At 42.1% G+C, this 139,470-nt stretch overlaps 12 protein-coding genes across 27 annotated transcripts; 4 read left to right on the top strand and 8 right to left on the bottom strand.

Moving 5' to 3' along the window:
• Positions 1–8,431: 8,431 nt before the first annotated feature.
• On the bottom strand, positions 8,432–12,767 carry cpb2 (carboxypeptidase B2 (plasma)). The gene is made up of 11 exons (XM_040038374.1): positions 12,633–12,767; positions 12,314–12,389; positions 12,105–12,229; positions 11,910–12,018; positions 10,965–11,066; positions 10,409–10,513; positions 9,659–9,769; positions 9,480–9,576; positions 9,173–9,375; positions 8,991–9,075; positions 8,432–8,906 (listed from the first exon to the last, which is right to left on the bottom strand). The coding sequence occupies exons 1-11, from the start codon at positions 12,707–12,709 to the stop codon at positions 8,695–8,697; spliced, it is 1,302 nt and encodes a 433-aa protein (XP_039894308.1). The 5' UTR covers positions 12,710–12,767; the 3' UTR covers positions 8,432–8,694.
• Positions 12,768–13,045: 278 nt separating this feature from the next.
• alg11 (ALG11 alpha-1,2-mannosyltransferase) lies at positions 13,046–17,689 on the top strand. The gene is made up of 5 exons (XM_040038373.1): positions 13,046–13,180; positions 14,727–14,948; positions 15,032–15,403; positions 15,512–16,077; positions 16,165–17,689. Exons 1-5 carry the CDS (start codon positions 13,134–13,136, stop codon positions 16,446–16,448), a joined length of 1,491 nt encoding a protein of 496 aa, XP_039894307.1. The 5' UTR covers positions 13,046–13,133; the 3' UTR covers positions 16,449–17,689.
• A 784-nt stretch (positions 17,690–18,473) lies between these two features.
• spp2 (secreted phosphoprotein 2) lies at positions 18,474–19,842 on the top strand. The gene is made up of 6 exons (XM_040038375.1): positions 18,474–18,610; positions 18,693–18,820; positions 18,897–19,019; positions 19,319–19,432; positions 19,526–19,574; positions 19,680–19,842. Exons 1-6 carry the CDS (start codon positions 18,559–18,561, stop codon positions 19,775–19,777), a joined length of 564 nt encoding a protein of 187 aa, XP_039894309.1. The 5' UTR covers positions 18,474–18,558; the 3' UTR covers positions 19,778–19,842.
• A 3,685-nt stretch (positions 19,843–23,527) lies between these two features.
• On the bottom strand, positions 23,528–65,915 carry raph1b (Ras association (RalGDS/AF-6) and pleckstrin homology domains 1b). Of its 9 annotated transcripts, none has more exons than XM_040038320.1 (18): positions 65,591–65,915; positions 53,406–53,474; positions 40,336–40,455; positions 39,922–40,027; positions 39,635–39,829; positions 38,075–38,499; positions 37,493–37,579; positions 36,977–37,051; positions 33,225–33,302; positions 31,252–31,411; positions 30,924–31,045; positions 30,530–30,595; positions 30,280–30,423; positions 29,590–29,700; positions 28,867–28,965; positions 28,646–28,766; positions 28,038–28,174; positions 23,528–27,949 (listed from the first exon to the last, which is right to left on the bottom strand). In XM_040038320.1, the coding sequence occupies exons 3-18, from the start codon at positions 40,453–40,455 to the stop codon at positions 25,328–25,330; spliced, it is 4,668 nt and encodes a 1,555-aa protein (XP_039894254.1). In that variant the 5' UTR covers positions 53,406–53,474; positions 65,591–65,915; the 3' UTR covers positions 23,528–25,327. The 9 variants fall into 9 exon arrangements, with proteins under 9 accessions (XP_039894254.1, XP_039894255.1, XP_039894258.1 ...); XM_040038321.1 differs by lacking the exon at positions 65,591–65,915 and adding an exon at positions 65,075–65,581; XM_040038324.1 differs by lacking the exon at positions 65,591–65,915 and adding an exon at positions 57,656–58,944.
• Positions 65,916–67,272: 1,357 nt separating this feature from the next.
• LOC120737624 lies at positions 67,273–71,921 on the top strand. Its single transcript, XM_040038443.1, has 4 exons — positions 67,273–67,578; positions 68,386–68,685; positions 68,771–68,919; positions 69,814–71,921. The coding sequence occupies exons 1-4, from the start codon at positions 67,488–67,490 to the stop codon at positions 69,922–69,924; spliced, it is 651 nt and encodes a 216-aa protein (XP_039894377.1). The 5' UTR covers positions 67,273–67,487; the 3' UTR covers positions 69,925–71,921.
• Positions 70,955–80,627, bottom strand: fastkd2 (FAST kinase domains 2). 2 transcript variants are annotated; one of them, XM_040038432.1, is made up of 12 exons: positions 80,440–80,627; positions 79,569–80,218; positions 79,368–79,471; positions 79,160–79,268; positions 78,818–78,941; positions 77,752–77,891; positions 77,459–77,631; positions 77,021–77,178; positions 76,710–76,946; positions 73,380–73,503; positions 71,772–71,886; positions 70,955–71,379 (listed from the first exon to the last, which is right to left on the bottom strand). In XM_040038432.1, the coding sequence occupies exons 2-12, from the start codon at positions 80,187–80,189 to the stop codon at positions 71,254–71,256; spliced, it is 2,031 nt and encodes a 676-aa protein (XP_039894366.1). In that variant the 5' UTR covers positions 80,190–80,218; positions 80,440–80,627; the 3' UTR covers positions 70,955–71,253. The 2 variants fall into 2 exon arrangements, with proteins under 2 accessions (XP_039894366.1, XP_039894367.1); XM_040038433.1 differs by having other exon boundaries at positions 73,380–73,476; positions 79,569–80,626.
• A 180-nt stretch (positions 80,628–80,807) lies between these two features.
• mdh1b (malate dehydrogenase 1B, NAD (soluble)) lies at positions 80,808–83,613 on the top strand. Of its 3 annotated transcripts, none has more exons than XM_040038436.1 (10): positions 80,809–81,063; positions 81,153–81,265; positions 81,347–81,481; positions 81,568–81,710; positions 81,870–81,960; positions 82,035–82,377; positions 82,477–82,618; positions 82,940–83,112; positions 83,224–83,363; positions 83,484–83,611. In XM_040038436.1, the coding sequence occupies exons 1-10, from the start codon at positions 81,042–81,044 to the stop codon at positions 83,520–83,522; spliced, it is 1,341 nt and encodes a 446-aa protein (XP_039894370.1). In that variant the 5' UTR covers positions 80,809–81,041; the 3' UTR covers positions 83,523–83,611. The 3 variants fall into 3 exon arrangements, with proteins under 3 accessions (XP_039894371.1, XP_039894370.1, XP_039894369.1); XM_040038435.1 differs by having other exon boundaries at positions 80,812–81,063; positions 81,792–81,960; positions 83,484–83,607; XM_040038437.1 differs by lacking the exon at positions 81,568–81,710 and having other exon boundaries at positions 80,808–81,063; positions 81,844–81,960; positions 83,484–83,613.
• Positions 83,614–85,002: 1,389 nt separating this feature from the next.
• Positions 85,003–94,989, bottom strand: retreg2 (reticulophagy regulator family member 2). Its single transcript, XM_040038434.1, has 9 exons — positions 94,653–94,989; positions 94,112–94,215; positions 93,482–93,512; positions 92,990–93,119; positions 90,509–90,593; positions 90,260–90,397; positions 89,861–89,949; positions 89,206–89,341; positions 85,003–87,852 (listed from the first exon to the last, which is right to left on the bottom strand). Exons 1-9 carry the CDS (start codon positions 94,904–94,906, stop codon positions 87,086–87,088), a joined length of 1,734 nt encoding a protein of 577 aa, XP_039894368.1. The 5' UTR covers positions 94,907–94,989; the 3' UTR covers positions 85,003–87,085.
• Positions 94,990–95,935: 946 nt separating this feature from the next.
• On the bottom strand, positions 95,936–100,990 carry prkag3a (protein kinase, AMP-activated, gamma 3a non-catalytic subunit). Of its 3 annotated transcripts, none has more exons than XM_040038440.1 (13): positions 99,807–100,990; positions 99,664–99,703; positions 99,363–99,463; positions 99,163–99,244; positions 99,018–99,076; positions 98,636–98,696; positions 98,493–98,547; positions 98,283–98,409; positions 98,028–98,193; positions 96,780–96,817; positions 96,523–96,669; positions 96,243–96,435; positions 95,936–96,122 (listed from the first exon to the last, which is right to left on the bottom strand). In XM_040038440.1, the coding sequence occupies exons 1-12, from the start codon at positions 99,822–99,824 to the stop codon at positions 96,319–96,321; spliced, it is 1,011 nt and encodes a 336-aa protein (XP_039894374.1). In that variant the 5' UTR covers positions 99,825–100,990; the 3' UTR covers positions 95,936–96,122; positions 96,243–96,318. The 3 variants fall into 3 exon arrangements, with proteins under 3 accessions (XP_039894374.1, XP_039894375.1, XP_039894376.1); XM_040038441.1 differs by having other exon boundaries at positions 98,651–98,696; XM_040038442.1 differs by lacking the exon at positions 99,664–99,703.
• A 1,361-nt stretch (positions 100,991–102,351) lies between these two features.
• Positions 102,352–108,761, bottom strand: cnppd1 (cyclin Pas1/PHO80 domain containing 1). Its single transcript, XM_040038439.1, has 8 exons — positions 108,591–108,761; positions 107,997–108,099; positions 107,630–107,711; positions 107,406–107,526; positions 107,153–107,281; positions 106,990–107,051; positions 106,749–106,866; positions 102,352–104,308 (listed from the first exon to the last, which is right to left on the bottom strand). Exons 1-8 carry the CDS (start codon positions 108,651–108,653, stop codon positions 103,664–103,666), a joined length of 1,323 nt encoding a protein of 440 aa, XP_039894373.1. The 5' UTR covers positions 108,654–108,761; the 3' UTR covers positions 102,352–103,663.
• A 740-nt stretch (positions 108,762–109,501) lies between these two features.
• LOC120737618 (ATP-binding cassette sub-family B member 6, mitochondrial-like) lies at positions 109,502–118,881 on the bottom strand. Its single transcript, XM_040038431.1, is given in 21 exon segments — positions 109,502–110,636; positions 110,855–110,923; positions 111,024–111,118; positions 111,195–111,307; positions 111,852–112,026; positions 112,247–112,351; positions 112,443–112,500; positions 112,595–112,680; positions 112,780–112,843; positions 113,019–113,095; positions 113,437–113,562; positions 114,469–114,534; positions 114,657–114,766; positions 114,937–115,058; positions 115,276–115,468; positions 116,212–116,304; positions 116,480–116,669; positions 116,782–116,922; positions 117,846–118,049; positions 118,051–118,370; positions 118,683–118,881. Coding segments are annotated over 20 exon segments (2,559 nt in total). The 5' UTR covers positions 118,363–118,370; positions 118,683–118,881; the 3' UTR covers positions 109,502–110,476.
• A 2,952-nt stretch (positions 118,882–121,833) lies between these two features.
• Positions 121,834–133,072, bottom strand: LOC120737617 (ATP-binding cassette sub-family B member 6, mitochondrial-like). 3 transcript variants are annotated; one of them, XR_005696782.1, is made up of 21 exons: positions 132,739–133,068; positions 131,856–132,379; positions 130,889–131,029; positions 130,596–130,785; positions 130,309–130,401; positions 129,982–130,174; positions 129,708–129,829; positions 129,435–129,544; positions 129,262–129,327; positions 128,561–128,686; positions 128,364–128,440; positions 128,202–128,265; positions 128,016–128,101; positions 127,866–127,923; positions 127,670–127,774; positions 127,276–127,450; positions 126,931–127,043; positions 126,760–126,854; positions 126,592–126,660; positions 123,411–124,299; positions 121,834–123,378 (listed from the first exon to the last, which is right to left on the bottom strand). XR_005696782.1 is itself a non-coding variant. In XM_040038428.1 (20 exons), exons 2-20 carry the CDS (start codon positions 132,369–132,371, stop codon positions 124,140–124,142), a joined length of 2,559 nt encoding a protein of 852 aa, XP_039894362.1. In that variant the 5' UTR covers positions 132,372–132,379; positions 132,739–133,068; the 3' UTR covers positions 121,834–124,139. The 3 variants fall into 3 exon arrangements, 2 of the variants coding, with proteins under 2 accessions (XP_039894362.1, XP_039894363.1); XM_040038428.1 differs by having other exon boundaries at positions 121,834–124,299; XM_040038429.1 differs by lacking the exons at positions 121,834–123,378; positions 123,411–124,299; positions 126,592–126,660; positions 126,760–126,854 and having other exon boundaries at positions 126,936–127,047; positions 132,739–133,072.
• Between the last annotated feature and the right edge of the window lie 6,398 nt (positions 133,073–139,470).

Here is a 139,470-nt window from a genome sequence, read left to right as displayed (position 1 = left end):
TAGCAATAAGAGGCTGGAAAAAGTAAATTTGAGCAAAACGAAGAGCTGGAAGACCAATTAACACTGATTAGGTTAATTGGCAACATGATTGGGTATAAAAAGAGCTTCTCAGAGTGGCAGTGTCTCTCAGAAGCCAAGATGGGTAGAGGATCACCAATTCCCACAATGTTGCGCAGAAAGATAGTGGAGCAATATCAGAAAGGTGTTACCCAGCGAAAAATTGCAAAGACTTTGCAGTTATCAACATCAACTGTGCATAACATCATCCGAAGATTCAGAGAATCTGGAACAATCTCTGTGCGTAAGAGTCAAGGGCATAAACCCATACTGGATGCTCCGGGCCCTTAAACGACACTGCACCACAAACAGGAATGCTACTGTAAAGGAAATCACAGAATGGGCTCAGGAATACTTCCAGAAACCATTGTCAGTGAACACAATCCACCGTGCCATCCGCCGTTGCCAGCTGAAACTGTACAGTGCAAAGAAGAAGCCATTTCTAAGCAAGATCCACAAGCTCAGGCGTTTTCACTGGGCCAGGGATCATTTAAAATGGAGTGTGGCAAAATGGAAGACTGCTCTGTGGTCAGACGAGTCACGATTCGAAGTTCGTTTTGGAAATGTGGGACGCCATGTCATCCGGACCAAAGAGGACAAGGACAACCCAAGTTGTTATCAACGCTCAGTTCAGAAGCCTGCATCTCTGATGGTATGGGGTTGCATGAGTGCGTGTGGCATGGGCAGCTTGCATGTCTGGAAAGGCACCATCAATGCAGAAAAATATATTCAGGTTCTAGAACAACATATGCTCCTATCCAGACGTCATCTCTTTCATTGAAGACCCTGTATTTTTCAACAAGATAATGCCAGACCACATTCTGCATCAATCACAACATCATGGCTGCAGAGGAGAAGGATCCGGGTACTGAAATGGCCAGTCTGCAGTCCAGATCTTTCACCTATAGAGAACATTTGGCGCATCATAAAGAGGAAGGTGCGACAAAGAAGGCCCAAGACGATTGAACAGTTAGAGGCCTGTATTAGACAAGAATGGGAGAGCATTCCTATTTCTAAGCTTGAGAAACTGGTCTCCTCGGTCCCCAGACGTCTGTTGAGTGTTGTAAGAAGAAGGGGAGATGCCACACAGTGGTGAAAATGGCCTTGTCCCAACTTTTTTGGGATTTGTTGACACCATGACATTTTGTATCACCATATTTTTCCCTTAAAATGATAAATTTTCTCAGTTTCAACTTTTGTTCTGGGATTTAAGTTCTATTCTGAATAAAATATTGACATTTGCCATCTCCACGTCGTTGCATTCAGTTTTTATTCACAATTTGTTTAGTGTCCCAACTTTTTTGGAATCCGGTTTGTACTTTAGGTTTCTGAATATTAAACTTGTTTCTGCCTTTCATAGTGTGTAACTTGAAGGCCCTGAGTACTTTCTCCCACACTGAAAACACTGGGATGATAAAATATTTTGAACATTACCTAATGAGACTGATTCAGGACAGGCAATTAGTTATTTTAAACTTTTCTAGCAGTCCTTCACAAACAGGGAACAGTCTGTCTATTCTCTCCATCTGTCAGCTGCTGCTGGCTCTTCCTCCTCCTCTTCCTCACACACTGCTGAGTTTGTCCTGGTGGATCATCAGGGGTGCAAAGCCTCACAGGTGATGTGCAGCAGTGGGTCCCTCAGTCTGTCCTCACTCTGGACACTTGCAGTTGTCACACATGGAAATCAAATGTGTGATAAGCTGCAGGATTCAAACACAAGTGTAACTTATAAATACATGTTCATACTTTTATTCCACAATCAGAGAGAAAGAGAGAGAGAGAGAGTGCAGGACAGACAGACAGGTGACAGTCTCAGGTGTACACACTGCTACAAAACAGCACAAGAGAAGGAGGATTTAGTGTTTGTGTTATTACGAGTGCTCAACAAGAAGAGTTCCCAGATGGTACAGTGGACACATGTGTGACTGCTGTGATTAAAGCCTCTTTCTTTCAGCTTAATGAGTGAACCGTCAGCTCGTTCAAACACACGTTAAAGTCCGTTTGGCTCGACACCACCGAACAGAGGCAGCAATATAACATAGCTAACATTAACAGTGCAGTGGAACCTGCTTGTGTCGTGATATTTGGCAGCATTCACTGACTTTCAGCTTGTTGTGTTTGTGGATATATGACTGACTTTAATTATCCATAAAAGTATCACATTTTCTGTAAGATTAATGTCAGGTATATATATAGCGGCGTATATTTTAAAGGTTTTAAAACCCAGTTAGTACTAACATCGCTAATGGCACATAACTTTGCCGGCATGTAGGTATGTAAAGTTAGGGTATTATTGTTTTTAGCGTTGCTTTAATGAATTTTGTATATTACAGCAACTTGTTGTGGTATGAGGCCACTTGTATGTGACCGTTTGTGTGGTGGAACCACAGATCACTTGTGAATGGGATTATTCGTGGCTGCTCTGATTTTGTGTTGTAGCAGGTTGAATAATCGTTTTGGATTTGACCTTTGTACCCCTTTATGTTGGTCACATGTTAGTCTTTGTGCATTCAGTGTGGCAACTTTAAATCCTAATGCAGGGGCATCCTTGCTTAAAGATGCCAACTTAAGAAATGCGAGTATTTAGTTTTGTGTCAGGAGAGCAGGTAATAAACTGCTCAAGTTTTGGCTTTGGCTTAATAAATTTAGGGGTCCTAGAGGAACCCTTTTGAGTGAGCTGGTGTTACGCCCCTCTGCAGCCCCTAATCTCCTCAGTGGACACATGTGTGACTGCTGTGATTAAAGCATCTTTCTTTCAGCTTAACGAGTGAACCCTCAGCTCGTTCAAACACACGTTAAAGCCCGTTTGGCTCGACACCACCGAACAGAGGCAGCAATATAACATAGCTAACATTAACAGTGCAGTGGATCCTGCTTGTGCCGTGATATTTGGCAGCATTCACTGACTTTCAGTTTGTTGTGTTTGTGGATATATGACTGACTTTAATTATCCATATAATCATCACATTTTCTGTAAGATTAATGTCAAGTATTGAACGGCGTATATTTTAAAGTAAGGCTTTAAAACCCAGTTAGTACTAACATCGCTAATGGCACTTAACTTTGCCGGTGTGTGGCCAACAGTAATGTTTTAACGTTCTTCTTTATTAAACATTTGCGCATAAATAAGTGACATAATATTCAGTACTTACTTTAAAAAAAGTTTACTCTTCGGGCGCCCCGCTTCTGCCGTTTTTTTCCGGCAAAATTATCCACACCACCGCCGCGCTATAAAGTCTTGGATATGTTAGGCCATGGAGGATACACCGACCCATCCTTAAAATTCAGGAAAATGAGGGCCGCATTTGGAGCAGCCTTTGAATTGGGACAGCCTTCGTTGCGTCGCTGTGACCTAATCGGCCTTAAAATGCGGCCTTTAAGGCTGCAGACCCTGAATACAGTGCACCTTAGCATATGCTACTTCCGGTGGGGAAACTCCTGTAGGGCGCTTTGTTCTCCGGTGTGATACTTGCTCTTCAGCACACCACTGAAGACTATGTAAGTAAGGTTAGGGTTTTATTGTTTTTAGCGTTTTAGGCTGGGAGTTGCTCACAGTAAACCAGTGGCACCAAACTTGGCAAGAGGTTTGAATTAGGGGTGGGCGGTATAAATAGATTACTGTTATGCATTTTTGTGGATCACAAGGTTTAAAACTACTAATAAACACACACCCACACACACAAATTAATTTCACCAGAGTGCCAATTTCAGGTCACTTTTGCTGGTCCAAGCCCGGATAAAGGAGCAGGGTTGGAATTGTGACATTAAAAAACAATAATTCCTAAAAGAAATTTAATTTGTAGTTCTAAATAAATTCGAAATGCATTTAGGACATTTTTACTCACCTTCTCTTCCACGATGTTATTTCTCTCTCCAACAACGTAGTTTACAGGTCTGTAGACGACGCTATCAACATGGCTCTACACTTCATCCTGCAGCATCTGGACTCCCCAGGAACCTACGCCAGGATCCTGTTTGTGGACTTCAGCTCTGCCTTCAACACCATCCTTCCAGACCATCTCCAAGGCAAGCTTTCCCAGATGAATGTGCCTGATCCCATCTGCCGGTGGATCACTGACGGACAGGAAGCAGCATGTGAGGCTGGGAAAGAATGTCTCGGACTCCCGGACCATCAGCACCGGCTCCCCTCAGGGCTGTGTTCTTTCTCCTCTGCTCTTCTCCCTGTGCACCAACTGCTGCACCTCCACCCACCAGTCTGTCAAGCTAATCAAGTCTGCAGATGACACCACCGTTATTGGACTCATCTCGGACGGGGATGAGTCTGCCTACAGGAGGGAGGTTGAACGTCTGGTGTCCTGGTGCAGCCACAACAACCTGGTGCTGAATGGCCAGAAGACAGTGGAGATTATTGTGGACTTCAGGAAGCACACAGCCCCACTCCCCCCCATCATCCTGACTGACACCCTCATCACCTCTGTGGACTCATTCCGCTTCCTGGGTACCACCATCACCCAGGACCTGAAGTGGGAGCCCACCATCACCTCCGTCATTAAGAAAGCCCAGCAGAGGATGTACTTCCTGAGGCAGCTGAAGAAATTCAACCTGCCAACACGGACGATGATGCAATTCTACACTGCAATCATCGAGTCCATCCTCACCTCCTCCATCACCGTGTGGTACGCTGGAGCCACTATCAGGGACAAACAGAGACTGCAGCGTGTTGTGCGCTCTGCTGAGAAGGTGATTGGCTGCAGACTCCCATCCCTGCAGGACCTGTACACCTCCAGGACACTGGGGCATGCAGCTCTGATCTCAGCTGACCCTTCTCACCCTGGACACAGTCTGTTTGACCTGCTCCCCTCAGGCAGGAGGCTCCGGTCCATTCGCACCAGAACCTCTCGCCATAAGAACAGTTTCTTCCCCTCTGCTGTTGGTGTTACGGGTCCCAGATGTGAAGACCACAATAACAAAAAGAATACAAATCTGTAAAAATAAAGGTAGAGTCTCAGAGAAAGAATCACAGGAGCACTCGTATCTTTTCCCGAATTGCGTCTCTTATTTCCGATCAACAAATATAATTTACATCCAGTGCTTTCACTTGTCAGATATGCTCAATAACTGTAAAAGGTAAATAAAAGGCATTTGGCAAATATATGTATATATGGTCATTACATTTCTCCAGTTTACACTGTTAATTACACTATTCCTTCACTCATTTACATCAGCAGTGCAGATACTATATAATGCCTTAAACGTCTTATTGCTCTTTCTCACATATAGGGCAAACTCAAAATAGCTTATCCACAAATCTGATATAAGTGCATAAATCTTACTAGATTAGACAAAACACACCTGAATGTATTACTTTGCAATGTAACCAACATAAATGTACATTCATTCTTAGCTTATTCTTAACATTTCCCACATCATTTGAACGATAAAGAGTATATGAGATATTTTAAACTCGAATAATCTGATGTCAGGGCCTTTACAGTTAAATTGGAGCACCACACACACATATTTGATTGTTAAATGGAGTTTACCAAGTTTAAATACATCCCGCGGGCTGGCGACTCTCGCGGTAGCTCTCGCGATAACTCGCGGTAACTCTCGCGAGACTTGGGGCTGCGCGGCTCGCCTTTACCACCGCTGCTGTGCCGCGCTTCAGTAACTTTCAACTAAACCCCACTTAAGGTTACATCGGCGGTGTCAACATAACTCTCAGTAAACACCGAAGTAGAACGAGGCCCAAAACCCTCATACACTGTATTTTTAAGACGATACTGACCTGTAAAAATAAAGGTAGAGTCTCAGAGAAAGAATCACAGGAGTACTCGTATCTTTTCCCGAATTTCGTCTGAGGGCACAGCAGGGCTGGACTGGGACAAAAAATCGGCCCGGGCATTTTGACTAGAGACCGGCCCACCAAAAAGGTGACGTCATTCAGGGGTAAAACCGCAAAGGATTCTGGGAACTTGTGGCAAGAGGTACTAGCGCATGCAGGCTTTCAATTGAACTCAGTTACACAGCGACAAAAAGAAACACAAAAAATGGCAAGAAGCTGTTGTATTATTAACTGCAATAGCCGGTGTTGTGCCAAAAACTGATTGCTCGTATTTAAATTGCTATAAGTAACTTGTTGGGCTATAATATGTGAAACATATGTCAAATGCATCCCTCATGGATGACATAAAGTCATCTCTCCATCTCCATCTCTCTCCCCTGCTCTTTTATTTCTCTCTCTTGCTCCATCTCTCTCTGCTGCTCTTCTGTCTCCTCTGTCACAGACTTCTCCACTTTTGATGATAAATCAGCCTGGTGCAACATGTAAGGATTGGCACAATTTGCTAAGATTTTGAGGAGTTTGAGAAACTAACCTTAAGCATAAAATACTTCCCTGGGAGTGCAGTGTTGTTAATCCACCTGAGGTCATTAGCCATGTTCTGCCTTAGTTGTTCAAGTTGCCAGGTATCACTGAGGTCTGCATTATACCACCGTCCCAGGCTCTTGATGGAATTGGTCACCCAATCAACACCCACAGGTTAACAGGGACGAAACTGGTGGAAGATTGTGTGACAGAAAGTCTCTGTGCTCAGCCAATGGAAAGCCTTTCCACCGGCTGAGAGAACATTTATCAATAAAACATATTAAAATACTTCTCTGAATGTAATAAACTAACTGGTGATGGTAAAAAACACAGGCCTTTTCCGCAGTGCCACGGCGCCGTGATCCCAGCCACCATCGATGAGTCAGAGGCCCTCAGGAGAATCAGTGTGGGCGCGGGAGATTCCATCGGTCAGTCAGGAACTATCGCCTGGATGCTGAAGCTCCTAGTAGCCAGGAGAATGCGATGCGTTTCTTCTGCGAGTGAGCGGTAATCCTTCGCGGCCAGCAGCGGGGAGCTGTGACCTAAACCCTTCATCCCTCTGTGACCTCATTTACACCAGAGTTTAGATACTGGCATAAATGATGTATAGTGTCACACCAATAGTCCCAACATCAGTGGCATCACTAAAGTTGCCAGGTGAGTTTATAAATAGAACCCATGACATGGAGCAGGTACTGCAGACAACTGTAACGGATATTCATAATCACAGCTGTACCTGCTGCAACTGTAACAGACAAGGTCTTTTCCTCCATTCGCAGACGCTGAAGACCCCACAAGGCCCCCAGTGTCCGCACTCGCGGGAGAAGACACCGTCACAGACACTAGACATGTGGCTGTGGCTCTCCTCCTGAGACACAACTAACCCTGAGTAATCTATATATAGATTGGTGGTTCAATCCCTGCTTTTATTCCTGTATGCATGTTGTCTTTGTGGATATTCTAGATGTCAGTGACTTCTTTACTCATCTGTTTCTTTAGATTGTGGTATGATGCATTGCTTTTTGAGATCTACTTCACTTTGTCAGAGATGTTCTGTGTGAGTGATTTCTTGATTCGACGGGTCTGGTAGTAATCAGGCCCGAGTGTGACTAGTGAAATTGAATTCAGCTTCAATTAAAATGTAGTTAATGACAGTTAATATTTACTAGGGCTATCTTTGTTTAATATCAAAATTTGTTTGATGATTTGAAATATTTCAGTGTGACAAATATGCAAAAAAATAAGTTGGGAGGAGATCAAATACTTCAGGAAGAGCTCAGCGGCCCACACCTCACTGCACATCAATGGATGTGCTGTTGAGATGGTCAACAATGTGAAGTTCTTGGGTGTGCACATGTCAGATGACCACCACCATCACGAAGAAAGCCCAACAACATCTTCACTTTCTTCGGAAGCTGAAGAAGACCAGTCTGCTTCCTCCCACCCTCCCATCCCTTTACCAGGGAAAGAAGTCTCTGCAGCGGCTAGTGAGGACAGCAGACAGGATCATTGGAGGCCCTCTCCCACCCATCTCCCCCCTCTACATAATGCTATACTTGCATATTTTACATCTTGCACATGTCTTTGTTTCGTCTTGTCCACAATATCCTGACCATCACTTGAACCTGGTATTCAATAATAACTGCACAACATCTCACTTCACTGTAACTGCACACGATCACTTTATATTGTCTTTTGTCCTGTCCTTGTTTATCACACATTCTTATAAATGCACCATGGGGGGCTTGAGGTGAAACAGCATTTCAATACGCTGAATACTGTGTATATTGTTGTATTGACAATAAAGACCTTGAATCTTGAAATAGGTCTAAAATAAGCCAAGGTGTCACAGGACCTTAGCTTATTTAATTGGACTAATCTATTTAAATTTGAAAATTGTGGCATTACAGCAGGATGGCATGGTTGCCATGACAAATACTTTCATTTTAAAAGACTAAAACATTGGTATAAAATTAATATTAGTATTAATAGTAAGAAAAAGTGTTTTTCATATTATGAAATTAAATTACAGAGAAGTTGATTTTCTATGGATCATGTTTTATTCAGGGTAAGTACATCATTAACACCATTACTTATTTTTTCTACTTCTTTTAAAACAGTTTTTCTGTCAACTAATGTTTTTGGATCCATACATTTCAGTTCCACTCAATCTCTGCAAGACAGACGTTATGTTAGAGGACTCCAGAAACAGAAATACCACAAATAACAGCTGTGCTGAACACAGGTTACAAGTTAGCTGATCCTCAAGTGAAACTACAAAATTTGTTTAGTTACAATCACAAAACTGCTTAGATCGTGTGATGGTTTGCCGGAGCTTGTGTTTTCTCCAAAACCTTGACAGCAATGGTCTTGACCGCAAGCAGCGCTTCGTTGCAGGCCCCGGATATGTGAGAAGGTGGTAACAGGAAGCCGTATTCCCCACGGTCCTGGAGCTCAAACGTAAAGGAGTATTTGATGCCAAGTTTGTACGCCCAGTCGTCAGAGCCGCCAGAACATGGGTCTGAAGAAAGAATAGAAACACTCACACATTCAAGTTACAGTGACTTTGCTTTAAAAAAACGAAAAAGAAAAAAGGCTGTCTTACATAATGTGGCTGCTCCAGGACCATATGTGTAGGTGTTCCTGTAATATCGTTTGATCCTCTGGGCAGCTTCTTGGACCATCTCAAGCTTATGAACAATGTGTGTTCACAAAGGTTTAGACACAACAGTTGAATAAGTCTTTCACTGCTGTTGGATAGACTCGTGGATCATCCAGACTACTCACCAAATCGTTGTGGTTCTCCGCTTGATCAAAGGTGTAGGAATATGGGAAGATGAACATCTGGGAGTAGGAGTGGATGGTGATGTAGAGTTGAACTGTGTCCTTGTGTCTGCGCAGGAAGTTGGCCACAGCCTGCGCCTCGGGCTCAGACTCAGGAAACGGCCCGCAGTTGATTTCCTCACAAGGATTTTGAGAGGATCCCTTAACTGGGCACAACAGCGACACATGACCTTGTGGAAGCTACAGAGACCCTTGCATGATCAACGAGTGCGTCCACACATGAGAAAAAAAAAGGGAAAGGAAAACTTACTGCCCCAATCAACATCAAAGTTTCTGTTGAGGTCAACGCCAACGCAAAAACCCGACTTACTGATGGAACGGTTCTTCCTCCACCACCTTCTCTTAATCTGAAAAATAAAAATAAGGAAAAATCATACATCTATTTAAAATGACTTCTTTTACATTGAAAAAATGATTCTGAGTTCTTACTGCCGTCCACGTGTATTTGTATCCATCAGGATTCATCACAGGCAGGACGTAGACATCCATGCTGTCCAGGATGCGAGTAATTTCCGAGTTTTGCTGGTAAAATGACAAAGACTGACGGACAGATGGCAGAGCGTTCAGTGAAACTGCTCCGAGAGAGAGCAGACTCCATTGCATTTACAACAAAGAGCATTTAGAGAGCTCAACTCCCCATCAAAGGCAAGGGCTAAAATAAAGTTTGATGTCAGCATTGTCAATATGGAAATCTAGTGTAGTGTATTAGTCTTTTTCTGTCATTGTGAAGTTATACGTCTTAATTTGTTGCTTTAAGTTTGGAGATGATCCAGTGGAAGCTAAAGCTTTTTCATAAAGCTTCATTTGATGTGATCCTGACCTTTGACCTATGACCTTGACGCAGTACATACTAAAATGGTGTATTGTATTGTACCCATATGATTGGAACTTTGGCTTCTATAGGATAATGTATTGTGATCCATAAGAAGCTGTGGGTAATATACAGTTTTGAATGACTTTCACATTTGGTGTGACCGTGGGGTTGACCAGATTAGCACCAAAATTAAATCATTTTGAGCTGTTACTGCTATCTACCATCAAACAAAATTTGAAAATGATATCTTGAACACTGTGGTGAGTAGAAACTGCTAACAAAAAAACAGACAGACAAACAAACAAATGTAATCGATTACAGAGAACAGAGAGCAAACACAGACACCGCAGCTCAGTTGGACTCACGTGGTGCACAAACCACAAGCAGAAAGCCGGAGAGATCCACTCTCTTGCGTGGATCCCACAGTCAATCCACATGGCTTTCCTATTTGGCCTGTCATTGAAAGACAGCTGAGAAAAAAAGAGGCCATACACATGAATCTGTGCTCAGGAAGTAAACTGAGCTGTCAACACTGAACACTTTACAGCTTAAAATATGTCTAATGGGATAAACAATGTTGATTATTTACCCCTAAAAGTGTACAAAGAGTAAAAAGAAAGGTCTGTGAGTGTTAAACATAAGGTCCGAGGGCCAAAATTAGCCCAGCAAAAGACTCCAACCCAGCCCACTGGACGGCTTTGGAAAATCTGATGGAGGGCATACATTTTAGACTTTTAACTGCATTTTCTTAACGATACCAAAGTAATTAAGTAATAGATAATCAATGAAATGACAGAAATGGTCCTGGGTTTTTTTTCTTACCATGATCTGTTTTCTGTGAATGAACAAAAACTTTCTGTTTTGTAAATATGGGACAGTCTTATCATTCCTACAAGTTCAAGTTGACGGATGCAGCTTTACCTTGAGAACGTATAGCGGCCGCTTCTCATATGAAGAACCAATAAGGATGGCTTTGACTGTTCTGGGGTTGTCTTGTGCAGTTCTGTTAATCCAGTCATAAATCTACAATGGAGACGGCGTACGTGGTTGTAAGCTGTAATATAGTATAACATACAGGGTAGCTGTGCATTTCCATGTAATCTAAAACAACAGCTCTGTGATAAACGGTGGCTGTGAAGTTTAGAATATCCTAATAAAACTACTGTGCGAAGTTGAAGAAAATATAAAAAGTATCGGCAGCCCATCATCATCATCACTAAACATGCTTAAAGCGGACTTATTATTCATCCAATCCGAACTGTCTATCCAACCTGTCTTAGGCCAAGAGGCAGGGGACGCTCTGGACAGCTCAACAATCTATCGCAGGGCTACCAAGAAGAGATCATTCACACTGACATTTACACCTATGGGCAATTTAGAATCACCAATTAACCTAACCTCACTGTATCCCTCTAAACTATTTGGCAAATGTACAATGATTCAGCACATAAATCATAACATGCTGCTCTCCCCTGCATAACCTTTATAGGTTAAAAGTATAAGTATCAGTATTGGTATCGGCAATACTGCTCTTGATTTACTTGGTATCGGATCGTCACCAAAATTTGCAGTATCACACATCACTAATGGTCACAGCTCTGGCTGTGAACTCCACCCACCTGCCATTCAAATCTTTTGTTCACATGGGGCAGCCAACCAGAAGAAAGCTGGCTTAAATGGATGGGGTGGAGTTAAGTGATGAACCAATGGGGAGCACCAAGGCCCAGAATAAGGCTGATAGGGATTATATCGAACTGTGACCAATGAAAAGCTACTCTAGCAGAGGCTGAAAACAAAACTACAGAGCTGAAAATGAGCACATCAGGACTCCTTTCAATCTCATTCTTTTAAATAGGAAATGTATACCTCCTCAAGGGTGTGATATCTCTCATAAAAAGTTGAACCGCTTCGTGGGTCAGTGGAGTCATTCTTCATCTGCATTTCGGTCAGCACATTAGGATTAGCCAGTAAGACCCTAAAATAAACATGCAAACACAAATGATTCACTTGGAATGAAATGTGACCCGGTGCTTAGTGAATGGTGTGCATTAAGCAGCATACTTGTGTGTTATGCCATGTTTCTGCAGTATAGCCTTGACTGTCACAGAGCTGTTTCCAGGGACATAGAGGTGGACCTGCACTTGTGTACTGATGTACTCATTTGAAACAGGCTGCCACAGGACTGTCTGTGAGAAAATATCTGATGTAATGAATCACAGAAGTAAAAACAAAACATTACAGGTGTATGATCACTTAACTTTAATGCCTACCTCATAGTGTGTGGATACATTCCTCAAGATGTCCACTTGTTCTTGTGTTTGTGGGGTGATTGATAGAACTTGGTCACTAAATTTAAAAAATAAAAAATACTCATGCAGTTAAGATACAGCCATATAGTACCGATCTCACTCGGTTACCCATAGGGAGTGTATTTGCATGTGTCACAATATGGTTGCAGGTGTTTACACAAGAGTGTCATAACCATTTTTAAACGGTTCAAAATGAGAGTAAAGACTTATAATCTAAAAAAAAAACAAACCCCAAAAACCAAAACAACCACAGACAGAAATCTCTGCTAAGATGCCTCACCTTGTTTCTGTGCAGTATCCTGGCTTCAGTAGTATGCTCAAATTCATGAAAACAAACCAAATCAAAGGAGTCGACATGATGTCAGGGTCCAGCTGGACTGGAAAAGGCAGAGATCCGCTCAAAGTATGAGGGCAGGGAGATGATATTGATTGAAACTGTGTTTATTTAGAAGTTGAACTTTACTTTTAGAGAAGAACAAGGGCACGGGTCAGCTGAGGCAGAGCCCTCTGCTTAGTTAACTGCTACTGTTACTTTGTAAACAACTTTATTAACTTATGTAGTACAAATCGCAAAAGTCTAAAGTAACGTCAGCTCTGCACTTCTTCTTTTTAATCGTAGAAAACCCCAGTGGCGTAACACCTCCTCGCCTGTGGGTGGCGCCAGATAAAAGGGAAATACTATAGAGTTTGAGGTTCACGTGGGGGGGAAACGGGAAGAAAACAGCATAGGGGGAAAGTGGAAGCGATTTTTGTGATGTGTTGTTAAATTTCCATTGCCAAGATGTCGGGCCACGATCAGCTGGCCCACTATTTGTGTGAGTTAACAAGGTAGGATATATTTGTTTTTAAAGCACGCGCTCAAACCGGGACAACAGGATAAACGGTCGCGTGGGGAAACCGAGTTAGCTTGTGTCGTTTTCTTTTCGGGTGCTGCTGCTAGTTCTGTAGTAGCAGAGACGATCTTTGGTCAAAGACAAACGATTAAGAGCGGTGAAATATTGCACAAAGCTCTGGTTATTTAGCTGTTGAGCTAATTTCCCTGTACGGGGGGAAATGTATGTGCACAGACCGGGGGGGTTCCGATTTGTTAATAATATAATATAACGTCTCTATAAAATCCAAAAGGGGACTGGTGGACAGTTATTTAATCCAATAAGATTTTTTAATAAGCTTTAATTATAACAATATATTATATTAACCTTATTTAAAAATGTAATGCAAGTTGAACACTCATTATAAATATGTAACACGGTTTCTTTAACCCTCATAAAGCTGTTCGCGTCAAATTTGACCTGTTTTGACATTTGATAGCAGTAAAAACAACCTAAACGTCATTTCTTTAACTTCAAATTTGATGTTATTTCTTAAACTAACCCCAAAATACAAAAACAAAAAAAGAATAAAAGCATTAAAAAAAAAGTATTGTACGTGTGCTACATTTTTTTTTCTATACTGAGGCTCTTCCGGGTTAAATTTGACCCATATCTATTGAATTTTAGCTCCACCAGCGAGTTAATAGTGACAGAGGTCGAGAGGAACCTGTTGTTCTAAAAAGTGATTGCCTGCCAAAAAATATAAACCAAACATATCTCGTTAATGATGTCAAATCATTTTGAGCCAGAAAAAAACATTCCTGATACAAGGTAGATACTGCAATCAATTTTTTTCCTGCAAAGTCAAGTCTCATTGACATTAAAGCCAATGCGTTTTTCACAGTTGTATCAAGTTGTCTAAAAAACTGGATTGATTATAATATAGTTATAACAATGCAGGGTTATAAAGATACTTGCCAAACAAATCTTTTTATATTTATTTTTTCATTTTATATATAACCCCTTTGTAAATCCCGTTGACTAACCAAAGGTAAACAAATATTACATGTAGAAAGACTTTATCACTTTATGGCAAAACACCTTGACACTATCGCGAGAACTGCCTGTTTTTCACATTTGCTCAGGTTCCCGCAGAACCTGCTTTTCATTGGGAAATCTTCAAACAGTGTAAAGTAATACAGGTGTGATCATACATGGTGCATAAAAGAAACAGGGGTCATACAGGGGTCACAGAGTGCCTTGACGCGGACAAGAGAGCATGTCGGTGGAGGGGTTAGCACTGCCACGTCACAGCTGGAGCCTTTCTGTGTGGTTTGACTGCTCTCCATGTTCCTGTGTGGGTTTCAGCTTCTCTTGCACAAAGGTTTATACCTTGTTTTCTGATGTCTTTTACTTTGTGGATTTTACCATGTATTGTCTTCTCTATCTCCTGGATGTATTTTCCTTTCTGGTTCTTTCTCTAAAGCTTCATCTTCAGTGTGTTTATGAATTATAACCCAGGTTAACAGAACTACTCAGCATTTTCTACCCATGTTTTTCAGTTTACTGTGGAAGTTGTTGCTGCCTCTGCTGTTCCTCTGTGTTCTGCTCGTTGCTGTCCTGGTCCTGCTGGTGCTGGCAGTGCGTTTCTGGCTGCAGAGCAACAGGACTGTGCGGCGAGCAAGGGACGGACGTCCCACTGTGGCCTTCTTTCACCCTTACTGTAATGCTGGGGGAGGAGGAGAGAGGGTGCTTTGGTGTGCTATCAGAGCGCTGCAGAACAGGTAGAGCTGGGTGTCTTTTTGCTTTTCCTGCACAATTTTAAGGTGATTCTCAAAAGTCCTAAAAGACCTCGATGTCTCCACAGGTATGCAGATATCAATTTTGTGGTGTACACAGGGGACCTGGGGGTGACAGGCCAGCAGATCCTGGAGGGAGCACGACGTCGCTTCAACATCCTGCTCCCCCGCCCGGTTCACTTTGTGTTCCTGAGGCACCGGCTACTCGTGGAGCCCGGACTGTTTCCTCACTTCACCCTGCTGGGACAGAGCGTGGGATCTGTCTTCCTGGGGTGGGAGGCACTGACAGAGTTTGTCCCAGACATTTACATCGACTCCATGGGTTATGCCTTTACTCTGCCTCTGTTCCGCTACCTGGGAGGCTGCAGCGTGGCTAGCTATGTTCACTACCCCACCATCAGCACTGACATGCTCTCTGTAGTCAGAGAGAGAAACCCCAGGTATACACTGTGTTCAAAGAGCACGTTAACTGATTGTGTTCTTAATTAATTAATTAATTAATTTTTAAACAGCTGTTTTCTAACCGTCTCACACTGTTAATGTCTCAGGTTCAACAACCCAGACTACATCTCCAACAGCCTCTTCCTGAGTGCCTTTAAGGTGGTCTACTACTGTCTCTTCGCCCTGCTCTACGGCATGGCCGGCTCCTGCAGTGACCTGATCATGGTCAACTCCTCCTGGACCCTCGATCATATCCTATCACTGTGGCGCTCCCCCAACCGCACCTGTGTGGTCTACCCGCCCTGTGACGTCAGCGCTTTCACAGACATCCTGCTCGAAGAGGACGGGGACAGGAAGTGCCACTCGATCATTTCTATTGGGCAGTTCAGGCCGGAGAAAGACCACCGGCTGCAGATTCGAGCCTTTAAAAAGGTGCTTGATAGGAGGAGGGAGGGGTTAGGGGGAAGAGAGGCACTGAAGTTGGTTCTGATTGGTGGATGCAGGAACCAGGAAGATGAAGACAGAGTGCTCATGTTGAGGGGGCTGTGCCAGGAGCTGGGCGTGGCTGACAGGGTGGAGTTTAAGCTGAACGTACCCTTTGAGGAGCTGAAGAGAGAGATGGGGGAAGCTACAATCGGACTTCATACCATGTGGAATGAACACTTTGGAATAGGTAATCTATCCGTTTGACATAATGTCTATTTTAAAACGGGATTTTCTTGAAAATATCCAACTTCTTTCTCTTTTTCCCCCCTTCTAGGTGTCGTGGAGTGTATGGCAGCAGGGAAGGTGATTCTGGCTCACAAGTCTGGCGGCCCCAAGTTGGACATTGTTGTACCTTTTGAGGGGGGTCAGACTGGCTTTCTTGCTGATGACGAGGACGGCTATGCAGAAGCCATCCAAAGGATTCTGGCTATGCCGCCAAGCAGCCGCCTGCAGATCAGGCGCAACGCGCGTCAGTCTGTGGCTCGCTTCTCAGATCAGGAGTTTGAAGCCTGCTTTCTAGCCGCTGTTGAGCCACTCATAGGAACACTCGAGCGATGAGAGGAGGAATTATTCTACATGTGTGTTTGTGCACGTGTTGTGATGTTTGATACTTGGAGCACCTTTCCTCTCATGCACTTAGGGCTGCAGATCAGTCATGCGCTCACGCAGAGAGCTGTGGATAAAAGACTCCCAAATACAGGTATTGAAAGGTTAGTTCCAGGATTTCTCCTAAAAGTAGAAATGAGAGAGAATAAAGTTTGAATCAGAACAACTGAAGGCTCTAATTTGGGGTGAAAAACCCACAAAACAGAACAAAACTAAGTGATGTTTTGAGCACACTGCTCAACTCAAGGATCAAAGTCATTCCCATAAAACGTGAATATGACTCAGATAATAAATCTTAATGTAAGTAATGAAAATGTTCTTCATGTAGTGGGTGTGAATTCATCCACAATCCTGTGTTTAGAAGTTGTAGTTAATCGTTGTCTGTTGTTCCAGTTTTGTTAACGTGGTGCGTGTTAAAGGGATGTTTCACCCCAATGTGGAGCTACTGTGATGACATTTATCCATCTGGATTGTTTTGGTAGGTTTGCCATAGACGGTAGAAATAAAGTAATAAAACTTTATGGTCCTTTGAGCGTCATCGTAATTTTTTGTTTTTTTTAAAGAAAAGCAGCATTTTGATCCTTTGAGTACTACAAGGCCAGTGGCAACTATATTCTTTCATATTCAAGAGGCCTCCAAAACAGCTGGATAAAAGCACAACAGAGCGGTGTTAAGATGTGCTATAGTGGCTGACTGAAGCCTAAATCCCTCATTAAATGAGGATGAGCATCATGTACTCCAATCAGAGATGTTATCAGATGATGATTAAAACATTTACATTAAAATTGCAAGTAAAGCGGGAAAGTCATTAATATGGTGATTTAGTCCACAGAGTCATAAAATAAACATTTGAATTAAAGTTCGTTATTTTAACGCTGAGCGCGCTTTCGGTGCTGCTTTTTATTTCTAACGTGATCGCTGCACATTAGTGCTCTGAAACTTTAAACGATACTCCCCCACATGATTAAAGCGAAATTAATTTGACTGAACATTTGTTCTTTGTGTGTTAGATAGAATCAAGTCATTTTGGGGTGAACTGTGTCTGAAGGGGAACAAATCGTGTGCTAAACTATGCTGAAAAGGGAGCAAAATAACAGGAAACATTCATTGTTTACAAGAGTTCGAGTTCCTCACATTTCCAGAATGTATTTTTGATATCAAGGATGAATGTAATAAACGTACAATGAGTGGGAGGGATTGTTGCTTTTGTGTCTCACTATATAAACTGCTAACAGCTGAGAACTACAGTCTGGACTGTTCTTATCAGGCCTATAAATTGTCAAAGTGCCCGAACCTGACCTGAAGTTGAAATGTGCTGTGACAGATGGGGTCAGTGATCTGTAAAGATGAAGAAAACCGAGGGGAGATTAACATGACTGAAATAAAAACCACTTTATGCAAAAGCATTTCTCAGAGCTGTTATCATCAGTCTCGTCATCGCTGCAGAACAAGTGGATATTTAAGGTGGATTGAGACAGTTTTCCTTAAATTGCATCATAAGTTTACAAATGTATATTATAAAGGGTCTCGAGTAGCTTCTAAATCATCAGAATTTTTTTCATACATTTAAGAAAGTCTCATAGAGCATGCACAAATATTTACTAATTTAATTTAGCACATCAGCCTGGGCTCACCTTATTTTCCTTTCTTCTCTTTTTGTTTTTACACTCAGTACACATTTCTATCATCCTTACAATGGGCATGTGACTGGGACATACTGCTTTATCATATTGAACTTTGAACCTCCTACCATTCATGTAGAGGACTCAGGATCAGAATGGCCCTAAAGCATGCCTAACATATTGCATGCAGCAGGACATCCCGGTTGTTTGTCACATTGCATTTGACGTACAGTGTATTAGGACATCGTATGGTAGTGTGGGTACTGGAATGCACCCAAAGGACATAAAAGGAAGCTGGGCAGACAGGACAGTGCAAGAGAGGGAGGCTTTGTTTTTGGGGTTATGGAGTTTAAGAGGCGGTGCACAGGTTCAGTGCTGAGTATATTTAGAGAGAAGTAGATGAACCTTTGAGGCATTTTGGTTTGGTGCCCATCGTCAAGATGAAGTCATACGTGCTCCTCCCAGCCCTGCTGCTGTCTCTTGGATGCACAGGTGAGTAACTTTCTGTCCTGATCACTTCAAAATAAGATTCAGTAACTTCACCTTTCCCTCCTCCTCGTCTGTGACTTTGAAGGCATCCCACTTCACAACTCTGAGCTGCAGTCTGCGGCAGACAGCGCTCTGGGAGCAGCTTTGGCAGAGGTCAACTCTGTGTATGCTGCCAGCCACCTTTACCGGGTCACTACAGGCTCTGTCGCAAAGGTGAGCCTGTTGTGTGCTTAATGCATTTAACAGTATGGCAACAGCTGATTTGTCCTGAATATCCCACGTGTGACAGGTCATCCCCACGGGCCTGGACACCGTCGACCTGCTGATGGTTTTTCGGATTAAGGAGACTCAGTGTGCAAAGACTTCCCAAGACGACCCTCAGGCCTGTGCCTTCAGGCCCGGCTTCTTTGTGGTGAGACATTTAAACCAATGCTTTCCAAATACTTCAGTGAGATAATAAATAAATTAGCCACGTCAGAAGCTGGAATATTATGTGGATGGTTCCCTGTGAAGGGCTGATATCTGTATCCTGGTGTGGACACATGTTGACTCAGTGCTACAGCCTGTTGTTTACATTGGCACGAGTTTACTGGGCCAGAATGTGCCCCTGTGTGATTGACGGGACAGCGGCCACCAGGTATTTAAAGAAATATCACACAGACTAATAAAGCAGGGTTTTTTCTTGTTTCTTTCTCTTTTACCCACCTTCAGCCCTCCTTCACCTGTTCCACCCGGGTACGAATGATAGCCAGATCTCCCCAGGTGGTCTCTCTGAGGTGCGGCCACGATGGCAGCTCCAGCTCCAGCTCAGAGAGCAGCGAGGAGGTGAGTCAAGAGTCAGAGCGGCACAAATTAAAGAGCCAAACAGTTGTTGCCCTTTATGCACAGCGCATGAATACCCAGGCTTTGTTTCCACAGGTGTTCTTGAGAAGGAGACAGCAGTTCAATGCCCCATTTGCTAACAGAGGTAAGCACATTTTCTTTTGTCTTTTTCTTACAGTGATCTTTATTTAAAACTTTTTTGGATGTTAAGTGCAAATAAGTGGACTAACAACCTCAAAACTTTTGGCAGTCCCAGCTGCACCTTCAGCCCAGCCTGGTGGCTCCCGGTACAACCAGTTGGCAGAAGACCGACCCAGAGGAGACACTTTCAGCAACTATGTAGTGTGAAAGTTCAGCTATCCATGACTTTCTTTTAGGTGCTGATCATATATATTAAAAAAAAACTGAATTAAAATATTTTGCAAATATTTTTTTGTCCCCCTTTAATTCTCATTTAATTTACAGAGCTGCTGAATGATTATTGAAACACAAAGAAAATATACCTGTTTTTCTGTCTGTGAAGGTTCTCAGTCATCCAGGTCATCGTAGTCAAAGGAGCTTGCAAAGAAAAGCGTCTGGACTTCTTTAAGTTACTTGAAGACGTTTCACCTCTCATCCGAGAAGCTTCTTCAGTTCTAAGGTCAAGTGGTGGAGAGTCAAACGTTATATTGAGCACCAATAAGTTTAGAGTGTAAGCAGGGGCGGTCCTAGCCTGTTTGGTGCCCTGGGCGAACACTCCCTCTGACCCCACACCCACACATAAAACATATTAAGAATTGTACATTAACATATTTTATTGTAAAAACTGTTTCGGAACCATGCTGAATTTAACCAGATAAACATACAAACACACACGCACACATATATATATGGAGAGAGCGAGTATGCATAGTAGTACGGCTAACAAACAGCCATTATAATTCGTCATACAATGAGAACAGGACAAATCAAAGTTGACAATGATTAATTAATATTGTGCCGAACACAGTCCAAAAGATTCAATAAGCTACATCAGTGTCTACTGTTTACTATCATAACCAAGTGGCTAACAAACATCACTATACCTACTAATTAATGTTATCTTGTTGTATCTCTGTTGTGGTCAGTGCTATCCTCTTTGCTGTTGCATGCCGGGGCAGCAGGTTGAGGGTCACAGACGCCAACAGACTAAATAAACTTATCCACAAGACCAGTAATGTTGTGGGGATGGAGCTGGACTCCGTTAGGGTGGTGTCTGAGAGGCGGATGTTGTCCAAGATAAGGAAAATCATGGATAATACCTCCCACCCACTCCATGACATGCTGGCTAATCACAGGAGCACGCTCAGAGAGACACTGATATTACCAAAAAGCACCACTGACCGACACAGGAAACCATTCCTACCTGTGGCCATCTCCCTGTACAACTGCTCCATCTAATACACTCTTTTTGCACACGTTTTTTTCTACTCTGTAATATTCTTGTCAATTTTCTTGATATTTATTTATAATCACCTCTGTTAATCCTTGATATTTATAATTGAGTGATCTGTATATATTAGTGCTATTTCTTAAAATCTGTAACATAGTGTATTATTTGGAGTTTAGTCTGTTACTGTTACTATTTTTACCATTTCTTCTTGGAGCAACTGTAACTCACGTTATTTCCTTAGGGATTAATAAAGTATTCTGATTCTGATTGTTTCAGGATGACCTGCCATTATCCAATGACACATCTGCTTACCTGTATCTTTTGCTCGCTTCTCCTCCTCTTCTTTTCTCTTTTTTCTAAACTGAGCACCTGATGGCTTTGAACTTTTCTTGTCCGTCTTCCATTGGTTTTAATTTTGCACTCCAGTATGAACACCCATCCCCCAGCCCGAGGATCACCACAACATAATCTAACACACCTACACCTTAGTTCACAGATTCACTTTAGTTTATTTCTGGGATTTCACACAACCCAGGAACAAATCATGAATACATAATGGGCTCTGATTTACATTATGAATGAAATGTGCTCTATTTGGAAGCAGCCGCCCCCCTCCCCTCCCCTTTTGACAGGTTGTATGTGAGACTTTAAATCATTAAACTGTAAATTATACATTTTAACTTGTTATTGATCCCTTTACCCCGAGTCCTAAAACGTATATTTATTTTCTTACTCTTCTTATATTTATTGTTTGTTTTCGTGCACTGCTGTAACTGGAGCCTCGTCGTCTCGTCTCTCTATATACTGTTCTGTATGTAGCGGAGATGACAATAAAGTTTACTTTGACTTCAGCAGCAGCAGCGAGCATGCGCACCAAGGGCTCTGACGCTCACTTTTCGCGTATAGAATTTAGAAAAAAACATTAAATGCAGTGCAAATTATAAGTCTGTATCATAATGTCTGCTGTTTTCGTGTTTGTTGGTTTGTTTTTATTTTGTTTTATTTTGCGAGCTGGTTATTAGATGCCGCCAGAGAATCCCCCGCCGCCCCGTCCTGTCCTCCCTGCCGCAAGCAGAAGGCGCACGTCGCAAACCGATGGCGCCCTTAGTCCTCGCAAATGGGCGATAGAAAACCGACCGGTGCCCATGCAATCCCCAAAATGCGCTGTCATGATGTCGGGGCAGCATGGGCGCAAGCAACTTTCTTTTGCCCGTGTCGCCCATATCAAAAACCGCTACTGAGTGTAGTGTAGGGTAGGATAAAACCACTAGAGGGGGTGTGTGACCTACCAATCAAACAAGTCGCTTGTAAATTGCACTTGAATGCAACACATCAAACAAACATCCAGAGATGTGCAAAGGTCTTAAGTGACCCCTCATTTCTTTATATTATGGTGGGAAAATTGGAAGTAGGTGCAATTATTTATTAAAAAGTATGCAAAGATACAGGGAAATACAGTATGTAAGGCAAGAACAGAGTTTGTACAATTCTAATGAGCTTTAAAGTCAATATTTGGCATGACAACCTTTATTCTTCCACACAGTCTGAACCCTCTAAGGGAGCTTTCATGTCATGTCTTCAGGAATAGTTCTCCAGGCTTCTTGAAGGACATTCAGAGCTTTCTTTGGATGTTTCTGCCTTTTGTTCTGTTCTCTGTTAACATGATCCCACACTGTTTCAATAATGTTGAGGTGCAGGCTCTGGGGAGGCCAATCCAGGTATGGTTCTACTGTGTTGTTTAGGATCGCTGTCCTGGTGAAGACAATGAAGCTGCTGCCAATCAGAAGCTTTGCAGATGGTACTGCACGATGGATCAAAGTGTTATGTGCTTTGTATGTTCATAACTTCATCAGTTTTCACTCCAACACCACCGGCTGAAATGCAAACCATGACACAGCTTTCATCGTGTTTTATATGTGGCTGTCCACACTCACTGTTGTACCTCTTGCCTGATCACCTCCATACTGACTATTAGTTCAACAAAAGATTTAAATTTGGGTTAATTGCTCCATAAGACCTGTGGCCACTCATTTCCAGGCCAATTTTAATATTTCACCCTTTTCTCCCACTTCCCCTTACATAATAATGGCTTCCTGCCAGCCACCCTTCCACTGAGAGCATTTCTGATGAGGCTTCAGTGAACAGTTGAGGAATCAGCTGAGGGGCCAGATACATCTATCAGGTCTTTTGTCCTATTTCTAAAGATGTCTTTCAGATACTGTTCATCTGCCATAAATATTACCATTATTTATTAAATAATAATAAATAAATTACCATTAAATATTGCCATTATCTGTGGTATTTTTCATAAATTCAACTCAAGAAATGGAAACGATGATGCGTTTTTGTGACAGGCTGCTAGCAACAAAGAGAATTTAAAACTGGTTCCAATTTGTTTTTTGTGTAGACAAACACTGGCTCATCCCACGAGTTAGTTGCTTTTTTTATACTTCAATGACTCATAGGTTAGTGTTGGTGGCTTAACAAAAATATTCTTCAGAAAAATGGTCAGATACAACAACTGGAATGAAAATGAGTGAAGAAGGAGCCAACATCCAAATAAAAACTTTGACGAAAGGCTCATTGGAAACAAAATAAAAAGAAATGAGGGGTGACTCAAGACTTTTGCACTGAACTACACATAATCTTTAAATTAATTGAACAAACGACACAGAGACGGGTTGAGGTCTGGTTTAAACATTTATATTGTGATTTTCAGTTTATATGCAAGAGGAAACATTTACTCTCATCTGCAAACATTTTTCTTCATCTGGCCCCACGTGGTCGCCTCAGCACATCGATATAACTTACATACTGTACTGCAGCAAACATCCCGGTAAGGACAATGACGTTCAGTTATAAGAAAAAAAAAAGATACACTGTCTTCAAGGCCTTGTATGGAATCTACACCACCCCACACCAAAGCCAGTCTAAATGATCTGAAATATTCATGATATGTCATCCTGGCACACACGGACATGTCGAAGGACAGCACTAGCACCCTAAAAACGAAGGCATCGCTGCTAGAAATGGAAACCCTTCATAGTCGACCCTCTAGATAACCTCTGACCCTGTGCACCAAGAGATGGAGCAGCAATGGCACCACGAGGAAACGAGATTCCATAGACACAAAGTTGAGTTGAACATTCAGATGATTTGTGTTATAATAAACTACATGATTCGATGCTCTGTACATTAACCGGATAAAATGCATCTCTCCTTCGATACTTCACGTGGCTGAATCCAGCCGGTGCTCGCCACTTCCTGGACGGTGAACTTAAGAAGGCGGCGGGGGAACAAACGGTAACGGAGCAGCAGCTGCAACTGTACAGATACAAACTGAAGGATAAGGTCCGAAATCAAGCCAGCACACAGGGAACTCACACAGTCCACAAAGATAACCACCCCAGGCCTCCTCCTCCTCTCTCCTTTTCTACAAAGTCCAGTACAAGTTTTGCATTAAATTAAATCCAGCTGCACAGTCCATGCCATTTTTTTTGGAAACCTTTATAAGATACTTCCTTTCTGTTTTGACCTCTGTGCAAGACTTTAAGAGTAAGGCTTCCTTCTGATTTGCATTTGTCAAGTGGTGAAACAGTCTAGAAACGCTTAAGACAAAAGATTTTACTGAATCATTGCCTTTCTTTTCTTCCAGATACATTCCATTGTGCGCTAATGTTGATCTGCTCCTCTCTAGGCTTTAATCTATTTAAAAGACACTTACACATATAAAAAAAATCCTTCCATTTACCAATCTTTAAATAATTTTATATAAAAGCAAACCTGACAATCCCTGTTCCATGAAGGCCCTCCCTAATGATGATTAACTACTACCACCATACCATCACATACGCATGCATGCACTCAATGCATGGATGCACGTTCAGTCCATTTCTCTCTCTCACACACACACACACGCACGTACACACATGCACGCACACAGCTTCATGTTTTACAGCTTGTTGTTTACATGTTGTCCATGCAGTACCAAAGCAGAGAGATCATGATGAGTTTTTGTTGTTTTCTGTGTTGCGTCTCCAGTAACGTGGCACAAACTTGTGGCAAAGAAGCAGATGCATGATTTGGCTCAGACCTGGATCCAATAATATTTGCACAAAGTCTTATTATTAGTGTTTACTCAGAGCTGCTTGGTGTACCAGACAAGTGGGGTTATACCGTACGGGGCAAAAACTTCATGTTCCAGAGAGCTTGGATAGTTTAGACACCTCCAACTTAACCTGTTTGAGTCTAAAGTGTCCCAGTATTGTAAACCTCACTCATCCAGAAAGCCAAGCAATAAAAAAAATGAAGAACTAGCAAACACTAATTGAAGATGGTCTGGTTTGGCTTTTAGTATATACACAGTCATTTATTATCGTGTCCCCAGGAGAAGAAAAGAGTAGTCCACTAATGCATTTTTACTTCAGTATATCATTTCATTGTCTATTCATTCGTCTTCATCGTGTCCTTATCGACAAGTTCAACTACTATCCAGTAAGCTTGGTGCCATCCCCTCTTTTGGGTGGGGCAGGAGGGGGTCCTCGTCGTAGTGTTGCATAGCCTGAGATGTTTCCGGACATATAGCCACCGTTTCCTCCGTTGCTTTGCTTTCCTTGGTCCAGGAGCAGCTCAGGAGGCGGCGGGGGCAGCGCCATGTCGTCCATGGTCCCCGCGGGGTCCAACTTGCCTGAGAGGCCGGCGGAGTTGGTGGAGCCCTGGCGTCCCACTGACTTTCGCCTCAGTGTCCTGTTCAGATCCTCCAAGAAGTTGGGCTGGCCTGAGCTACCTTTTGGGGAAGTGGGTGGAGGTGGCGAGAGCGGAGGTGGTTCTGGGGTGTTGTTACTACGCCGCCCGAGCGTGGGCGGAGGAGTCTTTTTCAGGGAGCTCTTTCCCCATGTTGAGTTACTGACGAGGGAGATGGGTGGTGGTGGAGGAGGAGCCTGGGGCTGGGGATTCACCACTGCTACTCGAGGAGGTCCGCCCGTATGGGCGTCATTACCTGGAGGTGGTGGAGGGGGGAAGAGCTCGGAGGCAGGTGGAGGAGGTGGGAAGTAGGCGCACTCAGGAGGTGGGGAAGGGAAGTCGCCACTAGACTGCTTTGCCTGGCTTACCTTGGCCTGCAGTGCCAGGGGCAGGTTAGCCAGGTTGAGCTTTCCTGGTTTTGGGGGAGCAGGAGGTCCATTTGAGGGCTCCTTTGAAGGCGATCCATTGGAGGGAGGACATGAGGAGGGAGGGGCGGTGTTGCCTTGGGGAGCAAACTTGCTGAGCAAATTTCTCCTGGATTCCTCGTAGGAGTTTGAGGCGTTGGACTTGATGCTGGAGTTCCTCTGGGGGGTGGGAGGAGGTTTCTTGCCTCCAAAACTAGAGGAACCAGAGGGTGACCTCCTTATGGGGGAGCCCATGTTTCCAGAAGGAAGGGGAGGAGGAGGTGGCGTCGGACCTGTGACTGGTGCTGGGGGAGGTGGAGGAGGAGGTGGTGGTGGTGGTGGTGGTTGAGCAGGGAAGCCGGTGTTGCTGTCTGGAGGAGGAGGAGGGAATTCGGGAGACTGCAGCTGCTGGCCACCCCCACGCTGCCATTTTGGTTTGGTTTTAACTGCAGGGGGAGAGAGTGGGGCTTTCGAAGCCTCCATTTGATTGCCTGCTTGGGATGAAGCTCCTGGGAACTGACTGGCTAGCTGTTTCACCAGAGACATGGTGGGAGGGGCTCCTGTGGAAATGGTTGGTGGCTTAGACAAACTATGCTGCTTAGGCAGAGTTGGAGGGGGTTGAGTGGAGGAGTGGCCTGTCTGGAGGCTGAACTGCTTCTTAAGGGGTGCAGGTAGAGGAGGGGGTGGTGGTGGAGCTGGGGTCGGGCAACTCATTGTAGCAGGAGGCGGGGCAGGAGGGAAAGGGGAGACTGGTGACATGGGCTTGGGGGCAGTATGAGGGAGAAAGCCTGGGTTGAAGTTTTTCAGTGGTGCTGCCAGGGGTGCAGGAGGAGGTGGAAACTGGGCCGGTACTTGGAACTGTTGAGGAGGAGGAGGTGGTGGCGGCGGTGGCGGAGGTGGAGGAGGCGGGGGTGGTGGTGTGGGGGCAGGTGGTGGGGAATCCTCGAGCCCGCCGTTTGGAGACGGGAGGTCCCGCGGCGGGCTGGGAAACCGCTCCTTCAGCGCTTGCTTGAGTCCACTGTGGTAGACAGGCTGACTCACGGGAGCAGCTGCAATAGCTGGTGGCGGCGGGGGCGGTGGAGGGGGAGGAAATGCAATTCCATTGGTCTGTGGAGCAGGCAGAGGAACTGGCGGTGGAGGGATGAAAGCCGGTGGAGGGATGAAAGCCGGTGGAGTAGCCGGACTGGGTGGGCCCAGTTTCAGCACAGCCATGGCAGACCCGGGGGTTGGCATGGACGGTGGAGGGGGAGGTGGTGGTGGAGGAGGCGGGGGCACATTAGTCCTTGCGGCAATGTGATTGACGTTTGGTTTGATGGGCTGCAGTGCAGGTGGTGTCAGAGTCGTGGGCAGAACCTGCTGGGCTGTAGCAGGGAGGTGAAAAGGTATCTTGCCTCCTTTCTGGTTCTGCAGCCTGGTGATGGTGCTGTATTTGTACATTGTGAGAGCCGGCGACTGATATGACACCGTCTGGACTGGTGGAGGGGGTGGGGGAGGCGGTGGTGGAGGTGGCGGAGGTGGAGGGGGTGCGGGAGCTGGTTGCTGCTGCTCCTGTGGGGGCATGTGGTTGTAGTTGCTGAAGGCCTGTGACTGTTGCTGCTTCTGCAGCTGCTGTTGATGTAGTTGAGCAGACTGTGGTGGTTGTAGCGGTGGCGGTGGTGCTGCCTGCGGTGGTGGTGGCGGAACTGCCTCCTGAGGAGACGGATGCTGGGGAGGCGGGTGCTGGTGCTGCTGCTGCAGCTGAATTGGCGTCTGGGGTTGCACCAATGGGTGCTGATGCTGTGGGGGGTGCTGCTGCTGCTGATGTTGGGGGTGGGGCTGAGACTGAGGCCGTGATGGAGGCTGCACCTGAGGCTGCTGCGGAGGCGGCGTCAGGGCTGAGTGGTCAACTGAATGCTGGCTGTGATGCCGGTGGCTGTGGGAACCGTGCGGCAGCGTGGCCCCTCTGGATGCCTCCATTCTCATCTGCGGAGAACAGAGCGAGTGTTAGCTTTGTCACGTGACTCACACATCCTCCTGCAAACACGCGACTTTAACACGCTGAAACTCATACCTTTGAGTTTTCCTCAATCTGGGTACCCCTCTTCCAGGCCTCTGAAAATATGGAGCTCACCACGCTCTGGGAACGCCCATGAGAGGAGCCCGTATCCACCCCGCTGTCAGAATGGCCCGAATGATTCGACTGGGACTCTGAAAAAACAAATGAAAAACTGTAAGCCTTTTGTAAAAGGCCTCTTATCAATTAGTAATATTGGAAATACATCATAGATGAGTCACAAATCCTTCTTAAAAATTTAAAAGATTTGACATAGAATATTTATTATGTACATCTTTTTGCTGTTTCTCAGCATTCTCCAACACAAATGTGTTTCTTTTTAGTGAATCAAGCGAGTTAAAAGTCTAGTGCCTGTTTGCATTCTTGTTCTGTGTTCAGAGTGACCTCTAACAGTAGTGAGCATGTCTGAATACACTTTACAATACGCTCCACTTCTATCTGGTAGCATAATTAGCATAACTTAGCATTGACTTAGTTAAAAAAAAAAAAGGAAGTGCTTTTGTTTTTAAAGCTAAATTGCTTCCATGTTGAATTAACTATACACTGGACATGATGATGCGTTTAAAGGAGCCATTAGTGGTGCTTAGCCTAGCTCGTGAGCGAACCGGGTATGCTGGCGGAGCTGGAGCCAGATCTGATGCTAGACGTAGAGAGAGAGGACCAATCATAGGCTGCCTCTGTCCTCTTCATGGCTTCCTGGTAGTTCAAATACAGCTGCTTCCCATACTGTATGAGATCGAAGAACACAGATGCATTTCATAAATTAAAACAAAACATTTATCTGCTTATTTCTTTGCCTTGAACAGTAACTCTGCTTCAAACCAACCTTTGCGATGCGGATTCCATTCACCCACTGGTGCAGCGTCCTCACATCATCGCAGCACAGATACTTGATGTACTGGGACTTCTTCTGGATTTGTGGATGCTGCAAATAAAACAAGTATTATGAACATTAAGTGCTCTGCACAGACACTGCAAAACGATTCAAAATAAAAGGATTTTTTTAAACAAATAACATGTGCAATTGACATCGAAGCATCCTCTTGCAATTTATTAGACAAGTGCTTATTCATTACATTAAATGCAGTCAGTAAATAAACTTTCTATTCTGATTAAACTAATCCAATCAACTTCTTTGCAAAAGATCTCCAGAGACATTTTCTAATAGCAGACTAATGGTACTAAGTGCATGGGGGTAACAGTGAAGCGCTAAGACTGCATATCTCTGGGGACTACAAGAACCATTTGATGTGTTCAAACCTCTACTTTAAACAGATGCAAAGGAGGACACGTGTACATCCCACCCATGTTATCATGCCTCATTTCTCTTGTTATAGATTTCTTCAGATATGCAGACATCTAATTATTTGACTTGCAAAATGTGTTTACAAGATCTGTATCACACACAGAACTGGACATCATCTGTAGCTTTCTTAGCCAAGTGCTCATTTGTGCCGGTTTAGGTCTCTGGAGGAACATTAAGACCTGCTGTTATTTGCAGGCCAATCAGGACAACGCAACGTTTCACCATGCAGTTACAGGGATTCACCTTCAAGGCCAGGCAGTAGTCAGTGGGAGCTTTGTATTTGCTGCGGTAGTCCTGCCCGTAATACACGTTAACATGGTCCAACTGCAGGAAGCACACGAGATCTCTGGATGCCTGTGGAGAAAGAGAGGCAGGGGACGGTGTCATGTACTGATGCGTGGTTGACCTTAAAGAGACCGCTGTTGGCTGCTGCTGCTCTGTGTGAAGAAACTGAATTTTACCCACCACGTTTGTGCTGTAATTGTATAGAAACATGGAGCTTCACTCACGCTGTTTTAGTGCATGAGTGAAGCAGTTGCAGAATGGCTTGAAATAATTATGCAAAGTCCTTCATTTGTCTACGTTTTGTGTGTATATGCTATTAAAGGTCTACCTTACATCTAGAATGCCCTATTCAGTATCAAAGCTGGGACTGAAATGTACTATGGGACTTATAAATGCCTCCATGGTGCCACTGTGAACTGCAAGTGTTAAAATTTGAAAATTACTTGGGAGGATGGTGGTGTTAAAAAGGGAGCATGTGCACTCAAACGCCACGCACACAACTGCTGTTCTTCAAAGTGATCAAAACCAAACAGGAAATGCCACAAATCATGAGTGGATCTGCTTCTCATAACCCTAAATGCCACATTTCTGTTCCTAATCTTCATTTCTGCGTCCGAGTAGCATGATCGTACACCAGCCGTCACTGACCTTGGCTTTGCCTTTGGGGACGTAGTAGATCCCCGAAGCCCTGAGGAGGAAGTAACGCTTCTTCCATGACTTTTTCCCATCTTCTTTGAGCCACAAGATGCCTTCGATCTCTGGCACAGACACCGAGCCACCACAGAAACATTCCTGAAGTATTGCACAAAAACCCATTAAATAATTCATCTAAGTAACGCTCCAGATTAGCAGGAATGATACAAACGTCTGCGGTTTGCTTTATAAAACACCATCTTACCTCTAATAAAGCCTCTTTGTTCCTGTCGGCCATTTCTGATGTCTCCTTCCGCCCCAGCAAATAGTTCTGGAAGCAATTGAGTAAAACAGTGAAGTCAGTGGAGGGATGGGAGGGGGAGAAAGTCTCACCTTATCCTATGTGTAAATAAATTATTCACTTTCACTTGCTTTGACCTACTTCTGACACTCCTACACAAACACACACACTGTTATTCACTCTCTGGCTCTATGCAGGCACTCAGCATGCATAAACAATGCTTCTGCGCGTATAACATACACAGTCGGCATTTGCACACCGAACGCAGAGCAGTTAAAAGAGGAGAGGATGTTATCTGCCCCTCGGTCTGTTGAACACGCCACTATACGTGTGTAGCTTTAACGTAATGGGCGGTCACCTGAGGGTTCTTGAAGAGGGCGTATTTCTCAATGCGCTCTATGAACATGAGCTTGTTGTGGCTGTCCCGGGTCCAGTTTAGCAGATTCTCCACCAGGTTCTCGTGGTCCTCAAAAATACGCTCTGAGAAAAAGGAGGAGCGAGAACAGGTAATGAAGAACAGGCGAGAACAGGTTTCTTTTGCCGCCCTGGAACTGGGGCCGTGACTATTACATATTACTTTGTGTATTATGCTGCGAGAACCCCTGAACTTCGACCCTATGCTACAAGCGCAGATTGAAGCAAAACCATAAACAATGTTTATTCAACTCAGGCGATTGCTCCCTTACCCATCTGCAGCTCAGTGATGGTTTCCACCAGAGACCAGTCAGGGCTGTATCCACAGTGGGACTTATCCAGCAGGCTGTCTAGCACCTGCCTGACTGTCTGCCGCTCGTCTACCATCATGGTCTTTGAGCTCTCGTCGGACATGTGGACCCTGATCACCAGCTGAGGAAGGCCAAGAGGGAAACGTCAAAACATGATATCAATATGTAAGATTTATCGTCATGCATGCGTCAGATCGGGAGGGGGTCAAACATAAGGCTTGGGGGCCAGAATTAGCCCAGCAAATACTCCAATAAGGCCCAGCTTTGGAAAATGCGGAGGGAACGGTATCCCTCAGCCTCCTAGTAGATGCTAAGAATTAGGAAGTCTTAGGTGATCTTCAGGAAATTTGACCTTTAACCTTCATGTCAAGGTCACTGGAATTCAAACTCTTCTGAGATTTTTAAATGGTAAACAGGATGATTCCTATACGGCGCTCTTCTACTCTCCCGGAGCACTCAAAGCTCTTTAACATGCCTCATTCAATCATTCACACTACCATTCTTAAAAGCTTGTAAGTGCTTACTATCCAACATTCACACACATTCATACTCTAGTGGATACATCGGTTAGTATCTTGCCCAAGGATATTTGGCATGCAGACTGGAGCAGATAGGGATTAAATCGCCAACCTACAGATCAGTAGACCCACCCCACATTTTGTATTTCAGTAGATACACCTATGGTATCAATTTGAAAATCCTGGGAGCAATCTTACTCAATTTATTGTGTTCAAAGATTTTCAGAAAACTTAACCTCTGACCTCTACGTTGAGGTCACTGAAATTCTAACTCGCACGAGATTTTTAGTAATTTTTTTTGTATAAAAGCTGAACATTTTCCAATTTGTAGCTTCAGTTTAGTGAAAGAATGACATCTTATCATGTGTTCATGAAGATCATGACCATGTCCCACATATGGCCACTAAACATGACTACGAATATGGCTGTAGTTTGGGCATCTTTAAGCAACCAGAACACGAAAGCTTAAACTAATCTGAACGCGACACACTCGCACACGTGCCAAATCCTGGATCACACAATCGCAGCCTCGATGTGTGAAACCAAATAAAGCCCCGGATTCCTTGACCCTCCTGCATGTCACCTCCCACTGCGACCCCGACGTCCAATCGCGTGCCAGTATGGATGATTGAAGTGAAGCGCAGACCAATGAGAACGCAGGGACAGCGATGAGTCTCAGACATGGGGGGAGTCTGACCTACATTTCTCACAGGAGACCCCCCCCCCCCCACCACTCAGAGGGAAAAAAGTTAAATTAAATCTAACATCTAAATCCTTTAAGATCCATTTCTTATCCAGATGAAGTCAAACTGCTTCGGTGAAATTCAAATCATTGCTGGTCGTGTAAAACGCCGACAACAGGGCACGAATAATTTAGCACATCAAAGCTCTCCTGTGTTAGCTGAGGTTTTTTCCCTTCTCGTGTCCTGTCTGTACCAGTACCCTTTATCTAGCCATACTCTAGCTCTGTTTGCTGTAACACTATTGGGCTTCAACCATTCATTGCATGCAAAAAAGGACACCATTCTGTTAAATGGCATTGGTCTCATTCAAAGAGACGGCTCATTCACCGGCCTGGGGGGGACAAAAGGCCTGCCTGTGTGAGGAGTCCCGTATCGACCTCGCAGTGGAAGCAAACTGTCAGTGCGGCAAGGCGCTCCTGTTGTTCAGCTCATACGCGGGATAAATAACATGTCTTATGTGGATCTGCGTTATTTTTCTGAAGCCCGTCTCCGCTTCCTTGCTCCCTCCTCCAGCAGACGCACACACATAATCAAACACTGCAATGACCTATTTTCTGCATGCTTCACTGCTTCGCTGTGAATGAAGTTCACAAAGAAATGCGGCGTGCACAAAATATGACAAGACAAGTCAGAAGGGCTTCATATCCCTGCACTTTCTAAGAGTCAGCCCTACCTTTTTGACTTGTGCCTCCTTGATTTTCTCCAGGGCGACTCTGATCTTCTCCGCCTTCAGTTTGGCAGCTTGCTCCTCCTAGATGAACACACAGGAGTGTGTTAATACAGCACGCACATTAAAAATGCCTTTTGATTTTATAGCCTCATCCTCGTCATACATCCGTCACTCCTTTGGCAGGAATAACACATGCAGCTATGCACAACTTCATGAAAAAAAGCATCTGGAATGATGGCGCCTTGTGTCACGGGCAGAAATCTAAATTTCCCCCATGCTCCAGGCTGCTTACCTGCCCCCTCCAACAAGATGCCATCACCTCCATTCCTACAGGTTGTGTAAGCTTCCACGTGTGTTTTATTACTTTAGCGTGATTGTTCAATTAGACAAATAGACGCAATTATGATAAAAGACGCCGTGGCGGCATTGGCTCCTCAAAAATGGTGCTCCGCTTGCTGTATATGGTTTCATGCCGGATTCATGTGGAGCTGCGGCGGTTTCTTTTGATCATGCTATACAGCAGAAGGGGAGACAATAGTAGAAGATCCCCCAAGGGTGAGAGGCTGCAGATGAATGTAGAATCAGCTCAAAGAGCATCCATGCAGCCAACTTAAAGATGCAACCCCCCCCCCCAAAATGCTCAAAATGGGAAATATCCAGATGTGTCCGTAACTTGATTTAAAAATATGACAAAAGCGATTTCTTCTACTCAAATGAACAAAAATCTGTTTGCCACCTTTCACACCAAGATTAAAAAACAAAAAGTTATTCCAGCGCGATTCCCAGTCGATCAAAGTCCGCCTTGCATCCACATCTGCCGTCACCCAGAGATGACAGCGGTCGAGCTAGCTGAGACGGTGCCGAGCGAGGACTTTAGCGATGGCATGGGTTCACTGACACGCAGACATGTGTGGCCAAGACGAGCACAATTTGACTAAAACGCCAAGTGAGACAGTAGGGAGGAAAATGCCCCTCCCCCTTCCTGCTTCCTCCCCTCTCCATCACTCGTTTCCTCTCTTTACAGCAGATGCAGGGGTTTGGGAGCGTACCCAATCGAGGGGAGCATAATCCCCACAAAAAAAGGTACCAGGAGGAAGGGCCGCCCAACCAGCAAACTCCGTTTAAAGGACCCTGAACCCTTTAGCCAATCGGGACGAGGCGGGGGGAAGACCATGACCGACTATGGCCCTGAAGCTAACTCACAGAGACAAGGACGGAGAGAGTGGGTGAATGAGAAGCTGAGGTGCTGAATATTTGAAGTCATGTGTACACACGAGCATGTGTGTTCAAAGAGAGAGGGTGAGGGGTATTAACAAGTGCTCCCCAAGCCTCTTATCTCAAGAAGCCCCTGCCTGCTCCTTGACCCAGACTGCCTTTACCACATGACCGACTCTAGGGCACACACACATTAAAGCTTTAAAACCAAGAGTGTGTTTGGCCAACACATAGTGGCAGGCTTTTACCCACCCCAATGTGTGTGTGTGTATAAGACTGAGTAAGAGCAACAGTGATCAAGAGGTCACGCGAGTTGTACAGATTACAGTCGGGAGTCAATTTGAGTCCCACTGTGGGTTCAGCCCCAGAAATGTCAGCGTGGACAACCCGCCCCCCCCCTCGCTCTCTCATCTATTATTCCCTCTCTACACGACACATACTCCCTGCTTTTTATTAGACATTAGACCGACTCCGATTCGACAGGCGTTTACCCTTCCACTTTCACAGTGAGCCACACCAGAGCCAATTTTAAAAAAAGCTCTTCTGCCTAGTCTGTAAAAAAAAAAAAAAGAAAAAAAGAAAAAAAGAAAGAAAAAATCTTGGCAGCCACTTCCTTTGATGTCTTTCCACTCTCTCCCGCCTCGCTTGTTCCCAAGCATCCCGCGCTCATTCAGTATTCTGATTCACGAGCGAGGAGAGGGAGAAAACTTGTGAGTCCAGGCGATCGCGGCTCGCCTTCTTCTGTTCTCTGGTGGAAAGTGTAACACTAACACATAAACCCCCTCACAGCCTGTAAAGATGCAGGCTATCACTCCTCTCCCCTTAAAAGAAAACAACAACATAATATACAGCTGAGTGCTCTGTTTACAGCAACAGGCACCAATGTTTTGAACCACTGAATCAATCCAAAAGATTTGGTGACTATGTCCGTGTAGCATCTCAGTTATCCTGGTATTCTAAGGAGCTTGGTGGATGTCCCTAGGGGGACATGTCCTTGTCTATGGCACAACATAGAAGAGCCACCTCGAGAGGACAAGACTCAGCTGTACGTCTGCATCTAAAGGATCCCAATGTCCACATTTTGGACAGAGAAGACAGATGGAAGAGGAGCGAAAGAAGCCATCTATGTCCAATGTGAACGACAATCCTCGAACAGAGGGGATGGCTTACAGCACCAACTGTCTAACACCTAAAATTAAGGACGGCTTAACGCCCACTCGTATCTTGCGTCAGTCGATCGCAACAGGTCACATGATAGGGTGAGGCAAGGTCCACCCAAAACCTCTGCTGATAATAACCCTTTTTCACACCTTAGCTCATGTGACGATGAACATGATCATCAAAAAACTTAAAGAAGTCCAGTCGCTTTTCTTTCCCAGCTTCTTAGATAAGGTGACTGCAAATCTTATATCCAGCTCTAAAACTAGAGGGCAGATGAGCTGACAGTGTCGCTGCCGGCACCCATTATATTCAAATAATAAAGGACATCACTGAAAGGGCTCACAATTTACTGCCAACAGCCACTAATGGAGATCTCTGTGTGGAAAAATGCACTGTAAACTTTCAGTTTCTAAAGACACACACTGTAACATTCTCTTCTAGTTAATCAGCATTATAGAATTTAAGGATTTAATATCCAACCAACTTGGAATCAGCTGATTTGTACTTTCTTGCTATGCATTGTGTATTAAAGGTGGGATAACTCACAAGCAATGAGCTCCAAACTACAAATATGCACACATGTGCTCAGCATAAACTTTGCAAAGAAGCCAAAGGCAGCGGCCAAAGCATCTACTCAGAGGTTAAAAGAGGTGATGGGAGCATCAGACACGACTTGGATTATAGAGACATTTGAATAACAAAACTAAGCTGGAGTCCAACTTAGATTTGTTTTTTCAGTTAAACACAAATTCCACTTTTGGCTAGCACGTAGGGTTATTATCTCAACTATGGGTGAATCAAGTAATGGTTTAGTCTCTATAATGCGAGAAACTCATTGTGAGCAAGCTCCATCTGCTGAAGACTGTGACATGTGACCAAAACCCACAGAGAAATCTATCAAGTAGACTTTGTTCACATTTGTTTTGCCTCTTGTGTAACCAGTTTTTCTAAAGCACAGATGAACCTTTCAAAATAAGACAAAGGCAACAAATCATGCCATTTAAAGCCCTGCAAGCCCTGGTTTCTGTTTCAGACTTCTAAACAACTCAAAATATTAAAAGTAATGATTTAATACTGTGTAATAAATGCTAATACATTAATAAATTTTCCCCTTGTAAGCTTTTATTGCTCAGAGAAGACTGAGTGCAAATCAAAAGCCAGCAACATGAAGTTAGAAAGAAGGATCGAACAAAATGAAGGCCCACAGACAAAACACCACATGTGGAAGCATGTTTGAAAAAAATCCTCTGTTCTATAATCACTCTCAGCATGGACTTTACCAAAAAGACGAGCAGAGCAGAAGACAGGAGCAATGCACACAGACACAAACACGAATGCACAGGAGAGGAACGAAAGCAAAAAGTGTATGAGGAAGTCACCTTGGTCAGGAGGTGAGAAGGCTTTCCAGCTATGCTTTTCAGAATGAGCGAGGTTTCTTGGTCCAGATAGGAGTGCTTGGGTGGAGGAGAAGATGGGGGGGAGGATAAGAGCAGAAGAAGAGACAAAATATAGAGAAGTCAGTGCCAGGTGATTCTGTGAGGCTTATTAATCACAAGTGTTTTGATCTGTTTTTGTACAGAGAAGCGTGGAAGCGAGAGGAGGTTTCATTAATGCGCAGCAGCGATGGTTGTCATTAGATACAGCTGTTGGAAAAGAGGCAATGATTATGAGAGAGAAAAGCGTGAATACACGGTATATTCTCTGAAACCTAGACTCCACAGCTATGCTATCACACCACACACACACACACACACACACACACACACACACACACACACACACGACAACTCAATTGTAAAAATTCTGTTGCACCTAACGTCCATTAACCTTGAAACAATTAACTGTGCACACCAACTGGAGAAATTTCTCAATCTTTCACAAACACACACACTTACGGTGGCCCGATCCACTTCGCCCTCTCGCGAGGTGAAGTCAAGCTGCCGTCTGGCCGGCTTACTGTTGGCTCGTCGTAGCGTGACATGCTGGAAAAGTCGGGTGGGTGCAGGCAGGTGGGGTGTGTGCGTGTGTGAGGACAGAGGCCGTGGATATAAGAAAGGATGCAAACACAGACAGTGTAAACACATGCAGGCGAAAACAGGGGGGACATGCGAGAGACTGTCATGGCCGTCCGACCACGGCATTGCTTTTGTTAGTGAACAATAGGTAGGTGTTGACATTGTAATCCGAGTCACACTTGAGATTGCAATGCATTCACCGACAGCATCGAATGCACAATACAGAGGCTGCATTGTGCATTTACTTTGGATAGACTTCAGGCATGCAGTTCCTTCCAATCAGTATGTGTGTATAAACATGCTTGGCTTCGTTAAGGTCTATGCTTAGTACTTTCTCACTTCTCCTGACTTACAAACTGAACTGACCGCAGTCCTTGTGTACATTACACTTACCGTCACATCTGGAAAGACTCATTTAAACCGTCTGATACGTCTATGTGTGTGTTTCAGTGTGGCTCGTACCTCTGTATTGGTTTGGTTTTGTCCTTGTGAGATTGGGCTGCCCTGGCTCTCCACCTCTCCTCCTGTCACTTTATCCGTATCCAGGGAGTCCATGCTCGAAGCTGAGGCACATGCTGAGTTCACACTGGACCGCTGGGATGGTGCGTCCTGCTCGGTGACAGCACCGACCGAACCAGTCCTCCGATGCTGCCCTCCGCCGCCGGACGATCCGGACGAGGGCCGCCGGATGGTGCTGGAGGAAAATGAGGACGAGGAGGAGGAAGAGGAGGACGTCTGACGTGCCGCTTCATCCATGCTCAGGGAGGCCTTCTCTAGCTGAGAGGTGATGTCATCTAGGGAGATGTTAGAGGCCGCGGGGCGAGCAGTGGCGCTGCCACCTCGTACAGTGTTGGCCGGTGATGCTCGAGTACTGCTGCTTGCACTTCCTGTTGGGGCGGGTTTCAATTTGACAGTGAAATTAATATTTGATTGAATTAAATATTGACACAAGAAAGTTCTCAACAAAACTGACCGTTTTCTACAAAGCTTCACCTTTTCTCTCTCTGTTATAACTTTGCAGGTGTTTATTTCTCTCAACCCCAGTTTTACACTTTTGTTTCATCCCACAAAGACTTCCTTCTTTTTGATGCACAGCAGTGTTTCCTAACCACAGGGGGTATATTTGTGTTGCAGCTAGGGGGGACATGGAAAGATTACCAATGGTATCAATTTCAAAATCCTAAACATGAAAAAATGGTTGATATAGGTAGCCTAAAATGTGGATAAGTAATTGAACTTGTTTGCTAAATGCAGTATGTATATGGAATACAAATACAGCTGCTGAATAAACAGCAAAAACTACAAGCTAGCTAAGAGCATGAATAAAAAGGTGGAAACCAGCAGTGTAGAGCAGGGGTGTCAATATAAGGCCAGGGGAACAGAATTCCCCCCCCCAAAGACTCCAATCTGGCCCGCTCGATGGCTTTTGAAGATTTCAGACTTTAGTTTTACAGCTTATACTGCCCTACTTTTTCTTACATTAAGATATTTCAGGGATTTTAAATGTGTAGTTAAAGAAAGGGGAGTTCCACAGGTCCAGCGTACCTAAGATTAAAGTGGGCTGCATTGTATATATTCCTCCTGATGGCTATTTATTCCTGCTGTCTTACTATTTATATTTTATTCCTGCACAGTTGGTGTGGAGAACCCATAATATGATTGTACATGGACAATGACAATAAAGGGTTATTCTTATATTCTATGTGGGCCACCCATGGTGTAAAATATGGCTAGCAGGTAAACTGAATGTGATGGTTCAATAACAGATGAAACATTCCCGATCAAGTTTAAAATGAGGTTAAATGAAGATGAGGTGGAAGTGATGGAAGGGCTCTTGAGCTCATCTGACTGGGCTGCAAGCTGGAAGCCACTGCTGTACAACAATCTCAGACATCATGCCTTACAATTGAGTACTATCTGAAAGGATACCAAATGATAACAGTCTCACTTCTTCACAATGAGTATCAAATTGTTTAGGAACTGCACTTTTTGTTTTAAAAGCCCATAATTCAGCAGGACTACCTCCACTGCTTCCTCCTCCACTGGTGCCTGTGTGCTTAGTGCTAGCACTGCGCCCTCCAGCTGCCCTCTGCTGGCCTTTGCTCTGGCTGCGAGAAGTTGAGTTTGGTTTGGAAATGGTATTCAACTCCTGCTCGATGGAGCACAGGTCAGCCATCAGGGCATCCAGGTCCACTGTGTCACCTTGGTTCAACGCCTCTGCAAGGAGCAAAGCAAGAGTTATTGCCAAAGAGAGGGTTATACTAATAAGTGCATCTCTGTTCTGTTGTTATACTGAAGTGAGATCTTACCATTTATGTTATACATTGAGAAGCGGTAGGAAAAGTTGGCCATGTTCGTCTCCTGCCTGAGAGGAGGTTTCTGCAGTGCTTTCTGCGGCCTGCCATCATCCAGACTCTGCAATGTGCACACACACACGAAACTCATAAGATGCACATTTGCAAAACACACATTCACACTCTGACACTACAGTCAAAGCGCATCGTAACAACCTCGTCTGCCTGCCAGACTCCTCAGTTACCCACAGACCTGCACAAATACTATGTGGTGGTGGTGGGAGTGGAGTTGCTAGGATACAGTAAAGGGAGACAGGATTAGCAGTGTTAAGGTTGCTATGGATACAGCCCCATCCTTTCTCGGTGCTCTGTCTACATCTGTGTAACAAACCACCCCTTTAGTGTGTGTGAGAGTATTTGTATTTTAACCTGTGTGAGCTTGTCCAGCTCTCCCAGCCAGGCTCCAAACATCTTGTCCAGGTCCTGGTCCTCCTTGTCACTGTCTTCCTCTGCTCCATGGTCCAACTCATCATCAGATACCTGGTCCATCTACGCACACACACACACGCACACGCACGCACACGCACACGCGCGCACACGCACACGCACACGCACACGCGCGCACACGCACACGCGCGCACACGCACACGCGCGCACACGCACACACGCACACACACACACACACACACACACACACACGCAAAAGAAGCAGAAAATTTCACATGATTACAAGTCACACCCACATAGCAGGAATGATCTAAATGAGGAAAGAGGGGGAAAAAAACAAAACAAAAACGCAAAAACAACTTAATCTCATGCCAACCTCACTGCCTGTTACCATGACAACCGTTCGCAGACCCCTAGCGGGCACCCTGTGCTGTGCGATCACCCTGTGGTGTCTTGTGTGCTGTGCACCACTGACACGCCCAGGACCTCTACTACCAGCTCAAGAGCCAACACAGAGGGAGGAGCAGAGCATCTTCCTCATGTCTGCAGAAAAAAAAAAAAAAACCACTCTTTTCTTTGGAGACCCACAGATCACTGTTAAATTAAGATATTAATCAGACCACACGGCGCAATAGCATGTGCTGTTAAAGGCCGGTGGATAATAGGATGGAAAGCATAGCTGGCTCGCTGAGAATGCCCAGCTGTTTTTAGTCAAAGGTGATGGCAGAGCTCCCTCTAGTGGGTTAAATGGAAAGTGGCGCAACACCAGCATGCATCTGTTTGCCTGGCCGACTCGAGTCTCATTTATCTAACAATTAAACAGAATCAGAATAAAATCAGGAGGAAATCTGACGCTCTAGAGTCAAAGCTAAAATGTCTAACCCAATCCTTTTTCATACACACAAGGACGCCACAGTAGACAAAACACTGAATGAATGATATGAAGGAGGCAAACATAACAGAAAATGGCTCCAACTGACAACGCAAAACAATCTGCAGCCTTGATGTGTGCCTACATTCATCCTCATTTCCTTCTCTTTCTAATGCGATGGTCTCCGGTCCATGTGAAAAAAATATGTTCACCCAAATGCCGATGTGCACCGAGGAAGATCGTTCACTAATCTGGTGACAGACCTGTCAAGTGGAAGCAAAGTACGGTTGAGCACAGGAGGAGGAGGAGGAGGAGGAGGTCATGGCTCTGATACCCAGTCAGATGCCAGAGGAAGTGCCGAGTGCAGAAACACATTTTCTTACTGCACACTTTCAGCTTGGCACACACAAAGAAAAATATTACACCACTGTATATTCAACACTGGATATTAAACAAACTAAAGCAGAACGCTCAACCTGTTTTTCCCTTGGTGTGCACTCCTGTCTTGGCATAGTCCGGAGTCCCCAAAACAGGCCAGTCAGATGGAATATTCCAGAGTAATCCCATTGATGTTTTCAGAGGGTGTCATTCCATGTTATCCCAGCTATGTGGTGTCAGTCACTAGAGGGGACTGTACCAAACTGGGATTAACCCCGCTGACGACCCCTGTTCTTTTGATCTAGCAAAACGTCTGCTTGTATGTGTGAGTATTTGTGTGCCGTTGCCTTTATGGCTAAAATGAACACTTGGTGATCTGAAAGCTATGCTTTGTTGTTAGAATGTGATGAAGGTCGTAGCAAACCAGATAAAAGATGAAAAGCTAAGCAGCTGAGGGGTGCTTATTTCAGACAAATTCCAGCATGCTTACTACTAGAAATCACTGTATGTGGTGCATGTAGAAGACGTACCCTGAAGCTGGTGCTACAAGCTTGTATTACGGACCAAAGCTGTCACTGCAGAGTGTTTATTATACTTTAGATGATGGATAGCTTCCTTCTTCCGGCACTCTCATTAAAACACATGAGAAACATGAACTTGTCATCTTGTGGAGGAAAGAATGGAGTCAATGAGTATGTAAACAAAAACAACCCAGTGTGTATATGTGCGCTTAAAATTACATCCATGCACTCATGAACGTGTGTGGCAGTCACAACAGGAAATAGCCAGGATGTGCAAAATTCCTAATTTCCCACATGGCTCTTTTCCTTGTAGGAAGCTCCAGCTGTCCTCCAGCTTATCCATACCACTTATAGTGGCGGTAGTGGTGGGGGTGGCACTTGTACATTTGTAGGAATGGGGGGGAAGAACCTTGAGGTGTTGAAAGTGAGATCCAGACCTCACCACCCTTATGCCCACACATGTTACATCGTAACACAATTTGAATCGTTTGTCTCCTTGGCTACCATGAAATGTGGCTCCATATGGGGACCCTTCAGTCACAGCCATGATTTTGTAAAATCAGGTGAGTATCTCAAGCTATGGCATCAAGACGAGCGCAAGAGGAAATGACTAAAAATCAAATGAGCCTGCACTGCCATTATTCCCCAAGGTTATTCCATATGTAAATACACATACAGGAAATGAGTCGCACTGCAGGACACTTAACAGCTGTGTGTAAACGGCCTGGAGTCCTTTATAAGAGTCTCTTCCACACACATACACACACAGACTTGTGGTCAGGTCTAAAATAGAATTAGAATAGAATAGAATAGAATTCAACTTTATTGTCATTGCACATGCACAGGTACAGGGCAACGAAATGCAGTTTGCATCCATCCAGAAGTGCTTTAGTGATATAGATATATTACAATATATATTAGCAATAATATAGATATGCGAGTATATTACAGAAATGGGTCTATTATGGTATGTTATAATGTACACGGTATGAAGTATGTTGTGAATATTCTATAACTATAAGTATGTACAGGCTGTAGTGAGTACAAGCTATGTACAGGCTATGAACAGGATATAAATATGAAAAACTATACAGAATATGAAATAAATAACTTTACAGAATCTGAGATATACAGCTATACAGAAATGGGAACTATGCAAGTTGTAAACAGTTGTAGGATTAAAGATTATCGAATGTACAGAATGATTATTTACACAGAGCTATACAGTAGTGCAGTTAAGATAAGTGAGGGTGTAGATAGTTTCTACAGAGGCTATATAAAGTGCTAGTGGTTGTGAGTGGTGGTTCAGTCCATGTTATTATTGTGTGTTTGAGGGTACAGTTGTCCATTGTGGGTGTGTGTATGTTCAGTCCATGAGTTTAACGTGGGTCAGATGTCAGGAGGCAGAGTTCAGGAGTCTGACAGCTGTGGGGAAGAAGCTGTTCCGGTACCTGGTGGTCTTAGTCCGGAGGCTCCTGTAGCGCCTCCCAGAGGGCAGGAGGGTGAAGAGTCCATGCTGATGGGTGACTGGGGTCTTTGATGATTTTCCCAGCCCTTTTCAGACACCGCTTCCTGTAGATGTCTTTTATGGCAGGAAGTGGTGCTCCGGCGATGCGCTGGGCAGTTTTCACGACCCTCTGCAACGCCTTCCGGTCCGAGGCAGAGCAGTTCCCGTACCAGACTGTTATACAGTTGGTCAGGATGCTCTCGATGGTGCAGCGATAGAAGTTCACCAGGATGTCTGAGGACAGGTGGTTCTTCCTCAGAGTCCTCAAGAAGAAGAGGCGCTGGTGAGCCTTCTTGACCAGCTTGGAGCAGTTGGTCGTCCAGGTGAGATCCTCGGAGATGTGGACTCCCAGGAACTTGAAGCTGCTCACACGCTCCACAGCCGTCCCCTTAATGTGGATGGGTAGGATGTGGGTCAGCATTCCTCCTGTAGTCCACGATGAGCTCCTTAGTCTTCTCGGTGTTAAGCAGCAGGTTGTTTCTGTCGCACCACTCAGCCAGACGATCCACCTCCTCCCTGTAGGCGGCCTCATCGTTGTCACTGATGAGGCCAATCACCGTGGTGTCATCTGCAAACTTAATGATGGTGTTGGAACCATCAGCCGGTCTGCAGTCGTGGGTGAAGAGGGAATAGAGGAAAGGGCTCATCACACAGCCTTGTGGTACACCGGTGTTCATCGTGATTGTAGATGAGCAGCGGTTATCCAGCCGGACATGTTGGGGGCGGTTGGTCAGGAAGTCCAGTAACCATTTGCAGGTGAGGGAACTGATGCTCAGGTCTGTCAGTTTCCTGATGAGTTGTGAGGGGTGGATTGTATTGAATGCTGAACTGAAGTCTATAAACAGCATTCTGGCGTATGTGTTGTTGTTGTCCAGGTGTGAGAGGACAGAGTGCAGTGCGATGGAGACTGCATCCTCTGTGCTCCTGTTCTGGCGGTATGCGAATTGGTGGGGGTCCAGGGTGGGGGGGAGACAGGATTTGAAGTGTGCTAGGACCAGTCGCTCTAAGCACTTAGTGATGATGGGGGTGAGTGCTACTGGGCGGTAATCATTGAGGCAAGATGGGTTGGAGTTTTTGGGTATCGGGACGATGGAGGTGGATTTGAAGCAGGCCGGTACCACAGCGTGGGCCAAGGACAGATTGAATATGTCTGTGAGCACTCCTGCAAGCTTCCCAGAACACGCTCTGAGAACACGCCCGGGGATGCCATCAGGGCCTGCAGCCTTGTGGACATTGATCCTGCTCAGCACCGCTCCTACATCGGTGGGGGAGAGAGTCAGAGGTTGGTGGTCTGGCGTCACGTCTGCTTTGGTTGTGGTTGTGGGGTTCCCTCGCTCAAAACGAGCATAAAAGTTGTTGAGCTCGTTGAGGAAGGAGACATCAGAGGATGCGGGGGAGGGTTTGGTGGTCCTGTAGTCTGTGATGGTCTGGAGTCCTTGCCACATGCGTCGGGGGTTGGAGTTGGAGAAGTGTTCTTCTACCTTCTTTTTGTAATGGTGTTTGGCTTTTTTGATGCCCTTCTTTAGATTAGCCCTGGCTGTACTGTAGGCGTGTGCATCTCCTGACCTAAAGGCATTTGTACCTAAAAGTACAAATATATATAGATATGCTGTAGGTGTGTATTCAGTCCAGATGCAGAAAGAGTAAAAATAGAGCAAAAACGATGCAGAGCCAAAAACAAAGAGCACTTTGGAAATAGCTGCTGTCATTCTAATGGAATCACGGCCTTAGCAGAAGATGCTGCTGCAGGTTTAAGTGAATTACCACCTGAGGCCCTGCTTTTAAGCTTATGGAGCATGACCTGAGAGAGACACGGGGATAGGAGGTTGTGTTTGTGTATATATGCGTGTGTATGTAGTCTGCAAATGCACTCCTACAGGCATCATCGCAAACTAAACACCAGCCGTGGCCTTTTCCCTGCTGATGCTGCATGGTCCCGTCTGTCTTGTCTGAGCATGACCGCCATTCATCTGTCTCGTGTGACTGCTGGGTAGCTCAGAGGTCTGGGGTGAAAGAATAAAGGTCAAAGGCCTTTTCCCGTGGAGTCTCCTTCTGGAGTCTCTTTTTGTTTTTTTTGGTTTTCATGTAAACTCGCAGTGGCTGCTCATCTCTTCATGCAGAGTGTTTTCTAAGAACAAAAATCTCAAACTGTTAAAAGAAAGCGCAGTAAGCACCCAGCGCTGAGGAGGTTGAGTATGTGGGAGGAGGAGGAAGAGAAAGACGTGTCTATCTTTAGTCCAAGTCATCCAGATCAGAGCGTATCGAGAGGATTAGAAAGGGAGCAATATGAAAACTCGATGTTAAACTGTTGTTTAATTAACAATATTAAACCCTGTAGGGAAGCACAAATATGCAGGAATAGCTGCAGTCTTGGGTCTTTATTCTCTTAATATCCAGATGAAAATGTACTACATTAAGATCAAGAGTTATTTTGTGAAAGTTATGAATTCATATGATCTCAAAGTACGAGAGAAGGGGAAAACAAGTGCCGACTGTAATGCACCGACAGCTTCAGCAGCACCTGTCCTGCCTGCAGTCGACATACAAATGATCAACTACTCTTAACATTTGAGTTACAAATAAAGCCTTTCATATTTCCATCGCACAGGAAGTCAAGAGGGCTGGGAGGTGGAAAATGACTCGAGCTGTGTAAACACTGTTGTGACCAGATACTCCACTGACTGAATGTTTCCCCAAGTACTTCTAAATATGCTATTTTTGGACAAAAAACTCCACCAAGCCTCAACTGTATGTGTGCTGAAATGTTGCAGTGAGGAGTGTAGGGGTCATCTCCAAAGCCACCTATTCCTCACCGCTATTTTTCTCTTCTCTCAAACGATCTTTGCAAAAATAGCTTAACGCCAGTGTCTGACACCTCTCATCTAAAAATATTCTCAACACATTATATCACCATTTCAAAATACGGCAAAATGTGAAACATGAGGCAATAAAACCAGAAACAGCGTGACAATAACAAACTCTGAATTTCTGCGATGCCCACACTGTCGTGGTGCTTGGCTCTAAATGGAGAGTGGGAATTCTTGAGAGTTTAATGGGACACAAAATGCTCATGCCGATAAAGGTCTCTGGGGGCAGATGCAAACAAAGCTGAAACAGAGGAAGCAGACAAAGCATCTACAACACCCAAAGACAGGAATAGCTCCAAACACACTCTGTCATCGGACCTGGGAATATTAATGCATGTCCCGGTGCTGTAAATGCTGCTGATAACCTCTGGGGAATGTAGTGTGTGGAAAAAAAGTGAAGGAATCTAGAGGGAAAACCAAACAAACAAACAAACACAAAACCATGTGATTATGCATATCTGATAGGCCACTTTTAAATCCACCTTATTTATATCGATATGGATTGGGTAATCTCTTAGAAACGAAAGGATACCACAGCAGTTAATGGAAATTAAACTTATCAACCTACAGAGGGCTGAATTCAAAGACATCCTAAAAATCAAACCCCATGGTGCCAGGCAGTGAGCATAGGGGCCCATAAGAGGAAGTCAAGCCCTCAGGCTGCACTGCTACTGATTGTTTGGTCAGAGACAGTCACACCAGCATCTTGCTGGAGGTCATTTTGTAGCTCTTGCATGTCTGCTCACTAAGGAGCAGACAGCGGTCCTGGTGATCGGTTAAGGGTCTTGTACGGCCCTGTCAGGCTCTCCTAAAGTAAATGCCTGTCTCCTGAAATCTGTCTCCTGTGCTGGGAGAAACTGCAAGCCTTCAGGCAATGGCACAAATTGATGCACCATCCTGGAGGAGCTGGATTACCTGTGCAACCTCTGTAGGGTCCAGGTATCGCCTCGTGCTACCAGTAGGGACACTGACCGTAGCTAAACGCAAAGCTAGTGAAAAAATAGTCAGAAAAGATGGAGAGGGAAAAAAGTCAGTGACCTCTAACTGTAAAAAACATTCCTGTTTTAGTGGTCGGGCCATTGTTGTCCCTCTAGTGCACCTGCTGTTAGTCTCATTAACACCAAAGCAGCTGAAACTGATGAGCAAACCCCCTCTGCTACTTACCAGATCAATATCCCACAAGTTTAACTGACTTGATGTTGCACTCTGATTAAAAAAAAAAAAGTTTCTTTTTTTAGCAATGTATTTATAAAATAAGTGCTGTATATTCTAGCACTGTAGTGCATAAAAACATGCAAATCTATAAACACAAAAACAGCCTCATGCAGGTTTCCTGGTGATCGCCTTCCTTGTTAAAAATTCAGCAGTTGTAAGGCCCGTCTGTTCCATGTAATACAGCTCATTTGCAAACTCTTGGCACTTACAAAGGGAAACTACATGTTAATTGAAAATCAATTCAATCAATTGTTTCTGAAAATCACCCTCTCCTTTAAAATAAATTTCATGCAAACATCTCTTCTTTTTCTCATGTCAGACCATCATCTGGTGCAAGCTGCACTTCTAACCTGTCAGACTATGATTCACCTTTCACACATGCATGTGTTTGTGTCATCACAGTAAAAACACCACGCTGAAAAGCCAAGTGTCAAAATATCATAATGACATCCTGTAGCCGTTTGAAGGCAATAGGCGCTTTCGAGCGCGTCTTGCAATCTTGTTTGTGGCTTGACAGTTGAAATAAGGTCTTCTGTCAAAGAACAAAGCCTGGAGCAGACAAATGCTTGGTTTCACTACCTTTAAGATATAAAAAAAAATAGATACGAAAAATAGTAAATCTCTTTGTAAATTTGCGAGTGCGTGTCATTTCCAGGCTTGCATTTGCCATGCAGATGGTGATTATTTGCTCATTTCCACTCCCATCCCTGCTTTCTGTCCCTGCCTTGCCTTTTCCCCCCTGGTCCCCTCCCTTCATATACAAAGTCACACCAGGAGACGAGAAATGAAAGCCAGAAGCTGCCATCCCTGCGTCAACATGTGGGCATTATGCAAGTAAAAAGAAGGAAAAGAGGAAACTTCTAAGTGCCAGTAAAAGAACTCTTTGAACAAGGGAGTGGCTGGACCAAAAGTCCAACTAGGTGTGGCTGGTTTGTCAGCCTTGGCTGACCTGTAGTAGCCTGTGATGTCTGACTCAGAAAACGACATAACACACTGTGCTTGTTTGCCCATGATGAATGGGAAAATTTAGCGTGGCTGCAGCCCTAAAGGTTAATGAAGAAAGCTTGTGACAAGATGATTACAGGTTTAATTTAAGAAGGGGTGAGGGACATACAGTATGGGTGGAGCTCATTCCTTATTTGTGGCATGGGGAACACTCAAAGCTGTACACTACACAAGGAAGATACATTAAACTAAGAGCCATGTCAAAATAGAAATAAGCCTCACTTGTGATAGTTTCTGTTTTATGCTACACAAGGAGTGTTTACATACTGATGTCATGACCAGCAGCACCAGTAATACCTGAAAATGAAACTAACACTCCCACCACCTGCTGTCGACTGATTCGTCAGCACTGCCAGATGTGTAAGTTAGACTACCACATCATTACGTTCTATATTGTTGTTTTTAATGAAGTATTTTTTTCATATTTTGCCCTGAGTCATCCAAACGCCTGTATTCAAGCTGCAAATTCCTAAAATAAATGTAAAAAAAAGTAAACTTGCGCTTGTATGTTAAATCTATGGCCTGTGTACATAATGGTAAATTTTAGGCTTTAAAACTAGTGGGGCTACAGCCTTCTTTCACACACGACTACGGCAGCACTAAACACAAGATAGCGTTGATGGAAATGTGCACCGAAATCTCAGCATCGTCTCAAATGTTGAGACAGTCCTGTAAACATAAGTCAAAAACAGAACACGAATAAGAAGTGGCATGTGTCACATGAAAGCAAGCACATCAAGGGGACGGACTACTTGGTTGGTTGGGGGTGGGTGGCGGGGGGGGTTATATGAGATATTTAACAGGCTGGAGAGAGAGCAGAGAAGGAATGATGGATGGGTACAATAATAATGGAGGAACGGAGCCAGCTATTAGATTGTGGAGGGGGGGCTGGCCGAAACAACAGCTCCCATGTTATTAGTCAAGCACGAGCAACAGCTTGTAAGCAGGGAAGAACACACACACACACACACACACACACACACACACACACACACACACACACACACACACACACACACACACACACACACACACACACACACACACACACACACACACACACACGCTTGAGTGCATTCAGGATCACTCAACCACTCCGGCTTACGCAGCCAGTTAGGAAGGAGGGGCAGAGAAAGAGATGGGGGACAGAGAGAGGAGAAAGATGGGGAGGATGTCAGAAGCAGACAGATGGAGAGAGGAAGAGCAGGAGAAAGTGAGACTAGAAAAGAGAGGGAGTGTGAAAATGCACGGTCACACTGGTGGGCGGTAAGGTGCGAGGACTCAACAGCTCACCAGCATCAGAGCGAGCCAAATTTCAGCTGCCCTGCATCTATTCAAAGAGAAACTGCCATGGCAACACACAAGCACACACGCACATCTCTGTGCTGACAGGCCTCACATACACTGTAACAACCTACATTGTTAGTACAGTGTTTGAACATCTGTTTGTAGCCATGACCACAAAGCATACAGTCGATCAGCACTTCATAATATAGTCATTTATGCGCTTGGTGAAAAAGCTGACGTCACTTTGAAGCAGCGAGCACGCACATGGGCAAGTCTCTTCTTATTTGTCTGTGTCACTCTCGCTTACACAGAAACACAGCAACGATGTGTCAGCGTCCCTGCTTCCTTCAGGGCATCGGCCCAAATGTGAAATCCATAGTCTTGTCCATTCCCTCAAGAGATCAGGTTACGTCCAACACTTCCAACTACACACACACACACACACACACACACACACACACACACACACACACACGGGCTCAGGTGGTCTGCTGCAGTGGGCTCATACACACCCACACAAACTTTGTAAAACATGATGCAGCACTGCAGCAGCAGACAGCAGAGGCCGACGAGTCGAGAAGTATAAGCCAGACATTAAAAAACAAAAAACAAACAGGCAGTGCTTAAAAAATAGATGAGACCCATTGATCTGGTAGCATATAAAGAGCTGCAAAGCCACAGCGTAAACACTCTACCGATTTCCTTCTCTTGTTTTCTTTTGGTTGAATTGATGCTCGCTGGTTGGCATTGCATGCAGTCTTATTTTGTGCTTGCTCAGACACAAATATGAACCTGGGGCAAGTCATTTCAATAAAAAGGGGTGTGTTTGCATCGTGAACTCATCAAGAGTAGGAGTTTTTAATGCCACACTATATCCTAGAGGTATTCTTTAAGGCCCTTCCAGCAGAATATAACAATAATTCTTACTTATGTAATTAATTATGGGCCGATTATCCGCCAATGCCAAAATGTCAGCCTTCAAAATGCTCTAAACACTTGGTTTCTGATGCTTCTTCTAGAGTTCTACTATTCAAGTAGAGTGAAAAAACAAAAATGCAAAGCCAGAAATTAGCATTATGGTGAAGTAAAGGGAAAAAAAAAACCCCAAACATATTGCCTGCTGTCTACAACAGACCATTTTTGATGAAAATAGATGCAGATGCCCCCCAAAGAACCCCAGGCTCCAAAATTAGAATGGATATATGCAAAAGCCTCATTTAAGTACTTTTCCATAATTAAATCATCCACTTTAGACAAATGAAATCATTATAGTGCCAATCATTTTTCCTTCTTCATTATCATTTGGTTACTCGGTCAAGCTGAACAGTATGTTTACATCTGCCACCTGTTAGGGAATAAAAAAAAAAAAAAAAAGCCCACAGTGGGTGCAACAAATTGCACGAACACCACATGCTAAAACACACACAGACACACAAACCAGCCATGTGTGATGCACCCTGCACGAAGGCTGAGAAAAAACTACATATGCATGCCCCCACCCCACTGGCAGCTGGGAATGGCTTCCTCCGTTACTACATTTCCCATGTCTCCCTTGGTCTTTGCTTCTTGGTCTTTGCTTCTGTCCATAACCCCTGCAGCTGGTGTGCGTTTGCCTCTCATGACACAGACCCCTCTTCCTGGCACGCCAGCTCCTGCATTCCTGCTGTGTCATTAACGCGCACACGTTTAAATAATTTTTTTCATTTCAGAGAGGTCTCCGTGGCTGCAGCTTGCATGTCTTTGGGACAAGTCGGAGAGACTGTTTCAAGGATGTTTCTTTTTAAGAACATCCGCCTTCCACGAAGGCGTTGCCAAGACAACCGTGACCCAGAACAATCACTCGTTAACCGTGCCCCCAAAGCACGTGATGGACATGTTGGAAGGAAACTGACAGCTGAGTGTGAACTTTAGAGGCAGCCCCACTCTAAACACAAGACAGTGACACACACTGTGTCACCACTCCCTGACAGACACAAAAGCATCCCTACTTCCTGGAACAGTTTAATTCCAGGGCGAGGACACTTCCTTCTTTAGGCCCCAGGCTGCATCTCTGCAAGGGGCCCTCTTAAATATCCAGCTCTCACATACATTTGTGTGTCTGGCTCTTTCTCTCTTCACATTTTCCTCCCTTTTTTTGTTTAGACATTTTTTCATTTTTCAAATACATTGACCAGACCTCTCTTTTCACATCTGATTTAAAAAAAAACATGAATAGGAACACTGTATGCAATCCTTTGGACAAATGGAAAACACATTAGGTACTAAATTTGGAAGGGCTTCAGGTAATAGACAGTGCCATGAGTGGATAAAGGGCATTACTGTACAAATAACAGCATCAACAAAGAGGAGATTGTTTCTGTCCTGTGTCCCACTCTAGCAGAAATCATCTGCAATCAACAATAACCCAACCAGACTTGGATCAGAAGATTTGAATTAGCTTGTTTTTGTGAATCACTTCAATAAACAAAAATAATAAAAACCAGTGTGGAAAATAGCAGCCAGCAAGCCGTAATATTTGCAGAGCGGCTTTTCTTTTTTTTTTTTCCCCTTACAAAGCTGTTCTTAAACTTCCTGGATCTTGTTGTTTTATTCCAGTCTGTTATGGAAAAAAAATCAGAGGTGTGAATGTCTGTAGTCATCTGTGCATTTACTAACATCTGTGTGGTTAACACAGTAGCTAAAAATAGATTAGTTTGCATATGTGCAACTTTTCAGAAAATAAGTACAGTACTTGATCTGTGGGGGTGGGAGAGTAAAGTCAATATCCTCCGTGTAAATTAGAGTGGAAACTTTTGAGACCACAGATTGCAAATTCAACACAGATCTGCGACAGTGAGAGAAATAAAAGCTTACTGTGAGGAGCATCTCTTACTACAGACCCCAGCCGCGGCTCGACTCACATGGTTCCACTTAAATCGGGAATTATCTCCTTCGGCGAGGAAGACTCTCCCCTGACAAGATCCTCCGAGGCTTTACTTCTCTTTGATTTGGCTTTGATTTTCAAGGTCCTCTGAATCAAGGCTTTGAGGAGGGGCAAAGCCTCCCTCTGTGCACCCCCACTTGCTCCAGCTTTGAGAAATAAACATGGCCCCACACTGTTAACTTAGAAAAAACTGTAAACCAGTGACACGACAGGCGATATGATTGTTTGAGCACATGGTGCGCCAGACATGCATGTCGGGGGCACTGCAATAAAACAGGCATTTGAAACCACCTTAAATAGAACTTCTCTTTGAGTTTGCTACGCCAACACAAAAAACAACAATCTGCGTGTGTGATGCGTGCAAAGAGGTTTCGCAAAGCTTACTGGCAGCAGCGTCAATAACAGTTTTTCCTTTTTCCTACACTCAAGAGTTTATAACCCACAAAAAGTAGTCACTCTGCTTTACAGGAAGTCTTACCTCTGAAGTGGCTTTTCCTTCTTTCTATTGAGGTTAAAGGTCAGATGACACTGCCACTTCACTCTGGGGCTGTGGAAACAAAGAGAAGAAGAAAATCCATTAGATATGATTTAGTGCCTATTTTGAGTTGCAATGGCAAAATACAATCCCCGCTTTTGGTCACCTCATCGAAAGCTATTAGTCAGTGAAACCCCAAACTTGTGGATCGCCTCCTATTGCTCTCACTGCGCTGCAGGAGGATCGAGAGGCACGGCTGCCAGCAGCTGGAGACGAGCAGGGTGATTTCACTGTCACAAGAATGCAGAGGATTAACCGGAGGGTGCTCGAGAGCGAGCGATTTAACCAAGCACAGACTTAAATGCCGCGCGTGGCCAGAGAGACACTTATCATAAAGCTCTGAAAGCAATCAAGTGCGGTTCGCTCCCCATCATAAACTCTCTCCATCATTACGGCGAGATTAACAATGTGACATTTGAGCTGTGGAGGCCGTCTTCATTTTACTACAAAGCATTTCCCGCCAGCACACGCATGAACACACGTGTGCAGCTAAAACCTAATAAGCATGTCTAACCGCCACAGGCTAATCATTTCACAGCGTGAGTCAGAGTAGAAACCTTGTCAAAACTCTTAGGTGTGCACCGACTGTGACTCACCAGTCACCGGCGACAACGCTGACTAGGCTTTAACCATTTCATTCGCAACACCGCTGAGTCACACCAGCCCATTTTTCCCCTTTTTTAAGATCTAAAAATCAATCTAGATGTTGAATCATAATCTGACAATGAAAAATAATGGTAGTATAAAGGTTAGAACATGCTGAGCAAGACAGGAAATATAAATGCTGTATATTGGTGTGCATTACTGTGTGTGTGTGTGTGTGAGAGAGAGAGAAAGAGAGGCCGGCAGCTGATGTTATGGCTATTCCCGCTGGTCTCAGCTGTTCCTTCATTTTTCTACGCACCAACTGTTGTTGAGCCACAGCATGAGGCCCCTCCCGGGAGCAAAAACAGAAAGAGGAAAAAACCTGACCTGTGTAACTGTGTGTGTGTGTTTTCACAGCAAACAGACTTCATGTAACAAGGGAAGAGTGTTAAAGGGGATGAAAGATCTCATGGGTGCGTTGTGCACATGCACGGCATTACTGACACTTGCATCTTAAAAAGACAAACAAACAATAAAAAACATATTGCCTGCTCAAATTACAGATCACCCTCCCCCCACCATTTCTGTGTAATTTGCACACAGTCGACATGTGATATCACTCAGTCAACACAGGGCCATTGAACAGGTGCGGCAGTGACACACGGGCCTGTGCAGCTGCAGGGGGGGACACACACAGTTGTTTCAGTCACAACAGCGCGGCGGCCGGTGGGGCAGCTGCTCCACGGCTGAAAACAAAGGCAGGCCTGCGTCACATGCACAGACAAACATGACCAAGTTATGATGGAGATGCACTGTATGGAGGAGGAAGCGGAGGGTCTTTCTAATGTGAACAGACAGTGTTGTTGTAGAGTTGAACCACGCATTTAAACAGATGTTGCTATGAGAGGTATAAAATGGTCAGGTAAGTGTGCCGTTATGGACCCAGTGTATTAAAAAAAAGCAAACAAAGAAACCTCCCCAACAAACACTGTCTTCCTTTGACTGGAAACTCAAGTTGTTAACTGGGCACTACAAAAAAACCCAAACAAAAACCCCCACAACTGTCCCAAAAAGGTGCTCTGTGTCTCGCTGTCAACAACATCAGCAGATTTTTTTTTCCTTTCATTATTTTTTTATGTGCTTTACTTTGGTGCCCCATTCAACACCAGACTGAGGGGAAACACAGAGTCCAGTGTAGTGGACACAGGTGTGTCCTTGTCCACCCACACTTCCCCGATTAGCAGCACTCCTCTGGGGCGGCTCATTTCCTATCGGGCCAGGAAGTGGGAAGAAGGGCAGTGCAGTCGGAGAGCATGGAGTGATGATGTCACAGCAGGAAATAAAGACTCAGATTGTTGTAGGTGAAATGAGCAAGCGGGCGAATGAGTTAGAGGGCAGGGATAAATGCATGACACATGTGCACTACGCTTCTTGGTAACTATATCAAAGCCACAATCTGTGACTCCAGCATGAGCAACAATCTGACTCTGACATGCAAACTTTGACACACAAAGACAGCTGAAGCAGACTGTTCAAAGTTTTGGTGGACTACGTGCAAACTTGTGTCATATTTAAACAGCCGAATGGTGTTGACAAAACAACACCACTACATTCAAAGCAGCACGCTATCCAGTGTAAAAACATTAACTTTAACATAAGATTAATACATTGCATTGGTATCCAGAATTTGCTGCGTGTCTCACTAGTCAGGCCCCATCTGCTCTGGTTGTAGTGGTATATAATCACACGCTGACCTATCAACTCACCTAACCTCAGCTTCACAAACAAAATGTCAAGGTGACACAATACAAACTAGAGATTACTTGTTTTTTGGGGGTTTGTTTTTTTTTGTTTTTTTTTAAAGCATTAGGCTCATTCGTGTGGGTTGGAAGACAAGCTATTTTCTGGAAAATTTATTTACTGTATAAAATTTAACTGTTGCAGAATAGATACACACCTTCATCTGATCTCAAAGGACCCCGAGCGTTCTTGTGAGGGCAGATGATCAATCAATCAATCAGCTGCCTTCATGGTTTGATCCAGTGCCGATTCTCACCGGTAAGGCATTAGTAATGGTATAACTGCATTGCATTGATCAAGTCAAGTGCAATTCTGAGAAGTAGCTGCTTTCCTTCTTGCACAGAGGCCAGCATGACCTCCTCAGTGGGTCAGGACTAAAATTACAACTTTTATGTCAGCCGAGGCTGGGAAAGAAAAAAAACCCCTCAAATTACCTTCTTACTACCTTCAAAACTCTATTCATATCACCCTTTTACTCTCAGTACAGGGCGCTGGGAAGACTGCTTTCTAATATTAAAATACTACCCATGTGGGTCCCTAATTTTACTTTTTCTATTTAAACAGCTAAATCCTTATTCAAATTACGGCACCAAGACTCTACTGAAGCTAGAAACACAACCTGCCCTGCTTAGCAGCTTTTCCCAGTGGTTACTATCACTCACAGGCTTCTTTAGCAATACCCACTCACACACGGCCAAGTCTGGTTGCAATTACAAGGAGCTGATCTCCTCTCCTCTGTGGGATTCTCCACGGCCCATGCAGTGAGCACTGGGCTCTGGAAAAACCACACATGGTGGGAATTATGGAATAACGCTGCGTCAGGAATGTTCCCACGATGGCCACTGGGATCTGATGGAGGTCCCACCGGCTGGCTAGCTGCCGACAGGGTTTATTGGCAAATGTAATGTAACACTCACACACATACAGAATTACATGATGAAATGCCTCTTGTGTTAGCGCACAGCTGGATCAAAATGGTCCTTTGTTTCAAAACGTTTTTGCACACTTGTCATTTAAGTGCACACAAATCCGTGTGTCGAGCTCTCAGACTTCATCATTAGCACAGCTTGATCACAGCTGATCAGCTTAAAGCCTCAAATCTCACTTCTTATTTACACCATTTCATCTGAATAATCTCTTGATGGGGATGACCAAAAAGCAGTGAGGGGTGAAGCTGACAAATCAAACATGACAGTGACCCTCCCTGTCACCCCAAAGGCATGTTGCGGTGACAATCTCAGGGGCAGCTCTCGACTCATACACCGAGTATGGTTGACTGTGTGGCACGTGGGTCAAAATAATCAGGACTCTCTAGAGAGTGAAGATCAACGGAGCAGAGAGAGATTAGCGAGCTACTCAGCCACGAACTTAACCCAGAGATGCAGTCAATAGGCGCTTGCGCTCCCTTGCTGAGCTGCCGGGGTATTAGTGAATGAGATTTGCCAAGAAGCAGTCACACAAGCACCCACACACACACACACACGTTATTTTGTGAGATTAAGCCTGTAGGTTTGACTAACCGTCCGGGGATTCTCTCAGAAAAATGTGTCAATCCACTTTTACCGCACAGAGCACGGCTGTTTTCACTCACTGCGCTGTAGGTCACTGCAGTTACTAACTGAAACTCTAGATTCCTTCAGTGTCCTACATGAACCCTGATGTTAACACGCACAAAAAAAAAAAAAAGGAGGAAAAAATGGAGCAGCCTGCCAAGATCAGTCGGTACAGTAATGCAGAAACTGAAGCCAAGTGTTGTGAAAAAGTGACTTCCAGACATTGGCAAAGGACGCGAGGATAGGAAGACTGACCTCAGTGTTTCCAGGCTGTCGTATTTCATATGACATCAGCTCCACTGATATTTTATAGGTTCTCATGAACCCCTCTCATCTGTCTTCTTCCTCCATATGCTACTTCTCTCCTTCAACTCTCTTCCTCACAGGTGTTTCTTTGACTTCCCAAAGTCTTTTTGGCAGCCTGTATAATTGTGAAGTAAGTGTCACGGGGATGTGTGGTGAGCCCTGTGGCAATGAGACAAGGACAGGCTGCTTTCCAGTCCTTTTGTAAGTACCACTTGCAGAGAGTAGTTACTTACTAAAAAGACATGAGCTGGGGTAACTTTCATGATTACGGAGGAGGGTGTAGCTACAACATCTGAGAAGGGAAAGTAGGCTACAGTGCATATTTAATGGTAAAACAGGACTTTTAAGCCCCAGTTTTTGCTGCGCTGCTTGTTTGCTGCTTGAACAGAAACACTTGAAAGAGTTGGAGCATTTCAATAATGTAGGGGTGCATCTGTTTCTGCTTTTACTGTATGCAATGCAAACAATATCCTTACTTAATATAAACTAGTGGGTTCCACTTAACTAATGCCTATGTGAACTTTTTGCCCACAAACTGAGCAGCTTAGCTGTAAATACATGTTTCGTTTAATAACTTTTGCCTGACTGTACAGAACTCTTCTGCAAGAGCAGAGACTTGTGAGTCTGTTAATGTTTAACTTTAAATTTATAATGTAGTAGTGCTGTAATCATGATGTTATTTATGTTGTGTTTAGACTTTGATTTCTCAGGATTTGTACTGCGGTTTTAGTGTTTGTGAGAGTTCAGCTTAGCAACAGGCCACCAAATGTTCACAATTATTATAAACCCATTGTTCTTGTACTCGTGCAGTGTATGGGTCACAGGAACAGAAGAAAACCTGAGTTTATGGTCTCTTAAAACCAAATGTAAATATTGCAAAACTTTCTAAAAACTAATTAAGCCATTCATAGTGATACTTTCCAAGTCTATGCAACCACTTTGTCAGGTAAACCTGTTCAACTGCTTGTTAATGCAAATAGATAATTGGCCAATCACATGGTAGCAGCTGGATGCATTTAGGCATGTGGACATGGTGAAGATGCCCTGCTGAAGTTAAAACTCTGCAACAGAATGAGGAAGAAAGGTAATTTAACTGGGTTTGACCATAGCAGTTGATGCCAGACAGACTAGTCTGAATGTTTCATAAACTGAAAACAAATACCCAGTGAGTGCCAGTTCTCTGGCTGAAAATTTATGCCACTTGCTATAATCAAGGTAAGCAGAAGAGCCTCTAAACTCACAACGTGTTCAGCTTTGAAGCAGATGGGCTAAAGCAACAGAAGAGCACACTGGGTGCCACTCCTGTCAGCTAAGAGCAGGAAACTGAGGCTACAGTTTACACAGGCTCACCAAAACTGGACAATGAAATAAAACGCAGCCTGGTTGAATGAGTTGATTTCTACAGAGACACTCAGACGATAGGGTCAGAATTTGGCATAAACAACGGATCCATCCTGGCTTGTATCAACAGTTCAGGCTGAAGGTGACAGTATGTTGGTGTAGGGGATATTTTTTCACACATTTTGGGGCCCTGTAGCAGCTGAGGATCATTTAAGCATCATAACCTACCTGAGTGCTGCTGCTGACCAAGTCCATCCCTTTATTACCACAGTGCATTCATCTTCTTACAGCTGCTTCTAGCAGGATAACACGCGATGTCACAAAGCTCAGAAACGATTTTATTTGCTCATCTGATATCAATCTACATGCATTTAAGGTTTTTTTTGCTATCAACTCTATTCTGATTTTCTGTTACATTTTAATGTTATTATTCCTAAATTATTATTTTAATTCTACAGCACTTTGTGAGTACATGTGTGTGAAACGTGGTCTATAAATAAACTTCAATTCAATTAAGATATTTAAGTGATTCAGGGCTGTATTTAAATAAAGTTAAATGTTATTTGATGCATGCCCCCTGGTAAATGCAAAGTACGTCCTTTTATACTAAAACATCATTAAGCAACAAGGTCTCAACTGTCCGCCTCTCTGTCTCCCTTGGGTGTGCGGTGTTGCTGTTATTTAATAATTTTGAGGCAACGAGTTTGCATTTTCTTTTAATATGAAACCAACTTATCAGATTTTAACAGTGTGTGTTTGGAGCAGAATACTATTTGGAGCTCAAGTGGATGACAAATTAAATCGCGTGCATGCCTGAGTTTGGAATATATTTTCTATTTGCAGCAAGATTTTGTTTTTTTCCAATGCTTCAGACATACCACAACTGCCACTGTAACCATACACACAAATCTGACACTCCATCACAATGCAAAGCCATCCTTTACCTCCCAAAGGAGACTCCAAGAAAGAACACTGTATCTGCTGTAACTACATCCTTGGTTTTCTCTGACAGTCTTATAATGCCAATATTGTTAGTGTTTTCAAAGTGGTAAATAAACCCAGATCCTCAGTGGATTTCCCTGGTATGTAACCCGGAGGTCGATGGTTAGAAAGCAACTGTACAAGCAGGCGTGCGCTCCTCCAAACAGAGGCAATCTAAACATTTCAGGCCCAAAAGGAAGGCATTTCACAGCTGGGTGAAGGGACACAGTGCAGATGAAATTTGTTTGCATTTGCGTGCGATGCTTCAAACCTCTCAAACCACATCTATGCTGAACAGTTATCAGCTAGAATGCAAACAAACACATCAAGCCTGCATGCACGTGACCACGAGGACACGCACGCTGCCGTCACGGCTTCATGAGAACCAAGTGAACTCTGATCAGACGGGGAGCAGAGAGGAAACACTGAATGGCTCTGCTGATGTTTATCCCAGGCTAGAAATTATGCTGCTAAAAGATTTGACTGTTTAATTTAATTCACTTGCAAAATTGTGAATTGCTTTCACATGCACCGAGTAGGAAATAAATCCACCTTCTCCTTCCATATGTAATTTTTAGGGCAGACAGATCATACGTCACTCCAAGTCTGCACTTTGCACAGTATTCATACTACTCCCGCTCGTCTGAAGCATTTTTTTGTTGTCTTCTTGTCTAAGAGGCATTATGAACTTCTAAAGGCTGTCCATCCACACAGACCAGCCATCTCATCCATCAAACAGTCCCGTGACTGTTGTGGCCTTTGGAATCACCCTACAATACGATATTATCACACTACTTCACTCCCGATACAATATATTTGTGACAGCATTTTGCAGAGAGTATTGCAGTAAGATATATTGTGACTTATCTTTTTTAAACTGCTAGATATGTGCTCAAAGTTAAACTTTGTCAATATCTGTTTTAATCAATAAGATGAATTTCTCTCACTAAAACCTGCCATAAATGTTGCCATAAGATGGATCTGATATCAGTCTGTCGTTGAATGGTGTCAAGTTGGCAATTACAAGCAATTTGTTTCTGATAATACAGCAATATACGTGTCCAACACCCTCAAGCTCTGGGCAACCATTTAATCACCACAAGTTGCAATCGGTTGCAGAATGTAAAAAATATCAAACAAGCTCCACCCCAAATGGTCCCCCCCTCCATTACACAATGCAACGTAAAGTTAACAAAGCAGTGAAATAAACCATCTGCAGTACAGTTAAGAGGGGAGGCGGGGTCGTCACCAGCCACCCAGCTCTGAGAATCAGCCACCTGCCATTGTCAAAGTCATAGTGATTAATAGCTGCATAAGCTGCTTAAACAAATTGTACAGTAAAAGAGGCAACAACAAAGAGACAATTAATGACTGAAGGATACAAAAGGCTAAACACGTATCATAGCAGAGCAGATGAAATATCGGAAATAGGTCAGGAAAGAGGCTCTGTGACCATAAAGACTAAGTAGTTATATAGACTAACCAGAGTAGCATGGTCTCAGTGACTTGCCCTTTGAAACAACAAAAGTTGGCAACCTCATCTGATTATTAAGCATCTGCCCGCTTATCGAATAATGCAATGCAATCTTTTTTTAACAATCCCAGGAAACTTACCCTTTTTGCCCACTTGGCTATAAATAACAATGGTTTGAAAAATCTAAAATCTGCCATATAGATTAAAAAACATTTGAGAAAAAAAGATCTGATGCAGGATTTACAACAAACTCGTCAACATCACACGCTGACATGCTTTGGCCTCAGGAACAGCCACAGTCTTGCCAAACACATCGACAGTTACAAAGCAAAACACATCATGACTTACTGAAGCCCCCTCCCCCTTCAATAAGTGAAGGGGTCCAAGTGTTTCCTCAGAAAAGGCATCGTCAGTTCAAATACAAAGTTCGGTTTAGATAAATCAAGCTGCTGCTTCCTTGACTTGTGATTGATGGAATATAGCGTGAGCTTCAGCGCCTCAGAGTGGGCTTTTCCTTTAAGAGCTGAAATCCCACCAGAACTGACCTGTACTAAAAATGCATACTCGTGATACTGCACTCATCCATTAGCACAGATAAGACCCAACATGGAAAAGAGATACGACTGTAGGTCAATTATAGCTGTGTATTTTGTCTGTGCACTTGAGCTGCCGAACGAGGACCAAGACCACGCACTGCCCGAGAGGAGAGCAGGAGGAGAGGCTGATGCCCTCCTTCTGCCTCCTCCAATCAGTAGTACAGCATACAGGGAGCAGGCTGCACTGTCTATGTGCTGCTGTAGCACAGGTGGGCTACAACAGCTGAGTGCTGAGCTTTGAGATAGTAAGAGTCTATGTTTGTTTTAAAGCATGCAAGGCCTTGTAATCAATTTCCATGTAAGAGAATAAAAAACAATCGACAAAAGAAAATATGATCAGAATCTCAGTTGATTTCCAGCCAAAGAAAGCACTGACACAAGTCTCTACATTTATATAAAGGCTAACAGGCACAGCCTCTTCCTATCTGGAACAGCAGAGTGTTTGCAGGCTGCAGACAGGCTGGCTAGCCATTTGTCTTTGTCTGTAAATGGAAGGGGCAGCTGTCACCAAAGGTCAGCAAAATGTTACCAGAACAAGGCCCTATAGAGGCTAAGCCCACGTGCCTGCAACAAGGAGGGGGGACACACCCAAGTGGAATGAGACCTACACACTTTCTCCTTCTGCGCATTCACTCAAATGCAACACACCCACAACAAGGCATCCTGCTGGGATCATTGGGCAAGTCTCCGATGCAGCTGGTGGCCTTTTCAAGTTTACTCTGGGCTGCCCAACCCGAGCAGTGGTGCCTCTTACTGGCGTGGTTACATCGGGTTACAGTCTTCCCCTCCAGCTCTCCATCAGGGTCAGCTGAAAGATACGTTTGAAGTGGCATCCACCCCGCCCGACCCTCCATTACCCACTTACACCTGCGGCTGTAACACAACCTGGGTAAACTTACACCATCTTTGAGCTTTCGTGCAGGGAAGTTTCCTGCTCGGGGACACGGGTGAGTGGATGGATGGATGAGTCGCAGCTTGCACGACAGAGCCAGAAAAGTGCTGACAGACAGATGGACGAGCATGCAAGAGATGGTAACACACACACACATACACGCCAAGAATAGCTTTCAAAACTTTCCCGTCTCTGGAGATCAATCCTCAAGCCTGAATTTTCTTTGACAACTGTTATTCCCATCTAATCAACTATATCCTGGGGAAATCAAGCAAAAAATAAAAAAGGCTGAAAAGCAGCAGAGGGACAGCAAGGGAAAAACATAAGAGGTTTCCCCCCCCCTTCATCTTTGGCAAAACAAGACAGCATGGACCAATAGGAAAACGTGTTTTATGTTCTATATTTTTGTTGGAAGCTGATGGTTTTTCTAAAATATAACCTTCTCTCTCACTATGTCCTGTTTTTCTCCAAAAAGAAAGCTTGCACTGCAGTTAAAGAAAAAAAATGCTTTAAAACAAGGATAGTAAAATGACACAGTACCTTAAAACATGGTTTAAAATTTAATCCACAACTGGTGGGTTGTTTTTTTTTATTACTAAGCAGTATGCCATACTGCCAATACACTGTGGCTTTGGAAGCAAGTTTACCATCTCATAGTACAACATGAAAGTCTGCATTAATTTTCTCTTGACACAAGCCTTTGTGTTAGAACACCTTTTGTTTTTAGTTATGACTTTGACATGAATAATGACACTGAATTAAACAGGTTGTGTATGTTTTTTGCTGCAGCTATATAAAAATAAAAAAAAAAATAAAATAAAAATGTGGCTGGTCACCCAAAACATCCAAAACAACAGAACAAATATCTTTTGGGCCTTCCATTTTACATAACCAGCTGATAATTAAGTTCTCCAGAAGCACATTCATAACAGGAAACAGAGCCTCAGTTGAACTGCCCAAAGGAATATGCTGGGTTTTCCAGATGTGTTTTGGACATCATTCATTTCAGGACTGCTTTTGTGTCACTGACATGACAAGGGAGTGAAATTTGACTCTGCTCTGCTGCCAAAAATCCCCATCCTTAATAAAGGCATGTATGTGCCTGACAGCGAGAAACCAGAAGTCCAGTAGTTATTTTCAACTCATTGACTGCACTGTAAGCAAACGGCCTGCATTGTTGCTGCACTGTCTCAATGCCCGGAATAATAGTACTTCCAGTCTAGTGCTTTGTGGATGCAAATCAGGCGTGCCTTAAGGACACAAACGGTCTATTATAAAGTCACTGTGGGGAATAAAGACTGTCGGGGGGCTGCTTTAGTGGCTCATTTTGGAAAAGAAAAATGCTGCTTGTTTTTGTTGTGTGTTCAGAAAAAAAAATAAGGGAAAAAAGCTGTCCTCAATTGGCTTTGGTAACATGCTTTTTTTTTTTTAAAAAAAGAAAAAGGCATACGTCTGCCAGCCAGCCTCTGCCAATGACCTTTGAACCTTCCCAGTCAACGGTTCATTATCTTTGCACTATTAGCATCTGGCTGCAAGCTAATTGTAAGAGTAAAAATTCAAAGCCATGCGTGCGAAAAGGCTTGTTATGAAGATAAATTAGTGTAAGCACAACATGTGTCTGAGCTTTAACTTTTCCCACAGACTTCAACTAAGACTCCACGAACAGCGCTAGTTTTTTTTCCCCTTCATCCCCCCACCCACACACCAAGGTGTCCACTAGCTAAGGTGGATGCTAGCATAAAACTGGCGATAGCCACTGGTCAAACTGGCTGCATGTTTTATCCAATCTGCTGCCGGCGGCGTCACCCAACAAAGGGAATTAAAGCTGTGCCCATGAGCTGCAGTGGGGAGGCAGGCGACAATGGGCTGAAACCAGCAACAATAACACACCTCTCCCCCTCATTTTACCTGGTTTTAGGTAAACTATCGTATTTCATTAGGGGAAAAAAAAAAAAGAAGATAAAAACATTAGCGCGACAATACCATCGGCCATTGTAGCCTCCTCCCCGCTAAACAGGGTGGAGACTAGCCACACATCTTTCTGTTCAGCTGAAGGCAGAGGATGAAAATGAGGCTGGAAATACCTGTAGACGTCCACGACAGAGGCGCAGGGTTCAGCTTTGGCAACAAAACATCACACCAGTAACGGGCTCGTGTTCAGCTGGCACTCCCATTTAAAAAAAAAAAAAAAAATGCGGCTCTTTTCCCAGTCGGCGCAAACGCCGCACACCCTTCCTCCCCAAGAAAAGCAGCGTTCAATGGCCGCATAAAGGGGGGGCACACAAACCTCCCCCCTCCCATTCAAACAAACGCCCTACCACAACAAACACTTTAACAAACAGCTAACGACGCATTCACAAGTGAATGTCTTTTTTCCCAATATCTAGCGGTTCATCTTTTAAAGAAGTGCGTCCGTTCCCTTTCCCCGAGGATACAGTCTAGGATGGGCTGGAAACATTAACTGACATTTAGGTTTTTTTATTCCCTACCATGGTTGACATTTTCTCTGTATAAGTTAATAAGTTAGAAGTGAAGGAAGGGGAGGGGGATATCATTTTTAAAATGCCAGAGTAGTGAGGTGGGGAAAAAAATCCACTTACAGTGAAACAGGATTCACAAAGAGGCTCCTCTCCTCTCCTCTGGTCTGCGCTCCAATGGGAGTAAACGTCCACAGCGAGAGAGGAAACTCCTGATATGTGTATTTATCTATTTTTAAATAAAATCTATTTAAATTCCGCCCATTATCCTCATCTTTTTTTCCACGCGTTGCCCTCGTCTACACGAACACACAGAGTCCACTACTCTATCCCCTTTTTCCATTCTTCTCAGCCGGAGACACGCTGCGCGTCTCCGTCGTTTCCTGTCCAGCCCAGGATCCAGCGTTGCCTTCAGGATCTACCGGGAATATTGTGGATTAGAGATGACGAGGAATGGCATAGGTAAAAGGCAGACGAAAGGAGAAACGATAAGCTCCTCTGTTTGGCCAATAAGCATGGTTTTATGCTTAATTCTTCAATATAAAGTTATCATTTGCCCCTAAATTAAAAATAAATAAAAATGACAGTTTTAATTACAGTTTTGCTTTTCCAGGGTCGGTCACTAAAGTATTATTATTTACAGATTGTAAAGGCAACATCAGCATTCAAGAGCTATTAAATAATAATAATAATAATAATAATGATACTAATAATAAATATAATAATAATAAAATAATTACGCTTTTCAGTGCGTCTGAAGAGAAATTCAGGTGAAACATCTAAAAGTCTGAGGCGGCCACAATGCACCGATTTAATTGTACCCACCTAAAGCCGCCACGACCACCACCATCAGACATAGGGGGCATGTTCCAGATTAGGGGATTATTTTTATCCATATGGATGTATTACATTCCCAATCCGTCCACCCTTCCAGCCTCTCAGTCATCTTTTGAGTTAAAATTCCTAATTCATGTGAATATTGTCAAACAAAATAAATAGTTACCATTGTGCCATTAACGCCTATTAATGCCTAGAAGCTATGCTTATCTGCATATACAAAAAGAAAAGCAACTTAATAACTATTTCCCATAACCTGTTACGCTGGAAGAAGATTGGGGTCGGATTTAAATGTTATGTGGCCATCTAGTGGACAAGAGAATACATTGCACCCAAATTACAGCTTCTGTGGATGTGCGGCTTTTTAAAAAAAATTAATCTCAGGTCTTGGTAATCCCTTTTAGGAAACAGTTACAATGTACTGACAAGAAACCTGTATGGCACAGCACATTCACACGTTTTTTTCCCTCCTTAAAACAGTAACTGTGTCACTGACTGTGCCATACACCGACTGTGACTCATACAGTGTACAGACTTCTCCTAAGTGCCTTTTTCTCTGCCAGTCAGCCTTTCCTGTAATCACACTTTGGCTCTCACACGAACCACTTCAGTACCTGCCAGTGCATTTTAATTTTTAAAAAAAAATCCTGTTCAGTAAATTTTCTCAGGTGAAACAAGGTCATCGCACCATTGAACGCTCCGCCTCCACAAGAGGAGCAGCACAAGTCTTATTAAAATCTGAACTGTAGTAGGATAATGTTAACACCCGTTCCATGTTATTGTTTAAAACACAAAACCTGAGTTTAGCTCGCTCTACCCGACCAACAAAACTAAAGTTAAGCACGCTGATGGCATACAAGGTCACAAACTGGGAAACAGCAGAAACTTCAGTGGAGGAGGCGGGTTTTTTTTCTTTTTTTTCGCCACAGGATGTTTTCTGTCAAGAGAGGGTGTGTTTGTGAGCCTCAGTCACTGCTGCACTGTGTGGGAGTGTTTTTAGTCAGAAGCAGAGAGGATAGAAGGCATTGCAGTCAAAAGAACACGTGCGTGATGTTATCGGAGTAACGGATCAGATTTTTTTTTGTGCAGGTTCGCTTGGAGGAGTTCGGAGGTTTTAGGTGATGAGGGGAAGCCTTGGGGGCATCATTCTACTGGAGGCAAATTCCCGCTCTTGCTGCAGAAAATGAGGATTTCATGGATGTTCATGTGCCTTCTGGTTTGCAAGTCATCGTATGGTACTCAGGATCAAAGTGACTCCAAGTGTGATTGGAGAGGTAAGCGGACTTTATTATGATTACACTATGAGCATTATTATTATTAATTATTGCAGGTTGATCTGTGCATACGTAGGGACAACAAAATTGCTTGTTTTCATTTGTAAACACTGAGGTTCAAACTCTGAGTACTGCAGTAGTACTTGAGTATTTAATGCCTTTAGATTGCTGAACTACATCAGTTGTGTAAGTACATATCCTGGCTTGAGATTTCAGCCGCTCTCGAGTTTGTTTTGTTTTGTGGTTAAGACACATAAAACACATAGGGGTTAAATTTAAAAACAACACACATTTATCCGTGTGGCGCCCGAGATCGTCCTTAAATCGACAAATGCCGTAGTTCAGAAAGCGTGTGTTTCAACATATATCCATGCAACAGATGGATACGTCACCAAAACTGCATGTGGTTCATGTGTTACAGTGCTAAATGTGCGTCTGACTCAAGTCTGCCATTTGTATCACACATCTTGTTTTTCATGTGAAATGTGAGTTTGGCCGAAAGAGGTAAATGTGCTGATATCAAACTAATTCCATGCGGGGGAGGAGCTGCTCTGAAATGACTGGTTTCAAAGCCTGAATTTCAGTAAGGGGAATTAAATGCAAATGTCTGAATCTTTGCAGGAGCTCTGGCTCTATGAAGCCTCTGCCAAGCGTTTGGTGCTGGTTACTGGCGGTACTTTTCCAAGCCTTAGATGAAGTTAACTTTTGGGAAAAAAAAGCAAACAAATGATTTTTTTTTAAAAAGTATAACATGCCACGTGTAACAGGCATTTATGATCACACAAATTCTCACAATTGTCTCTCCAGGATTGAAGCTTCATGACTCTTCAAATGACAACGTGACTGTAACGTGCCCGTTGATACTGCCCAAGGATGAAGAAATTTCGTTTTACCTTCTGAAAGATAAAAACACGATTTACACCCATACGTGCAAACAGAATTGCACTGGGGAGAAGGGGGATGCTGTGGAACTGCACACAAATGGATCACATTGGTTTTTCACAGTCAAATTAGGACACAATATCAGAGGACTGTACAGATGCAACATCACAAAGGCGTACCCTCCTCCTCTTACGAAAGACTATGGTGATCCTGTGCTTGTAATAGGTAAAAGAGTCCTAAAAAAAGGTTTTAAACAGTCTGTAATTCACAGTGCAGTACACTAAACACTTCCTGAATATGCTTCTTGCAGAATTCCCTGACCAGTGCCCGAAACCCCCATGCAATCCCACAGGAGTCGCACCAAACACATACCAAGAATTTCCATGGATTTGGATAATGGGGATTGTAATTGTCAGTATCTACAGTGTAACAGTCACCATCATTGCACTGTTTAACTGGGTAAGATATCCTTGATCCACAAGGAAGAGAAAAAATAGAGCTCAAAACAGTCGTTTGTAGCAAATTATCTTAATGTTTACTGAAGCCTGGCCAATACTGCAATTTTATGAGTGAAAATGTACTTTCTTTACATGTAAATATACACAACGGCAACGCCAAAACAAGGAAACATTGAGGTTTGCTAGTCTGCCACGCACGAACACTGACGACCCATTTGAATCTGCTCCGATGCTACTCTGCTACATGTGCTGCAGACAGCGCTGCAGGTGTTGCAGGGGATGAACTATCATGTAACACTATTTCTAAATGACTATTTCATAAGTGTTTGTTTTAAAGAGACAAAAACAAGTAGATTTTTTTGTGTCAGAGAAAAAAAAAAAATACATTGATTTTGATGTATCTACAACGGCAGATGCATGTGTGTTATATTCACCTAACACACAAAAGACTGGGAGGAGAACCAAATCCCTCGGTATTTGGGTCAGGAAAGATATCAATCATAAAATTCTGCCAAATCAAATACGCAGAGCTTTTCACTGTGGCAACGCCTTGTTAGGGCCGATACGGTCTGCTAACCTTGGCATATTTATTTAATGTTCAACATTTATCGTCTTTTATCAACTGTAAGAGAAACATTTTGTTGTGTTCTTGTTAGTTTTACACATTTCTATACAGCCAATAGACAAATCCTAACCCCTTTGTACATTTTAGAATCGACTACTTTTTGTCAGATTTTAGGAAAAGGCACAACCCTCCCCCCCTGCATAGTATGAAGAAGATTTTTTTTTTCTTTAAAATGTTCAAATTGAAGGTGTTCTCCATTAACATGGTATGACATTCGTTTCCCTTTCCGTCTCTGAGACAGTTGCTCATCTCTCTTCACGTGTCTTGCAGCTCAAGTTGAAGAACACAGAAAACCAGAGTGACTACATGAACACAAAACCCAGAGCGCCCAGGGACCGCAAGAAGAAAAAAGGTCTTCAGAATATACAAAGACACTTCTAATGACTTCATCGGATCATTTTGCACAGCTTTAGTTTAGACCTAAACATTCAGGCTGTCCTCGCTGTAGCTTATTTTTGTCAAACACATAATTGTGAGGTTTGTTTTTTGTGTTTTCATATTTCGTTGTCAACACTGTAGTAAATCTGTACCTACACAGCAAAAGTAGCATTTTTCTTTAAAGCAATGGCTGTATTAAAACTAAAAAAAAACAACAACACACACACACTCTGGGTTTCTGGTTTTGCTCACTTCCTGTTTCAGTTACTAAGTCTGCCTGTCTCTTTTTCTCACACACACACACATACATGTAATTGGGAACCCCTATCTTTGTGGTCGAAACAGAAGGTGGTGTCTGATTGAGGGGACTTAACCACATTTGAAGCATAAATGAATATACTACAGTATGGACGCTCAATCTGTTAAAGAGAACTCACAAAACCGCAGCATCAAGAATCTAAATGTCATGCGAGCTGTTATTAAAGTGTTTGACTCCTCTTTCACTTCAGCGAGCTCTTACATCTCTCTCAAAGAGCTGATATCGCCGGAGCTGATGAAAGCCAGTTACTTGAAACAATAACAACGTGCACAATTTCCTGCCTTCCTCGCTCTTAGTTTTTCCTTTTTTTTTTTACCCGTCGTGCACTCTGCAGATGTAGCAGCTTCAAAGGGACGCCACCTTTACCTTGCTCACCTTGCACTTTCTGTGCAGTCACTGCAGGCGCTCGCACCGGGTTTCACTGGTTTTATTCAGTAGCAGGGTTTTACGCAACAGCTACCGCAAGCATGAGCGAGATAGACATAGTTTCTGTTAGGCCTTGAAACAATTTTTAGGGCTTTAAGCAATGATTAAAAACGAATGCTGACTATAAAAGATTTTTTTTTACCTCCCACACACTCAATTCTCCTATGAAGAAGGGCACCCTTTAAAAAAAAAAACTGGAGGCGTAAGCACAGAAAAGTTCAGGTTTTCAGTAAAAACTTATCTGAAATCTGCAAAGTTACTTTCATGCAACCAGAGAATCACTTTTAACTCTTTTCAGCATCTTTTTAATTAAAAAAAAAATACAAAATGATGTCCTACTATGTGCGCACAGATGAAACAATCTACTAATGGAAACAAAAGAGTTTTACTCTTAATTTTGAACGACCGTTCAAAGTGTGTATTTGCTCTTCAAGTGTCCATCATCTTTCTTTAGCTAAATGCATCCAAAGCTAAACAGTCATTTTAAAAACTTTCATATATTTTCTCCTTCTTAAATACTACCACAAAACCTGTCTGTCATCATGAGGATTAGCCTCTTTCCTTCCATTTAACGCTGACATCTGGCTCTAAGATCGCAGGTGCTCCTTTTCATCAGGCTGTGTTTCGGGTCTGTGGTGTTGTGGAAAAATCCGTTCCCTGAGGAAATCTATCCTTGCTTCCTCGGATACAGACTGCAGGTCCTGCTCCGTTACCTGGAAAATAGGATTAGGATCATGTAAATCATCCACTCTGATACTTCTTCCAATACTTGCACTACAATCGAGAGAGAATAACCTACCATTAAAATCTACAGGGAGCAAATCTGAAGACATAATATTTGAGTTTCTCTTCTTAATTTTAGTAGTTTAAACATATGATACAAGTATAGGATATAAGAGACCTGAATTCTAATAAACAGGTAATGCAGTGCAGCCATACATTAGCAATGTTCTGCTTTTTAAACCAAATCTAACGTATCCGTTAGATTTGGATATGTAAACACAGGCATTAGTCATGAGCTGCAAAAAGGTTTAGAAGTGAAATAAGCAGAGATTGTGCAAAAATGTGAGTGCGACATCATTTTCTGAAGGTGCCAAAGTCTCACCAGGACAGAGTTATATCCCAGGATCTTCAGATGGCGAATCTTCACAGCCAGCGGACCACGGGGATTGGACGTGCCGTAACAAAAGCCAGATTGCGGTGCATAAATTACTGCAATTCTGGGAAATAAAGAGAATGATTTGTAAGCTTTACCCAAAAGAAAAAAAAAAGGTCAAAATTTGAATAAAATTACTGGGAGACAAAAATCTGAAAACTGACAGATGGAGAAGATTGTGGGTTTATTGTCACTGATGAAAATCAGTGTTCTTTCTGACTTTATCTGCTTTACTCAGCATGAATCTGATATTAGGATTTTACTTTTCATTGATGTTGACATCTATTTTTTCCTTTAATTACTTTACAGATGGTTTATTTAGTCAGTAAAGTCCAGACAAAAAATTTCAACGAAGCAGAATTTAAAAGAGCTGATTCATTTTTAATCAGTAGTTTGACTCAGTTCCAATAAATGAACGCGCCTGTGCTGTATGGAAATAAATAACAGATGGATAGTTCTGATTACGCTCCGATACTTTCAGTAACATCGATTATGTCAGCAGAAACACATAACACATAACCTTTACATTGTACCAAAAAACCTATATGCATTTCTTAGACTTCTACCTGTAAAACCCCTCATTATATACATTTTTATGTTTATTTCTATTTATTTATTTTTGGACAATATTGAGGTTGTCTGTCTTTTGACAAATTTATTTTTAGCTGTGCTGTTTTACTGGAAGTAGGTTTTGGCTGCAGCAACACAGTGGAAAAAAATTATAAAAAACTTATTCTGCACATTTTACTATAATATGAAGAATATAAAGTATAGCTCAGGACCCCCCCCCTTTAGAGCTAAACAAAAATAGACATTAAAACATGCATCACCATAAAGAAAGTGGACATTAAAAAAAAAAAGTTCAGATGGGCATAAAAATATCAAAAACACAAAAAATGTCAATGCAAAGTTAAACTTCAAGTTTCAAACTTCAAGTTTTAATAAAAATATTAATATTAATCTACATGTATCCTACATGATTGAACACATGCAATTTTAGGAAAGTCTGTAGTCCATGTAAAAAATTTTGAATACAGTAGTTGCACACATTTTTCCAACAACGTGTCCAATTTAAGAAGGTGAAGTTTTCCACAACACATATTTTTCAGTTTCAGCTGCTTATTGCAAAGAAGTGCCTGAAAGCCAAGAATGGAAATATGTTTAAAAGAGGCGGTAAAGTATCGCCTGTAATACATAACGGTGTTCAAAGAGAGCAAACAAAGCATGCACTCCTGCTTGATGTGTTTGCTTTCAAAGGCTGCTTTTGCGTGCCTGAATGAGGTCTTTACATGCTTGCCTTAGTTTGAAAACGAGATTCATGGTGCTTTGCTGCAAGCTCAGTCAGATATTACCAATCACGCAATATAGTTACATCAGTGCCCGACACTGGAGGAACAGAAAAGTCCCAACATCCTCTTCAACTACCTTCATTTCAAAAAATGTTGAATAAGCACAATTAAATCAAGAACAATATGAGGAACTTAAACACGACTTTACGTGCGTTCGAGACATGCATGCAGTGATGCTGTCAGCAGCAAGCTCATGCTGATATCTTACCGCTCACTGCTCTCTGCTGGAGAACACCCTTCCGCTCCACCGCTGCGTGCTTCACACACAGAGGTTTGGTTTGGCGTAGGTTTGGTTACAGCAGCGTCTGGGAGACAGCAGACACAGACGTTTGCTGTCATCACAGTTTCAAAAGCAGGTTAAACCGAGAATATAGAGAAGCTGGTTGTGACAAAAAAGTCAGGGCTTTATGTCTGATGGAAAAAAAAAAAAAACCCCAACATGTCAGATACTGAAATTTTCAAATTGAATAGTTTTCTTAGTTTTGTTTTTTTACATTTAAGAGAATTTTGAATTTGTGGATTCTGCCACACAGTTCTGTCCCAGACTTTGTAAATATGTTTCTCACTGTTTTGCTTCAAACACTTCTTTAATGACAACCTGCAAGAATTTGGGCCCTGAGGAGACCACATACTGTTGTTTTTAAGAGCCAGTGTTTTTCTGTCTTGCTTAATTTCATCTGCTCAAAGGTTTGGATCCTTTTTCTGTCAAATTTTACTCCAGTTCTTGTGTTTCACTGGCTTCCACTTACACACAGAAGTTAATTTAAGGCCTTCTGTTCATCTATAAATGTCTCATTTATGAAATGAAAGCCTACCGAGGCTCTTAGATCAGCAGGAAATGCTTAGCTGGTGGTGCCCTGACATCAAACTTGACATGATCTAATGGGTTTTTGCCATTATGCTGCCATCTACTGAAATCAGCTCCCATTTAAACTCAGGGTTTTATGACTTTCCTCGTTTCTTTCTGCCACTTACTCTGTAAAATCTGATTTAAAGTGACAGCAGTAATGACTCAAGAAGAAATGTCTCCTAACCTTGTTGCGAGCATTTTCAAGTTGCAATTCTTTTCTGTATGATCGCTCTCATTCTGAACATTTAGCTTTTTAAGAAACCATCATGGCTCAACATAACAATGAAAGATGTAAAAAACACAACAGAAATAAAAACAACAGAAGTTACAAATAAATAAGAAAAAAAGAACAGAGGTTGAACAAAACAAAATAAAAAAAAAAAAAAAAAACCACAATGAAAGTTGAATAAAAAAAAGAACAGAAGTTAGACAAAACAATAAAAAAAGTTGACTGAAGTAAAAAAGAAAACAGTAAAAGACTAATAAAACACAGCATAAGCAAAAAAAACCCAACAGAAATCGAAAAGACATGGGGCAGGTCAAAATTTGTCTTAAAATAAAACTCTATTCTCTGACAAGATGTTAACATAGTTCACGGCTGAGCTCTGCGGTGGCCCTGAGAGGTCAAACATCCTTTAACCAAAACCTGAAAAACAATGTTGAACAAAACACAATGGAAATAGAAAAAAGCAAAAGTTCAATAACACATAGCAGACACTGAAACAAAAACAAGTTAAAAAAAAAAACACACACACACAACGGAAAGTGACAAGAGTACCCCCCCCCCCTAAAAGATAACAACAAAAAACACAAAAACAATGGATTTTGAATAAAACATAGTAGAAAAAAAAAAATCAAACAAAAGTTGAATAAAAACTGATTGGAAATAAGAAAACACTACAGAAGTAGAAAAACAAACAACAGAATTAAGAAAAAAAAAATAACACAAGTCAAATACAAATGGGAAAAAACTACATAAATAAGAAAAAACGAGCAAATTTAAAAAATTGAGAATGTCAATTAGAAAAACACAACAAAAGTAGGAAAAAATATAACTGAGGTTGACAAAAACAATGAAAATAGAGGGAAGACCCCACAATTGAATTGTGGAAAGAAAATCCTAACGTAAGTAGAAAAATACAATGAAAGTTGAATAAAACAGAATAGAAATAAGAAAAACAGAACAGAATTTAATGGAAGTAGAAAAACAAAACAAAACAATAAAAGCTTAATGAAACAGCAAAAGTATAAAAGGCACAAAGGAAATAGAAAAAACAACACTATGGCAATAAAAAAAACCCAAGTTAAACAAAATGCAAGGGAAATGGAAATAAAAACAACAAGTTGAACAGAACACAATAGTAACAGGATAAACACAACAGGTTGAAAAGAACACAATGGAAGTCTGAAGAATAGAATGAAAGTTAAAAAAATAACATAAATAGGAAAAAAATCAAGAGAACTTGAATAAAAAAACAAAACAATGAAAATAGCAAAAATGAAAATAAGTTGAATAAAACTAACAGAGGTTGAATAAGACCCAACGCAAGTAGAAAGAACAGAACAAAAGTTAAAAAGACACAATGGAAATATTGAAAAACAATAATGGCAGTTGAATAAAACCCAGTTGAAATGGAAAAAACTACAGAAACAAGGGGAAAAAAGCAAAAACAAAAAACAATGAAACTTGAAAAAAGCGCAACAGAAATGGGCTGAACAGGAGAATGTTCAGGACAGCAGCTTTAACAGCCTCCTTGGCTGAGCTGCAAGTTTCTTCTGGCTGGTGCATGAATACGTTTCTATGTAAAGTGCTCACAATGAGCTCTGTAGAATCATTTGCATTATTGGGTCATTTTGTCTGGAAAGACACATTGTTGCTTTAATTCAGAATCTAAATTTAAATGGGAACCAATTTATGTAGTGAACAGCAAACTGGGTACAAGCCATCACACTGGGCCTTCCTTTTTTTATAATGGCCCTTTGAGCCCATCAGTTCCATTATATTCAAGAAAAAATTGATTTTTCTAAAGATGATATCTCCAAAAGTGACCATTTCATACAAAAACACTTTGAAAAACTGTGTCAAACACAAGGCAGAGAGGCCGGAAATGCCCTCTGCTTTGAATTCACAAAAACGTTCATAATTTTAGTTATCACATTTATTTATTACAATTCAAGCCCGATTTTCTTTACAGCAGTACTTTTTTTATTGTGTAAAACAGCTGACACGCATATTTGAAATTGCACTTCTTCTTTAGGGATTAAACATAGTTACACTTCATTCAAACAACAAAAGGGGGAGTTTCACTGGTCTGGACTACTTAGGATCAAAGTGGGCTGCAAGTGGCCCACAATGTAAAATGAGTTTCACATCCCGCTCTAGAAAGATTAAACTGTATAGAAGAAAAATAAGCAAGTCTGCATTTAGATTAAACTGCCACTTTAGACTTACCTGTAATTTTTTTGTTTGTTTGTTTTATTTTTTTGCACCATCAAATTTCCATTTGCCTTTTTTGCAACATTTTAATACAGTATGTCAAATACTTTGAGTTTCCTTTATGGATACAATATGTTATAATAATAAAACTGCCTTCACTTGAAAAGCTTTTCTATAGCAAGACAGTTCAAGTATCCAGTATGCTGCTGAAATGTTCTTTTTTTAAATTCTTTTCTCAAATTTTTTCTTACCTATGAAGTACAAATTCTCCACCATCACCCCCTCCTGTAGCATCATATGCACCTGATCCTCCAGCAGACTCTGCAAGTCCAGCAAGAGCCTCGGGTTGACCGATGGAGTGCTGGGGGTGGGGTCTCCCAGGACTGATGCAGGAACAGTTAGGGGCTGAGGAAGAGGAGGATGGTCAACACGCAGGCACACGTCCACCGTCTGAAACATTCTCTCCTGGCTCTTTGGAAACTTCGAACCTGAGGAGAAAAGGAGCAGGTGAAGACCACAAACCCAGGTGTAACACAAGAGCAGTCAAAGTGAACTGTTTTACCTGCAAGCTTTTCCAGCACACTGCTCTGCAGAAGCTGCTCCAGTGCTGCGTAAGGGAAGTGGCCCAACAGACAGAGGCAGTAAACGGCCTTCAACAACTCAAACGCAGATATTTTGGGCAAATAGGAGATCAGGACTCGGCTCAGACTATCGAGAAACCTGCAGCAGCAAGAAACCCAACAAAGACAAGCAACAGTAATTCAGTCACAGACGAGGAAAATGTGTTTATTTTACAGTTCAAAAACCAGCAAACTAACAGCTGTGCCTGTTTTCAACTGTGATCAGCCTATTAGCGTTCTACTTCTGCTGCTGTCTGTGTTCGCTGAACGGCCTCGGTGTTGACAGATGTGGGATAAACATGTACACTGTTCTCCCTGAACCTCTACTCCATGTCTACAGCCACAGGGACACATTTGGATGAGACAAATGGTTTACGTACTGTTGTCTTCTGTCCTGCAGATCGTAGCTCAGAGAGGAGTACACCTTGAGGACACAGAGCAGGTCTTTAAGTGTTAGGACGTCAGGGTTGGCGATCACTTTGTCAGCATAAGCATCCATCAGAGCAGCAGGGCAGAAGACGAGGTTCTCGAACACAGACATAAAGAGAAGCAGCTAAACAGAAAGAAAGAAGTGGAGCAGTAATAAATGTCATGTGTGATGTTTTTAGTTCCTCCTCCTGAAACCTCGTATTTACTATTTGGACAAGAAGGCAGGTCACAAGATAGTTGTCACCTGTTTGTTGGTCCAAATGTCCAGTGAGGAAGCGACATAGTCCGAAATGCTGGTGAGCAGATGAACGTCTCTGTAGCGGAGCTCCCTACAGGACTGCAGCAATTTAAATATTCTGTTGAAGGGGATACCATGGATGTTCTCTAACACAGAAGTCGGGAGTAGGAAAAGGAAAATCATTAAATTAAATTTAAGGCGCTTTTTTAATTAATCCACAATAAATATAATTCTTGTAATTTCTACAATCATCACCTATTTACAGGCTATTTCTGGTTATTAGTCCACCACAGCAGATAACCTGCCTCCGTCTCACTCTATCCCTACCATCCTCCTGTGTCACAACAACCCTCTGCGTGTCCTCCTTCACTGCATACATGAATCTCCTGTCTGGCAGCTCCATCGTCAGCATCCTTTGTTTCTCCTCTGCACATGCCCAGATCATCTCAGTCTTGTCTATCTAGCTTTGTCTCCAAACTGCTCAGCCTGAGCTGTCCCTCTGATGTGCTCATTTCTAACCCTGTCCATTCTGATCACTCCAAATGAAGATATTATCATTTTCAGGTCAGCTGTCTGTCTTTTTGTCTGAGACACATCATAGCAGGTCTCACTGCTGTCTCATAAATCTTCCCTTTCAACCATTGCTGCTTTCTGACCACAAGTATTTAAACTCATCTATCTTCACTACCTCAGCTCCTTGCATTTTCACCTTTCCACCTGCCTCAGTCTCACTCAAACATGTATGAAAATTTGATTACAGGTAAATAAAGATTAAAACCTAAGTTGAATAAAGACGACCTGTATTCACTTATCTGCCTGCTTTCCTAGGCGGTCAAATCTATTCTTTATCCTTCGTTCAGTTTTTCTTGTCCACCTTCTGTAAGCCAGTCGCCCTGTTTCCTGTGCTTTAATTGTTTGTTCTCTTCTGTCACTTCACCTTTCAGGCTCTCGCTAATGTAACCTACACCTCATCCAAGCCCCCATCTGCTTCATTCCCACCACCAACAACATCTAGACGCTAGGGGCAGGGTGACACTGTCCTGACATTATTTTCTTGTGGAGAAGGATTTACCCGTGATTTTTTTACTGCAGACATCCAGCAGTGGCTTAGAGAAGAAGCCCATTGTGGCCATAGTGGAAATCATGTATTGGGCGTTGGGCAGGCTGAAGTGGTCTGTCATAGATAAGGCCTTTTTCTGGAGGAAGCACAGACAAGGAAAAGATTCAGCAACAGCAGTTTTTAAACATTAACTACTTTTGAACGATTGTCTGTTAATTCAGCCGTGCATTACACAGGTAAGCAAATATCATGCAAAAAGCACAGCTGAGGGCAGCTGCACACAAGGGCTCAGTCATAAATGTGGAGAATATTTAAAAACAGCGAGACAGAATGCCAAATGAGATCAAAACTAACCTCTAGTTTCCATTTGAGGTCCTTTGGGGCATCTTTTCCCAGCAGACGCATCATGGTCTGGAGAGCCATTACATTCTTTATGCCTGGAAGACGGTCCTCCACCACCAGCCTAAGACGCACAAAAAAATAAAAATCAATGTAACACGTGATTTTATGAAACAAGGCATCTTTGAGGCTAGACTTTTTTTTTCTTCCCATGATCTCATACCTCATGCCCTCCTTGAGCGCACGAACATTGGCTCCATCCTCCATTTGCTCCAGGCTGGAGGCCAAGATGGACAGACTCTTCTCATCAAAGTCATTCAGTTTCTCCTGTTAGTGAACAAGAAGACACATTTGAGTGCACAGAAAAAACAAAAACATCACCAAGATGAAGAATAATTTGTGCATGTGGTCGTGGACCGTCTACCTGGCAGGTTCGGAGAAAAGTCTGGACCACTCGGCTACGTTGGGGAACGCCCAGGTTGACCATACTCAGGAGAGAGTAAGTCACGTCCTCGTCGCGAATGTGCACCAGAGTCTTCATGGCCCTCTGCAGCAGCTGGTCAAAAGCGGGATGCTCAAACATCAGCTGCAGCTCGTAGCGTCGCTGCTCATCTGTCATCTTCTTAGTGGTGGCCCACATGTGGGTCAGGCAGTGGCTGACCTGTCGGGCTGTGGGCGAGTACTTGCCGGTGAGGTCTAACACGTCTGACGGGGAGCCGCAGCTCTCCAGGAGCTCCAAGAAAGGAGACTTCCTCTGTCTCTCAGCTGATGCTGTGTCAGCAGGTTGAGAGGGAAGACGCTCCCCATCTTCCAGATCATTTCCATGATTGGCTCCCTGTGAATAGAACCTCACTGAACTGACAGGACTCCTAGAAAGCCACGTCTGACTCTGTCTTGGGCTCCAAAGGTGGAAGAACTGTTTATCTGGAGAACACAAGTCCTTGATTGGCGCAGACAACAGGAAGTTGCGCTGTTGCCAAAGAGACCCGCGGCTGCAAAAGCGCAGGCCCCGTCTCATGACCTCCTCTGTCACCCATACAGACATGGTTCTTTAATAACACAGAGCGCTAGCAACTATTGAAAAAAATAAACAGAGACAGAGCCAAATAAATTAGAAATAATACCACTGCTCTTACAAATTAAATGGCTTGACACTTTACATTCATAGCCACAAATGCTCTTAAATTATGCGTGGCTACCAATGTTGCTTAATTACAAAGTCAACAAGGTCAATAAACTGCCTCCTTCAAGTTATGAAAACATTGACTAGCTGCTTTTAGCTAAGTGATGCTAACCTTAGACGCATACAAACACGTATAACGAAGCGACGCATTGCAGTTTCCAGACCGTGAAAAATCGGAGAGAAACGTAGTTCAGCAAAGAGATAAACAGCTACATGACACCACAGAGTTCATCAGTGCTAGGCCAGTCCATTGAAGTTTTCTCACACATGCTAGTAGGCGCCGTGTGCACCGCCATAATTCGTCCCCCCAGTCAACATGTACTGTCACGATAGTAGGAAAAAAAACCCGCAAATATACAAATTATTAATATATTTCTATTTTAAACGAGCGGAGTAGAAATATGTTTAACGGAAAATATAACACTTTTATATGTGTATTTATTTATTGTCATTGCATTTTGTGTGGCGGTATTCATATTTGTTTGACAAGCAAAAGGTCGCTGGTCCGATTCCATCTGAAGACACAAATCCCTTAGGACTTGCATCGGGAAGGTAATCCAAAGTAAAACTCAACCCGCTGTGGTGATCTCTAAGGACAAAGGAGTAACAAAAAGTGGCTTTGGTATTCTGGGGTTTGGCATACACGGACTCAAATAAGTGCAACGCCGTCCATCCGTGTCCTAGCAACAAACCCTTTTCACCTAGACGCACAGCATGGCAAAATTTGTACTCGCCGGTAGAGCTTTAATTTCATTTTAATCTAATATTTGCCAGTATTTCCGGTACATACACGTGCATTAATTTGTGCAATTTTACCTCGAACAGGAAAAACAGACTGCCCTTATTATGCCAAAGCAGAGCTTTTAGCAGACACCCTCCAGCAGTGTTTGCCAGACTTCAAGATCCATAAGATCTCCATCCTCCCAGATGAATGGAAGGTATCATATTTTCAGGCGATCGTTTTAGGCATATAAATTTAAGGACGTATTGTCACCTCAGCATGACCTCTCTCTGGGCAGGAATGGCTGGGGGCCACGTGTGAAAAAAATAACTGGAAACATGAGGGCTCCCCTTTGGTTTGGAGGGAACTAGTGGAGCAAGGGGGCAAAGGGATGCTCTTGGGGGGCTTCAATGACTTCCTAGAGCACTGCCAGGTAAGCAAAAAATAGATTTTCTCAGCTACAATAACTTTTAAACTTTTAAAACTGGAAATGTCATCAATTGAACAATGGTTATGTAGGATTACTACGGCATCACGTCAGACATGACCACAAATGTGATGCTGAGTGTTGCAGCAGAGAATCTGGAGGCCAAAATGAATCTCATCAAAGAAGAGCAGCATCGCGCCAGTCTTATTCAACCACTTCATGTTTGGATAACTGGGTGGGTCTGTTGTAAAAGCTAAAGAGAAAACTCTATTTCCTCTTTTAGGAAACTTTTAAGGACTTTAGCGTGTCTTTATAGTGCTCTCAACCCAACATGCCAAGTCCTGATCCCCAGTCTGCTCTCCCCCGAGGTGTTTCCCAACGTTTCTGCAATCAGCCTCCACCTGCTGGACCTGGAGGGAAACAAGGAGCAGTTACAGAGCCTGAGGTTGGAGATCGAGGAGCTGGCAATCAGCATGCTCCACCAGGTGCACTAAGACTCACTTATTTGTTTGATCACATCGAGAGGAAAGCAAAACCATGTCATTAAATTCATTTACAGGTGACTACTGGCACAGATCTGGAGCGAGCCTTCAGGAAGGCGGATGTCATCCTCCTTCTAGATGACGGTGGGCACGATGGAGAAAATGAGGGTGAGGAAGTAAAGAAGAAGAAGGTAAAGGTGATCTCAGAGCGCTACAAAGAATACGGGCAACTGATCGATGCAACAGCCAAGGAGACGGTGAAGGTGATCGTGTCCGGCGACTCGTTTCTCAACCTGAGGTGCTCGCTTCTTGTGGACAGTGCACGCTCCATCGACAGCCACCAGTTTATCGCTGCTGCAGCTCAACTGGAGAACGAAGCCAAGGCTGTACTTGGGAAGAAGATGAGAATGAGGCCGTCAGGTATCTCGTGTGAATTGGTTGACTCATGTTCACGTTGCATTTTAGCACCAGCCCCTGAAATAAAAGACGAATCAATTCTTATGTCTTCTCCTTCTGCAGATATCACAGATGTAATAGTGTGGGGAAATATCAGCGGTACTTTCTACATTGACCTGCAGAGGGCAAAAGTTTTCAACCATGATGGGCCAATCACAGGACCAGCTTTCTTTTCCCAGCCACTTCTAAGCATTTTTCTTGACAGGTCTGTTACCACGGAAACATAAAGACCTTAATTTGTATTTTTTCAGTGCACTTTTAATTCTCCAGACTCCTTGTTCAAACGTGAAGGTGGTTATTTCCTGGTGCCCTAGATTTACCGCATTGGTAAGCTCAACCCAGCTGGGGCTTTGGCAGGGTAAACAAATATAATATGATAAGGTCTGACACTGGCCAGCCACTGGCATGATTTCAGTCTGTGCAAATATTGATTGCACAATACATCTGTCCAGAAAGCTGCCTGCTCTGATGGGAAAAAAAACCCATCCTGTGTTGGCACACAAGATAATCTTCTTCTCCTTTTCAGGAAATGGTTGGAAACAGACTTTCAGCACTTGGTACGCAGGCGGCGTCTAGCTGTGACTTCAAAGACAGGCCAAGCAGCCGCCACATCAGCTGCCAATGGGATCCTCACTGTCTTGAAAGCTTGGAATGGTGCTAGTGATCCAGATGTTCTGTCTTCGGGTGTAGCTTGCCCAGGTTGAGAATTGGTTTTCAGTGTGACAGAATGATTTTTAAATGCGATTCAGATTCTCTGATCCAGTGTGATCTAGCTTGTTTCAAAATGTGATTGTTTTGGGGTTATTTTAGGGCATTACAGTCTCCCTGATGGCATTGTCTTCTCAGTTCCATTAACCTTCACAGATGGCAAATGGTCAGTAGTGTCTGAGTTGACTGTTGAAAATGAGCTCAAGTACAGGCTTGAGCTCTCAGCAAGTGAACTGCAGCAGGTAAAGTTAAATCAATAATATTAGATGTAGCACATTCTCGTTGCTTGAAATGTTGCTAACATTTTGACATAATTTAGGTAATTTAAGAAAAATGTATTAATACTATCTTTTCTTTCTCAGGAAAAGCAGTTTGGATCAGACAGCGGCACAACTGAATAAAGCTGTTGTTTAAAGCAAGCATGCTCATTTCCACGTCTATATTTTATATTTTTATCTCGGGACTTTTCATCATTCAAATGTTCTTTTTAAATCCATGTTTACATTATCCTGGCCCTTGGTTTTTTTCTCTGAAACAAGCTGTTTTAGCTCATTTTCTTCAAATATTCTGGCAAATCAGTTAGCTAGTAAGCCCCGCCCACTTTGATCACCAAATAGGGAAATCTGTGTAAAGCTTACATCATCGTGGCACAACAGTAAGTGAATTCAGAGCAGTCTGAAGCCCGACCTTTGGCTTCAAGCAACTCCTTTTACATATGCTTTGACTATGTTGTTTAATATGAATATGATTCTCCTGTAATCATAAAGCAAGCTCTTGCATGTATACAGTACTGTGCAAAAGTCTTGAGCCAACCCAAATTTCTTTATAAAATATATATGTGTGTATTATTTATTTCCCCAAAGGGGCCAGAGTTTCTTCAGCACTAGTATTTTTGCACCAACAATGTGATTCCCAAAGGAATATTAGCCAAAAACATGGCATAACTTGAGGAAAATGTAAAATTTCTTTCAAATATTTGAGGAAACTCGATAAGTGAATGACAAAAGGAAGAAGTGACAGGCATAACAAATATCTACAGGCGATGAACAGTACCATAACCTTAAGAAATAGGAGAAATCAAGCAATGACCTGCAGAAATACATCTGGCTCTTCAGTCCAAGACATCTACTGTTCACTGAAGCCTCATCAGAAATGTCTCAGTGGAAGGCCGGCCTCATTAAGCCATTCTTAATAATGAGAAACAGGGGGGAAGGATGAGGTATGCCACATTACACAAGAACTGGACTGAAAATCAGTGGCAACAGGTCTGATAGAGTGATGAATCCAAATGTGGAATTATGGTAAAAATGATCAATAATATATACTTAAGGTCACAACAATGAGTGTTTACAGTCATCTGTAAAACACAGCGGAGGTTCTGTCATGGTTTGGGCTGCATTTCGGCCAGTGCTGTTTGAAAGCTTGTTAGAAATTTTGGAATTATGAACGCAGAAAACTATCATGAGATTTTGATCCACCATGCAATACCATCTAGAAAGCATCCGATTAGCGAAAACAGCTTCATTTTTCAGCGTGACAATGATCCCAAACTTGGATCGGCCTCCCCAGAGCCATGACGTCAACATTACTGAAGCAGGATGGGATCATCTTGGTGACGAATGGAAGTGCTTTGAATGTCCTCCATTGGAGAACTATTCCTGAAGACTACTTAAAGAAATAACAAGAAAGCTGTCTAAGGGAGTTCAGCATGTGCAGAAGAATAAAGGTGGTCATACCAAATATTGATGTTCAAGCTTGTTATATACTGCATTTCCATTTATGTTTGCACAATACTGTAACAGACACTCTTAAAAACAGAATTTGAAGACCAGTTAATGATTAAAGGTAGTAATCCAGATACGCGTCATTGCAACATATTAAGTTTGTTTCAGTTTGTTCTTTTATTTTCACATGTGCAGTTGCAGTTTTATATCACAGTCTGATGACATTAAACCTGTTCCGCTTTGTGAAACACGTCCAGAGAGGTTATATTTTTAGACATAAAAGATCAAACTGAGTACTTTATGGAAAAAGGAGAAATTAGAAAATATATTCCTTTTTTTAAATTTTTACAGTTCAGTAAGTTACTTTTTTTTTTTTTTTTTTAAACGTTTAAGCAGGATTTTAAACATAAATCACAGTACTACCGTACACAAACTAGTCAGTTAATATCGTTCTCTAAAGCCGAGGTCACCGCTCACCGTCCATCTCCACGTACAGATGGTTGGCCTTTTAAAAGTAAGGACACATCAAAACGTTTACTCTCCTCACTGATAATGAAATATTAAACAAGCTGAATTTAATGCACTCTTTAAACCTGAAACATTCAAACTGATTTTTTTTTTCTTCTTCACAAATTGTGCAGTACTTTGTCAGCCGACAAGGAGAACTTGAACAGGGTGCCGTTTTTACATGCAGAATGTACACTTTTTGCATTTCTACACTATGCACAAGGAGGCGCTGACTGAAAAAGAGGAGAAGGTTAGTACAAATGCAGTGCACTACGACAAGTTGGGGGAAACAGACACATTTCGCGCAATGGTATGTTCACTTTGTACAACCCAACCCTGAGACTTGGCTGCTGAGTGGTTCACAAGAGCAAAATCGGCTTTTCCATACAGTCGAACAAGGTGCTAAATTTCTTGTTGATGATCTTTTTTTTTTTTTTTTTTTTTTTTTTATCTTGTTTTTGAATACAGATCCCAAACATTGGCCCAGGTACATGACGCAGAATGACAGTATTATTCCCTACAAGAACAGAAAAAATTCTGCTCTAGTAAAACTCAAAAATCAACCTCAAATATTGATGTTAAATACATGCGTGATGCATGGCATGCATGAACTTGTCATGGCACAAAGGAGGTTATTTGGTAAATATACAGATCCCAGTAATCACTGTACAAACAGTACACGGGCATATCTAACAGGTCTGTAGATAAATAACAAATTCAATTACACGTGGATGTACGAAATTAAATCCTACTTACAAATGTAAATAAAAATGAGGCATTGATCACACAGAGGAAACTTGGGAACACTTCTCTTATCGTGTCACGTTAAAGAACTCGCATGTGGGTAAAGATCTACTAGCTGTCAACATCCAATGAAGTCAGAGAATCCGTTTTCAGGCAACGAGTGAAAAAACCAGCAACGACTGAATGGGAATTTCTAACTTTGAACCCTAAAGGTGTGGACGCGGATTGGCGTCGTTTTACTCGTCTAACTGTGGGAATGTGCAACTACGATTCAAACCTGGTGTTGTCGTTAAAACATTTACATACAATCTTTATATGGGTAACCAAAGGGATAAAATAGACTCTTAAATTCCCCCTCTGCTTTAGTTATAAAGTTTCATCAACTGACCATTAAATTAAATAATTTATAGCATATATTAACAGTTAATCCAACATTCCAACTTTTCCTAACGCCACCTATATAGATAGACATCTGCCTCTGAATGAAAAAACAAGGTGGATGCTTTTAGCCGTGGTACAAAATAAAGGCATCACTGTTGTACTAAAGAGACTGAAATCAAACGGGTTCTTAAAAGAAAAAAAAAAAGTTTCTAAACTTTTAATTAAAGCCACAAACCTGCTTTTCATTGAATACACTCCTGTCAGGGGAGCACTCAGCATAACACAAAACCTCTTTACTATAAATGCAATATGAAATGGTGCATTTAATTGTAAAGTAAAGCTGTGTAATTATGAACGCTGCCCGATAGAAGCTAATGATGGTCCTGGTGTAGACACGACTCCCGAGACTTTAACAGACTCTTCTGACGTGAGGCTATAAAAGCAGAACGCACCGAGTATCTCAACCATCTGCCACACAATCACTGACCAACACCCTTTAACTCCAAACTCATTGATAAATGGGTTTTGTATAGCTGTATGCATGAATATAATGTTGTTTTAACATACAAATAAAAGCAAAACATTGGGGGAGGGGCGCAGCAGGGCAGCTATGACTGTGGTTGATGCTGAGGGGATGGAGGTGTGTCTGGAGTTTCTCCCGCCACCTGTCCTTCAGGGCTGATGTCCAACTCCTCATCCAGTTCACTTTGGTCCAAAAGCTCAAAGTCCTCTTCCTCGGTCGGAACTAGTGTGTCGTCGGGGAACTCCTCGCCGGTGCCACTTTCCGTTGTGATCGCCTCATCTGGTTCCTCGTCAGGACCGAGCTCCTCTGCCGTGGTAACTGTAGTGTTAGCAGTGGTGTCGGCAGGTGTCTCCAGAGCGCCCGGTGGGGTTTCGCTGGGAAGAAACTCAGCCAGAGAGGGCTCCTCGCTGGCCTCGCTGGAACGCAGCAGGGCTGACAGAGTGTTCTGCACGACAGTGGAGATGGCAGTGCTCACTATCTCCTCGCTCAGGGCCTCCAAGGAACGCTGTGCACCCTGGGTGACTGCAGGCTCTGTCTTCTCTCCTCCCCCATCTACGCCCGCCACAGGCACCGCGCCCTCTTCGCCCCCAGGTGGCCGACCGTGTCCGTTGAAATGTGTGTTCACAAAATGGAGGGGGGATGCTAGGTGCTGGATAAGGAGGCTGGCGGGGCTCAACGGTTCCGCTTCGGACTGAGTGTCAGCCTGGGCTCCCTCTCCCTGGCCTGAACCTCGCAGAGGAAAGTGAAGCAGACTTTGCTCAATGGAGGGGAACTCCTCCACTGAGGGGAACTCAGGGAGATCCCGCAGGTACGACTCCTCTGGGTCACTTTGTAAACTCTGCTGGTCCAAATCTGCAGTAGGCAAGAGACAGTATAAAACCATAAATAAATGCAAAGTCATGCACATTTAATTTTCACAATGATATCTTAACGATGAGAGGATGAGGTGACATTGCCCTTATGATAACAATCTGATGCACAGAAGCACGACAATCTAAAAGGAACACTCGCCCACATACTCTCGTACTTTCTTTGAAAAGAGCAAAGGAAAGACACTCGGTCTGGCCAAGAGAGAGTTTTGTTGTTTTATTTCGCTAATTCTGTTGGTCTGCATCTCTAAAAATTTGATACTGGTGAATGACATTGCACAGAGCAGCACACACACCTCTGCACACACTCACTATCCAAATTTATTTCTTATATAGACCTCTTCAACTGCTTGTTGACCTAATTATCTAATCAGCCTGTCCAACAGTATCAACTCAATAAATTTAAGCGTACAGACATGACCAAGACAACCTCCTAGAGTTCAAACTGAGCAGAATGGGGAAAGAAGGGGATTTAAGTGACTTTGAACATGGCTGTTGGTGCCAGACGGGCTGGTCTATTTCAGAAACGGTTGATTTACTGGGATTTTCCCAAACAATCAGAGAGTGGGCTGAAAATGAAAAAAAAAAAAAATCCAGTGAGCGGCAGTTCTGAGTGAAAAAAAGAAACTTGAGGACAGATTCCTTTGAGCTGATAAGGAGGCAACAGTAACTCAAATGACCTCTTGTTACAACTAAGATATGCAGAAGTGCATCTCTGAAAGCAAACATGTTTAGCCTTGAAGCAGATGGGATACAGCAGCAGAAGACCTCGTCACGTGCCTCGGCAGGTTGACTGATATAGAAGATCAGAAAAATGTTCCCTAGTCAAATGAGTTTTGATTTCTAGTGCCACAAATCGAATGGTGGGGTCATAGTTCATGTGAAAGCATAGATCCCACATGCCTTTTATCAGTGGTTCAGGTCAAAGATGGTGGTGTAACGATAATATTTTATTAGCACGCTTTGTGCCCCTTAGTATCAACTGATCATCATTTAAACACCACATCCACATGTGAGTACTGTTGCTGACAATGTCCATCGCTGTGTGACGACACTGTACCCGTCTTCTGATGGCCATTTCCAGCACGATAACTCGCCATGCCACAAAGTTGAAATCATATCAGACTCAGTTCTTGAACATGACAGTTCACTGAACTCAAACGGCCTCCACAGTCACCGGATATCAAACCAACAGAGCACCTTTGGGATGCAGTGGAACGGGAGATTCAGATCATGGATGTAGCAGCTGTGTCGTGCTGTCAACTTGGATCAAAAAAATAATAATTTTTTTTAAACGAGCTTTAATCAAAGTTCAACATTGACACATGACAACTACCTTCAGAGACGTCGGTGAGTTGAGGAGTGGTGGCTCTGGACACCGAGAAGCCTCCACTCTCCAAGATGGATGCCTCTTCATCTGACAGCTCAGAGTCTGTGATGGCCATAGCCAGAGCCGTAGTTTTCACATCCACCTGACCAAAGAAAACAAAATAAATAAAATAATGACGCATTATTTTCCACATTTCAAAACCTGAAAAAGATAAGTATAACCAGACTCCTCTGGTTACTCCACATGCAACAAGTTTGAATTTATTACAAGGTCTATAACCTTCATAGCTCGTAGAAGTAATCCAGATTATACTAGTTTGTTTATTTTATTACGTTTGCACCATGCCCTGCAAGTGTTCATTCACAGCATAGCGACTGAATACCTGACATGACACTGTCAGTTACTGAACTGAACCGTGTACTTTCTGCTGTTGCGCAAATGGAATGCAGTTGTACTGGAAAGATAATCCTTCAGGTCATTTGGCACAGCGCAGAGCTCCATTCCCATCAACACGTCACCACATTCATAAAGGTCGGTGCTGACTTCAGCACACTGTGCTGCTGCTGCAGCTTCCTCTGCTAGTCTTACACTTTAAAGCGGCAAACTTGCTTATACGTACTCTCTGTGCATTGTGGGTTGTGTTGCAGGTGTGGGTCCTTACCGTTGGAGCAAAGCAGGACAGCTCTTCCTCGCTCTCGCTCTCCGTTTCAGCTCTGGGCTCGTCCCCCTCCTCTACCTCCTTCTTTATCTCTGTTTAAAAAAACCCCCACACACAAACACGTGTTTTCAACATGCCATGAAGGACACCACAACAACAACAACAACAACAACAACAACAAACCACTAAAGGAAGTGATTCAAAGACAAAGACTGCGGTATGAGAATCAAGTAACCAAGGGAAACTGCGGCTTTACAATGGCTCCTTTTGTTTGTGTGTGCAGAGCCCCTGATGTTGGGTATCGCTGAGAGGACAAAGAAAGGTGAGCTACATCGATTCTTGCGCAACAACGCCGACTTCACTTGAAAGCACGTTGCGGCTGAAAGTGGCTCTCTCACTCACTCCTCTTGTCGTGTTTGCGGTGCTCCGTGTCTCCCTTCATGCTGTAGTCCAGTTTCATCAGGATCGGTTCCAGACCGGTGTACATCCTCTGGATCAGCTCATGGTACACCACCAGCGGCCACAACAGAACGCTCAGCGCTGAAAAGCAGCGTGGAGAATGAACATGGGGTTTTTTTTGTTGTTGTCGTTTTAATTACTGCACTGACTCCTATTATTACTCACTGCCAGACACCCTCTGTTATGGCTCACCTATAATATAGGAGATCATGATTCCTGGTACGTAATGTCCAACCACAGCCAGAACAAAACAGCCACTGCACATCATCACACAGAACTGGAAAAAAGAGAAAGCGAGAGATATCTTCAGTGTGTGCTGTATTTATGTCATAGAGAACACTTTACTATAGCCATTTCTAAAAGTGGGATAGTTTATATCACTAGCATTACCAATCGGTTAGTGTGATGCTATTCATATAGTTGACTTTTCCCCCAAAACACCGCTGAAAGGAATAACAGCACTACTCATAAGTTTTATTTTTTTAAACCCATGATTAAAAGGTCCTGCATCCGACATGTACTTATGGAAACGCATCCAAACACCAGTAAAGCTGTGCAAAGGAATCAGGTGATTATTAAAGTGCAGCTCAAAAACACTGGCTGTGTGTGTCACTTCACTCGCCTCACACAACGCCCACAATCCTATTTACAATTCAGTCTTTATGATGGATATTAAGTTGTAACGACTGAAGATAATTCACTGTAATTAATGAGGTTATCGACTTTGTGCCACGTGTGCAAATACCTACAACTCAAAACTAAAGAGAAAGACTTCTAAAAACAGCTGGAAGCAACAAACTAACTTCACCACAGGGTAACGGTCTCATTTTCATTAGACACATCTCTCTGTTATCTGACCTCCGTTATCAAAACATGTAAAGTTCTGGGTGAAATGTGGCCAAAGCCTAATATTGGAGATGTCATGTTCACTGCAGGGGGGAAAAAAATCTGTTTACCACAAAGGACTGATTCTACGAGGCAGGTTTGGGCAGAGTAGAATGATGAGAAAGAAACTGGAAGCTTTTTCAGTTATTTCTCCAAAAGGATCCAGTTTTTCAGTTAGTTGAGCAACTCGCTCAAGAAGGGGGAACAATCACAGTCTAATATCGTGCGTGTCTATTAACTGACACAATGGCATTCTTTAAGAATTGTGCCGTGTTGAAAGTAATGTGTAAATGTGACTAGATTTACCTTGGAAGTCCGCCATTGTGAGTTTTCCAAAAAGTAACCAAGGTGCACTTTCAGACATATTCTAATTCTGTCATATGATCGAAAACACTTTAAAAGGACATTTAAGGAGTTGTTTAATGTGTTGTTAAGCCTACATTACTTGTTTGAGATTCCCAAAGTCCAATGTCCAAGTCATGTGTTCGTTTTTTTTCTTGCTGTAGTCTTGCACTACAATCAGACTCATTTAGCGAGAGGAAAACGGTGAAGGGGAGGAGTGGAGATGTGGACGTTACTTTTTAATGTACAAAAGCACAAGAACATGATAGTGAAGTGGGAACTGTCTCCAGGACAGAAACAATTGCATTATGCTGCTAATGCAACATTGTCTCTTTGCAAGACCTGCACATACAGCATGTTAACACAAAGCTAGCCAAGAACCCAGAGGGACGTTATAGCTGAGTATATGCAGACCTCAGCCCAGCAGCTAAAACCTGAACTTCATCAGGTAACAAAGGCAGCAGTCAGGCTTGCATCTGGACACATTTCTACAGCGGAATCATTGTGGCAGTTGCTTAAAAGTCTCTTTGGGCTGGTTTTCAACTTTTCTTTGTGTTGTTGGCTTTGTGTTTACACATAAAAACTAAAATATAAAGATTGTGTGTGTCTCCTTATTCGGACAGGGATCTGTGCTGATGTGATGAACTGTAACCTCACCTTTACATTGTAAGTTGCTGATTATGAGTGTGTGTTTAGGGGCGTTTTATGGAGTAACAAGAAAGTTAAAATAATGAGTAGTGTAATGAATTACTTTCTTTGACGAATAATTAAGTAATATGCTGCATTACTAAAAGTAATAAGCAATTCCTAATACATTACTTTTGTTGTGTAACAACCCCAGCACTTCTCATGACTTCGCTAAATTTGCCTCTCCTTATTGACAGTCTTAGCTTAGTTCATCCTAAACCTGAATATGAATCTCAACCCGTCAAGTAATGAGGCCAGCATTTATACAAGTAGTCCCATTGAGCTTCAGACTCCACTAATCACTCAGATACTGAGCGGATATCCCTGACAAGGTCATCTCAGGGATACAGCTCTCAGAGGGCCCCACGCACCTATTGTTCAGAGATTTTTTCAGTTCAGGGTTTTCAGTCAGGTAGTTGGCTTGAAGGGTGGGTGGCTCTAAAGTAAGTAAAGTTTCAGTGCACAAACTGAGAGGAACTAAGAACTAAGTCCCACTGTAATACATTATACAAGTACTATTCTGAACTTTGTAAATAATCATGCAAAGCTCGTCTGTTAAAGTCTGAGAATAAAAATACAGAACTGGAAAGATGGCTAGAAGAATTGGCTTTTTTCTTAAAAAAAGAAAGAAAGAAACAAAGAAAGAAAAAAAACACAACCTGACAACAATCACATAAACATTTATACTTGGACTGTTAGAGATTCACCCCAATAACATGTGTGCATATGCGTTTCCATGGTCACACCAAAGCACCGTACCTTGCCATGGTTCTGTCGTTTGTACTGCAGCATCTCCTGCAGATACATGCAACAGGTCAGATAACTCTCAGCCAGGTGGTGGCTGAGCTCGGGGATGCTGAGCAGACGCTGCTCCGCACTCATTGTCTCACTATGATCAAACAAGAACACACACGCACACACACACGGGAGAAAAAAAAAAATTCAACACCTGTGACGGACACAGATCTGTATTTGAAGCAGTTCAGGCTGTACTTATGTTAGCAAAGGTGCAGGTTAGGATTTCATGTTTGCGTAATGATGATGGAGGGAGACAGATGCACACAAGTGAACACAAACACAACACACTAAATGAGGCAGGGAGCCTGAAATTAATTATAATCACAGAGTGTTGTGTGACAAACGGGTCATAACATCCTACATGGACAGACTTTAATGGATGACTTTTACACTACATTAACACAGGAAAAATCACTGCTTAAGAAAACAAAATCAACTTATTACACTACAAACCTTTGTGCAGGATGAGCGTCTACATGTTGAACTGTAGAAGAGACACAAAAAACAAACAAAAAACAACCCACAATTAGCAAAGAATCTGTCGAAACACCTTTTTTTTTCTCCTACAACCCCAGTTCCACAAAAAGTTGGGCCGCTGTGTAAAATATAAACCGAATGCAGCGAGTTGCAAAAAGTTCCTCCAGCTGTTTCTTTTTAAGGACCGCTTCCTTTTAAAGCCTTTTCCTTCCCCTGTCCCAACAGTTGTGAGACGCGTCGCTGCCATCAAACTCAAAAGGAGCTCATATTTTTCCTAAACATGTTTCTACATTCTATTGTGAATAAAATTGGGCAGATTTGCAAATCACTGCATGCAGGTTTGGTTTGCACTTTCAAACAGCATCACAACTTTTTCAGATTTTAATGATTCTCACATTGAATATTAACAGAATTTTTTCAGCCTTGTAACATATTTTGTGGATGTTTGACTACTCAGTTAAAATAATACCAGAAATCACACGATGTGTGTGAGTGGAGGAACAACTTCAACTTGAATAGAATTTTAGCTTTGTCAGCAATACCTGACAGACAACATTACGCGAACTATTAGAGGAAGGCATCACTGTGATTACTTTGAGACCTTACCAGTAATGATGGGTAACTTGGGCTTCCATCTCTCCAGCAGCATGAGCCCCAGCAGGGACACGCTTATCAGAAACAGAGGCCGCAGGGAGGTGGAGGACAAGATCCTGCAGAAACACAAACACACTCATGTATATAAATTCAAATACGGGGAATCTATTAAAGCCCTATTGCTCTGGTTGAATATGAGCCAAGGGAAAGTAATCAGACAGCAAACTGACAGCTGGTCAACCAGGCCTGAGCCACTCATCTTTACGTCTTCTCTTGAATTGCGGTATTAACAGGTGTGACACCTCAAAATAACCTTTATCTATATAATATAATTCCTTATAGTTAGCAGGGAACATATGCCGTGCCGAAAAGGAAGTTTAAACTGGCTTGCAACCTTCGTTAGCATTAGGCTAAAGACGTGGGATTAGCTAACTTATCTTGACATTCACTCGTAATACCCTCGCTGACGTTAGCCAGATAGCTAACAATGCACTCCAAAGCAGCCTTATCAGTGTGAGAGACAAGCGTGATTAAACGCAGACTCGACGTTTACCAGAATAATGTGTTCAGTGTCAGGGCGACAAAGATGCTGTACAGCGGCCTCTCCCAGACCAGCAGCCTCTGCACCCACAGCAGCAGGAGTTCATACTGCGATAGCCAACCCTGAAGACGCTCCCGCAGGCGAACGAGCTCCGGGTTTCCGTCCCCGCACGCCTGCTCCGACGTCCCCGCAGGGAACAGGGCCTCCAGGCCGACCGAAGAGGAGGTAACCGAGGGGCGTCTTCTGGCCTCCTCTCCGCTCGCCATGTTTCCCCCACTTTGTTATGTTGTTTTGGAGATCACGGGGTATATGGAAAGATGAGGGTCAAGCAGGGCAGAGTGAAAACGATAAAGCTTCCGGTTAAAACTTTCAAAATAAAGTGGGTTGATAAAGCGCAGCTTTCTGTCAAGTTTATGTTAAAAGAAAAATTGACCTTGCTTCCGAGAAGACCGCCATAAGATATTCTAATAATAATAAAATTACTAAAATAAAGGTGATACTGAAACGTGCCGTGAAACTCTGATAGCTAAATTTAACTAAACGGAATAGAAAAATGCAAAACTGCAAAAATAAATAAACAAATACATAAATAAACGCCAACTTATTTCTGAAGTTATACAGATGCATTTCCATTTGCTATAACAATTGCACAAACACTTGATTATGTTTTGTGTATGTGTGTGTGTGTGGGTGCAGACTGTGACCTGCGAGTGTATTTTATTTTGAAGGTAACTCCTCTTCCGATCCCAGTCTGTCGCAAAGACGGGTACACAGATGGGCGGACGGATCATACGGCCCGTCAACAGAAAAAATAGAGTCACGTGTTTCCTTGTTTACTGTGTAGAGAAGACGGGGTTAAAGAAAGCCAAAGAGTACCACCCCGTGGTTAGAGATACTGATTGTTATGCAACATTTTATACAATTTTAAACTATTAAATTTAACGTTTTTTTTTATCAAGATTTCCTCACGCACGTGCTTATTTTCGTTTCATATTAGTTGTTTTTAGAAAACAGATTATTTGTATTTGCACATGACAGAATTCTTTTTTAAATAGCAACGCTTATAAAGATTAAACAGATTTAAAATTTCATTAAGAAAAACCCCCAAAGGAAATTAGACTTGAGGAAAAAGAGCTTTTGATGCTCACAAAGCAGGAGATGGATATACAAAGTTATCAGAGCTTTTTCAAGTATCAAGAACTGGAGTGACTTGCCACTGAAAATCTGTGAGATAAATTGAAGGCCAAATACTTGAGGTTTTTTTTTTAGAGGCGAGGCACTGAAAAGACAACACAACAAGCTTAAATACAAATTTAATTGAGAAATGTTATCAAAATCAGTAAACATTTACTGATCAAATGCTGCTTTGTGGAGCTGTGCAGATGCATTGAGGCATTAGGGTCCAGAAAGCATATAAACAGCAGTAGAGTTGGGGATTATTTCTTCCTGGTATGAGGGCTCATTTCAGTCACATGTCAATTTCTGTAAAACAAAAAAGAACATTTCTAATCACACTACTTAGAATTGAACTTGGGAGTCTGTAGAAAATGAAACAAAGCATCAGTCAAACAGCACAAACACAAAAGAGGGTCATGAGCCTACCTGCCTGGGTGCACTGCCAAGACTCAAGCCTACACAGGTGCTAAAGGAGGGGAGGGGGGCCCTCTTTCCCCTGGTGCTAGGACAAGAGGGCATCAATACCTGCAGGGGTTAAGACCATTGCCTGCAGCAGGTCAGACAGAGAGATGATGCCTTTCACCACATCAGCCCTGTCCACCAGGACCAGCCGATGGACCTGGGATAAGCACAAAGGACTTATCTTTTATTATCCTTTGACCTCATAATTTCACGATAAATCTTAAAGAGGCTGAAAAAAGTCTACCTCAGCTTTAACTATACGGTCTATAATGGTTTCCAAGGTTTCATATGGATAGCACTTAATAACTCCCTCAACGCAACATATCCGCTTTTCAACAGCCTCCTGCATCGTCATGTCCAGATTGTTGTAGGTCTTCTGGGCTGCTAGGTTCTGCAATGGATCAAAAACGGTATCTGGGAAAGTGTGTGTGTGAACAGTGCTTTGATATTTAAGGAAAATAAGTGGAGTGATAAATATAGTCACGTTAGATTTGTACTTACAATGACATCAAATCTTGAGTAGAGTGCCACCACTTTGCCTGGGAAAACAAATAGTTTGACAATGTAATAACCGGGTTACAAGTCTAACAGTCTTTATTGTTATAGTTTTTTTCTGTCATGTGTACACTGTTTCAGTGGTGGATACACATTAAAGCATGGCCAAAGTGTCAAATGAGGAGGTGAGAGGTGAGGTGTCATGGTCCCTGGGTCTTGGATCCAGGGCTTTGTGTTCTTGGTGAGGATCAGTTATGTTTTAATCGAGCTGTTTTGGATATTGGTATAGTCAATATTTTCCTTTGGAAATTATTATACCGTCTGTTTAGTCTCTGTTTATCTTCTTGTTCTTCTAGGTTACACAATGTTTTGTTATCGTGCTTTGTGCTCCCTTCCTGTTCCTCCGGCATGTCCCTGGGTCTGCCTTGTCACTCTGTGTTCTGTCTCCCTGGCTTTCTGATTTCCTCTTTTGTATTTCCATTTTGTTCCTTCTACCTTATCTCCATGTTTGTTTATCTTCTGTCTCTTTGTCAAGTTCCTATGGGTCTCTCTGTGTGTGCCCGCGTTTATTTTGATAGTGTTTTGTGTGCTTCATATTGTTTTAATTCCCCTGCTTTGTTATCCTGATTTGTTGCGGCTGTCTTCCCTGGTGTTTCCCCATCTCCCTAATTACCTGGTGAGTATTTAAGTCCTCGGTTTCCTGCTGTTCGTTGTGTCCTCCCTTGCACACTTCCTTGAAGGTTTGTAGTGGTTGGCTTTGATCTGGATTATTTTGTACTCAGTTTAAGTTCTGCAGTAAAGCTGTTTCTTAGAGTAAACGTAGTTTCCAAGTCCTTCATTTGGGTCCAACACACAGTCAGCCTTGCCAAAAGCTCAGGCTTCAGACTGGCGTAAATTATTCTTTCCAGTAGGTTTTTCTTCACTTGGCTCTGTATGACATCATATACAGTGCAGGACCTACCCACCTGCTGTTCAAGCTATTGTTTACAAGGGGCAGGCAATCAGAAGCATCAATCTATCTTTGGATTGTGGGAAGCACAGGGAAAGCATGCAAACTCCACACAGAAATGCCTCTGGCTGACTGCTCACTTCAAACCTAAGACCTTCTGGCTGTGAGGCAGCAGTGCTAATGACAACGGCACCATCTCAATATAAGGCAGATAAGCATTATTGTGACCAGTGAATCGTGCAGAGCTACTCTTGTGGTTTTGTAGAATATATACATGGTGACAGCGACAGCTGAGTATAATGTACCTTGTTCATCCACCACTGGCAGCGCAGACACCCGCCTCTCCACAAATATAGAGAGGGCATCATAAAGCGATGCTGTTTGCTGGACAGTGGCGATGTTCCTGAAAGTTCCTATCCCAAGTTCCTGGATCGGCCTCTTTGTGAATGCAGGCTTGGGAGGTTTTTTCCCCTAAAAAAATCCAAACACCCATATTTGAAAAACAAAGTATCATGGTACTCAAGGCTACAAAAAACATCATAACTAAAGCTTTTGCTCACAAATATATGGAGGAACTTGAGGATTCTTTTGTGGGTCAGAATGTGCAGGACATTCCCAGACTCTGGATCGATTACGGGCAGCCTGTGGATTTTGTATCTGAGTAAGGAATAGATGGCTTCGAAGAGGCTGGATGGAGAAGAGATAAGAAGAGGAATGCCTGCCAACTGGAATTTGAAACAGAGGTGCCTCAGAGTGTTGTGTCCACTCACCTGGCCTCTGGAGAGATACTAATGAGGAAGTTATTGGAATACTGCAAATAAACATCTAAACAGAAGAGGAGAGAAACGGCTCAGATGAATTTCATAGACCTCTGGGCACAGATGATGCCATTCATTCCTGCTTGCATATTTACTTCGAAGGGAATCACCTCTCCATGTTTCTATCTTGTGGCTCTCAAGCTCATACATCTGAACCTTAAAAAAAACAAAAAAGACGACAGGCATTTTTATAGTTGCTAGCAAGAAAATAGGAACTTTTCTGTCATTTAATAGTTTATCTGTCACATGGGTGTAGTATGAATGGCCGTGCGGGAGGTCTTTATCAGTAGGACAAGTTGTAAAATTTACGAAAGTTAAAAGTCAGAAATGTATGCCCTCTTTCACATGTTTCTAAAACGTCCAGTGGGCCAGATTGGAGTTTTTCCTGGGCTGATTGTAGCCCCGAGTCCTTTGTTTAACTCTACAGTAGGGGCGTCCAACCTGAGTGGCTTCAAACTGTGGGAATTTAGTGCTCACCATGGGGGACTTGTAATAGCAGTGAAGGATGTTGATGAAATCTGTAATAGTCAGCATACCTGTGGCAGAGGAGGATTCACATTCCCATTATTACCAGTGAGTGAGCCCAGTCTACCATATCTGTCCCATTAATCCATCATCTTACCCACAAATCTCTGCAGCTTGCTGTCCCATAGTGGTGCAGCCCTCAAGCCATTTGCCACCAGTGCATAAAAGGCTTTTTTCACCTTTTGGGGTTAAAGATTTTTCAGTCAGTGATGTTTTACAGGTAAATAACACTACTCTGTGACAATTCAATATGAAAGTCTAGATGTGCAACAACTCATGGAAAAGCTTCAGGCTCACTTGTAGTGTGGTATCAAATATGACCAGTTTACAGCTGGTTGGAATGGCATCATAACAGCGGTGACTTTTCATGAATTTCATGTAGACTGTGGCATCAGCCTCTAGGAGAAAATACACCAGCTGGTCACAACACACTGTTTGAACAGGGTTCAGCAGTTATAGACGAGGACATATTCATGCGTGCACACACACAGCTACAAAATGAAGGAAAGTGCTAACAGCACAAAGCCAACAAATGCAAATACACATATGCACATTTCCATGCACAGATCCAAACCCAGACAACTGCCAGGCATTGTACCTTGACTCTGTATTTCCTGCTTCGTTTCTGGGAATGACACCTATAACATATATCACTGTCAACAAAATCCCCATGGCTACTCATTTCCTTGGTTTCAAAAATATTATTAACCTCCCAGACACCCCCAATCATATACATTTCACCTGTGAACGAGGCTCCATGACTCTGTCTTGTGTCCATGAAAAAGTGGTTTTCAAAGCAGGAAACTGAGACCGTTTGTTAGCCTTTTCTACAAAGCAGCTGGGTCTATATTAGGAGTTCTCAAATGGTATGTGTCAAGCCAGGAGTGTAGGGGAGGGGTAAGAGAAGCTTGGCATAGAGTCAAGGGGGAGGGACATCCCATATTCAACCAAAACCAGACATCTGTTTTCCCCCTCTGTAAAAATGCTCATCCAAAACGTTTATCCTGGCACTTAAAAATATGGAATAGCTTTTCAACTCTTATGGGATCACTTAGTGCAATCCCATAAACCCTCATTTCTTCATATTTTGCCAGGAAAGTGTGATATACAAACATACATATATATATGGAAATACAGAATATAAGGCAAAAATAGTTTGTACAATTCTAAGAAGCTCAAAAGTCAACATTTGGTCAGTATTAGACTACCGTTTATTCAGTCTGAACTCTCTTAGGCAGCGTTCTTGTCATGTCTTAATGTAGTCTTCAGGAATAGTTCACCAGGCTTCTTGAAGGACATTCAAAGCTCTTCTTTGATTGTTTCTGCCTTTTCTTCTGTTCTCTGTCAACATGATCCCACGCTGCTTCAATAATGTTGAGGTCCGAGGTCTAGGTAGGCGAATTTATCCGTGTGTGTTTTCCTACCCAGGTACGCTTTTACTGCACTGGCAGTGTGTTTGTGATAAATGAACCCACTGCCAATCAGACACTTTTCAGATGGTATTGCACAGTGGATTAAAATATGTTCCATCAATTTTCACCACATATCCAACACCACCGGCTGTAATGCAGCCCCAAACCATGACAGAGTGTTTTGCACATGGCTATAGATACTAACTGTTATACCTCTTTCCTGACCTCCTCCATAAATACTGAGGATGAGTTGAACAAAAAATAAATAAATAATTGAAAAATCAAATTTGTTCCCCTTCACTTGTCAAGTTTCCTCAAATTTTTAAGGATACACTGCACCCCATGCCAAGACATTTCAGGTAAGAGCTCTTTGGGAATTACCCCAAAATACCATTTAATACCTGTAAGAAGAAATGGGAATAAATAATGTGTTTTTGCAGTAGGCTGCAAACAAAGTGACTCAACATTTGTTAATTCCTTGAGTTTGGTGCCCTTATTTAATGCTTGGGACATTGGTCAGAAGTGGTTTAGTCTGTTTTCTCTCATTTAAAGGTTAAAAGTTCAAACATACAACAAACATACTGTTTCACATTTACTGAGATTCAGCGTGGCTTCATTGTATGTTGACACAGAATTATATACAAAGTATCTCAAACAAACGCAGTCTTTATTCTTTTTTTTGCTACACATTTTACAATATTTGCATTTTATAACATGTACAAAATTTAAGGGGTTCACGATCCAAAGTGTATCAAATTCAAAATTCAGATCAATTTGTTAAAGGTTCAATTACAAAGTAAATGTAGATTTGTAGCGGTGTAGATAAAAATGACCATTTTCCCTTCTGGTGTTGAAAACATGACAATAATGCAGTAACAATGCAAGATGATTTTCTACATCAATGAAAATGGAGCCAAAAAGTGCAAATCTCCCGCAACAAAGGAAGGTTGACGTTTTCCTTTAAGACAACACATGCAAAAACAAACAAACAAAAAAAAAAGCTAGAGACTGCATGAAATCACAGGAACACATCCTTTACAAAGGTGTTCCACCTGGCTAAGACCCTGTTACAGGAAAGTGACGTAAGTATTATATTTTGTTACCATATCACATCTGGTAAAAAAGAAAAAAGACAAAAATCAGCCACCATAACCAGAATGTGTGGAAACGGTGTGGCATGTGACAGTAACACAAAGACACGGTTTCAACTGTCTGGTCTCCTGTCCAACCATTTCTCTTCCATGATGTGGAACGTTCTCAAACCTAGAAGACAACCGGATTTTATAACTAGCTATCAGTGCCAACAGTATGTGTATGTGAATGACCAGTGTCTATTGCAATCCTCAAGCTGCATCAAAGAAAGGTATATGGCTACACGAAACGAATATGAATAAGAAAATTTAGCCTGGTTTAAGTCCCTTCTTCATTAAAAAAAAATAAAACAACTTACTGTGAAACTTTCAACTTTCATATATGCTTGGTAACCACCACACACATTCATTAACCTGCCAAATGTGAACAGCTTAACGTGGACATGAAACACTACACGTATAAAGGCTGATCTGATTTACACCATTGAGCCCTGCTCTCAAAAACTGACGTAGATGTAACTCTGTCTGTGAAACTGGCTTAAAAAAAAAAAAAAAGTGCCTAAATTGAAAGTTTTTAGAATATGTTTAGCGCCATCTTGTGTGAGTACAGAACGTTGTGTCACTGTAGTTCATGTAAGCTAACTGGTAACAGAAACAGTAATTCAGGGGAAAATAAGGACACTTAAAATAAAAATCAGTTTAAGGGGATCACTTTTGTGCTGCCCCTGGCTGCAGCAATGAGATTTATGTTAGAAATGAGGCTATACTGTCTACTTTAACTCACCATCTCTTAAGATGTAAATGGCTCGTTGTTGTTTGGCTAGCTGCACCGAATGGGAAATTCCACCTGCTAGCTGTAAGGGCAGGTTTTTAAAGCTCTTTATAAACGAGAATAGTGTGGAGGAGAGCCTGTTTGAGTCAGCTGGAGGGTGTTTCAGCAGGCCGACGACCGGAAGTCAGAAACTCTGATTTTTCCTCGTCTGGTCGTGTGTACCAAGCGGCACAATCAGCTGATGTGATCAGTGTTATTTTATGCATTTTTTTTTAAATCTTACAAATGAGGAAAAGTAAGTGAAGGAGATTGTAATGTGGATGTAACCTGTGATATAAACTGTTTAGCTGTGCTTGGGAAAAGACAGGACATTTTATTAGATAAAACAGCGCTGATCACATCTTGCAAACATCTGCTTTGTCAGCTGATTGCGCAGCTTGATGAGAAAAAGCTGTTGTGTTGGACTCCAGCTTGTCAGTCTGGTGATTCAAACAGGCTCTCCTCCACACTGTTCTCATTTATAAAATGCATCAGAAACCGAAACATAACGACTAACAGGTGGAGTTTCCTGTTTTGCGTGCAGCCAGCCAAACTACCTAAAACCACTTACTGCTTAAGAGACAGAGAGTGACAGTGGAGTCGATTTGTTAGCATGAAACTCACTGTTGCAGCCAGTGGCAGCACAAAAGTAACCCCCTACACTGATTTTTAGTTTTAGTGACCCTGTTTTCCCCTGAGTTATTGGTTCAGTTATTAGTCAACTAACATAAACTAATGTAAGTCTTTTTTACTGCAACCAACCCGACGATATCACGGTCTATATTGACACAAGATGGCGCTAAACATGTTTTATAAACTTTAACTTCACTTAATTTGTAAATCCAGCTTAACAGACAGTATTACATCCATGTCAGTTGTTGAGAGCAGGACTCCATCGTGTAAATTAGCCTTTACACATATAGTGGTTCATGTCCACTTTAAAAATTACCGCTGTGACACAGCAACTCTTAAAACAGAAGGGTGATAATGTGAATTTAGTTGCTGCAGAGAATTAAATGAACTAAACTTTACAACGCTTGTGATTAATCAAGCATTGTGGTATTTGAATTGAATCAAATTTACCCTGCAGTATTTAACTATATAGAAATTTCCTCCCTGTGAACCTCTTGGAAAAGTGCCCAACTCCTCTCGTCTTTTCTCCTGTATTCTAGATCTGGAAATGTAAAAAAAAAAAACAAGCCTTGAAGCAGTAGATGAGTGACAACAACAATGCTGGTTTCATTTCCAGAGTCCATTACTACAGGATGAAAAGCTCTGCCATTTCTAGCCAGGCATAAGCAGAGCTTGGACTTTGTCAACTGGCAGCATAGACTTTGGGTGGCAAGGTCGCAGCTGTACAGGAGGAAAAATATCTAGATGAGAGTCCACACTTGGCTTGGTAGCACCGAGGAGGCTGGAGGAGAACCACGACAAATGAGGCTGATGGTTTTCAAAGGGGCCGTGAGGGAGGACTGATGAGGTGTTTCGAAGCCCGCAAGCAAGAGGAGGGAGTGTTGCGAGACAGCCAGGACAGATGAAGGACACAGGAGACCAGGTCTGGGAGGCTTCCACATCAGGTTTCGTTTCAGGATGTATATGACCCATCGAGGCAAGCAGGGAACCCCAGAGACACAATACAGATGTTTGTGTGGAAGACGATGGAGGCCTTTGACTGTGGTGTTGCCTGCTTCCAGGTGAGCCAGTCTGACGGTTAACACTCTTGTTGGCCAGAACACAACAAGGGAGGCGGCGGGCTGAGGAAGAGGTTTCTGGACTCAGGTTGGAAGCCAAAAAGTGGGTCAGGCTGATCTCATCTGGCGGAAGAAGAGACTGGCCTCCTCTAGAGAGACTGAGCTGGTGAATCACAGCACTGGTGGCAATAAGGCCAGCCACACTGGTTAGATAGACCAGGCCAAGCATACAGGATACCTGAAAAAGAATTGAGATGAAGTCTTATGATGAAATGCAGAACTGCATTATTGGCTTGAAGGGAAACCCATTATGTTTTCTTTATTTTCTGTCACATATACACTGCTACAATGAAGAACGCTGATATTTAATAGGCTCAAAGTTTAAATAATGAGGTCAACCTATGTATATTCACTATGAACCAAAAGAGACGGTACTCTTGGATGTCTACGATGGCAAAGAAAGATATTCGTCAGCTCAGACACACAGCTCAACGAAGTGCAGAGGTGCAGCCAATCAGACAAAGAGTGGATTTAAGGGACAGCAAACTGATGGCTTATTTCAGACAAGAAATTGACTGAGTGCCCACATGATGGCCCATAAGAAGGTAAAAAATATCCAAATAGCTTTTGCCCCCTAAAGAGCAAGGGCTATACTAAAACTTTGATGTTTTATGATGTTTTTATTGTAATACGTCAGCCTGTTATGGGATCATTGTGACATCGCAGGGCGTTGTATTGAAAAAATAAAAAGTGTGTTAAAGAGCTCTCTCCATGCCCTTTAATATAATGCATTACTCATTATGGTTTCTCTGAGCTGTTTTTTCCCCCAAAGTTAAAGTTGACCTTGGGGAAAAAAACAACTGGGACAGACAAACAAACAAACTGATCCTAATACAGTGGGGCAAAAAAGTATTTAGTCAGCCACCGATTGTGCAAGTTCCCCCACTTAAAATGATGACAGAGGTCAGTAATTTGCACCAGAGGTACACTGCAACTGTGAGAGACAGAATGTGAAAAAAAAATCCATGAATTCACATGGTAGGATTTGTAAAGAATTTATTCGTAAATCAGGGTGGAAAATAAGTATTTGGTCACCTCAAACATGGAAAATCTCTGGCTCTCACAGACCTGTAACGTCTTCTGTAAGAAGCTTTTCTGTCCCCCACTCGTTACCTGTATGAATGGCACCTGTTTGAACTCATCATCTGTATAAAAGACACCTGTCCACAGCCGCAAACAGTCAGACTCCAAACTCCGCCATGGCCAAGACCAAAGAGCTTTCGAAGGACACCAGGAAAAGTATTGTAGACCTGCACCAGACTGGGAAGAGTGAATCTACAATAGGCAAGCAGCTTGGTGTGAAAAAATCAACTGTGGGAGCAATCATCAGAAAATGGAAGACATACAAGACCACTGATAATCTCCCTCGATCTGGGGCTCCACGCAAGATCTCATCCCGTGGGGTCAAAATGATCATGAGAACGGTGAGCAAAGATCCCAGAACCACACGGGGGGACCTGGTGAATGACCTGCAGAGAGCTGGGACCAAAGTAACAAAGGTCACCATCAGTAACACACTACAACGGCAGGGAATCAAATCCCGCAGTGCCAGACGTGTTCCGCTGCTGAAGCCAGTGCATGTCCAGGCCCGTCTGAAGTTTGCCAGAGAGCACATGGATGATACAGCAGAGGATTGGGAGAATGTCATGTGGTCAGATGAAACCAAAGTAGAACTTTTTGGTATAAACTCAACTCGTCGTGTTTGGAGGAAGAAGAATACTGAGTTGCATCCCAAGAACACCATACCTACTGTGAAGCATGGGGGTGGAAACATCATGCTATGAGGCTGTTTTTCTGCCAAGGGGACAGGACGACTGATCCGTGTTAAGGACAGAATGAATGGGGCCATGTATCGTGAGATTTTGAGCCAAAACCTCCTTCCATCAGTGAGAACTTTGAAGATGAAACGAGGCTGGGTCTTCCAACATGACAATGATCCAAAACACACCGCCCGGGCAACAAAGGAGTGGCTCCGTAAGAAGCATTTGAAAGTCCTGGAGTGGCCTAGCCAGTCTCCAGACCTCAACCCCATAGAAAATCTGTGGCGGGAGTTGAAAGTCCGTGTTGCTCGGCGACAGCCCCAAAACATCACTGCTCTCGAGAAGATCTGCATGGAGGAATGGGCCAAAATACCAGCTACTGTGTGTGCAAACCTGGTAAAGACCTATAGTAAACGTTTGACCTCTGTTATTGCCAACAAAGGTTATGTTACAAAGTATTGAGTTGTATTTTTGTTATTGACCAAATACTTATTTTCCACCCTGATTTACGAATAAATTCTTTACAAATCCTACCATGTGGATTCATGGATTTTTTTTTTCACATTCTGTCTCTCACAGTTGAAGTGTACCTCTGGTGCAAATTACTGACCTCTGTCATCATTTTAGGTGGGGGAACTTGCACAATCGGTGGCTGACTAAATACTTTTTTGCCCCACTGTATGTACTTCCTTCCCTTCGAGGAAGAGAAAATATGGAACTGGAAATGGGCATAAAAGGTCTCCTTCAATACTTTGTGCACTTTTCTTGGTTGTAAAACTATAAAATGGATCAATTAAAAAAGCACTTAAATATAAAGGCTAAATATTAACGTTGTAAAAATATGTGTCCTCTTCCTACCTTTGTAAAGTGCTGGTAGATGGCTGTGAGGGCTTGACTCCATACAGAGTGCTCTAGCAGCACACAGAGGTCAGTGTAGGTGAACCAGCCGCGTTTCATCCCCTGCCGCTCCGCAATGCTGGAAATACACATCACAAACAGACATATTTGAAATGAAAGGCTTAAATCAATCCTATTGTGTTTTGTAGGCTAAATGTAAATTCTTGTAAATGCTGCATTTTAGTGTTGAGTTACAACAAACCTGGTCTCCAGTTGACTTAGTAAATCAAAGAAGTCATTCGGGTCAGCGAAGAGGCTCCACTCCTTGAAGATATGACAGGAAGGTTTGGACACATCATTTGAAGCAAATGTTCGTGCAGGCACACCTTATTTACACACACACACACACACACACAATCACTTACAATGGCATTCAAGAAGTTCATCTCCAGGTTGTTGACAGTTTTGACATCCAACTTCCCAGCTGCTCCCCATTCATCATTGAAAACCTCCTCTTCTTCACCTTCATCATACAGGTACTTGCTGGCAACCATCTAAGTCATGAATAAAAGTTTACAGTATTTCATGGCACTATCTCGACATTATGCTGGCTTAAAAAAAAAAATAAATCATAACAAAATCTCACTTAGAATGAACGTCTGAACCCTAAAAACATACCATGGAGATCAAGAAGAGGTCAGAGGAGGAGATCTTTTGGAGGTATTCAGGGTTTCTATGTCTAAGCCTTTCTATGTAAACAAGAGCCAGCATCATGGCACACGGAGAAATGCAGGCCTCCCTGAAACAAAAACAAATTGTTTTAGGGACATGATTTAGGGACAATCGCCCATTTCTAAAAGAATGAATAATATCTGTCTACCTTTACTTAGTACAGCACAAACCTGGCAACATGGGCAGCATACTTCTTCTGGAGCTTTCGTATTGGGCTTGGGGCAGACTTTTGGAAGATTTCGACGGCAATATCTGAAAGCAGAAAGTCAGAAAAAGTCAAAAAGAAAGTGGGCTCCAAGTGTGATTTTTCTAACCCTCTTTTATCAGTGGTTCTGATCATTTAAAAAAAGACATTGTTTAATATACAAACTATGCTTTAAGCACCTGAAATTTTATTAACAACAACATTAAACTGTCTTATAATAAGTCAGAAAGAAGAATTCATCCGGAACAGATTACTTCTAAAGCAGAGCCAAAAACTTTATATGTATAATAAATTTGGCTAAAGCTTTAAGTGACAGTAGACGCTTTGCTTACCTGTAACAGGGCAGGAAAGGGCATCTAAAGAAACATCATTGTCCAGGCCATAATATAATCGCTTTCTCACTCTTTCGGTCAATTTCTGGTGTCCAGGAAGAAACTATACGAAACACAAAATCCCAAATTAGGTATATTAGCTTGAATATTATGGAAACTGTTGGGTGAACTTAAGCTGCTAGGCGATATCAACAAAGACAAATAAAACAATTAAAAATGATGCAAAAAATAAAAAAACAAGCTTAGCATATTTAAACCAATGCTAAAATGCTAACAGCAGAGAGTAGCTCTTGTTTACCATAACTGCTGCTAGGCTTGGGCTGGCCCGCAGCTCGTCGGCGGAAGTCTAAAATAACAGCTACCACTAGCATTATGCTATCCACGGACGCTTGCATACCTTAAGGTTTTTAAGATTTACACATGGTAAGACTATTTGTACAGGTGAATACGTATCACACAGAAGAGTAAAGCATCTGTCTTCGCCTACTCGGCCAATATTTTGGGACAGGAGCTTCAAAGTTTACTCGCATAAGTCAGCTAACGCTAGCTAAAGCGCCTAGCCTTAGCTAGCGTGGTGTTCGCTCAACAACTTACCGTGAACTCTTGGAAATCCGAGAACTGAAATGTATTCTCGTTAAATAAAGCGTCGAAATCCATATCTACGACAGGTTAAACATTAGTCCGCCAAATAATGAGAAAAGGACAACTTGGCCTGACTCCCTCCTGTTTGGTAAAGCTTACAACGCCCTGACGGAGGGACACAGACGGTGACAGCTGAAACCTCCAGCTGTTTCCCTCTCTTTCCGGGCACATACAGATGCTGGGACTCCAGGGGGCGCAGTCTGCCGCTGTTACGCGAAAGTTAAATGCAGGTCAAAAGTTTTTCTTCCATTTTGTCCTATTTTATTTTAATTTTTTGAGTATATATGGCCTATTTAACCCTTCGATGAAACCACAGCCTCAGAAACTTGAATTGTTGTTACTGTAACTGAGCAGAATTCACTGACATCAAGCCATCAGTTGCAAAAAATTCACATGGTATGGCATGACTTACCAAAGATATACACCTCAGTTAATTCATTATAACACACAGTCCAGCCCATAATAATAATTTCCTGAATCTATCAGTAATGTGATATACTACCACCTTAATATTAAAAAAATCTAAACTGGACAGGAAATTGTTTTAATTGAAAAACCAAAAAAGTGGAAAACATATCATTTATTGCTCATGTGTACACAATGAAATGTAATATGAATATGAAATATTTCCACAAAACTATAACTATGAACAACATACTTCGTGAGGTAGATACAAGACAGAACATTAACTTACTTAGAAGTGTATGGCTGTTCTTACTTAATAATTAAACATCTGTTACTGCATAGACATTTGATTTTAAGACATCTTAATTCAGATATTTTCACTTGTTAATTCAGCAAAGGCACATATAAATAATGCTATTGCTATGTCATCATTAAAGAAAATAAAATATTTATTTTTAAATCAGTGTCACAGGAAACACTGATGATAAGTGCCCGTTGTTTTATTTCCTTAATAAATGGAGATGTACATCAATGCATTACCAGCTCTTCTATCCTGCTTTATCTTCTGCCTAGCTGATGACCTAAAGCCTCAATGTGCAAATACGCTTTTCTAAAAGACTAGTGTCACTTTAAAGAACAACACAAATTCAGCAAACAAAAACTTAAAATAACGAAAAAAAACTAAATCCCTGATGGCATGCATACAAATCTATTCTTATCCACAAATCATTCACAAGGTTTCATTAGTATCTCAGTGCACTAAGATGTAGTGTCAAGGCTGAGTTCCCTTTCTTATGCCTCAGGTCATATTATTGCTCCAGAGTCGAGGCAGAACTATATGATCACTGCAGTTTTTCATTAAAAATAAATAAAAATTAGTAAGGTGATTTTCATGAAACTGGCATCATAGAGCCATGAATAGAACAAAAAGTCTCAAACTGAGCTGAGCAGTCTGAAGCCTGTGCTTTTGGTCTCCTGTATACGTTAATCTCTGGCTGTCTTTATATGAGCATCCACAAATAGTATATCTATGAAAGAAAAAGCGCAATAGGTCCTCTTTTAAAACTGTGAAAAAGAAAAAAGAAAATAAGAAGTAAAGTAAAATAAAATAAAATAAATGAAGGTAAGTATAAAAATAAATATGAGGAATGTCAAGTAATTGGACGTGATTTGTAGGGTTAGGAGGATTATACTAAAAAAACAAAACAAAAACTAAATAGAAAACAACCTCAAAGCTGGGCATGATTCAAGCTCCACTCCTGTTTAGCAGTTTGATTTGGTTTTTAAAATGTCAAATCATTTGTCCCTCACTTTGTAAAATCTATCAAAAATATTACTTCCACCTTGCTGAATGCTTAAATCAAACATAACCTTTTCACAATCACAACAAAGAATAAAAGTGCTAACAGTTTTTTTTCTTAAAGCAAATACATTCAGTGCCCGTGGTGTCCTGAGGAGGTCGATGGTGGCTGCAGTTTCTCAGACTTGCGATCTTTGGTTTCGGTGTCTGATGATGAATCTGAGTCCTGAGCCTGTTGTTGCTTCATCCACATGTTTGCATATAAACCTCCTTTTTGTAGCAATTCCTCATGTCTGGGATGGAGAAAATGTTGTTATTTACTAACTGTTCAGTGAACACAGAGATGTGCTAATGCGAAACACAAAGATTACTCAGTACTCATTGTAAGTCCTGTGAAAAACTAAGTACGCCTTTACTGTTTCCACAGGAAATTAAGTCCACCATGAGAAAGATTGTATGTTACTGGATGTTGTTTACAGGAGTTTCATTCAAAACAATCAGGCATACTTACCGTCCACGCTCAGCAATCCGCCCTTCATTGACAACCAGGATCTGGTCTGCTGCGATGATGGTGGACAACCTATTACAGAGCAATAACGGACCCACAACTCATCGGTGAAATAAATGAAGATGGATAAATTCACTTAAAAAAAAACCTGGCAGTACATGAATTTATTTACCTGTGAGCTACAACCACTGTAGTACGATTGGCACAGACTTTGGCCAGAGAGGCCTGGATGTTGCGTTCTGTCTGTGTGTCCAGGGCAGATGTGGCCTACAGAGAGATAATATTAGAAAACTGCAACTAACAGCAATGAGTTTACACTTGAGATGATAGTTCAGTCACATACCTCATCCAGCAGGATGATTTGTGGTGCTTTGAGGATAGTTCTGGCGATAGCCACCCTCTGCTTCTCTCCTCCACTCAGCTTCAGTCCTCTTTCCCCCACCTGGGTATCATAACCTGCCTGACAAAAACACAGGAAGAGGCTGAAAAAACTTCTTGCAAAGTATTAAAATACAACAGTCACCTCAAAGGCACTTTATATTGTAAGCTAAAGACCAAACAATAACAGAGCGAAAACCCCAACAATAACATCAAATCCCCTACAAGCATGGACTTAGCGACAGTGGGAAGAAAATCTTCTTTTCAAAAGTAAGAAACTTCTGGCAGGATTGGGTGAGGAGAGGAAGACAGAACAAAAGACACACTGTTAAAAGAGGTGATTAAAGAAGAAGCATAAGAGGGGCCTGAAAGTTAAAGGCTCCGCCTCTCATTCTACTTTTAAATACTATAAGAACCACAAGTAAGCCCGGAGTCTGAGGACATGTGGTACTATAAGGACTTTCAGATAAGACGGGGCCTTATCTGAAAGCTTTGTTCAGAAATATGCATGTAAATGGTATAAACATAGATACATAGAAACACCCACAATGTTTTCAACAGTATGAAACAAATCTTTGAAGTCACAATGCTGAATAAACCAAGGGATTAATGTGCACATTACCATCAGGGAAGGTCATGATTTTGTCATGGATATCAGCAGCTACAGCAGCCTCCTCCACCTCCTGGTCATTAGCAGTGGTGCGACCGTAGCGAATGTTATCCCGGATGGTGTCGTTGAACAGCACGGTATCCTGGGGAACCACGCCGATATGAGATCGCAGAGATACCTGTTTCACCTGAGGAAAGATGATGAAGATAAAGTAATAAGAAGTCTAGTCTGTGCAATTATAGTAATAACAAAGACTTTATGACTTCTGCAATAAGAGAATTGGCTGATTTTGTTTTTACTGGATTAATGAACTTCATTATAATGTAGATTTCATATACAGCTGTCAACTGGATGACTGGAAGTTTCAAATATTTCTCACACAGTAGCTCTGGTGCCAAACCTCTTACCTTTGATATATCCTGGCCATCAATGCGAATGCAGCCTCCCTGAACATCATAGAAACGGAAAAGCAGTCGAATGATTGTGCTTTTCCCAGATCCCGACGGCCCAACCTGAAGGTATGTTAATAATCCGTAATGTTAGTAACATCTTAACTGCTCAATGTAATGCTGGAAAGCAGGAAACATCTCGTCTCAGACTCACCAGTGCAACTGTCTGTCCTGGAAGAACTGTGAAGGACACATCCCTGAGAATCTCCATGCTGCAAAGCAGTAAAGAAATCTAAGAATGAGCCATGCAAGGACTCGTTGAGACTGAAGTTTTAATAAAAGAAATCAATGCAAAAATAAACCAACCCATTTATGTAGCTGAAGTAAACGTTTTCAAACTCCACTTTCCCCAATTTAAAGAGAAGGCTTCCTGCATTTACTTCATCCTTCACCTGCATCAGGCAACATATAAAGACCATAAAAAACTCAAAACACATAAAACACCCCCACTGATATCACCGCTGCAAATATTTACCCATCTATAAACATACCTCTTGATCTTCTTCGAAAAGTTGGAACATGTTTTCCATGTCAATAAAGGAAGTCTGGATCATTCTGCAGGGAAAGAAGAGAGAAACCAACAGTTGGCAAAAGGAACAGGAGTCAAACAGAGTGTGGTTAAATAGCTTACAGTATATAATGTGTTATCCTCCTTAAAAATACATAAAAAAGCAATATCTTTAAAACAGCAAACTATTTATAATCTAATGACTTATCTGTATTTTCTTACCTGTAGTATGTTCCAAACCAGTTGAGTGGGATGTACATTTGGATGATGTAGGTACCGAAGAGAACATAATCTCCAACCTGAGGTTAGAGTTGTTTTTATGGTCAAACTGAATTGGACAATTCCAACTAGCATTGTATTTCTTAATGTTCTGAGTATCTGTTAAACATAAAGTTCATTCACTTTCTGAAATAAGCAAATCAGCTCTCTGCCCCGCCTTTTAAAACAACTTTCTTTTAATCGGCTGCCCCTCCCAAATGAGTGGATGGGGCTGTCTGAGATAAGCATATTAGCGATATACTAAGGATTTACTTGCACAGATTATGATCCTAGTATTTGAAAGTTTGGGCATGTTCATTATCAGTGTCTACCAACCTAATGTGGACAAGCATAGTGTGTGCCATTATTACAAAGTCAATACCTGAAACTTTCCCTCTGTGACAAAGTATGCACAGAGCAAGGAGCCTGCTAGCAGTCCTAATCCAATGACGACATTCTGGGTTTGATTGAGCAAGGCCAGAGATGCCTGCGCCCTCCACTCTGAAGCCTACAAACAATCAGAAACATGAGTCAAGACTTCAAAATATAGACTTCCAATATACAGCTACTGGTATCTTTGCAAAAATGTCTTATTCTCTGATGCTAACAAAAGCCAAGAACCATTAAGTACACAACTCCAGAACTGAGACCACTAAATAAAACACTTTTGTCCAGATCAGACAACAAGTGTAAGTTTTGTTTTTGGTGAAATTATGCTGCTGCTTTTCTGATTTTTATCAGTATGTTCAAGGACCCCTGATGCCAGCACATTACATGCAAAGGATTAAACTGCATATAAATTGTGGTAAGAGACAGGTATGGATATCAGGCTTTTGCACATGCATACAATCTCACAATGACTGGGATCCATAAAGAAAGGACCATGTGTATGCACAGCTTTATGAATATGACAAAAGGAAAGTTCATGTTTATCTGCTGTTGTGTAGACATGCACACACATACAGGCTGTTGTATGTAATTGAGCTTATGGGCCCAGAATTTCCCAGTGAGCTAACAGGTTTGCTCTACTGGCGAAACAGCAGCAGAATATTATGGATTGTCCAAATATTGTCCCAGGAAAATCAAAGCAGCAAAATCACACAAAAAACACTGAATTCCAACATCCAGTTATTTCATTTTGTCTTTGTTTTGAAATCAAACCTGACATAAATACTCATATTTTCTGGGTTGGCCACCTGGTGTGAGGCAACCTACTACATTTGCTTCCACTCAACATCTTAATACTAAAAGCTATCTGAAAGGTAGCAATAACTAGAAAGACTGTAGCAGAGCAGGTTTGCTCTGACTCCTGTTAAAGTAAACAAAGACATTTTCTAGTGATACAGCTGAAGAAAGAACAGCAGGGGAAGGCGTGGCAAGCCTTGTAATGCTTTATCTGCCTGACCTGACTTACCTGATAATTTAAGATTGCACCCTCAAACCGGCCGACCTCATAGTTCTCTGCATTGTAGTATTTTACCTTTTCAACAGGAATAAAAAGCACAAACAGTGACGAACTGTAATTTAGGTGCATTTTAGGATGAAAGAATAAAAAAAACAACAACAACAAAACTTTGTGAACCACAAACTTATTTAATGTACCGTCTCAAAGTTTAACAAGGAGTCCACAGCCTTGGCCTTGGCAGCGTTATCCATCCGATTCATTTCTCGTCTGTACCTGGTTCTCCATTCAGTGATGATGATCGTCATAGCTGGCAAACACATTAGTGTGAAATTACTACACAGTCAAAGAGGATCTGAAAAATCTATCTCAGGCCATGCGGAACTACAAAGAAGATTAGCACACTTGAAGTTTTTCATTATTAAACCGGGTCAAAGCAAAGCTAGTTGAGGTTCAAAAGGTTCAACAGGCATAACTTACTGAGGTAGAAGGTCATGCAGATGAAGATAATAAGGCCAAGCCAGGCATTGAAATAAGTGATGAAGTAGATGATGGCGATGATAATATCAGCAATGGTTGGAAAGATGCTGAACACTATGTAGCTGTGGAAAAACACCAATACCTGAGTTTAATTTTTCTTCAGATTCTAACATGAGAGGAGCATTTAAGGATAAAAAAAAAAAAAACATTTATGTTGGGCATAAATGTTTTGGGCATTTATGTTGTAAACCTTGTTGGTTGGTATATTTTGTCAGCAGGTTCGTTTATGAGTTACTCATTTGTTTATAATTATTATGATCCTGACCGTTACTATCTCACCTGACCAAGTTGTTAACGGAAGATGTGCCACGGTTGATACTTCTCAGTACTTCACCAGTTTTGCGGCTCAGATGCCAGCGCAGAGAGAGGGAGTGCAGGTGGCCAAACAGATTGACTTGAACCAGTCGATTGGTGTACTGCTGCACGCGGATCCAGACGAAAGTGCGTACGTTACTCACAAATCCAGAGGAACCTCAGAAGAAGAGAAGATGACGGCATTGTACTGCAGTGATTTGAATCATATCTGCCTAACAGAGTACAGTTTGTTCACGTTAATGGGAAGTCTTCTTCACAAACCATTTTTTCTGTTTGTAAATTCAGATAAAACTGGCGTTATCATACTCGGCCCTAAAAAACCTTAGAAACATGGTGTCTAACCACTGTGAGGAATCTTGGAATCATTTTTGTCCAGGATACTTCCCTCAATGCACATATTCAGCAAATATGTAGAACTGCTCCATTGCATTTGCACAACATCTCTAACCTTAGACACAACCTGTCTCAGAGTGATGCTGAAAAACTAGTTTGTGCATTTATTACTTCTAGGCTGGTTGTTCTTAAAACTCCCTGAAAAGCCTTCAGTTGATCCAAAATGCTGCAGCAAGACAAGTGACAGGAACTAGAAAGAGAGAGCAGATTTCTACCATATTAGCTTCTCTTAACTGGCTCCCTGTTAAATCAGGAATTCGACTTAAAACCCTTTTCCTTAAAAACAAGGTCTTGAATTATCAGGCCTCATTTGATCTTATCTTTAAGTCCTCACAGTACAGTATCAGTACTAAAGTGGAGCACTTCGCTCTGCTGGGTTACTTGTAATTCTTTGAATTTTTTAACCTTAACTCTACTTGATGTGACATGTGAGGCAGAAATTCATTGTGCAGCTCTCTGTGGTACTACAATGTTCACTGTCTACACTGGGCATCCATGAGGTCCTACCTGCTCCTCCACCCTGCATGAGCTTGAGCAGGACATAAATACACACTGTAACGGCTACAGTGTGCCAGCTGCTGCCATCAGTCAGTTCATCCACTGAAAACAGATGAGACAAAATGAGGCTTTCAAGCTGTGGTGAAAAGATTCAATGAATAAATAAAAAGCATTATGAGATTTTAATCTGACTGCAACAATGTCACTGCACTGCCATCAGTGTGAGTGACTGAACATTTGAGTCTATAGTGCATGATGACGAAGGCACATCACTCACCAATATACTTGGAGTAAATAGGTACAAAGATATTAACAGCCCTCTCCACTCCCAGCAGCCCCAAACAGAAGAGGACCAGCAGCTGGAGAAACTTGTTGCCTTGCGGCCACATGTAGGGAACAAGCAGACGGACCTTCTTCCAAAAACCCTTCCAGGTGGACTGGTTCTCCTCTGATCTTCCCAACAGGCTCTGACCCAGAGAAAGATATGAAACCATTAAAACAGCGTTAATAGAGTATAAAAGCAAAGCTGCTGATGTGTTTCAATATACAGTGGAAGTGCTGCAAGTGCCCTGTCACTACCTGTCTACCGTTTTCTACGTCACGCTCATCTTCATTTATCAGTAGCATGTAAGGTCTCCTTGGCAACCCTGGAGCTTTGAGACTGATGAAGAAGAGCAGCCCAGTGCTAATGTAGCGCATTATCCACAGGAACAACTGCACCTGAAGTTTTCATAGATGTTTACACACACATCAGCATGGATACAAAACAGCGTTTAACACAATGGTAACACAATGCTAATAACACAGTAATGTGAATATGCTGAAGACTGTTAAGCGTTTTATTGAACAGTTACCATATATCTAGGTAGTTTACTATTATAATATCATTTACTATTAAAATTACACTTTCATAATGTTGACTTTATGGGATGAAGGATGCAATACAATAACATTTTGCAAAGCAATATGGGACAGTTAAAGCACTTTAAATTAAAAACTACTTTAAATCATGCTTACAATTACACAACCTTAAAGCTACACTTCAAACTCGTGACTCAGTCTGGGAGTAGTGTCTTCTGATTTGGTTAACAGCTCAGGGCTTAGCATCTGAAAGTCAACTGAGCAGTGACTCTGCAGAAAAGGCTCAGGCATGCTTATTTTCCATGGCACTTTGTTTTCCTTTGTTTACTGAGCAGACACTTGATACATGAGCCTGACTGTACTGCTCTGAGGAGTGGCGCTAAAAGCAGACTCATTTCTAATATATAACTAACCTTTGGCTCATAAAGACTATTTAATCACACACCGAAGAGCTTTATTAATATGCTGCAAACACACTCTGATCAACTTATCTTAACGCTAAATAAATAGAAATGGAGATTTGAAGGGATTCATTCTAAATTCATAAGAATGTACTTTGCAATTACACAGTAATCATCGTATATTTATAAATACATTATTTGTTTTCTACTAAATAGTATTAAATCACTGTACTGTTAACCCTAAACAGATAGGAATGGAGATAAACTGCATAATGCAAGGTAAATGCAAGTATCAGCATGCATATTTTGAAAGTAGTCTTCACTTCTCTGTTAGGTTCCTGGAACACAATGGTTAAAAAAATATCTTATGTGAGCGTTCACCTGTTGTGGTTTGTTCTCCAGGCCCCACCACCACTGAGGACTGTACCAGGAGACAAAAGCCAGGTTCTCAGCACAGAAAGCTACAGCCCAGAACAGCAGCAGGACGGCACTGTGTCCTCTTGTCTGATCCGACACCAGGACCCTGCGCCTCTCCACCCTGAGTAGAGCCATAGCCCAGGCCCATCCCAGGATGGAAAAGCAGCCCGTACAGCACCACATACAATGGAAGCTCATCTGCATTCGTGGCTCTCCAAATCATTCCACCCAGAAACTGGATGATCAGAAAGACGTGGAGGACCTGCTGAAAACCATAGAGGCAGGAGCGAGGAATGAACTTGCGCTCCATTTGCGTGCCATACTTTTGGTAGCATATGCAGTGGATGGTGCCAAGGAGGAAGGAGAGGGAGAGCAGGATGGTGGGGACCAGTGTGAAGTAGAAGCAGGGGGCGATGCCTTCATCCACCCAGGTTATGGAGATGGAGGAATTTGCTTCACAGTAGCTCTGCACAAACACCATGGCTGCAGCTAGGAGAGAGAAATCATTTTAAAATCATAGCAGCAAATCCTAACAAAGACATCCCGCCTGTACGAGGTGTTTTATAGTATACCTAGAAAGGGGAACTGCTTTGGCTCTTTTACATTAGGCACCGATTTATGCGATAGTAGTAAATAAATACCGACATGCAGCTAAAATGTGTGATAAATACTGTAGGCAGATAAAGAACAAATAGTGTAAGCAGTTATAATTTTTACCTTATAAACTTATAACTATTAGACTACATTTCAGAGGGTCTAGAGATAAAATAGTCGGCTGTTGTTGTTAGTTTTTAACATTACCTTTCCCAGGCAGGCAGCTGTGAAGTCCAAACACTGTACACAGTCCACTTGTTAGTAACCGAGGCTACTCCAGGGAGACGAGCGAGTCCTCCGAGCTGTTATTAGCTTGCTTATCGTCTCTAACTGTAGTTCAAACGACATTTAGGAATGACACCCAGAGCACAATAACTCACAGCTATGTGTCTGTCATTACTACCACCAGCTGTGTGTTACACTGATGAAGCCGGTGTTCGGAGTAGTGATGTGTCGGTCTCGAACGAAATGGCTCTTAGAGCCGACTCTTTGACATGAACGACGCAAGTCGGCTCCTTATCACAAGTTGTGTTTTTTTTTCTTTCTCTCACCCTCTCTCACACTTTTTTCTGCTTCACTCCGCACACGAGCCTTGTGCCCATATGACAGAGAATGTGCATCTTCTTTTTGTTTTCATATTTTTTCATATTTATATTTAATTGTGTTGTGGTTTGCAGTGTTTTGTGTTGTTTCACTTTAAATTTGTTTAAAAGAAAACAGCTGAAATTTTAAATAGTTAAAAGTTGAACTGTGACTAGTTGGTTTTTGTATTATATGATTTATTTATTACATTTTATGTGGAGTGAATAAATAAAAGTATATTTACGGTGGCTCCTAGAGACAAAGCAGCATGTACAAACTTCAAAACAGGTAAAAACTCCAAAACATGTAAAAACTCCAAAACACATTGTTAGGATGCCTGGGTCGTTGACCCAGGGTATTTGAGTTTATTATATTATTTATACTTAGTCTTTGGTTTCTTTGAGTTCTGTCTCATGGTTTATGTCTCTGTCTTCTTTAGTTGCTCTGTCTCCCCTATCACCTGTATCCCCTTGTCTAGTTTGAGTCTCTGTGTATCCTTAGTTCCTATATCCCCGTGTTCAGTCAGTGTTTGTCTGCCCTGGTCCCACGTCTCTGTTCTCTCTGTAGTGCCTGCATGTGAGTCTGTGTTATGTGTTTCCTGTTTTACTTTGAAGGTCTCTGTCTTATCTCAGTGTGTTCAGTTTACGCTTCCTTTTGTCTCGTCAGTTCTGATTTGCCCCAGCTGTGTTTCCCTCCTGTTACCCATTCCCTGATTGCTCCCTCTGTGTATTTAAGCCCTGTGTTTCTCTGTGTCCGTGTCGTGATCTACCGTTTATTTTGCTGTGTGTTTTGCCTGTCCACCGGTGTTAGTTTATTTTTGACATTTTCCAGTTATGCCATGTTTGCGTTCAGCATTAAAGCTGTTTTTGTTTAAGTTCTGTCTCCGGAGTCTGCACCTTGGGTCCTTTTCCTGTCTGCACACAGCCGCACCTAACACACATAAAAACTCAGAAGCACGTAAAAACTCCAAAACACGTCCAAAACACAACAGAAGTGCTCCAGGATGCTAGGCGCAGTGTTGAGCTTTTGTTACCTAGTGGCTACACAAGCCAGCAAGTACCAACGACCGGATTTGGTGTGTGGTAGTAACAGGTAAATGAACTTTTTTTTTAAAAAATTATTTGAATATATATGAGTGCTTGTGTATAAATACACAAACAATACACATATGCTTTCAATTGTGTAATTTAAGTGATCTAAGTAGCTCTGTTTTGAAGTTTGTACATGCTTTATTGGAGTTTGTACGTGTTTTGTCTCTAGGGGCCACTGTATATATTTATATATAAACATATATAAATAAAACCACTTTTTTTTACATTAGTAATTCCTTTTGTGCATAATTTTATATTATTGTTAATAATAAATTAATTAAAGCAACAAAACAACCTGAAGAGTCGGCTCTTTTTAGTGAGGCGAGCCGAAAGAGCCGGTTCGCTAAAAAGAGCCGGGAATCCCATCACTAGTTCGGAGTCCTCCCAGTTCTTCTTCTTCTTGTCAAATTTTCCTGGCGAAACCGTGGAGTAACGCTACCAGCTGGCACGGAGTGTGAACACACACAGACACACCAAATAAAACAAAAGAAAAAAACCCCTTTTAAATCAAATTAGTTTGTCTTAAAAACAATGTATTAGAAATTGTACACGGACCGCTAGCTTTTAAATCAGGTCCAGTATCATTTTCATCTTAATAAGGATCAGTAGTTTCTTCTTCTCCACTGCCTGGAGCAAATTTAGCTTCACAGCTTTGCCATTGCAGTGCACTGCAATTCATACATTAAAAAGCAAGAATAGTTAATACATTACTTTCAATTAGTGCACCTGTTTTAAGGTGGACCCTTGAGGTATCAAACCTGAGACAAAGGCTCAATACTGTTAGTTAAAGAACAATTTGCAGCCAAGGACATACGAGCAGAAACAAGGACACAGTCAGTCTTAAACACAACATCAAGCAACTGAGGCAGCATTATTCAGTGCAGACACTCGGAAAAAGAAATCACACTGCCACTCCAAACACCTGAACAAACGGCTAAGAAAGCTGCCTTTTTACATTAAAGCTTATGCATACAAACCTTTATTTTAATGTAAAGACTCGACAGAGACACAGAGGCATTCCAGTTCAAGAGTGCTGCTATAAAAGCACACAAAGCATCTATGAAATGCATGTCATTATTTTTCATTTACACTATCAGTTAATAAGGCAAATAAGTATTTGTGACATAGGTTACTATAAAAGCAGGCTGGGGAGAATCCACACTTGATATGAGTGTAACACTGCTTACTTATGTGAACTCATCATCAGTGAATGCTTGCAAAACAGAAACTACCTTGGTATTATAACAAACGGCTTGACATTGGCCACACATCCACACTTGCAGGTTTCTTTTTCCTCTCTCTTTTTGCTATCTTCACACCGATGTCTCTCTTTCTCGCCTGGCTCTTCTCTCAGTCTTTGTGCTGTCATCCAACAGGTCGGTGTAACACTGAAGCAGGGTTCAGTTATCTATATCACCTATCCACCCATATCAATTGCATTATTCAAGCTGAGTATCAGGCTTCTACTGCTGGCGGTTGACATAAGCAGTCCTTTTCACTTTTTTTCTTACCTTTTTAAATTCATTTTTATTATTATTTATGTCTTTTTGAAGAGAGATCTGGCCACAAAGGCAGCTGAAATAGCAACATATGCAACATCACAGGTTTATCAAGGTATTTTAAGTAGCCATAAAAGACTGGATTGATTATAATGTAAGTGCAAACTTTAGTCATGGAGATACTTGCAAAGCAGGTCATTTCTTTATTTTATATATAACCCTTAATAATAATAATAATAATTCATTTTACAAATATAAGCAAAGAAATTACATATAAAAGAGTTGTTGGCACAACATCATCTCCAATAGATAGTTTCCCTGAATATGTAACATTAGAGGAAAATGAAAAATAATACAAAAATACGTTATTGTTCGGGCTATTAGTAAAGTTATTTTTAGGGGTGCTAAGATGAAATTTAGGGATGCTTGAGCACCTCTGAAAAGGGTCTAAACTCACCAATGTCCACCACAGACACAGTTTCCAGTATGGTGTCTTACTATTATAAATAAATTCAGTGTATCCAGGTCCGAGTTGTGAAATGATCATCTCCTGTCTCAGCAAATCTTCTCGAAACAAACAGTATTTCAGTCCAATCTACAGACACAGTTTGCTGCTACTACACAACAGGTCTAAAGTTTTACTGCTGGATGGCTTCAGGTTTCGGGACTTTAATATCCCACAAGTGAAACATGCACAGAATTAATTAACACCAGACCATCCCTATTACCAATAAATTCACGTGGTATTACACGACTTACCATAGATATAACAATTCAGATTGTAAACTCATTATGATGCAGTTTTGCATCCATGGACTAAGTAAAATAATAGTTTGTTAAATGCATCAGTGATGTGAGATACCGTCACATTAACATTTCTTCAAAGTCTAAACTGGACAGGATGTTGTTTTAATGTAAAGACAGAAAAAGGATGGAAATAATGCCATTTATTGCTCATGATTACATGATAAAACAGTATTTCCAAAACCTGTAACTATGAACAATACCTTTCGTGAGGTAGATATAAGACAGCAAATAACTTATTTAAAATTGTATGGCTGTACTTAGATCTATGGACGTTTAATTTCTAGACATTCTTTTTCATGCAGATATTTTGACTTGCTAACTGAGCACAAGCGCAGATCGATAACTTGGCCCCATTACATCCACATACCGAGTGGAAACATCTGCCGTGAGAAATGTCTGTGGTCTTTCTGCCAATGGAAGGCTGGACTGTACAACTTCAGGCATGAATCAGTATGTCTAAAGATAACTGAATGATCAAAAACAACAAACAAACCCTGACACAACAATGCTATTATCAAAGAAAATGAAAAAAATAAATATTTTTGTCAGTGTCACACAGAAAATTATGATGAATGCCCATTATTTTACTAGCATAAACATGGAGATATATATTTATGCACTACCAGCTCCTCTCTCCTGCTCCAAGAATGTACAAATACATACAGCTCAAAATTCAGCTAACAAAACTTTAAATAACAAAACAAAATCCCTGATGACATTAACACCATTCTATTCTTAAGCATATAGTACTCAGCAGGATTCAGAATTAACAGTCTGAGCACACCAAGATACAGTGTCAAGACTGATTTCACTTTTCATGTGTGTCAGGTCATATTATTGCTCCACAGCAGAAGCAGAAATATACAATCCCCATAGCTTCTTTCTCATTAACAATAAAAACTAATAAGCTGGTTTTTCATGAAACTTGGTAGAGAGGTGGAGGAAAGATGGGAAACCCACCACATTTTATTCAAAGGGGACCCATTATGCTTTTCTTGCACCTCCATATTTGTATTCTAAGACTCTAATAGCTCCAATAGTCCAACTCTTTAGTCTAACTTTCCTCTGACTGGCTGCCCAGCAGGTGGAGCAGGTGGAGCAGGTGGGTGGGGTTTCAGTGCTTACTGTGAGAGTTGTGTGACTGAGATAATTAGGGGTTTCCCCTCTCTTCGACATCATAGAGAGTCACAACAAGAAAAAAAAAAAAGTCTCAAATTGTGAATTTGAGCAGTCTGCAACCTGAACATCTGGCTCACAGGAATAATTATACATAAACTGATCTTTTTGGATCTTTGGCGGTCTTTAAATGAGCATCTGCACATGTAACAGTACATCTATGAGAGAAAAAGCACAGCAGGTCCCCATTATGTTTAGTTTGTGAGCACATAGTATCATCTGTCTCTTCTCCTGTGCTAATTCTTTTTAGTTTTAGATCTTTTGTTAACTCCTGGCATCAAAACCGTGGCTGGAATCACAACTATTGGATATAAAGTCTAAAAGGTGTGAATACCTCTTAAGTTTCATTAGGCACCTTACCCTGACCTGTCATTGCACATTCACTTTAGAAAATCTAGCAATAAATAACACTTTCACCTTGCTGAGTGTTCAAAACATTTAAAATCACACATTGCCTTTTTACAACCATAACAAAGAATACAAAAAGATTTTTCTTAAAGCAAATACATTCAGTGCCCGTGGTGTCCTGAGGAGGTCGATGGTGGCTGCAGTTTCTCAGACTGGCGATCTTTGGTTTCAGTGTCTGATGATGAATCTGAGTCCTGAGCCTGTTGTTGCTTCAACCACATGTCTGCATACAAACCTCCTTTTTGTAGCAATTCCTCGTGTCTAGGATGGAGAAAAGATTGATATTTGATTGTTTATTGGTTTGCTGGTCTGTAGCATTCAGGTGAGTGCTAACACAAGGCCACGGAGGAAGGACATCAGCAATCATCTTAAAGAAGCAGCTGCTGCTGCCAAGCAGTGTTTATAGGGATATTTCCAAACAACTTGAAAACCATCATTCTACAGTGGAAAACCTTCAAAACAGCTGCCCATTCATGCAAGGAGTGGACGTCGCAGTATATTCACTCTAACGTAAGACCGTGCAATGCTTAGAGAAACCACAAAAAAGAGCTGCATCTCAGACTCTACAGGCATCCCTTAGCATGTTAAATGTTTATGTTAAAAGTTCATGTTAAAAATTCATGACACTGTGATTACAAAAAAAAAAAAAAAAAAAAAAAAATCGCAATCGACAGATGAAAACAAAGTGGAGATATTTGGCCATAATGCACAGCACCACATTTTGCAAAAAACAATATTGGCAAAAGACCTCATAACAACTGTCAGCACCATAGCAGTGATGACTTGGGCTTGTTTTGCAGCCACATGACCTCAGTACCTTGGGCATGAATTACATGGTCATGGAAAACTTTTCTTTTTCCAGGGTAGAATGATGGACGGCATAAATTTTTAGTGACTTTAAATCACAACAATTGGGTGCACGTTTGAATTTAATTTGAATTTCCTCTAATCCACTCAGCAGCAAATTTATGGACTACCTCCAAATTCAACTTTGCGTTAAATGAACAGACAGGACACAATTTGATGTTCCAGCAGAACAATGATCCCAAGCACACATCGGTGTTTTTTTTAATGGATAAAGCAAGCAAACATTAAGCTTTTGAAATGGCCTTTCCAAAGTTCTGACCTCAGCCCAACTGAAAATTTATAGAATTTATAGACTATCAGGGCTCTAGACTAACTTTTTGCCACGGTTGCACCAGCACAAAAGTTAGGTGCACCCACTGGTGCGACCAAGGATTTTATTTAGTCACACCCTTGAAAAATTTGGTCGCATTTGCGACCCGAGGTCCCGATTCACAAGGTCCCAATTCAATTCGAGTCAATTTTGCCTCAGACAGTCAGAAATATTATAACTCTGATCATATGTGAGACTTCATCAGAGGTGTGAGCATCACAGCAGATGCATTTGTGTCAAAGTAACTGAGAATAAAACACAGAAAAACATGAAGGAGATTTTCCTGGCAGATAACCTTAATTAGCCAAATTTACATTTCTTCAGTATTGAACAGCAGAAATTAGGCTTTCTTGGCCGAGGACATTTAAGTTAAAAAAAAAAAAAAAAAAAAAGGCGCTGCAAACAATGGTAGACTGGTGGGCAATAAGCGAAAGAATAATGCTGAAAACATGCTGATTCAGTGAATTTTGGTTGGAGAGAGACAAAACCCACAGCTCAGAATCTAGCACAAAAAAGACGTAAACACAAAGCGCAGACCCGCCGACGCATCAGAATCAGTGAGCTGTCGGCGGTCAGCCCCAACGACGTGTCCGTGTACGTGCCGTCGGGTGAGAAAGCCGAGAAAGAGAAAGCTGATTCTGATGCGTCGGGTCCGCTCTGTGTTTACGTCTTTGTGTGGAATCTGTTTAGCTGCTCTAATTTACTGTTTCAGCTGTTTGGTGGTTGTTGAAATAGTTTTGAGAGCTTTAACCTGAGATTCTGGCGTTTCTGGCAAAATACATTTATATTTAAAAGTCTTATAAAAGTCTTTATATTAAAAAATTCAGGATTTATCGCTTTATTCAAGCTACTCACCTCCCTCTTCCACCTGCACTTTCAAACGTACACACAAAGGACTACGGGACAACTACAGGACCACGGTCAATCATAGAGGTCCCGCTCCTGACTATCTCTGATTGGGACACACGATAGGGGCATGATGTCTGTCAGTTGTCAACACGGAGACTTTCAGAGTTGCCGGGACTTTTTTTTTTTTTTTTTTTTTACTGGAACAGCTGGTCGCACCGGTGTGACAGGATTTTATTTAGTTGCACCATTGAAAAATTGGTCGCACTCTAGAGCCCTGACTATGTTTAAAAGTTGTAACAAAACTAAACAGTTTCAATGATATCGACCAATTCTGCCAAGAAGACAGTGAGCAAAAATCAAGCCAGAATAATGCCAGAAGCTTGTTGATGGCTAGCCCCAAATTATCATGAGATTAATGCTCATGATGACCCTCTGTAAACTTTTCACAGATTCCTATGAACGCTTTATTTTTCACAACTGTATGTGTTATGGCAGGAGTTTCATTCAAAACAATCAGGCACACTTACCGTCCACGCTCAGCAATCCGCCCTTCATTGACAACCAGGATCTGGTCTGCTGCGATGATGGTGGACAACCTATTACAGAGCAATAACGGACCCACAAGTCATCGGTGAAATAAATGAAGATGGATAAATTCACTTAAAAAAAACCTGACAGTACACGAATTTATTTACCTGTGAGCTACAACCACTGTAGTACGATTGGCACAGACTTTGGCCAGAGAGGCCTGGATGTTGCGTTCTGTCTGTGTGTCCAGGGCAGATGTGGCCTACAGAGAGATAATATTAGAAAACTGCAACTAACAGCAATGAGTTTACACTTGAGATGACAGTTCAGTCACATACCTCATCCAGCAGGATGATTTGTGGTGCTTTGAGGATAGTTCTGGCGATAGCCACCCTCTGCTTCTCTCCTCCACTCAGCTTCAGTCCTCTTTCCCCCACCTGGGTATCATAACCTGCCCGACAGAAACACAGGAAGAGGCTGAAAAAACTTCTTGCAATATAGAAGAGACTGCAGTTACATAGTGATCATCACTAACTACACTTTAGAACATTTTAAAAATATGGCTAACTTCAGAAATATACATTTAAAAGATAAATAAACACCCACGATTTTAGTAAAAGTATGGAAAACAAATCTTTGAAGTCACAATGCTGAATAAACTGAGGGATTAATGTGCACGTTACCATCAGGGAAGGTCATGATTTTGTCATGGATATCAGCAGCTACAGCAGCCTCCTCCACCTCCTGGTCATTAGCAGTGGTGCGACCGTAGCGAATGTTCTCCCGGATGGTGTCGTTGAACAGCACGGTATCCTGGGGAACCACGCCGATATGAGATCGCAGAGATACCTGTTTCACCTGAGGAAAGATGATGAAGATAAAGTAATAAGAAGTCTAGTCTGTGCAATTATAGTAATAACAAAGACTTTATGACTTCTGCAATAAGAGAATTGGCTGATTTGTGTTTTACTGGATTAATGACTTCATTATAATGTAGATTTCATATACAGCTGTCAACTGGATGACTGGAAGTTTCAAATATTTCTCACACAGTAGCTCTGGTGCCAAACCTCTTACCTTTGATATATCCTGGCCATCAATGCGAATGCAGCCTCCCTGAACATCATAGAAACGGAAAAGCAGTCGAATGATTGTGCTTTTCCCAGATCCCGACGGCCCAACCTGAAGGTATGTTAATAATCCGTAATGTTAGTAACATCTTAACTGCTCAATGTAATGCTGGAAAGCAGGAAACATCTCGTCTCAGACTCACCAGTGCAACTGTCTGTCCTGGAAGAACTGTGAAGGACACATCCCTGAGAATCTCCATGCTGTAAAGCAGTAAAGAAATTTATAAGAGCCATGCAAGAACACACTGAGACTGAAGTTTTAATAAAAGAAATCAACGCAAAAATAAACCAACCCGTTTGTGTAGCTGAAGTAAACGTTTTCAAACTCCACTTTCCCCAGTTTAAAGAGAAGGCTTCCTGCATTTACTTCATCCTTCACCTGCATCAGGCAACATATAAAAAACATAAAAATACTCAAAACACATAAAAACACCCCACTGATATCACCGCTGCAAATATTTACCCATCTATAAACATACCTCTTGATCTTCTTCGAAAAGTTGGAACATGTTTTCCATGTCAATAAAGGAAGTCTGGATCATTCTGCAGGGAAAGAAGAGAGAAACCAACAGTTGGCAAAAGGAACAGGAGTCAAACAGAGTTTTGGTAAAAGCAATACATAATCTCTATATTTCTTTTACCTGTAGTATGTCCCAAACCAGTTGAGTGGGGTGTACAGCTGGATGATATAGGTACCGAAGAGAACATAATCTCCGACCTGAGGTTAGAGTTGTTTTTATGACACTTATAATAATATAATAACAACAATAATAAAATAATTGCATAGTTTTGGAAATGTGGAAAGGCATAATGCAAACCATTATTACAAAGTCAATACCAGAAACTTTCCCTCTGTGACAAAGTATGCACAGAGCAAGGAACCAGCCAGCAGTCCTGCTCCAATGATGGCGTTCTGTGTTTGATTGAGTAAGGCCAGAGATGCCTGGGTTTTATACTCTGATTCCTACAACAGGAGAAGGAAGCAACAATTAAATATATGACTCCATTCCTGAGACCACTAAATTAAACATTTTTCTCTACCTCTGTGATCAGTGTCTCAGTTTTAGTTTTGGTGAAATACAGGAACAAATATCTACATGCAAACCCAATAATAGTTGGTTAAATGTCTCTTAGCAAGTGATTTTGCTTATTTTGGAGCCATGATTTAGTGACATAACACCCAACGATGTCCAAGAATTTAGAGGTAGTCCTCAGCAGCAGAATATTATGGGTTGTCTAAATATTGTCCCAGGAAAATCAAAGCAGCAAAATCACACAAAAAAAAAAACACTGAATTCCAACATCCAGTTATTTCATTTTGTCTTTGTTTTGAAATCAAACCTGACATAAATTTGCTTCCACTCAGCATCTTAATGCTAAAAGCTATCTCAAAGGTAGCAATAACTAGAAAGACCGTAGGGAGAGCAGGTTTATTCTGACTCCTGTTAAAGTAAACAAAGACCAGCTTAGGAAAAAAAAACAGCAGGGGAAGGAGTGGCAAGCCGTGGAGTGCCAAAACCGGTTGATAAATGCACTTACCTGATATTTTAAGATTGCACCCTCAAACCGGCCGACCTCATAGTTCTCTGCATTGTAGTATTTTACCTATGGAACCAGAAAAAACTAATTGTATTTTAAAGTGCATTTTAAGATGAAAGAATAATAAAAAGAAAAGTAAACTTCTTTATGAACCACAAACTTATTTAATTTACCGTCTCAAAGTTTAACAAGGAGTCCACAGCCCTGGACTTGGCAGTGTTATCCATCTGATTCATTTCTCGTCTGTACTTGGTTCTCCATTCAGTGATGATGATCGTCAAGGCTGGCAAACATTTGAATAAGGAATCACTACACAGTCAAAGAGGATCTGAAATCTATCTTAGCCAGTGCTGAAGTACAGAAATGTTTTCCACACTTGAAGTTTATTTTTCATTATTAAACTGGGTCAAAGTGAAGCTAGTTGAGCTTCAACATGCATAACTTACTGAGATACAGGGTCATGCAGATGAAGACAATAAGGCCAAACCAGGCATTGAAAAGAGCGCTGAAGTAGATGATGGCGATGATAATATCAGCAATGGTTGGAAAGATGCTGAACACTATGTAGCTGTGGAAAAACACCAATACCTGAGTTTAATTTTTCTTCAGATTCTAACATTAGAGAAGCATTTAAGGATAAAAACATTGCCTAACAGAATCATTATTTGAGTTATTACTAATTGTTAATAATTATTGTGATCCTGTTTGATGCCATCTTACCTGAGCAAGCTATTAATGGAAGCTGTGCCACGATCAATACTTCTCAGTACTTCACCAGTTTTGCGGCCCAGATGCCAGCGCAGAGAGAGGGAGTGCAGGTGGCCAAACAGATTGACTTGAACCAGTCGATTGGTGTACTGCTGCACGCGGATCCAGAAGAAAGAGCGCATGTTACTGACAAATCCAGAGGAACCTGAGAAGAAGAGAGGTTGGTGGTCAAAATAATGGAGCAGCCTTAATGCTAGTGTGGCATGTGAGGCTGATGCTCATTGTGCAGCTCTCTGTGGTACTACAATGTTCACTGGGCATCCGTGAAGTAAGTCCTACCTGCTCCTCCACCCTGCATGAACTTAAGCAGGACATAAATACACACTGTAACGGCTACAGTGTGCCAGCTGCTGCCATCAGTCAGTTCATTCACTGAAAAAAGGACACAGACATCAAGGAGAATGAGACAAAATGAGGCTTTCAAGTTGTGGTGAAAAGATTCAATGAATAAATAAAAAGTATTATGAGATTTTAATCTGACTGCAACAATGTCACTGCAGTGCCATCAGTGTGAGTGACTGAACATTTGAGTCTATAGTGCATGATGACGAAGGCACATCACTCACCAATATTCTTGTAGTAAATGGGTACAAAGACGTTAATAGCCCTCTCCACTCCCAGCAGCCCCAAACAGAAGAGGACCAGCAGCTGGAGAAACTTGTTGCCTTGCGGCCACATGTAGGGAACAAGCAGACGGACCTTCTTCCAAAAACCCTTCCAGGTGGACTGGTTCTCCTCTGATCTTCCCAACAGGCTCTGACCCAGAGAAAGATATGAAACCGTTAAAAAAGCATTAATAGAGTATATAAGCAAAGCTGCTCGTGTGTTTTAATATACAGTGGAAGTGCCCTGTCACTACCTGTCTACCGTTTTCTACGTCCCGCTCATCTTCATTTATCAGTAGCATGTAAGGTCTCCTTGGCAACCCTGGAGCTTTGAGACCGATGAAGAAGAGCAGCCCAGTGCTAATGTAGCGCATCATCCACAGGAACAACTGCACCTGAAGTTTTCATAGATGTTTACACACACATCAGCATGGATACAAAACAGCGTTTAACACAATGGTAACACAATGCTAATAACACAGTAATGTGAATATGCTGAAGACTGTTAAGCGTTTTATTGAACAGTTACCATATATCTAGGTAGTGTACTATTATAATATCATTTACTATTAAAATAGCACTTTCATAATGTTGACTTTATGGGATGAAGGATGCAATACAATAACATTTGGCAAAGCAAGTAAAAGTAAAAGCACTTTAAGTTTAGGAAAAATCAACAACTACATTAAAAAACTTTGCAAAGGAGAAAAACTACAAGTCATGCTTGCAGTTATGTAGTCAAAAGACTTTCACTCAACTCAACTCCTCCCCATGTGGGAGGAGCAAGATCCCGTCTTCAGATTTGATTGGTTAAGAGTGCAGGGTTTAGGAACTGAAAGTCAGACAAGCAGTGACTTAGCAAAAAAGGTTGTAGCGTGCTTACTGCCCATTTGTTTTGCTTTGTTTACTGGGCGGAACCTTGATACATGAGTCAGATTACACTGCTCTGAGTAGTGGCCCTGAAGGCAGACTTAGCTTTAAACTTTGGCTCATAAAGGTTTAAACACACACTGAAGTTTAAACAGTTAAAATGCTGTATACAGGAATGAACTCTACCTACAATCTAAGATCAACCTAACCCTAAATGGGTAGGAATGGAGATAAACTGCATAATGCAAGGTAAATGCAAGTATCAGCATGCATATTTTGAAAGTAGTCTTCACTTCTTTGTTAGGTTCCTGGAACACAATGGTTAAAAAAATATCTTATGTGAGCGTTCACCTGTTGTGGTTGGTTCTCCAGGCCCCACCACCACTGAGGACTGTACCAGGAGACAAAAGCCAGGTTCTCAGCACAGAAAGCTACAGCCCAGAACAGCAGCAGGACGGCACTGTGTCCTCTTGTCTGATCCGACACCAGGACCCTGCGCCTCTCCACCCTGAGTAGAGCCATAGCCCAGGCCCATCCCAGGATGGAAAAGCAGCCGTACAGCACCACATACCCTGGAAGCTCATCTGCATTCGTGGCTCTCCAAATCATTCCACCCAGAAACTGGATGATCAGAAAGACGTGGAGGACCTGCTGAAAACCATAGAGGCAGGAGCGAGGAATGAACTTGCGCTCCATTTGCGTGCCATACTTTTGGTAGCATATGCAGTGGATGGTGCCAAGGAGGAAGGAGAGGGCGAGCAGGATGGTGGGGACCAGTGTGAAGTAGAAGCAGGGGGCGATGCCTTCATCCACCCAGGTTATGGAGATGGAGGAATTTGCTTCACAGTAGCTCTGCACAAACACCATGGCTGCAGCTAGGAGAGAGAAATCATTTTAAAATCATAGCAGCAAATCCTAACAAAGACATCCCGCCTGTACGAGGTGTTTTATAGTATACCTAGAAAGGGGAACTGCTTTGGCTCTTTTACATTAGGCACTGATTTATGCGATAGTAGTAAAAAAACTCACCGCGATACCTGTTACTGCGCTAAATATTGTAGGCAGAGAAGTGCGCAAACACACGAGAAAACAAAGTGTGAAAGGTTAGCGCACCAGCTCAGTGGCACAAGAAGCTAATGTGGCTACAAGAAAAGGAAACTTATAACTATCAGACTACATTTCAGAGGGTCTAGAGATAAAATAGTCGGCTGTTGTTGTTAGTTTTTAACATTACCTTTCCCAGGCAGGCAGCTGTGAAGTCCAAACACTGTACACAGTCCACTTGTTAGTAACCGAGGCTACTCCAGGGAGACGAGCGAGTCCTCCGAGCTGTTATTAGCTTGCTTATCGTCTCTAACTGTAGTTCAAACGACCTTTAGTAATGACACCGAGAGCACAATAACTCACAGCTATGTGTCTGTCATTACTACCACCAGCTGTGTGTAGTCATGCTTACAAAGCGGTTGTCCTTGTAATGTGTTCACAAGTTAAACAACCGCTACCATGACTCGACAGCATTACGTTACACAACAGCGCCTGCTCGCGCTACCTGAACCTCAGCGCCCCCCAGAGGACGTCCACGGAACATGCAGACCAACAGGGGAACGACAGGCTTAACCTGTATCAAGTAGCTTAAAATGATATTTTGAGATATTCAAGTAATTAGCAAGTATTAAATGGCTACAGCAGGGGTGTCAAACGTCACACTGGATTGCTCTGGAAAATGTGAAGGGCATAAATTTTGCACTGTGCCCAGTATTTTCATAGGTTTCACACCTTTACCACTGATACAGCCTTCTCCTACCATTCATACAACATCAGCGTAATTAAGTTACAGATAAGCAAATAAATGCTAAAAAAAATGAAAGTGTTTTTTTCACTCTGTAATGTGTCAATAATAATAATAATAATAATAATAATAATCATAATCATAATAATAGTTAAAAAAGGACATTTCCTTTTAATTAACTAAAACTTTCAGTTTTAATATTACAGGACAGTCTGGACAGTGAGCTACCAGAACTTTTTCTTTATTTTGAGTGATTGATTTTTTTTTTTTAAATACAATGTTTTTTTTAATTTACTACATCAGCATTTCTCAATCTTAAGTGTAGAAAAAAAATGCTGAAATTGCACTTCCTTGTCTTATATCAAGACTATCTCTGGGATTGAATTAGTATTTAAACTTCTGTACAGTGACATAGGGGAATTTCTCTGGTCTGGCCCATTTAAGATTCAAGTGGACTGTATGTGGCTCATAACCACAATTTAGGATGAGTTTGATCCCTAAAGTTCTGTCTAAAAATGTGAAAATAATATGAACAACCTTTTTTCAGTACAGTTGTACTTCTTCGAAATGCACAACATGTATGTAATAAAGAAAGCTATTATACAATTTTTAACCAAAACAAAACAAAATGAACCTGAAAATAAAAATAAACCACATTTAAAAAAAAAACTGTTTATAAGACTAAACTAAACTAAAATCAAAATTGATAAGAAATATAGAAATAACCTCATTAGGTTTAGCTTATGTGTAATGATTCAAACACAGAAAGTTACTACGAAAATGTACATCTCTGAGAATAATATAGCTAAAGTATGAGAAAATTCACAAACTACTCCTTGTCTTGTACAAAAAGAGCTTTCATGAGCACTGTGGCGAGGATGAGCTGACCCTGGAAACGGCACGTAATAGCTATACGTGCCACATTATTAATATCAACATACTATGCAGCAGCAACAAGTGCGTTTATTTCACTTGAAAGTGTAGTTTAAGGTGGTCTGAAAAGCTTACAGGGTCCAGCAAAAAAGAAAAGTCTCAAAAGGAAACAGTCCACATGACACCAAATAAAACTTTCAATACATCTGCAGAGAAATGATGAAAAAATATGGAGCATATCCTGATGGAGTGTGCAAAAGAAAGAGCTTGTGATAGCTTATACTTGTGCAGCCATACACAGAACAGAAAAAGGATGGCCGAGGGGATGAAAAAGAGGTAAATCTTATCAAATGGAGCCTTCAGAATGGGCACAAAGAGATGCTAATCTTCTTCATCTACCCCAGGTCTTTTGTGTAAGTGGAAATGGACCTCCTGTCCACCAGCTGCTTGTAACCCCCCCACCTTATTTGTGGCCAACCCACAACCTTCATCTCTCTCCTTTTACAGCCTCAGCTGGAGCATTTTAAATCCTTTAGGTGAAGCTTTTCATTTATTCATTCCCACCTTTTGTGATTGTTAACATCTCCTCTCCTTAATTAAAGCACCTTTACTTTCCTCCATAACCTGCTATTGCACATTCACTTTGAAAACTCTAAATACATTTTTTTGGAGAGACTTGGATTATATTTAAATATTATCAGCTTTGTATAATAGAAAAAACCAAAAACGATTGTTTTACCTATTAACTGTACAGTGAACACAAGAACGTGCTATGGTCTCTCAGAAATAGAGACAGGCAGAGGTTTAGCATTCTGCATGCTCCTCAATGTAAAATTGCAAAGACTTTGTATATCTTACTATCTACAGTGAACGATATCAGCAAAGCATTCAGAAAACAATCTGGAGAAATCTCTGTGCGCACAGGACAGGGTCAAAAATCAGTGTTGTATCTGTGATCTTTGGACCCTCAGACAGTACTGCATTAAAAACAGGAATTCTGTCATGGAAATCGCTGCATGGGCTCAGGAACGCTCTGTTTGCGAACATCAACAAATGCTCAGAAGATCATCGGAAGATATGATCCAGAAAGGGAGCCATCTACTCCAGCCTAATGCTCATTTAATATGGAGTGAGGCAAAGTGGAAATGTGTTCTGTGTCAGACAAATGTGATGTGAATTTCATTTTAAAAAATATGGATGGAGAGGGACCATCCGGCTTGTTATCAGTGTCTCTGATGGTATGGGGGTGCATTAGTGTGCAACTGTTTGCCCTGGAAGAGCAGAACAAACACCTGCACTGTTCCTTCAGAGTCGCCTTGCCTTAAAACAATATCAAAATGCAAAAATGCTTCATTTTCCCTGTTAAAGGTGAGATTCCCCGCATGTACTTCATCTTGAATCCTTCACAAAGGAACAAATAAAAGCATTGCTTGTCTGTTAACAATGCTCCTCTTGTTCTTCTTCAGAAAGTTTGAACATGTTTTCCATATCAATGACAGATGGCTCTGTATTCGAAAAAAAAAAATCACAGCACTTTAGTAAACACCAATACATCTGACAATCTGTGCTACTAACATTTTTTCTGTATTTTCAATTTTATTTTAAACAACAAAGATGACATTTTAAGACAGAATATGTTTTCTTTCTTCTTCTGTTATTTTTCTGCCACATCGCATTATAGGCTTGTTGAATCTTTGTCCTGCACAGCTGCTGTACACTGCTTTTCAGTGTGTCACATGATGACTTTGCAGTAAACAATACAGTGAATTTCCGCCTAAGTTTTTAAACAAGTCTAAGAATGGCTAACTTGTCTGCCTTTCTCATTTTGCACTTGGCACTGCCTTTTAATGGCACCACGTTGAGTCTGTTCGGCCTGTTCCTGAGTCTCTGCCTCAACACCAGCCCCAGGCCCCCGTCACAAAGACTGTTTCTAAATCAGCTGCAGTTTTATCTCTTCCTGAATCAAAGAATGTACTTCCTGCTCTACAAATTGTTTCTGAATCACAGCCTACAAACAAAGTCGGACAGGTTTGAGTCACCTGACCTTCCCTATCTTCCTGAATTTCACTGACACCTCCCATCTTCTTGAGTCAGAGTCTGCTGCCGTCCTTGTGGCTGTTACAGAAACTGCTCCTAAATAAGATTTCTTTTACAAAAGGCCCTTGGGTTGACTGACATGAAGGCAGCTTCTGCATCTGTTCATCATTTAGCTTCCAGCCTCCTTCACACATGCCATGATAGTCAATGCAACTGCCATTAACTCCCAGCACAAGGTGCTTCTGTCATTCACACTAATGTATTATCCTGTTCCAGGGCCATCTTAGCCATTATTGGAAGAGGTACCATGGCCACTGCCTTCTAGTACATCCCCAGTTTTACATCCCAGATACCAGCACAGAGAAAGGGTTTGCAGGTGGGCTAACAGATTCACTTGAACCAGCCAGTTGGTGGAGTGATTTATCTTCTTAACTCTGCCTCAACTGCATGAACAATCACACATTTTCCAAACTGTAGGGAACAATCAGAGGTACCTTCTCCCAAAAACCCGGCCAGGTAGACTAGTTCTCTTCTGATCTTCCCAACAGGCCCTGTCACAAACGTATTAGTGCTTAAAACTGCATTAGACAGAGTAAAGCAGCAATGAAAATACAATTAACTTGGCATCTGTCCACTGTTATCTGTCTGCTACATATCTCCCGCTCGTCTTCGTCTCCTTGGCAAGCCCGGAGCTTTGAGACCAGAAGAGCAGAAAAGCAGGCGCATTAGCTACAGGAACAACAGCACCTCAGGGGTTCAGAGACGTTCACGCACAGATCTGTATAGATACAGAACAGCAGTTAAACCGCGTGTTAACAGAGGACAGATGTTAATGCAATGCTCATAATGTGTGTGATGTGCAATATGGGACAGTAAAAGCATTATGAGCATGGGAAAAATCAAACAGTAGAAAAACAACAACTCATAAACTACAAGTCATGCTTACAGTTATGTAACCTTCAGGTTTCAATTAAGGCTTGGAACTCAGTGTTCAGGGACTAAGGTCCTGTCCTCTGATTTGATTGGTTAACAGGGATTTAGGACCTGAAAGTCAGACAGAGCAATGACTCAGTAAAAAAGGCTCCAATGTGCTTATTTTGCATCACACTTTGATTTGCTTTGTTGGGCTGATACTTCATACATAAGACAGGTTGCACCAGCTTTGACGCGTGGCTCCACAGGGGACACTTTTAGAAAGGCCTTTAATAAAGAACATTTGACCAATTAAGACCGTTTAAACACACACTGACAGATTTCATTATTATGATGCATATAGGTGTGTACTTTCAGATCAATTTGACAAACAAACCTAGCTTACCTGATAATCTTAAAAGGCTAGGAGTGCTACTGTAGTTTGCATATTTTGACCAAATCCTTTTAGTAAAAGTCTTCACTCTATTTTTTTGGGATTTTTAAAAAATGAGCAAATGAGAGCATTCACCCCTGTTCACACTGGTCTCCGATTGATCACCACCATTGGACTGTACCAGGAGATACAAATCAAAAAGCTTAGGAGGTGATGAGACACACCTGGAAATGAAAGAAATAAAATTACAAGACAGATTGCTCCAAAGAGGCAAGCTCTTGCGTTCTTATATTATGCCAGGTTACGTGTGCAGTGAGTAATGAAAGCAGTTGCAACATAATCTTATCATGTGACCTTGTTAGATAAATGTCTGCACTGAAAGGCAGCAACAAAGTAGAGAATCAGTAGGTAACCTTGTAAAAATAGTGAGTGTCTATGCTGCCATGCCATCCCTCTGAACCTGCCACAGAGGAAGAGCCTTGACCCAGACAAAACTATCATGAATAGTGTAGTCATAACCAGCAGTCATAACAAAGGCTTATGAGCTGCAACTGAAAAAAGCAACATTACAAGCAATATTTCTGTCACCATAATCCAAGAGGGATAAAAAATAGTTTCCCTGTAATGCATCCTTTTACAGTGTAGAGCAGAGATGGGAAACATAAGGCCCAGTCTTGGCCCGGCCTGACAAAGACTCCAATCTGGCCCACTGGACAGCTTTGAAAAATATGAAAGAGGGCATAAATTTTGGACATTTGACTGTATTTTTACAAGCTTTACAGCTTTTCCTACTGATAAAGACCTCCCCCCATGACTATTCTTAATATGCCAACACAATTAAAACACAAGTAAAACAGTTAAAAAAAGTTTTTTCACTATCTAGAAATTTCAGGGGTTTTTTAAATTTTTTTTTTTTAACATTTTAATGTACTTTTTACAGTGGCCCCACATAAAAAACCAAAACCAAAACATATTCTGTGAATTACAGGACAGCCTGGGCGATGGTACTCAAGGAGTCTTACTCATTTCTTTCTTACAAGTTAAGCCTGAAAAGTCATGTTGACACATTCATGACAAATCACGAGCAGGAGCCGAAGTTTTGTCTGTTGCTTACAGCTGTTTGCAGGAGTCTTTACACAGAGATCATCATATTTGCTGTATTAGACAGCAGCAGAAGTCTCCCCTGAGCCTTTCTAAAGTGAGAGCGTTCTTGGAGTTCATGCTCAGTGGTTCGTACATTATTGAAAACTATGACATGATTGGTCGACATGAAAATGACACACTAAGTGAAAACAAATAAACAAACAAAACACCAAAATAGCAACAGTTTTTGATGTTTTCAGTATGTGACTTGGATAGGAGAGTAACCTTTATTAGAAACTCTGTTTCATGGTTTCCAGATGCTGAGCGTGTCTCACATTAAAAAGATTTGAATGATTTCCTGCAATGTTACAAGGTGGTCAGTAGATGGCACTAAATACAAAGGTATAATCAGGAAGCTCGCATCATCAAGTGTTCAAAACTTCGATGGTGATGCTCACATAGGGTGAAAAAACACTTTGTGGGAGATACTGGGTGACTGATGGCATTATGTCAGCATGTCTCTTCAGACTAAAAGAATATTGTGAAACTCTAATACTTTAAAAAGGAGCAACATCTTGTGGTGATGAGAGGGTCAAAGTAAAGAGTCTTTCTCCTCCAACCATATATTCAGAATTTAATAAAAAGTGGAGGAGTCCCTAAACATCCACCTGGCTCTTGTGACCTTCCTATGGGGATGAATAGAAGACTCTTAAGAATAAGGGCCTGTGTGTGTGTGTGTGCCCCCATATGAACGCAGAAAAAAAAGGATTTCCTGATGGAGTGTGCAAAAGAAAGCAAAAAAGATGTGAAGTGATATTTTGGTTGGGGCTCACACTCACACACGCACACATGGAGCAGAGGATGAAAAAGGGGTAAAT

The sequence above is a fragment of the Simochromis diagramma genome, unplaced genomic scaffold (genome assembly GCF_900408965.1).
Source record: "Simochromis diagramma unplaced genomic scaffold, fSimDia1.1 OVJJ01000413.1, whole genome shotgun sequence".
In the NCBI taxonomy this organism is placed as follows: Eukaryota; Metazoa; Chordata; class Actinopteri; order Cichliformes; family Cichlidae; genus Simochromis; species Simochromis diagramma.
This window is presented reverse-complemented; position numbering and strand designations above follow the sequence as displayed.

Excerpts from the sequence above, each read along its gene's own strand:
- LOC120737624 (XM_040038443.1), top strand. The coding sequence starts at position 67,488 with ATGAGGATTTCATGGATGTTCATGTGCCTTCTGGTTTGCAAGTCATCG. Across the intron at positions 67,579-68,385 it reads CTCCAAGTGTGATTGGAGAG|GATTGAAGCTTCATGACTCT; the intron begins GTAAGCGGACTT and ends TTGTCTCTCCAG. Across the intron at positions 68,686-68,770 it reads TGATCCTGTGCTTGTAATAG|AATTCCCTGACCAGTGCCCG; the intron begins GTAAAAGAGTCC and ends TGCTTCTTGCAG.
- fastkd2 (XM_040038432.1), bottom strand. The coding sequence starts at position 80,189 with ATGTCTGTATGGGTGACAGAGGAGGTCATGAGACGGGGCCTGCGCTTT. Across the intron at positions 78,942-79,159 it reads ACCTCAAATGGAAACTAGAG|AAAAAGGCCTTATCTATGAC; the intron begins GTTAGTTTTGAT and ends TGCTTCCTCCAG. Across the intron at positions 73,504-76,709 it reads GGAGAATTTGTACTTCATAG|CAAACGTCTGTGTCTGCTGT; the intron begins GTAAGAAAAAAT and ends CTGTGATGACAG.
- mdh1b (XM_040038435.1), top strand. The coding sequence starts at position 81,042 with ATGGCAAAATTTGTACTCGCCG. Across the intron at positions 81,482-81,567 it reads ACTTCCTAGAGCACTGCCAG|GATTACTACGGCATCACGTC; the intron begins GTAAGCAAAAAA and ends ATGGTTATGTAG. Across the intron at positions 82,619-82,939 it reads CTAAGCATTTTTCTTGACAG|GAAATGGTTGGAAACAGACT; the intron begins GTCTGTTACCAC and ends TCTCCTTTTCAG.
- cpb2 (XM_040038374.1), bottom strand. The coding sequence starts at position 12,709 with ATGTCGACTCCTTTGATTTGGTTTGTTTTCATGAATTTGAGCATACTA. Across the intron at positions 12,230-12,313 it reads ATGTATCCACACACTATGAG|ACAGTCCTGTGGCAGCCTGT; the intron begins GTAGGCATTAAA and ends ATTTTCTCACAG. Across the intron at positions 10,514-10,964 it reads GGCCGCTATACGTTCTCAAG|CTGTCTTTCAATGACAGGCC; the intron begins GTAAAGCTGCAT and ends TTTTTTTCTCAG.
- prkag3a (XM_040038440.1), bottom strand. Across the intron at positions 98,548-98,635 it reads GAGAGGTGATTCCCTTCGAA|ATGTTTATTTGCAGTATTCC; the intron begins GTAAATATGCAA and ends TCTTCTGTTTAG. Across the intron at positions 98,410-98,492 it reads AGTATCTCTCCAGAGGCCAG|CCTCTTCGAAGCCATCTATT; the intron begins GTGAGTGGACAC and ends TTCTCCATCCAG.
- cnppd1 (XM_040038439.1), bottom strand. The coding sequence starts at position 108,653 with ATGGATTTCGACGCTTTATTTAACGAGAATACATTTCAGTTCTCGGAT. Across the intron at positions 107,527-107,629 it reads TATGCTGCCCATGTTGCCAG|GGAGGCCTGCATTTCTCCGT; the intron begins GTTTGTGCTGTA and ends TTTTTGTTTCAG. Across the intron at positions 107,282-107,405 it reads ACCTCTTCTTGATCTCCATG|ATGGTTGCCAGCAAGTACCT; the intron begins GTATGTTTTTAG and ends TTCATGACTTAG.
- raph1b (XM_040038317.1), bottom strand. Across the intron at positions 31,046-31,251 it reads CATCACTGAGCTGCAGATGG|AGCGTATTTTTGAGGACCAC; the intron begins GTAAGGGAGCAA and ends CCTTTTTCTCAG. Across the intron at positions 28,767-28,866 it reads ATGGAATCCGCATCGCAAAG|TATGGGAAGCAGCTGTATTT; the intron begins GTTGGTTTGAAG and ends GATCTCATACAG.
- alg11 (XM_040038373.1), top strand. The coding sequence starts at position 13,134 with ATGTCGGGCCACGATCAGCTGGCCCACTATTTGTGTGAGTTAACAAG. Across the intron at positions 14,949-15,031 it reads ATCAGAGCGCTGCAGAACAG|GTATGCAGATATCAATTTTG; the intron begins GTAGAGCTGGGT and ends ATGTCTCCACAG. Across the intron at positions 16,078-16,164 it reads GAATGAACACTTTGGAATAG|GTGTCGTGGAGTGTATGGCA; the intron begins GTAATCTATCCG and ends CCCCCCTTCTAG.
- retreg2 (XM_040038434.1), bottom strand. The coding sequence starts at position 94,906 with ATGGCGAGCGGAGAGGAGGCCAGAAGACGCCCCTCGGTTACCTCCTCT. Across the intron at positions 89,342-89,860 it reads TGTCCTGCTTTGCTCCAACG|GTGGATGTGAAAACTACGGC; the intron begins GTAAGGACCCAC and ends TTCTTTGGTCAG. Across the intron at positions 87,853-89,205 it reads ACTCACCGACGTCTCTGAAG|ATTTGGACCAGCAGAGTTTA; the intron begins GTAGTTGTCATG and ends TGCCTACTGCAG.
- spp2 (XM_040038375.1), top strand. The coding sequence starts at position 18,559 with ATGAAGTCATACGTGCTCCTCCCAGCCCTGCTGCTGTCTCTTGGATGC. Across the intron at positions 19,020-19,318 it reads TCAGGCCCGGCTTCTTTGTG|CCCTCCTTCACCTGTTCCAC; the intron begins GTGAGACATTTA and ends ACCCACCTTCAG. Across the intron at positions 19,575-19,679 it reads TGCCCCATTTGCTAACAGAG|TCCCAGCTGCACCTTCAGCC; the intron begins GTAAGCACATTT and ends AACTTTTGGCAG.
- LOC120737617 (XM_040038428.1), bottom strand. The coding sequence starts at position 132,371 with ATGGTGTTTGTGCAGAGCTACTGTGAAGCAAATTCCTCCATCTCCATA. Across the intron at positions 130,402-130,595 it reads CATTTACTACAAGAATATTG|TGAATGAACTGACTGATGGC; the intron begins GTGAGTGATGTG and ends TCCTTTTTTCAG. Across the intron at positions 124,300-126,591 it reads CGGATTGCTGAGCGTGGACG|ACACGAGGAATTGCTACAAA; the intron begins GTAAGTGTGCCT and ends TCTCCATCCTAG.